Below are 144,179 nucleotides of genomic sequence, written 5' to 3' on the forward strand. Positions count from 1 at the left end.
AGGCTGTGAGGGACAAAAGGTTTGTACATTTGACTGAAAACAATGAAATACTTCAGAAAGATGTTATTTCTGAATGTCTCTCCTGCTCAACAAGGGTGCATTTATTTGATAAAAAAAAAATAATAAATACTGTTAAAAATTGTGAAATAATTTTAGAATGAAAAATAGCTGTTTTCTATGTGAATAATATTTATTTTTCATTTTCTGGGATATAAAACCTAAAGATTATTTCTCACTCTTGATTCAGACTCTGTCAGAGCCACTGCAGAATGAGCTGAAATACAGCGAGGAGTCACCCTGTGTCATCATCGTCATGATTAACCATCATTATATCTGATGGATCTTTAGTCTGGATCGTGCATCTATCAATTATACTCAGAAATTATCATGCTACAGATCCTGGCGCTGCCTGCTGAGGGAATGAGACCGTATTGACATGTTCATAAATCTACATGAATGAGAATGAGGCAGGTGTTCAGCTGCTAGAAAGATTAATACAATCAACTTTGATTAAAAGTGACTAGACCTCCAGAGAGCATGTGCAAAATAAAAGAGCAGACATCAGGGGAACCGCTTTCATCGAGGAGCTAAGTAACAGCTTTTTAAACATCATGCAACATCTGAAATGTCCCCAGAGTTCATAATGAAGAGTGACAGACGTACCTCTCTCATGAGGAGGAGCCACGTTTATGAAGCTTCTGCATTTCTCACCTGCAAGAGGAAAAAGTTTCAACACAGCGCTGTGAGATTCCCTGACTGAGATCTTTACACTGTCACTAAAGCATGGCTTCACTTTCCTTCATGACTATTTATAAACTTTACTGCAAAAGCCTATTGGTTAGATGCAAGATATGGTAAATTACACAAACACACACAAACTGGAAAGTTTTTTTTTTTTTTTTGCAGTTTACGGGAAATGGGCATTCTCAAGATTTTCTGCGTGAACCATCAGATACTTTTGAATGTTTCTTATGTTGTCAGTCATAAGCATTGGAGTGTTTAATATATTTTATATATGATTTAATCTTATACAGTTATGATATACAGTATACAACAAATCATGAAAAGTCATTCCATACGCTTGTAGTTACTGTATTTTATAGTAAACTTCCGACAGCCTCAGATACCAGCTTCTTAGATGTAAAAAAAAAAAGTGCAATTAATAAATAGAATAAATCTGTAAATATAAATAAATCTGCGTCGTTAGTCATTAGTCGTGGCCTAATCGTTAGAGAGTCGAACTGGCAATTGAAAGGTTGTGAGTTCGAGTCTTGGGCCGGCAGGAATTGTGTGTGGGGGGAGTGCATGTACAGTTCTCTCTCCACCTTCAATACCACGACTTAGGTGCCCTTGAGCAAGGCATCGAACCCCCAACTGCTCCCCGGGCGCCGCAGCATAAATGATGAACACTGCTCCGGGTGTGTGTACTTTGGATGGGTTAAATGCAGAGCACGAATTCTCAGTATGGTTCACCATACTTGGCTGAATGTCACTTCACACTCACCGGCTGCTTTATTAGGTACACCTGTTCACTTGCTTGGTAACACAAATTGCTAATCAGCCAATCACATGGCAGTTAGTCATCTAGATGTGGTGAAGACGACTCACTGAAGTTCAGACCGAGCATCAGGATGGGGAAGAAAGAGGATTTAAGTGTCTTTGAACGTGGAATGGTTATTGGTGTCAGATGGGCTGGACACAACCATCTCTAGGGTTTACAGAGAATGGTCCAGAAAAGAGAAAATATTCAGTGAGCGGCAGTTGTGTGGATGAAAATGCCTTGTAGATGTCAGAAGAAAAGGGAGTGGTTAGAGATGATAGAAAGGCAACAGTAACTCAAATAACCACTCGTTATAACCAAGATATGGAGAATACTATCTCTGAACCCTGAAACAGATGATCCACGGCAGCAGAAGACCTCACCAAGTCCTGCTCCTGTAAGCTAAGAACAGGAAACAGAGGCTACAATTCACACAGCCTCACCAAAACTGGACAATAGAAGATTGGAAAAACATTGCCTGATCTGATGAGTCTTGATATCTGCTGGAACATTCAGATGGTAGGGTCAGAATTTGGCGTAAAGAACATGAATTCATGGATCCATCCTGCCTTGTCTCAACGGTTCAGGCTGCTGGTGGTGTAATGGTGTGGGGGATGTTTTCTTAGCAAACTTTGTGCACTTTAGTACCAATTGAGCATTGTTTAAACACCACAGCCTACCTGGGTATTGTGGCTGACCATGTCCATCCCTTTATGACTACAGTGTGCCATCTTCTGATGGCTACTTCCACCAGGATAATGCACCATGTCACAAAGCTCAGATCATCTCAGACTGGATTCTTGAACATGACAATGAGTTCACTTTACTCAAACGCCCTCCACAGTCACCAGACCTCAATCCAGTAGAGCAGTTTGGGATGCTGGAATGGAAGATTTCCATCATGGATGAGCAGCCAACAAATCTGCAGCAACTGTGTGACGCTTTCATGTCAATATGGACCAAAATCTCTGAGGAATGTTTACAGCCCGGTTCTAGCAAGGTGTACCTAATAAAGTGGCCAGTGAATGTATATCTTTTAAATAAATAAAAAGGTAACACTACAAAAATATCTTATTAGGTAATGCATTAACTAACATTAATTAAAAATGATTTTTTTTTTTGTCTTTTTTTTTTTTTTTTGCAGTATTTATTATTGTTAGTGTCAGTTAATGAAAAAATACAGCCATTTATCCTTTGCTCACGAAAGCTCAATAATATAACATTAGGTCCATTATATAACATTAAAAATGATTAGTAAATGTTGAAATTAATATTAACTGAGATTGATAAATGTTTTAGAATTTTTAGATTTAAAATGTTAGCTAATATTAAAAAAAAAAAACCTTATTGTAAAGTGACACCAAACAGCAATAAAAACATTTGCACTAATCAAACAACTGTAAATATGTTCTAGTTCCAGAGGAAAGCAGCTGTATTCCCCTGAATGAGTGTGTGTTTGGATGTAGGTTAGTAGGGTTAGAGGGACAGAACTAGTTAACAGCCTGACAAAACCACCCAAAACCAGATCACCAGTCAAACTGTTTATCACACATGATGAAAACAAGAGGTTTCTGAGCTGTTCTTCAGGCTGCAGCATCCCCTGATATGAATGAATAAGTCAAAAGCAGAGATTGAATAACAGTCTTCATCATTTATCCAGTGATGTTAGCAAGGCAAAAACAATGTTTATGTGCTTCAGAAGCGGTAATAATAATAATAATAATAATAATAATAATGATAATAATAATGATAATAAGGAATATTCACACAGTTAAGGATTTCGAAACACCTAAAAGGAAACTTTTTTTTTTTTTTTTTTTTTTTAAGGTAACGTAAATGCTAGGGCAAAACATTCCTAAAATAATGTTTATGGAATGTTCTCACAACGTCAAGAGGAAATAAAAGTTCTTAGAACATCCTTGTAATGTTATTTTTATACTTGTAGAATTATGTTCACTAACATTCATCATATAACAATGTTACATTCTCATCATGACGTTTTCAAAACGATACAATGCAACATTCCTCTAATGAGAGAACATTCAAATGTAACATGCTCCTAATGTTTTCAAAATAATGTAATGGAATATTAATTTAACCTTCAAAAAAAAAAAAAAAAAAAAAAAAGAAAAAAGAAAAAAGAAAAAGAAAAGAAAAGAAAGAAAGAAACAACAACAACAACAGGAACACAAATTCTTTAAATGTAACAAATGGGTTTTAAATGCTGAGAGAACATTCAAATGTAACATTCTCCTAATGTTTTCAAAATAACTCAAATTATTTAACCTTCAAAAAAAAAAAATATATATCCTAATGTATTGGAATGTTCCTGTAACGCTCAAATAACCACAAATATTCTAAATACATTGAACGAATAAGAAAAACAAAAACATAAACCCTTGACGTTTCGAACGTTTAAAAAAAAACTTTCAGAAATTACGTTTTCATAACTTTACAGTAAAATTTACAGTAGACGGGAAGAAAAGCACGTCCTTACCGACAAGGTCGACGTTCTGCTCGCAGGAGAACCAGATTCCGGTGTGGAACTTCCTCAGGACAAACTTATCCTCGCCGGTCTCCCAGATGTACTGCACCAGCCGGCTGTCGTTCGTGTTCGAGCTGTTGTATCGGATGCAGTGCGTCTGTTTGGCGGTCACCGGTCCGGTGCAGAAGGGCTTGACAACTTTCCGGTGGCCCTCGCACCAGTAGCTGGTGGTCAGCGCGGAGATGGCGAGGATCAGCGCGAGGAGGTTCAGGGTGAGCGCGAGCGAGGCTCTCCGCCGCCGGTCCATCCCCACGGTCAGATCCCGCTGCTGCGCGCTCATGTGTCTCTGACTCCCGCGCGCTTCATCCTCCCGGGTCCGTGATGTCAGAGAAGCCCGAGCACGCCTGGATCTCCTTCCTCTCACTGGAACACGTGTGCGCTGGGATCTCTGTCAGGGATTGGGCTTAGTTTAAGATTTTACAGTTTAGGCGATAAACACGTAGTTTTGAACATTCCTAAAACGTTGAAACGATTCTAACATTAGTTGTAAATGTAACGTTACTTCATACAATATTAACAATTTATATTCATTAATATGAACAATTTATATGAATATTCTAATATGTCCATTATCGTGCAGTAATTAGAATGTTATTTGAAAGTTCAGCCAATTATTATTATTATTATTATTATGAATATTTTAAGAAAGTTTTCTCTCAACATTATGATAATTCAACTACAAATAGCATCATAAAGACATTTCGAGAATGTTGATCTCAATGTTATGAAAACATCAAAATATGAATAAAGTTATCAGAACGTTCCATAAACATTACTTTAAGAGTGTTTTGTCATAACATTTATATAACCTTTCCTGTTAGCTGGGATTGGAAAAGCACTCTATTATTTCCTTATGTGCACAATGTAAGTGATAGAATAACAAACCAGGCCCCCCCACACACACACACACATTTGTGTGTGTATATATATATATATATATATATATATATATATATATATATATATATATATACACAGGTCGACACTGTCAGACACAAAAGCAGTCTGTACGTGATTTCTAATGACTGATAAATCACATCTGTTCACTGATGAATGAATGAGTTGAGATTTCATGGTTGATGGTTTCAAACTGATTTCATCTTCATATATGGAAACATCAGTCTGTCAAAATAAGCAGCTAGTTTTTACACGACACATATTAAATGAGGTATTTTATTTTGCTGGTGTTGCAAGCTGAACTTCTCAAAAGATCGATGTTTCACAAAATCCCAAACAACTCTGCATGACAAAGTTCATATATCATGGTTGTGACAGAAAATACTAACATGGCTACTTTATTACAAAATAAAATAAAAATATACAAACTCAGAAGAGTCTGTGTGATGTTGTTGAATGTTATCCGCGCTGGTTTGCATGTTATGCAAGGCTTTGTGAATAAAAAATGTAATGCAATTTTGATAAAGTGAAGAATGAAATTAAACGATACATTATTCTTAGATACAAAACTAGATTTGTTTTGAATTAAATGTAAAAATATGTTGTAGGAAAACTGATATGTTTTTGTAAAACCAATAATCTTTATTAATTAGTTAAAGTGTAAAGTTATGAACTGTACAATATAAATTCACCAAAAAGCCATTCCATTATGCTTCTACCATTGTCAATGTATATTTACAGTAAACAGCCTCAGCTACCATCCTTTTATTGTAAAATTAACAGAAATTTGAAACTGACTGAAAACAGCCTCTTATTCCCTTCAGAATAGCTCTTTGAATCTGTTGAATGCTTCAGGAGAATGATGATGAATCTGTATGAAGCACTGAAGTACTGAGTAATGCACAGAAGACAGGAGCTTCAAGGGATGTGAATGAAATTCTAATGTCATAGTTTCAGTAAAATCAAGAGGAGATTACAATGAAATGTGTGTTTCGTTCGGAGCATAGTTCCCACTTCTGACTCATTTTAAAGTGGAAATATTGACATTTTTCAATTATTCCTCTCAGAAAGCTCTTTTTTTTTTTTTTTTTTTTTTGACCAAATTATTATTATTTTTAAATATATGGCAAATAAAATAAATTAACTGTATTTAAATATATATATATTAATAATTAAATAAATAGAAACCCTCGTACCAAAATGTATTTCAAAATGCTAAATATACAAAAAAAAATGCTTTATTCACAATATTTCTTTTTTTTTTCTTCTACAAATAGAAAAACAAAATGGCAAAAAATATATTTATTGTTAGAAAATGTATGTACACAAATACATTTTGAAGCATATTTATTTTTTTGCAATTACACTTGTTGGCCATTTGTTGTATATTTTGAAATATATATATATATATATGATCGCAGGTTCTCATGAAGGACACTGTGGAGATCAAACTGCTTCATTTGTCTCCTAATTCATTTCTGTGTGTCGGACATGAGGCCGTCTGATCAATATTAGTGACAGGGCTGTGCAGGGTCTGAGACACCTTCATGTCGAGCGGTCGTCTCTGGAGGATGAAGTCAGCGTCACGTGAGTCTGTGCTGAAACCCAAGGGCAGAAAACTCACGATGGCGCGCAACAGATGTGTCATGCTTTACCCACATGATGAACGTCATTTAGTCTTCCACGCTCTTCCTAAATCCTGTCTGTGTTAAGAAAAGCAAGACTTGTGATTTGTGATTTCAGTGTGCGGTTGCTCACCGTATGAACAGTTGTTGCTGGAAACATAATTGTGTTTTGTTATTGCCATAATCAGGATGATGTATCTGTGGCCTTGAGAGCACTGGGCCAGGAACGAGCCGCAAGAACAGCACAAACTATCAGCGAGAAGAAGCTTCCAGTTACATTACACTTTACCTGACCCTTGGGAAATCAGCACGGACCCATCATATGTGGATATGAGAAGTGCTGGGAAGGTTTACACACACACACACACACACACACACACACACGTGACGTGAGGATCGATATTTTAAAGAGAACAGACAGCGCAAGTGATTGAACAAGACTGAACATTAATGAATCGTAAAGCTCTTCATCACTCATTTAAAATGACTTGAAAATGTCTCAAGGACAGTTATTTGCTTAATTAAGTGCATTTACAGAGGATCGTTCATTAAAATAGTGGGCAGTACATCCTGAATGCTTTTATTTTATTACTGTGTTGACAGCTTTATATTCTGCTCTTTGTGTAGATAGTAATGCAGCAAAGTATAGATATTTATACACTGTAAAAATGATAGGATCTTTATGTTTTTCCATTACTCTAACTTATCAAAATAATTGAACTCAAATAAATGAGGCCTACGATTAGTCCGTTGCAAAAAGAAACACTAAACCTGTGCTGATTCAAAGAAAACAAGTTGATGAAAAGACAATATTTGGTGATGATAGAGCATGATGAGAGATTTACAAGCCATTTTTAAAAGGTGGGATTCTGCAAATTAGTTAACAGATTTTCAGCACAGCAAGGGTTAATATAGACAGAATGATGACAGAATTAGGTGGAAATTGCACTGTGATTGTTTGCTGTTTGTATGTATTCATAGCAAGTAAACATCTCTGAGCACGTTGGATGACAGATTTCTGAGAGATAATAGAATGTTGTTTTTTTCATAAATCTTCAAAAAGAAGCAACACTCGCCTCAAAAAGGCCTGTTTGTGTCTTCTGGAACGCTTGTGGGAATGCAGACAGAGCCGGCTAACATTTGCACACTGAGTTGCAGTAGCTATGTCTTTAATTGTCCTCCAAAGTTTGGTCTGCCGCTCGTTGTTTGCTGACAGCACACACACCTTCTTCTGTCCAGAGAGACGAGGTGGAGGTCAGACAGTCTCGTTGTCCTTCATTCTAGCATCGGCTCTCGTGTCCGGCGCTTTTCTTCACTGCGCTGATGAGCTGCACACCTGCACACAGTGACCTTCAGTTTAACTCAAGGTCAAATAAGACCTGGTATATATCATAACAACACAGATTCTCGGATCACTGCTTGGGGAAAAAAGACCTGCTTCCACAGTCAATTTTCGTCTGTGTTGTGTAATTGCTTCTCTCACAATATCTGAGCTAAAGCTCTGATTAACTGTGTCCCCTAAAGGCAAAAGTGCAAAAGTGCATTATTTACTCGTTAACTTTGACAATAATGGAGACTTTTCGTGCTCCTAGTTGTGTGTCCTTCACAGCAAGCCATGGAGCTCATTATTATGTCCCGCTATCATAGAAGCTCATTACAATAAGCATGTCATTTATCAATCTTCTACGGTGAGTTACAATTAGGAGATGGCCTCGGAGAATACCATGAAACTGAATTTAAGCTGGATGGGACTGCTATTGTATACCGTCACGCAGGTGAAAAGGCTTAAGGTTACTAATCTGAATATGATTTATAAGTCAGAACAGTGAACTATGAGGACGTGTTTGTTTCTAAAGCTAGAGTTTGAATGGATGAAGCTCTGCTCAGAGACATTACAGCGGGCCACAGGTGGCTGAATAGACTTCACAGTCATTTCACAGATATTATCCCAGTGGAAATGAAATGAAAGGACTTTGCTATATCAAGGCACATTGAAGTTCTGATGTAATAATAATCACAGGGAAATGCATGTGTAAAAAGCGGGGTTGGCATCGCGAGAAACGCCAGTGAAGGCTCCCTCCTCAAAGAGAGCCTTCTGAGAATTAAGCAAAACACTCACATCACAGCCGTCAACTCCCTCGAGAGCTGATCCTGCGCGCTTCACTCTCAAGCAGACAACATGAAAACTGCGTGTGTCCCTAACTCTTTTTTTTTTTTGCTGGCAGGGAAAACACACAACCTGAACGCTGCCTGCTCTCGCCTAAGACTTCTCTTGACTGAAGTTTGATATAATGGAGTTTATCAGTGGACAAACGACACTGAAGTGGGGAAGTTGTGTCCTAGTGGTTAGAGAGTTTGACTCTTAACCCTAGGGTTGTGGGGGGTCGAGTCACGGGGCAGCAATACCATGACTTAGGTGCCCTTTAAAAAGGCACTGAACCCCAAACTGCTCCCAGGGCGCTGCAGCATAAATGGCTGCCCATTGCTCCGGGTGTGTGTTCATGGTTTGTTTTTGTTCACTGCTGTGTGTGTGCACTTTGGATGGGATAAATGCAGAGCACGAATTCTGAGTATGGGTCACCATACTTGGCTGAATGTCACTTCACTCAGACTCACTTTAAAGAAGACTCACAAACAGATAGCGACTGACACACACAGAGCACTTGATGAAGACAGAAGGCTAAATGCTGGCTTTACCGCTCATGCTTTTAAGCTTCCTGGTCTCTGACATCACCCACCTATGATGTCTCGTCCATCCATTGGACTGATTACACATGTGATTCGGAGCCGTCACGCTCGAGGCATTCCCCAAAGCGTTCTCCGACGCAGCTCGAGTTCTTGAAGAGGAATCACAGAAACAAACAAGGCAGGAGAAAGGGAATCACAGAAAACTAAACAAGAACAGATCACAACCATAACAGATTTATCTGTACTAAAGTTTGATTTGGTAAATAGCCATCGTTCTCTGACAGCCAGACTCATAATGGTAAGACATAGCCAGTGCTGTGAAGATCACGGAGCAAATGAGTGACTTTCTGTAGACTTCAAGATTGTTCTCCTCACATTTCCTCCAGGGTTTGCAGAGCTGATCCTGTTTAATACCTAATTTCATTAGCAATACAGAAGAAAACAAAGCATGTTTTAGGTGAATTGGAATAGCTCCGGTATCTTCCCCATGAGAACTATCTTTTCAGAAGTGCTCTGAGTCTCTGATTAAAACAAATAAAATCTGTTTATTGCAAACATCATTAAAATGACTTCATTAAACATCAATAAAGTTATTACTGAACATTCAGAGTCCCTCGTCTTGTTTGCAGTGCCTCTTTTTGTTTTGCACTGACCGGATGTTGATATACACAATTAAATGGTTCAGAGCATCAGCGTGAGTCCCAACAGCCGCACTCATGATAAATAAGAGGGTTAAAAATCTTGCTTTCAGCCCTTGGCAAGCGTATACTCCTTGTAAGTCATGTACGGAATAATTAACAATTAGTAGAAAATAATTCAGACCTGAGGTGATGATGTGTTTACGACGTGAAGTGGAGTTACACTTCAGGTGTTCATTATTTTCTAATAATTCAGAGGTGTGGAGTAAATTATTCCTCTTATAATACAGGTACCACACCTCAAGACATCATTCAGGTTTTGGATCATAAAACACTCTTGTGATTTCTCATGCATCTCATCCCACGCTCCGCTGCTTATTCCAAAACATAATTTTAGAGCCAGTGATAAAGGCTCGAGCCATTGATAGCAGACAAATGCAGTTAATAATGAATTTAATAGACTGAGAGACTTTTAAAATTATAATAATAATAATAATAATAATAATAATAATAATAATAATAATAATAATTATTATTATTATTATTATTATTATTATTATTATTTTACTTTTAACCCTTGTGCATTGTTCAAATTTACTACCCTTTCGTTTTGTTTCGGATGAAAACATCCACTCAATTAAACTGCTGTAAAAATGTATCAGATAAGTTTTTTTTTTTTTTCATAAATCTATTAATTAACCTTAGTCCTGATCAAAACTACCAAATGTTTTTTTTTTTTAATCCAAGATTTTAACTCTTTAATTGTCAAGTTCATAAATTATGTAAAAAAAACTAAACAAACAAAATAACATATTTTCAATATAAAAGTAATTGTTGCTGGATTTTTTTACCTTTTATCACAGTCTTGGGCATGTCAAAGATTAGTAAAAACATTGGCTCTGATGCATTGTTAGTTTTTGTGCAGCATTAGATTAAAATTTTTTCTCCCTCACTTCTTGTTGGTGGCTGTTTTTGCCCCTTTGACTTCCATTATAACGCCCATTTCTCATGCCCATTCAAAGTTAGGGGCACGTGCCCTCTCAGATTTTTGAGCCAAGTGGATTTTGAATGCAGCTTCCAAAAGAAAGCCAAAGAGACTCTCCACTGAGCCAGAGACAGACGTGTTTTTTACAGCACTGTGCATTATAACCAATCACACAAGATACTGTTGAACTTATGAATGCATTGGCCAATCAGAGATGTTCAGGTGAGTAATCACTAAAATGCCGTTGCTTCCTTCTCTCACTCGCTGACTGAATACATCTCTCTGATCATAAACAACAAAGTGCAGATGTGTGTACGGATCTGTAAATAATATATTGATTTCACAGTGTTTTTTCACAGTGATTGAACTATAGACTGTCAGTGAAAATGTTAGAAAACGTAATTTTGTGGTAAGTCAAGGAAGCAATACTATATTTATTATATTTATTTGCTTGGTATATTTATGCAGCAGATATACCTGAAGACTGAACACAGAAAAAAACAATCACACTGACAAAACACTGATTAGGCATCTGATTAATAAGCAACTGATTATTGTACATTTGTATTAATAAACAATTAATAAACACATATAATATTACTGTATTTGAAACAAAAGCAGATCATTACAGAGCTATTATAGAGCTTACAAATTTACTTCCTGCATTTCACAAATGAGCAAAGGTTCAGCAAATCAGAGCCAAAGTGATCATTAGTATTTAGTGTAATTTCAGTTACATTTGAAGGTATAAATATGTAAAGTATCTATACAATTTTGAGACAGAAATGCACAATATCAATGTATCGTCACCAGTGGAACTAATTTAGACACACATAACTGTTTAAAAATTGGAGCTGGTGAGATTTTGCACTGACATTTGCATAACAATTGCTTTTTGACCGAAGCACAACTTCCATTCATCACCAAACGGAAACACTTAAAACAAAACCATATCAGAAACTTATAAATCCAAAAAAATTATAATAATAAATAAATAAACTCTCACCCCTTTTTTTAACTTGAGAATTGAATGTCAACATTTACTCCCTCCATTTATTTTGCAAACAATTGTTTTATTTATTTATTTTTATTTGAAAGAAAATCCTACTTCAGAATCCTAACGCATTACATTCCCTTGATTTGTAGGTTTTCTTGCCATTTTTTTTTTATTTTTTTTTATTTATTTATTTATTTTTTTATTTTTTTTTTTTTATTTATTAAACTAGGAAGTAATAAAAATTAGAAAGCAAGTAGTTACTACTGTGCTATTCCCATGTGAATGTAGGTTCAGAGCTGTCCTTGCAGACTCAAGTACACACGTTTATTGCATGCAGACGAGCTGAAGTGGGTTGTGGAGGTTTCTGGTTAAATGGCCTGTCCAGTGGCATGAGAGATGTTGTGAGGTCCATCCGCAGTTTTCTCATCAAGCACTCTCAGACAGACAGGAATCACCATTCATCTCGTTTATCAGTGTGAGAGCCAGGCTGATCTTCTGATTACAGATCCTTCCAGACGCTTGCTGATGGAGCTTAATCTTTCAGTGGGAATAGGAGAAGAGTCAAAGACCAGACACACAGCCTTTTCTCAGAGGACATCATGCTGTTTTTGGAGAATAGATCAATGAATGACTGTTAATTTGCTAATCCACAAAGGGAAAATAAAAATGGCTTTAGGTTTGGAAATGTGTTTGAGACTTACATGGGAATCAAGAAAGTTGATCAAAGGGAATAAAATCTTTGATATCAAATTTAATTATTTAACATATTTAAATGGTAAAGATTAATGCTGAACAATTAAGTATTAAATTAATATCCAGGATATTCTATTGAGGCCCTTGTATGTAAAATAAAGGTAATATATATATATATATATATATATATATATATATATATATATATATATATATATATATATATGTGCGTGCTTGTTTATGTGTGTATATACTAAATCTGTGAAGTAAGTTTTTGTGCCTCTTTTGTAAGTTTCCTTGGATAAAAGCATCTGCTAAATGTAAATAGAATAATAACAGTATAATAAACATTTTGCCATGTCTTATAATAGAAATCTAGAACATCTAAGCTTTGCTTGCTTTTGTCCATGATTTTCTGTCTTCTTGTGGTGTTGTCACTGTAAATATTAAAGTAACAAAACCATGCTGTGTTGCGTTAGTGTTTCCAGTCAGCAAATTCTAGGCAAATATGAAGGATTAACCCTGGGTGGAAAGGGACATGCTCTCAATCTCTCATTGTCTGTGGGTTTATACAGGAATGGAAATCACAGACAATCGTCAAGCCTATACTCTGGAATATTTCCCTGGAATCCGAGCCTCAAACAAACCCATATCATAAGCAGCAAGGCAGGCGACACAGCTTGTGTTTATCCATGCCAAACATCCACACAATCAGCTGTGACAGATCAGCCAGCACATCCCCTTGAAAAATATGAAATGTGTGGCAATGGGGCATTCTGGGAATGTGTGAGATAGGAGTCAGAGCAAACATCCCTCTCCACAAAATGTGAGATTCTGTTTCTGATCTTGAATTCATTTTCAAATGCATGCTCTCTCTCTCTCTCTCTCTCTCTCTCTCTCTCTCTCTCTCTCACACACACACACACACGCACACACACACACACACACACACACACACATTGACAGAACAATGGATATTTTGATAGAGCTGTAAATAGAAGTATAGACAGAGAAAGACAGAATGAAAGATACAATGACATGATAGATAGATCTGCACTTGCGGATTGCTTATTTATCCTCATGCATATTTTCACCATTACATTTCTTTTCTCCATTGTTTTCTATAACCAGTGCTAACCAGTTTAATCTCAGTGCACAGCTGAGCTTTATGTACAGTAATTAAAACCAGACACCTGATCAATGGCTCAAAATGCATCTGGTTTTGTTTCAGTCTAGGGGTGAAACTCATAAAGCACTGCCTATTGTGTGCTTCCACTAAACTGTAATAACAGCTGCAACTTTACAATATATTCTGAAGACAATATAACATATCAGCAGAGGAAGAATGATTAATAAGTATTCATATACATAAATCTCTTTTATTTTACTGTTACGCAATCGACTGCTTATAGAGGAATGCCACTGAGAATATATTGTAGCTATGGGGAGAAATCTATCTCTGAAACAACTTTAGAGGACAGAGAAATGTATTACTGTCAGGTTGTGTCAGGATTCAATGTCTAAGTAATGAAAGTTACTGCCGTGCTTAGCATCCAGATGACACAAATGATCCCAGGATTCAATTAACGTGGAAGTATCAGAACTGTCATATTGGATGGGATTTCCAGGACAGTGTTATCAAAATATGCATGCTATTAAATGTGGAGCTGTGAGCTCTGAATCCAGTTTGCAAGGATTATGTGAGAGAGTTGTGTCCAGTAATGCTGTACATACTGCAGAGGCCTTGTGTAATTCTCTGTTAAGCACAAAATCCCTCAACTGTTGCATGCTTTTGGGATCGATTCCACTTTACTGTTCACAGTAAAGTATTGCACTGTGACACATTGTAGGATGTACATTACACATTCAAGTGTTATATTTATGGTACACCTGGAGATGGATGGGTGAAAGGATGGAGAGATGACAGAATGAAAAAAGAGTCATAAACTGAAAAACAAAACAATAGACAAATAACCAAAACAATCCAAGGTTTTTATTTAGCACAGCTGATTCAAATATTCCACCAACGTTAAATAGTAATGACTTTATGAATTTCTTTACTGATAAAATAGATAACATTAGAAATACAATAGCGAATGTAGATTCTACAGCGTCTAACACTTCAGTTTCATCCATCGCACCCAAAGATAAAATGCAGTGCTTCACAACCATAGGACAGGAAGAACGAAATAAACTTATCGCTGTCTCTAAACCAACAACATGTTTATTAGATCCTGTACCCACTAAATTACTGAAAGAGCTGTTACCTGTAGCCGAAGAACCGCTTCTCAATATCATTAACTCGTCGTTATCTTTAGGTCACGTCTCAAAACCATTCAAGCTGGCGGTTATCAAGCCTCTTATTAAGAAACCAAAACTAGATCCTAGTGTACTGGCAAATTATAAGCCTATTTCAAATCTTCCATTTATGTCAAACATTTTAAAAAAGTTGTGTCTGCTCAACTGAGCTCCTTCCTGCATAAACATGATCTGTATGAAGAATTTCAGTCAGGTTTTAGGCCCCACCATAGCACAGAAACTGCACTTGTTAAAATTACAAATGACCTGCTCCTTGCGTCAGACCAAGGCTGCATCTCATTTCTAGTCTTACTTGATCTTAGTGCTGCGTTCGACACCATAGATCATGACATACTCATAGATAGATTACAAAACTATACAGGTATTCAAGAGCAGGCTCTAAGATGGTTTAGATCCTACCTGTCCGATCGCTACCATTTTGTTTAATTAAATGGAGAGTTGTCTCATTTATCATCAGTAAAATATGGAGTGCCACAAGGATCCGTCCTAGGTCCCCTTCTATTTTCAATATACATGTTGTCCCTAGGTAATATTATTAGAAAATGCGGGATTAGCTTCCACTGTTATGCTGATGATACTCAGCTATATATCTCAACGAGACCAGATGAAACTTCCCAATTATCTAAGCTAACGGAGTGTGTTAAAAATGTAAAAGATTGGATGACCAATAATTTTCTCTTATTAAATTTGGATAAGTCAAGTCAAGTCACCTTTATTTATATAGCACTTTAAACAAAATACATTGCGTCAAAGCAACTGAACAACATTCATTAGGAAAACAGTGTCTCAATAATGCAAAATGATAGTTAAAGGCAGTTCATCATTGAATTCAGTGATGTCATCTCTGTTCAGTTTAAATAGTGTCTGTGCATTTATTTGCAATCAAGTCAATGATATCGCTGTAGATGAAGTGACCCCAACTAAGCAAGCCAGAGGCAACAGCGGCAAGGAACCGAAACTCCATCGGTGACAGAATGGAGAAAAAAACCTTGGGAGAAACCAGGCTCAGTTGGGGGGTCAGTTCTCCTCTGACCAGACGAAACCAGTAGTTCAATTCCAGGCTGCAGCAAAGTCAGATTTTGCAGAAGAATCATCTGTTTCCTGTGGTCTTGTCCTGGTGGATAAGACAGAGATATTAATTATTGGACCAAAACACACTACACAGAATCTTGTAGATTACAATCTGCAACTAGACGGATGTACTGTTACTTCCTCTACAGTCAGAAATCTGGGTGTTATATTAGACAGCAACTTGTCTTTTGAAAATCATATTTCCAATGTTACAAAAACTGTATTCTTCCATCTTAGAAACATTGCCAAGCTACGAAACATGTTATCTGTTTCTGATGCAGAAAAGCTAGTTCATGCATTCATGACCTCTAGACTGGACTATTGTAATGCACTTCTAGGTGGTTGTCCTGCTTCTTCAATAAACAAGCTACAGGTAGTCCAAAATACAGCAGCTAGAGTCCTTACCAGGTCAAGAAAATATGATCATATTACCCCAATTTTACAGTCTCTGCACTGGCTACCTATTAAGTTCCGTATCAGTTACAAATGATCATTACTTACCTATAAGGCCCTAAATGGTTTAGCTAACTAGCCTTCTACCACGCTACAACCCATCACGCTCCCTAAGGTCACAAAACGCTGGACTTTTGGTAGTTCCTAGGATAGCAAAGTCCACTAAAGGAGGTAGAGCTTTCTCACATTTGGCTCCCAAACTCTGGAATAGCCTTCCTGATAATGTTCGGGGTTCAGACACACTCTCTCTGTTTAAATCTAGATTAAAAACACATCTCTTTCGCCAAGCATTCGAATAATGCATCTCTTAATTTGTGACTGCAGTTGCATCTGATCAAATGTGCATTTTTATTCATTAGCTTGGGGTAAACTAATTAATTTTACTTTGTTGGATCAGCAGCTATGCTAATGATGTCTCTATGTGTTTCTCTGTTTCTGCTGGATCTTCATCCCGTGGTAACTAGGATTTACACAAGCTTAGGGCTGGGCGATATGGAGCAAAAAATATATCTCGATATATTTTTCTATATCTTGATATACGATATATATCTCGATATCTTTACAGGAAAAATAACCCCCCTAAAACTACTGCAAAAACAAATATGCCAAATATTACATGTTTAGGGCCCTATGAAACGTTTTATTTTTTTCTTCACCATATGCTTTATTGTTACCTAATTCTGTGTTTTAGCATGTGTAATTATTTAAATGCATAAAAACAACTTAATTAGTTAAAAAAAATCTTAAAATAGCCTTATGTGAAATTTTTTTCCCTTCAGAAATTCTGTGTATTTACATTTTTCTGGTTGTCAAATGAAGGCATAAAACATTTATTTAATTTATCTTTTAATTATTTAAAATTAAGCAAACTTTATTTTTTGGTACACAAAGGGGATTTACTATTACAAATAAAACATGGAAGAAATGTTGTGTGATTATTCCTTAAAAAATATGTTAATTTCATTTTAATAATAGTAGTAGTGGGCTATCTACATTCTGCTGTACAATAGTAATAGATTTCTGTCAAATACTTTTATTTTGACGGGTTTACCTTTACAGTTCTGTGTATGTGATACTACAGTCTATGATGTGATATGAGCTAGTTTTACTCAAATCAAACGGTCAGATGCTCATGAAGTGACTCTCGGTGCAGTTCTGGAGATGTTCCTCATGTGTTCACATCTTTATCAGTGAGAGGAAAGACGCTGAAATCAGCGCGAGCATCACGCGCTTCCGTGTGTTTAATGAATGAAGACGCGCTTCTGCGCCATTCGTTAACACAGACACGCAGAACATGCAGGATTCATATTTAAATAGACTTTTCTGGGTTAATATTTGCAGATATTAGTCTATATCGCGATTTGATTTAAGTGCATGACCTACTTTTGATAATTCATTCAAAATTTAACCAATTCCGTGACATTCCGCGTTAAACTGTAAATACCGTTTTTATGACTGGATTCCGTCCGCGTTTTCTGCATCGCGGAAATCATTGGGCCCTACGTTAGACAGCTGCCTTCTGTTCGTCCTACGCCTTAAAACGAAGTATCTCCATATAATGGAGCCAGTTGTCCTTTTGTTTTTAGACTTTGTTTTTTAGACTCGTTCTATACACGCGAAGGGAGTGGGGACAAAAGCAAGGAGGCGGGGGCGAGCGAGCGGGGGCGAGCACAGCACAGAGAAGGCAAAGAAGCAAAGTGGCGGAATCAGAATTAAATATAAACAACATATCGATATATACGATATGTCAAAATCCATATCGTGTTTAAAAAATATCTCGATATATTTTAAATATCGAGATATCGCCCACCCCTACACAAGCTCCAGTCTGGATCCAGAACACCTGAGAAGAGATGATGCTGACCCTCAGAGGACCTCAGATGATGCTGACCCTGAATCAACAACAGAACTAACAAATATTGCTACATGTGTGACTGCATCATATAATAATTGCTGTTAATAATGTTCATCGTCTGGCTGACTACGTCTTGTAATAATTTTCCTGAAAAATCCTGTAATACATGCACAAACTGACAGTCACCATTTATAAGCTACCACTAAATATTGTATAAACGTAATTTTCTGTAAAGTTGCTTTGTAATGATTTGTATTGTAAAAAAGCGATATACAAATAAACTTGAATTTTTATTGAATTGAAAGACAGAACGATAGAACAGATAGAGCCATAGATAGATCAAGATTACCCAGTGATAAAATGGATAGAGTAATTGTCAAAAGAGTGATAGACAGAGCAAGTCAGAGCAATAGACAGATACAGTGACAGAAAGATAAAGAGATAAAAAAGAGTGATAGACAGACAGGGTAATAAACATAGAACAATAGATAGAGTGACAGAAACATTGCAAATAGAGATAGAAACTTAAAGTGAAAGATAGAACAAAAGACAGCGACAGACATATAGAGTGATGGATATAGAGCGATAGAACAAGAGAGCTATAGACAGAACAAAGGACAGTGATAGACAGATACAGATATAAAGCGTGATAGAGAAACAGCAATGGATAGCAATAGACAGAATAAAAGAGGGAGATAGAGTGACAGACAGAGCAATAGCTAAAGCAATAGATAAATAGAGTTCTAGACAGTAATAGAATGAAAGACAGAATGATAGAGCTATAGACAGATGAAGTGATAGATGTACAGTAACAGATAGAGCCACAGATAGTACTAAATACAGAGCAGTGGAGCTATAGACAGATGAAGTGATGGATTTAGAATAGCAGATGGAGTTATAGAATGTAAGATGGAGTGACAGAACTACATAGAGCAATATATAGAACAAAAGAGAGTTACAAAATGAAAGAAAGCACCAGACAGATGGATCGACAGATAGAACAAAAGAATGACAAAGGCACAGACTGATCGAGCAGTATCAATAGACAAAAAAGAGTGAAAGAACAAAAGATAGAGCAACAGAAAGATAGAGCGATAGACAGAACAAAATATAGTGAGAACAAAACACAAAGCGACAGACAGAGGGATAACTAGAACAAGAGAGAGACATAATGAAAGACAGAGCGACAGACAGGTAGAGTGATAGAAAGAACCAAAGAGAGTGACAGACAGATAGAGGGATATACAGAACAAAAGAGTGACAGAACGACAGACAGACAGAGCTACAGAAAGAGCATTAGATAGAAAGTTAGACAGAGTGAGAGAACTATAGATGGACAGAAGGACAGAGAGTCATCTCAGATTGAGCAAGCGCTCACCTGCTGCCCCTCCCAGATAAGCATGTTCAGATGACCTCTGACCCCAGGCCTGTAGCTCAGCACTCAGATGGAATGGGTGTCAGGGAGAGCGAGGGCCTGGAACAACTGGACAAGACAGCTCATTCATCACCCACAGATATCCGTTCTGATGACTAGCTCACATTCACCTTCCTCTAGTAAGTTTTGCATTGGTAGTTAAAAATGTAAATCAGTAAACAATTTAATTTCAATTTCAAATTAATTTATTGATGTGTGGTGAAACATTTTATTATTATTAGGAAATCTCTTTTGATATATAGCCTATATATTCTCTCTGCTTTCTACAGAACAGTAGTTAAGGTTTCGTTCACACACCCTTTTGAGACAGCAGCACATCCTATATTACAAATCTAAACAAAGCACAACCAAACAGCTAATATCATTTTTCTGATCACATTTGGCAGCTTTGAGTGTCCTTATGCATAAGGCAATATAATTGTAATAAGTCATCTTGGCCACATGGTCTCCTAAAAGAAGCGAGGAACATTTCCTTTTCTAGTCCAGCCTCCATCTGGTCCATAAACCTCATAAACACCGGCACAAATCCAAACTCTATTCCATCACAGTCATTTATACTAGCTCAGCACAACGTCCAACTCTCAAAAGCTTGTGTGACGTGCACAGTTGATCTTACTCTGTTTAGTAATACATATTTCCAGCTAGACTTTGGAAATAAAGCTTTGTTTTTACAAACCACACCTGGATTTGATCCAGCATTCTGGCAGCATAAACTCTGGATCTGTTCGGCTGCCAGTGTCCTCGATTGTAATAAAAACTGAGCATAAAAGCCTCCTTCAAGACAGTGTGTTCTCCTTATATTTGGTTTGTTTCTGACCCACTCACCACTTATCAGATTATTCTGTCATCTCCATCAAAGAGATTCAATAAGTCACAAAAATATATGCTTACATTTGTCATTTTCCCCTTTTACAGTTGTCAGTTCTGAATGGCCTGAATTCCCTTTTCCAGAACATTAGCTAAACATAGAGTAAATACATAATTATGTGAACATTTAGATTGTTGAGGTAAAAATGACAACAAACTTCCAACCGTCTGTTGTAGTGGAGTGGAGAAATTCATATAAACGTAATAATTCATCAAACCACATAATGTCTTATGGAGGCCAGTTTCCAATTCCACCTGAAATGAATACATTTCCTACATTTCCTACATTTCCTAGTGTGAGAAAAAGTCACTGTAAGTCATTGTAAGTTGAAAAGTGACAATTACAAGAAACTGTGAGATCCAAAGTCATACTGTTAGATATACAGTTAGAAATAAGTAGCAAAAAAATATATATTTTTTTTTACCATGTGGCAGATACAAGCTTCCATATATTTTTCATTTGATTCATTCTCCTTCCACCCCATTTACTACGTTTATGTTTGCTGCTGAACCACAGAGTGTCAAAGACCCTGGTCATTATTTCCTCATTACTACATTTACATTTAATCATTTAGCAGACGCTTTTATCCAAAGCGACTAACAAATTAGAACAATAGAAGCAGTCAGGTCAACAAGAGAACAAAAAAAGTATATAAGTGCCATGACAAGTCTCAGTTAGTCTAGTACAGAACATGTAGCCAGTATTTTCTTTTTTCTTTTTTTTTAAGATTATGATATACAAGAAAAGAAAAGGTAAGTTCTAGTATTAGTTGGTTATGTGCTGGTGAAAAAGATGAGCCTTTAGATGTTTTTTTGAAAATGAGTAAAGACTCTGTGAGAGTGATTTTGAACTTCTTTGGGATGGCACCACAATGCGTCGTTCACTTGCAGAGCACAAACTTCTGGAGGACACATAAGATTTAACCAGTGAGTTTAGGTAAGTTGGTGCTGTGCCAGTGGTCGTCTTGTAGGCTAGCATCAGTACCTTGAATTTGAATACTGGTAGCCAGTGTAACCTGATGAGGAGAGGAGTTACATGAGCTTTTTTTGGCTCATTGAAGACAACCCTCGCTGCTGCATTCTGGATCATTTGCAGAGGCTTGACAGTAAATGCAGGAAGAGCCAGGAGAGCATTACAGTAGTCCAGTCTGGAGAGAACAAGAGCTTGGACAAGAAGTTGGGTTGCTTGCTCTGACAGGAAGGGTCTAATCTTCCTAATGTTGTAGAAGGCAAACCTGCAGGACCGGGTCATTGTAGCAATGTGGTCTGTGAAGCTTAACTGATGATCCATCACAACTCCTAGGTTTCTGGCTGTCCTTGAAGGAGTAATGGTTGACAAACCCAGCTGTGTAGAGAAGTTGTGATGAAGCGATGGGTTAGCTGGAATCACCAGGAGTTCTGTCTTTGTAAGGTTAAGCTGAAAGTGATGGTCACTCATCCAGCTAGAAATGTCACTCAGACAGGCTGAAATGCGAGCAGCTACCGTCGGGTCATCTGGCTGGAATGAGAAGTAGAGTTGAGTGTCATCAGCGTAGCAGTGATAAGAAAAGCCATGCTTCTGAATGACCGATCCTAATGACGTCATGTAGATGGAGAAGAGAAGTGGTCCAAGTACTGAGCCTTGAGGAACCCCAGTAGCAAGGTGTTGTGACTTAGAAACATCACCCCTCCAAGACACGCTCAAGGATCTATCGGAGAGGTAGGACTTCAACCACAGGAGTGTGTTCCAGAGATGCCCACCTTTCTGCGGGTGGACAGTCCTTCGACGTACATTGCGTGCTCTCCGAGTGTTAGTTGTGATAGTAGAGATCTGAAAGCACATAGTGACGACAAGGGACCAAAATAAGTATTTGAGAACAAGCTTTACAAAAATTAAAAGGGGAGAAAAGCAATACTCAAGTGCCCTGTCGGTGTCCTTGCTCGGTGGAGTCGTGAAGGTAGAGTCGATGGTCTTTACACTCGTTGGTCTTCGACAAACATGCAGTAGTCTAATGAGTAAATGAGACAAAACACTTACAAACTGTTGTCCTTATCTGTTGCTCGACTGTTTCTTCTAGCATCATTACTATTATCTCAGACAAACCTTGTCATAAGAGAAACCTGGGAAATCTGACAAAGTATGTTACATACAAAACAGTAAGATTTTTTTTTAAGAAATTAATATTTTATTAATTAACCTTGCATTAAAAGTGACACTAAATACATATATAATTACACAAATGAACAAATAAATGCTATTCTAACCCTAATCATCAAAAATTCAGAAAAAAATTCTAAAAATAAAATCCACATTTTCCACAGAAATATTGTGCAGCACAACTGTGTTCAATATTGATAGTAATCAGAAATGTTTCTTGAGCAGTAAATCATCATATTATAATGATTTCTGAAGATCATGTGACACTGAAGACTGGAGGAATGATGCTGAAAATACAACTGCGCATTACAGATATAAATTACAGTTTAACAGATATTCACATTGAAAACAGACTTCTTTCAAAAAAACAGAACGTGATCCTTGAAGATCAATTTCATGCCATGACATTATTCTGTATGATTCACTGATAAATTGATTTGATTCACACAGAGTAAACAGTAAAAAGGTGGATTTTGAGACAGAAATTAGCATGTGATCAGTTCCGAGAGATCTGATTGGCTGCTCTGCTCGTTATTGTGTGTTGTAGTGTAATTCACATAAACATGCCACTTTTATGTGGACTGCATCCTGTTAGAGCTCCAGCACCATTAAAACGAAACCCTCACATTCAGCAATTAGCTGGCATCAGCTCACTGTCCACTCGCTGCACTAAACCACACACAGCCTAGCTCACTCATAGCAAACTATTAGAGCAAATGAGCTAAATGGCACAGAACAAGTATTCAGATACCTGAGGCAGGTTGTTTCTCCCTAATAAATAGGCACAGTTGCTCTGTTACTCAGCAGATGTTTGTCCTCATTAAATATTGCATCATTTCTTTAGTAAATCCAGTACTGAAGCAATGCAGAAAGCACATGCAAATAAACAACGCTGCTATGAGTGTTTGCAGTTCATTCTTAGTGGGTTTTCTCATAGTGCTAATAATCAGAAATGCTTCTTGAGCAGCAAATCAGCATATAAGAATGATTTATGAAGATCATGAGGTTATTTATTTATTTAATTCTGATGGTTACAACTTACAGCTTAGGAAAATAAAAAATCTGTATCTCAAAAAATTTGAATGTTTCATTTTGAGCTTGATTAGTTTGATTAATTTTGAGTATAAATACTGGGTACCTCTTGGGCTAGTTAAGAACATGCAACCACAATTATGAGAAAGACTACTGATAGTTGTCCAGAAGACGATCATCAACTTCCTCCACAAAGAGGGTTAGCCTCAGAAGGTAATTGCTGAAAGGGCTGGCTGTTCACAGAGTGCTGTATCAAGTTATATTCACAGAAAGTTTACTGGAAGGAAAAAGCGTGGTAGGAAAGGTGCACAAACAACAGGGATGACCACAGCCTTGGGAAGATTGTCAGGAAAAGCCGATTCAAGAACTTGGGAGAGCTTCACAAGGAGTGGACTGAAGCTGGAGTCAGTGCATCAACTCTCCACACTCAGACGTCTTCAGGAAAATAGCTACAGCTGTCACATTCCTCGAACCAAGCCACTCCTGAACCAGGAAAAACATCAGAAGTATTTCACCTGGAGTAAGGAGAAAAAGAACTGGACTGTTGCTCAGTGCTCCACAGTCCTCTTTTCAGATGAAAGTAAATGTAGCATTTCATTTGGAAATCAAGGTCCGGAGTCTGGAGGAAGACTGGAGAGGCACAGAGTCCAAAGTCCAGAGTGAGGTTTCTGAAGTCAGAGATGATTTGGGTGCGTGACGTCTGCTGCTGTTGCTCCATTGTGTTTTATCAAGTCCAAAGTCAATGCAGCTATCTACCAGGAGATTTTGGAACACTTCATGCTTCCATCTGCTGACAAGTTTTGTGGAGATGCTGATTTCATTTTGCAGCAGGACTGCCCACAGTGCTAAAACCACTTCCAATTGGTTTGCTGACCATGATATTGCTGTGCCTGATTGGCCAGCCAACTCACCTGACCTGAACCTTATAAAGAATCTATGGGGTATTGTGAAGAGGAAGATAAGTCAGTAACGCCTCATCAGTGCCACAGACTGATCGCCTTCATGACACGCCGCACTGAAGCAGTCATTCATGCAAAAGTATTGAGTGCATAATTAAACCTGCTTTGGAGATCTTGAACATTTCTGCTTTGTAAATCTTTTTTGATTGATCTTTGAGAAAATATTCACATTTTTGAGATGTAAGTCATAACCATCAGAATTAAAACAATAAAACTCTTTAAAAAAAAAAAAAAAAAAAAAAAAAAAAGTCTGTATGACACCAGGAGAATATAACTGTTGAAGGCATAAAGGCCGTGTGGTTAATTATATCATTATATCATTGAAAGATGAAACCACCAGAACACGTATTCATGATTTCATTAGCAACTTCCCAAGCTGTGACCAATTTCTGTTATTTAAAATTAATTATTCAAATGATATAAATATTATATAAAGCTCATACACACTTTTAAAAGCCCTCTAAAACCAGGCACTTGGAAAACATCTACTATATTGAAATATTAGCGATACATGTTGCTTGCAAAATATTTCATCAGAATACACTGTGGAGATCGACATCTGGAGCAGCGTACCTCAGTTTTCCAGCAAAGTGAGCTCTTTCATTAGTGGTCTTGGTTCAGCATTGGTCAGTAACTAAGTGGAGATCCAGTACTAGGTCTCAGAGATAGACAGATCAAGGGTCATTAACAGAGTGTTAATGGGATGATCCAGTCTGCTTAGACCTGACTATGGAAACGAGACTCAGAATTCCCAATGGTTTTCTTTAACAAAGAGGTTGAGTTGTTTTTCTTCCAGCCATTTTTCATTATAGCTTCCAGGTCACCAGAGGACAAGGTACAGGTGTTGTTTGGCCTATAAATGGAGACTGTGTTTTAAACACATGGCCGGTCTGGCTAATGATGAACAACCACATGATAATGGAGGAAACCAGTCTCTGGGCATCAACATTAACCCAGAGTCACAGCTAATGGGCGAATCTGCTGGTTTGATCTCTTACAGAATGGATGTCCGTTAACCAATTCTGGAGCTAATCATCCGTAGAGGCACCAGAGCCCTCTGATGTGTTTTCTGACCTAGCTGAGGATGACATGCCTCCCTGAAAACAGTTTCAAAGGTACAGCACTGGCATCACTTTTCTACAGCTATCCCACATGGATGATGCATTGCACGCCGTGACAATAATAGCTGGGTACCAAGTGCCACAGACATTTCAAAACAGGAAATCAATATTCTGCCATTTCTGAGGGTCTGTATGTCTCTCCGGTGACCTGTGATTGATACTGGCGTTCATCATCATTATGTACAGTCACGGCATTGAATTTATTTCTTCTTTTCTTCCAGCATTTGTCTTGTGTGCAGCAGACCTGAACGAATCATCGATAGGCAAGTGGGAAGTTGCAGCACAAACGTGTTTTGTCTGTCTACCATTAGCCAGACAGAAATGGAGAATCTAAATGTTCTTTATATTTACCAACATGAGAGTTACAATGCACTAAAAACATACTGCTGGCCATAGATCTGCAGAATTTAACATTGGTCCTTACAATGGAAGTCATTTGGGTCAAATGCATTTTATGCACTAAACTCATCATCATATTTATCTGAAATGCAATCATCTAAAACTAGAATTATATTCTATATAATAGTCTTTAAATATGCAAAATAATCAGTCCATCATGAACAACAATCATGTAGCAGAACCACAGTTATAATCAGGTGTATTTTCATAAGTGGTTTGAGGATGAGATCATGTAACAGACAATGTTTACATTTGCATATTTCTAAATTGGCTGCTTCTTTCAAGTACATACTGCATGCTTTAGTGTCAACATACTTCGATGTACGATTGGACGTATTAGACTTTAAAGGACTAGTCTGCTGATTTTCAACTAGCTTTGTATTGCTGGAATGTCAGTAGTATATGTACAGTAAATAAACTTTTGCAGCATCACATTTCCATTTATTTGTCAGCAAAAGTCCACTGGATGATGCAAAACTCTTCATGTTGCATCATCCAGTGGACTTTTGACAGTTCCAATGCTTTTGTGCATCATGGGTGTTGAATTTTCTGGCAAAAGGGGAAGGCCACAGTCCGTTTCTCTATATATATATTATAAAATATATTATATATATATATAAATATATTTTATTTTGTCCTGTCCATAATCTGACTGGAGCAGACTAAGAGAGTCAGTTGAGAAACACTGCCATAGATGCTGTGATGCTCTGTCCAGATCACTGGAAGACACGAGCATTCAAAGATGAAGAAAGGGCAACTGCAAAAATAAATAAATGGATAAAATAAGAAAAAGGAACAAAATGTATAAATAAAATGAGTGTGCATTTGTAATGTAATGTAATAGGAACTGTCATGCAAACTCATTTCAAAAAGCCTCTAAGCTGTCTGACACTCGATTCTCATTAGTTTTTTCATTTCCCATGGTCAATGGCTGCCATAAACAAGAGCGAATCCCACGAGTCTTACATGCTCATACTAATACATTTTTCATGTAGGCAACTGAAAAAACAAATCCACTGGTACACTACCAGTAATGCCTTCGTGTGTCTGTGAAATGCCTCTTATCCTTTACATGTAGAGGCAGCAGGACCCAGACCTCCTTCAATACTCCTCTGCTGCTGGTTTACCAGAACATACTCTCTCCAGAGCATCAATAATTCAGCGCATCACTGCTGTCCACTGCTGAGAGGAACACATGACACCTGCAGACTGGTTTGTCCACCGGCATCAGCCCAGGAAATGCAGAGATGAGAATAGCTTTCTATTTCCTGTGTGCAGGAGAAAATAGCCTCGGTTTTCAGGCATAAAGAGGGCAGCGTTGTTAAGGAGGTTAAAATGAACTCATGAAATATTGATGCACACCTCTCTCAAATATTCCTTATGCGAGACTCGTTAATTTGGATTAGTAATCTAATGTCAATAATGTGTGAGCTGAGTTTTACTTTGATCCAATGAAACATTACAGATGTATAGTTCCATCCTCCATCCATCTAACCATCAATCATTAATCTGTTCATCTGTCCATCCTTCAGCCCTACCATCTATTCGTCAGTCTTCACTTTTTTCAATTTACATATTATTCTCCTCCGGACCCACACAGAACTCGCAGTTCATTGTATTTTTAAGAGAGAATGAAAAATGTGTGTGCATTCATAAAAGATACGTATTTGTTTTTGCGTGTGTGTCTGTGTGAGAGAGAAAGAGCGTGTTCAAGAACAGCTGATTATGCTCAGATTATTATCCCCTAATTATGCAGGGATATAATACAAGAATATGGGGTATGTGATATTCATTCTTCATGCATTTGCACTCTAAATAATTGCAGTTTTTAAATCTTTCATTGTATTAAAATTCAACATATCTGTCTGTTCATGTTCAGTCAATATTACAAAAAAGCTGAATGGGTTAATGACATTAGAATACATTAAAAAGAAAAGGAAACACTTTTAAGAAAAAAGCTAGCGCACATGTCCCAAGTTCTTAGTAACATAATCTGTGAATTCATGTTGGCTTTAAAAATGTTTATACCATATACATCTCCCATACAAATATATATTTTAAATAATCTATATTTAAAACTAATCTATCTCTTTGTCCTTTTTTCCTCACAACTTTGTGACAGATTTAACATAAATATTTCACTTTTGTTTTTGACAATGCTGATAATTAAAAAATGCCATATATCGGGTGATCACTAAATATCATGATCTTGTCACACCAAACGACATTTTACAATGTCTAAAGGGTCAACCACTAAATATCATTAAATATCATATTAATACAAAATGGTCTTGTCACACCACATGACTTTTACAGTGTCAAATAATCTGAAATTTTAAGAGAATGAATGACCTTGCTTTAGACATATAAAGCGGTCCAAAACAGATCCCGACAAAGCTAGTGTACATTATTAAATTAAAAGTGCATCAAAATTAATCAAAGTAGGTTACAATAAAGCAGTGAGTGCTTTTCTCCGGCTTTATTCCAACATGGAGCACCTTTAAGTCTTCCGTTCGTTCTCCTCAGCATTATAATGAATGTGAAAATGTCAGAGACAAAGAGCGTAAGCGTGGTGCAAAATGAGCCTCAGGTAGAGTCTGTTTAGCTATGCAACAGATGGCCTTGTCTGAAGTGACTTCTCTATTAACCAGCAGACTGAGGAGACAAGCGGCTTTAGGGAAATTGTAATTGATTAAAAAAAGAAGGCGAAGGAGCGCAGCAGTCAATATGCACTGACACCTTGTCATTGTGCAGACATTCCCTCAGCACGTCTGTAATCAGGCCATCCGCCTTCACCGTGAGCACGTGCACTGCAGACGTGAGTGGAGTCACATCGCTCTTCTGCTGATCGCTCACACATCTGATAATCGCCTGATGGAACGCATACAGAGGAAGGTATAGGGACACTTCTGCAAAACATCACTCTTGCACGCTCAATTATTCTTTGGGTAAATCATCCCTAATACCTGTCATCTGCTTGAGCTTTGCTGGCAGGAGATGTGCTTCATGACTCGATATCAATGACAGCTGTTGCATGGAAGCCATTCAGAGGCATTGAGATCCAAATGATCATCTACTGAACTAGAGGCAGATGTCAGACCTCAGACGATGCTTTCTTTTATTTCCTATTCTGTGAAAATGACTTCAAAATATATGGTGACAACACTTTAGGCATTATGGGAAGGCATGCTGTTACCTAATTTGATGTTTCCGGTCAACAACTGCTTGTAAATTTCACCTAATGGTATATTACGATCAAATCTTTTCTGTTCTTTCAGTTAGCACAGGTTTTGTATGTCTTTTTGGAACTGATTCATCATAGGCCTCATTGATCCGAGCTGATGCTTCTCTGTTTTTTTGTTTTTTGAGTAAATATAATTTTGATAGTTTTAGCAGTATGCATGCAAAAGATGAGGAGCATAAGCTGAGATCATTGAGACCTACGATCCATCAGTTGCAGAAATAATTAGAAAAACCTGTTTTAACTGAAAGAAAGCAAGTTGTCAAAAAGATTTAATACAGGATTTGCAATAATATAGAACAAAAAAAAAATGCATAAGCTATAAAATGAAAATAATGGGTTGATAAGTGAGTATATGTGTATATGCCACAGGGACTGGGAGCGCTGACCGTCTGTCTGGTTTCTGAATGTTTTGATAAGATTGGTTTGAGCGTTACATCCAAGCCAGCTGACGATAGGAAATCTTTGAAATGATGTCCTTCATGCAAAACAAATCAGTTTGATATATTATTCTTGTTTCACATCATCCCATCAAAATCTTTCAAAAGCTCCAACTGAAGACAAGGCCAACAACAAAGCCACTAGTTAATATGGGATTAAATACATAAAAGATCACTGTGTTTTTAACATATTTAATTACTGTAGGTTTGTGACATATTTTTATTCATTTCGAGGAACTGGTCTTACTTTTTTGAAGAAGTATGATAAAGCATTTTATTGTAAATTAAAAATGAATGCATTACATTATTAGATGCTTGGAATAAAGTGATCTGGTTACGTATGTTGTGTTTTCCCTCAAGCCACGACTGCTGTCTCACGTTGACCTCTAGTCAGTGTTTCATGTGAAATATTGCTCCACTTTTAACTTCCTACTATTTATTTGATTTAGAGCACAAGATTCAGACACATTGATGAGAGTCGAGAATATTCGTCTTCCTTCTTCCTCTGTTTGAAAGCCACTGTAAAACTGAAGCTTTAAAGAGCCTCGTCCCCGGTGTGTGTGTGTGTGTGTGTGTGTGTGTGTCGTGTCTCTGTTGTTAATGAAGCGCTTCTGTTCGTCTCTCTCTGTGCTCAGGGACTGATTCTCGAAGGAGGAGAGTCTCTCTCAACTCAACCTTTGTTTCAGGTTTCTGAGGGTTAATTCCAAACGATGAGGAGCTGGCATACGTTAAAACCCTTCAATCTCATACATAATATTCAAAACAATTGTCTTAGTAATATAACGAAGGAAAAAAGTTTTCTTGAAACTTTCTTGAAAGGAAAACAACTTTCATAGTTTGGAAAATTATTTTAGTGTTACAAGCAAAACTGCTTCGTTGCTTATTAATATTTGAAAAGAAAGCACATGAAAAAACAACTGACTGTGTGTCAAGGTCAAAAAGTCTTCTAAAATATCACAGCATTTTACCTTTTTATGTCAAGATTAGTTGTAAAAGTCTCTTTTGGTGCAACTTCACAACTTAATAATATTTTTGCATTATTATGACATTTGTCAAAAAGTAAAATAAAACATAACACTCAGTCACATTTGAACAGTAAACCGGACCCTAAACCTAACCAATGTTTTTAACAAAATCAAGCGTGAGATAAACCCATCTGCTGCAGCAATCATGTGGTTTTATGTTTCTTCCTCAAGTCTCGGAGCTCTTTTATGGTGACTGGTGTTTGAGGGACTCGTACCCGAGCGCTTCACATCACAAGAGCAATGCTGCACCGGGTGCACTACTGAGCAAGTTTACTACAGCAGAGAACACACACACATGGAGCTGCTTATCAGATGAGAAACTCAAAATCTGTTCGTTTTGGGAAACTGTAATTGATGTACTATGAATTTTTTTTTATTGAACAGGAAACCACCCAAAAATAAGTGTTCATTAATCAATAATTTGCCCTTTAATCATAATCTGTGTGAAAGAGTTAATTTCAGCTGGAAACTGGTATCTATAGGTAGGTTTTTAGAATTTTACATAAATAAGGTGAAGAAAGGCACATTTTTTCCAATGAGCCCAGTGTTAGTAAAATATCTATTTTTTTACTTCATGGTTACATATGAAACAACATTGTTGTTGAGGTCTTCAGAAGATTTTTTCTTTTTATTTATTGTGCATCTATCTCTCATTGATCCACTTTCCATTCTCTCTGAGCCAAAAAGTCTGCGTTTACATGAGCTAATAACACTAATTGTGACCGTGAGATGGGACTGAAATGTCTGCAGAAACTGAGATTTGACTGAACCGTTCAGGAAATGTCATGTTTTTCCTCAAATATTCCTGAATTTATCCGAGGGCTTTAGGGAGGATTAGAGGGATCGATGACCTTACATCTGCTTCTGTGGCTCTGCAGTTTGTGCCTACATCTTGTGTTTACTGTAAATCAATATTTAGCTTTTTCCATCACTAAAAAGTGTCTAAAAAAAGTGTGTTGTCACCAGCTACCCACCGCCATCTCTCTCACAGAAACAATGCAAACATATGCTTTAGCTCGAAGGCATGCAGGATTCACTTTGCAGCAAAATTACCCAGCTCTTTTGCATTTTTACTTCAGGATGAGACAACAATACAAAACTTTCAATGCAATCTGTGCTGACTAATGCCTGCTCCTCCTCTCACCAAACAGCTGATAGAAACATCACAGCTCTGAGCATGAATCTCCTCATGCAAACCCAACAGAATCCCCAGGAGTCTGGTCTCTTTGCCTCTTTGTATTCTGTGTTGTTGGTGTTTCCTCAGCGCTGGTTCATTTGTCCCTGGTCAGTGATTGATGCTAAAGATACAGCCGTATCCCCAGCTGAGACAGACCTTCATCCATCAGAAACACATCAGGCCACACGCAGGGACTGGAGAGAAACTGTGTGTGTGGTCGTTCCACTGAATATTACTGTTCACACATACACAGTGAGGACGAGCGGCGCGGTCAGACATGAGCTGATGTGTGCATCCATCATCCAACACCAGATCAGACTCAGGACCGTGTCTCGCCGTGTTAACCCTTCTGCTGCACTCACAATCTGCACATTACTGGATGTTCAGTCAAAAACCACACACCTTTTAAAAATCGCTCGCAATTTCTGAGACATTTCCTCCAGCTTGTTACACTTGTGCTGTGGTCAAAATGAACAGGACATAGGTAGGTGGGTTTTGATTTTATTTTTATTTTTTTTTTATGTAGAGGATTTTTAGCTAAAATCATGGTCCTTGGTGATTCATAAAAATGTAAGTGAAGAAACTGAAAATTAATTACAACATTATTACCTGTAATCCAGAGCCTCAGACAAACAGAGAAATCTGATTCTTTACTGCAATGTGGTTCGTTTCAGGTTCAGGTTCAGTTCACTTCATGTCTAAAGCATTTAAAGTGAATAAGATCTGTGCTGTTTCAGACGATTCAGTCTGATTCAATGAACTGATTCAACACTTTCAACCAAAGGAACCGATTCAAAAGAACGATTCGCTCATGAACTGAATCATTTGCCAGAGGCTGATGATCGGCTAAAAATTTTCTTTACTGTAATATTGAAGAATATAAAGTCTCCTTCATCTTGGATATCCTGAAAGATGAGCAAATGAACAGCAACTTTATGTCAGGGTGAACCATCCCTTTCAGTTTAAGTCCAATGCCATGACATTAACAAGCAACTTTGGGAAAAAGAAAATCATTTCCAGGTCAAAATTTTAATTCTGTTTAAATTCCTGAAGCATTTCTGGAAACATCTTGTTAAAAGAGCAGTGTGTAATACATCGAGTTTAGATTCGATCTGTGAAGAAGTACATCATTGTGCATTTTCTTCTGTTATGACAAGAATAGAGTCTCTATGGGCTTTGTTTCACAGTCATTTCATTTTAGGGTTTTGTACCCAAACCTGTTTCACACACACACACACACACACACACACATATATATAAACATGCCTAGAATTATGTCTGTCAAACCTAGATCAAATTAGATGAGTATTTTCTTACATCAGTAATCCCTTGACATCCATGTTTTCAGTGGACTCCAGCTGATGAAGCTCGTCCTCCTCACATCCATCTGAAGGAATCAGCAGCTGTCTGAGGGATAAAGAGCAAGGACACCACAGAGAGACAGGGAATGAGTCTATAACAGGATTCCTGCACATCTGGAAGCTGTCCTGGACGGAGCAGAAACCTGCAGGAAACATTCGCTTCTGTTTCATTTGAGATGTTCTCACAAGACCCTTCTTCTTCCATCTCGTTCCTCAGGTTCCTGTCACTGTGTTCTACAACATTCGTTCCTACAGTTTCTGTGTGAGCCACAGCAGCAAAGAACATTTATATTTATTTGTTTGTTTATTACGATTTTAAAATTAAATGAATTCATACAAATATAAATTTTATAGAGAGAGAGAGAGAGAGAGAGATTGTAAAAAATAAATAAAAAAGGATTAATGCAGGAAATTTATTTAAAAAAAATAGGATAACTTTTTTATGAATTTTTATGAATTTTTAATAATATAATTGTGTGTGTGTATGTGCTTTTAGATATATTTTTTTTTTTTTGGATATTTTTTTTCTTCTTCAAATATTATATATATATACCTAAAATGTGTATATGTAGAAAGAGAGCGAGAGAAATTAGACATATTTAAATAATAATTTTTCTGGCTACATGGACTGGTAAAAATGCACATAACATTATATATTATATATATAGCACGATTAACATGATATGTTGTTTTGATTCAAAGAGTGGAGAGAGAGTGGGCGGGGCAAGCTGGCAGCCAATCACAGGTCTCCAGTGAAAGTGTGTGGAAGCAGCAGGGACCCGTCCCGTGTTGTGTTAATGAGAGGAGATGCTCTTAAATCTCTCACCCATGTCCTCTCCTGGCACCAGAAATCATCCGTCAGGGTCATCCAGTTACAACCACAGGTCAGGGTGTTAATTGAAGGCTGTCTGATTGGACTGTGCTGTTATTAATTACACCAGCTCTCTCTCTGATCAAATCTAGGATTCTCGATGAGTTACAACATGCTCTCTGCCTTCGTTTAATGACAGACACAATAACATCTTACATTGTACCTTTATGATAAGCCAAAGTAATCATCATTAGGGATGAATCGATCATGAATTCAATTTCAAACGTGATGCAGAATTGAAGGTTTCAAATTAGTTTGAGTGTTTACACAATTCAAGAAGTAAACAGGATGTGCTGTAGCATTTAAGACATTTATCAAATGTGAGACTTCACACCCTAGCAACCGTGCTGAAAACAGACAGAACACCTTAGAGACCGCACAACATTCCATTAAAAACAGTCAGAATTCCTCAGAAACCGCACAACAACATACAAATGTACATGATCAACCAATCACAGCGTGCAAGAAGACAGAGAACGGTCAGAGAAATGCGAATACTAAGAGGACATATGGTCAACATGTGGGAACATTCTCAGAGAGCAGCCAAACACTGCTTGTTAAAATCTAATGCCAGACTTGATTTGTTTTCGGGATTGTACTGCCCCCTGTTGAACACAACATAGAGACACATCCTTCCTGTAACTCCTGCGTAATGATGATAAAACACCGGCAGTGCATTGAATGATGGAGTTGCCATCAAACATGTCCTTAAAGTTACAAATATAATATTTAACAAATGTGCTCAGGACAGCAGTTCAGCCTGTTTCTCTTTCAAACCAAACTGCTTCTGCATGACTTCAGCCGCTATCCCTGGAGGTGATTATCTGAATATATCTCACATGCAGTTCATAAAGCTTGTCAGAAATCAGATGATTTCAACTTTGCATCAAAAGTTTCAATTCTAAATGTTGACCAATAATCACCAACGCAAGAAATATAAATATGCAAAAGACAGAACGTTTTTGTCATGTAGGTCTTTGCACGTTTGGATGAAAGCATTTCTTCAGTTCATTCTGTGTTGACTCAATGTAATGGTCTTCGGCTGATGGTTTTCTGCTGTTTCCATCCTGCAGAGGTCTTTCATTCCTCACCACATGACGTGTGTCCAAATCTGGTCATGATACAGCAGCAGAAAGTTCACAAAGCCTGTGATTCTCCACACCTGGCCTCAGACCGAGAGAAGACGTGCAGAATTGATGGTGTTTATAACAGAACGTGATGGTGGATGTGTGCGTCTGCTCGTCTGCTCGTCTGGCTCTCGACCGGGCGCTGCATCAGATAAAAACTGATGAACGTGAACTAACATGAATGCACATCTGGGTTCAGTGCAAGTCAAGCTCAATCAACAGCATTTCAGGCAGAATGTTAATTCACATTTGACAATTGACATTTCTGCCTTTAAATTCTTTTTTCTGTTTCCATTGTGACTCATAGTGATCTTAAATGTTAATTACTGTTTTAAAAATCAACATTGTCACAAATTATGTGGTAACACTTTATTTATAACCTTTTTCATTAGCATTAGCTAACAACCAGCAATACATGTGTTACAGTATTTATGAATCTTTGTTAATGATAGTTAAAAGTACATGTGTATGTAAGTTCATGGTAGCTCAGGTTCATTAAATAATACCAAGAGATACAAGTTTTGATTTTAAATATTGTATATGTTGCAATTACCTATGATTAATTAATGCTTTAGGAGAATTGGTAATTGTTAGTTCATGTTAACAATGAAAGTTTATTGTAAAATGTGTCCAGTTATGTCCGCTGAGCTTAACTTGTGTTAAAGGAATAAACAGCGTTTAGATGTCACTTATTAAAGCTCAGATCTAAACATCTTCTCCACTACAAACTGTGATTGCTTTCATAAGTTTCCCTGTGAGATCACATCAGCTGTTCAGTATTTTAAAGACACTTGTGATCATGTTTTCATCTAGAGTATTTGAGCAGGCCGTGTGTGATGGAGGATAGAGTATACGTGTGAGTAAAGCCAGCTGGGACTCTGTTTTATCTCAGTCCATTCCTGGGGTCAAACAGAAGCTTTAGAAATACAGACAGCACGTCATGGCCTTATAAGCAGCTTCACTACAGAAGCAGACGCAGAACACACAGTACATTCATGCAAACGCAGGCTTTGAGTTTGAGCTCACTTTTAGTTGGATTTCATCCCCTGGCTCTGTTTCAATAAAGAAGAAATATCCACTGATGCCAAACAGCATCTTTTCCTCTCTGTGGAACTGCTCCTGTGCCAAAAAATTGCTGTAAAATTATTACTGTTGTCATTAGTTCATGTCATGACTGGCTAGCTAGTGCATATGTTAGCAAATAGATTTTTACAAATGCAAACTCTTGATTAAAAACAAAAAAGAAAGGCATAACTTAATAAGAATCGCATGCAATCGTCATGATTGTTTGAACCTTGCACATCTATCTGAACCTGCTCTCACTCAGGTCCTGACACCCGGCTCGCTCTGGCTTATCTGTGCAGTGTTTAGATGATCTTAGTACGACTGTGAGACAGTCTAAATATTAAATCCATCAGCCAAGAGCTTGCCGTGAACACACCCTCTTCCAAGAATTCATCTTTCCTTAATTCATCATTTGCAAACCAACAACACAACTGCAATATCCACAGGTCGCTCTGCCCTCATCGCCTTGATATAGAGACCAACCAAAGCAAACTCATTTGCCATTGAGGGAATAATAAATTGGCAATATATCCGTGGAGAAATGCATCTCCGTGAGCTAATGGTGAGTCTGGGTATCGCTTGATGTGAAAGCAAATGAAACCCAGAGAGGACGAGCCGTGTTCAAGGGCTTGTGCTTTAACAGGATTATTGAGAGGTGAGTGGCGTGTCACTGCCGGATAATTCCTCCTGAATGCTTCACTCAGTCTTTCTCTGACACAGACGGCCAGGCGTTGCACCTCAGGACTCCCATCACTGCTTTATTTAACATCCATCTTCAGCCTGAGGAGCTGGACTGTCTTCACACTGGGTCTGAATCTGAATCTCCGTCGCTGGCCCTTACTCTTGGGTCATCAGCACTGATATTAGCGGGATGTGTTTACCACTGTATCTAGGTAATGACTCTGGAGAAGACGTCAGTTCCACTGTGTTGTTAAAGTAGACGTCTCTTTAGATTTACTACCTAAACTTCCCATGCACAGAGCAGCACTTGAGTTCCTCTGAAAGCTGCTCTCATAAAGCAGTTTATTAAGCTGATTATACCCCAAAATATCCTCACTTTCAAACATCACAATGATTGTTTAGATCTGTTTTGGCTCATAAATGGTGCTTGACCTTTGCATATATCTCTCCTGATTCAGACAAAATGGCCTTTTCACTAGAAACACCAATATTATGCATTATGGATTCATATTTGAGTTAAAAACATCTTAATGCTCATCTGTGTACATTCTCCGAGCAGCAGAGAGACCACCGTATATGTCCAGTCAAGAGGGAAACACATCCTGTGCGGCCTCAGTCAACAACACACTCCACATCACCAGAGGACACAGGTCCTGTCCATGTCCCCCGTGCCTCGTTCTCCATCACGTTAGGAACATCCGTTTCGGTCTATCTCCTGGTACAGAATGAGATATAGGAGCCTCATGCATTCATTCACTCAATGGACCCTTTCACACTTCTTTTGTTTAAAGCACTATATAAATAAGGGTGACTTGACTCAGTTGATAAAAAAATAAAATAAAATTCACCAGTCATCATGGAGTATTACACCACGTCAGCAGAGCGACTCTATTTCTCAATGATTTAAATGCACACACAAAAAAAAAAATCCACAGAGGAGGCTAGCATTAACCAATCACCATCAAAGCATCGATTGCCTCTTAGCAGGGACTTTGATTGACAGGCGATCTGACCAATCATATCAGAATCTGCCATTTTGATTGACAAATAAACCAGACAGGAGAGTAGTTTAATGTTGGTGGACCTGAACTTGAAAAATGTTCGTGTTGAAACAAGATACCCTCTGATGTTCATTCATGTTTATTTTGTGCTATAACTACTAGTAAAGTGGAAGAGATGATCGCCTGAACTGGCACTACAGTGATCTGTTACCACACATTAAAGAGCCACAAAGGCTCTTTGCAAAGGGTCAGCTACGTTGTAATATGTTTGAACTGCTCTGTCATGCCAATAATGTAGTAAGTATGGAGAGAAGAGATGTTCCCTCTGAGAAGAAACTGAAGAAAAACCCATGCCTAAGCTGGAAATAAAACAGTCTTCATTAGATTAGCTGAACACACTGGTTTAAAACAGAATTATTATTTAGCAGAACGTTAGCCAGTGGCTTACATTAATTGATGATTTATAAGCCTTGAAGACAGGCATATTATAAAACCACTACAATCTGCCTCCTTTATTCCAGTGTTCTTTACAAGGTTTTGCATTAAGAATTTATATATATATATATAAAAGAATAATAATACTGCCTCTTAAATGTCTTTCAAGTATTTTTGGGTAGGTACTTCTAATTTTAATTCAATAACGTGTTTAATATACACATTTATAAACTCCTGTAGTTGTCACATACTGAGGTTTTAAGACACAAAAGGTATATTAAATCCAAGTCTTTACTGACAGAACTGAAGTCTGGAGAGTGAGTGCAGCGTGTAGCCGGAGCTGGTGGAGAATGGACTCTAAAGGTGAGGTTCGGTGGAGAATCGGAGCGGAGGAAAGACGGGAATCTTCTGAGGGTAAGAACACACAGGTTAGTATATGGGAGTCTGGCGTGGTTCAACCAGTGTGAATGGTAGACTGGACACTAGCTGTGTCCAAATTCAGGGTCTACATCCTTCGGAGGACTCATTTGAAGGATGTTACGTCACAGCGCCGTGACGAAGGCTGTCCAAATTCGTAGGATCCTTCAAATGCGGCCCACAAATGCGTCCTCCTTTTCCCCGAATTGGAAGGATGGGTGTGGTGGATCCTTTCGCGTCCTACCTATCCCATAATTCTTTTCGGCAGGACGAAGCGAGCGGTAGCGGAGTGGGGGAGGAGTATTATTTTCGATGTCTTTTAAAAACTGGCTTTTCAAAAATATATATTTTTAGTGGTTTTCTGGTTAGGCATTTTGTTTTAGCGTTAAGCATTTTTTTATTTTTTTTTTACATTTGTACGTGTATATGTAAAAAAAAAAAAAAGTTTACTTTCGTAAACTAGCTTCTTCCTTACTGCCTGTGTGAATATCCCCTTACACACAGCTTATTTGTTAGTGATCGAAGCTGTTTTTAACGCTTCTAAGGACGAAAGAGCAGACAGAAGTGTTTATAAAGCTCCGGGGAGAGAACCATGAGCTCTTCACCCGTGTCTTGCTTAGCGCTGTCACGGTTGCTAGGCGACAGGATATGAGCAACGGGTAAGGGAGGGAACTGAAAGAAGGGTAGGCTGTCCAAATTCACAAACACCGACTTCCGGTTTTTGCGGTCGTCGGAGGACCCATCCTCCTTCAACCGGGTAGGAAGGATCCTAAGGAGGATGCAGACCCTGAATTTGGACACAGCTACTGATTGAGTGAAATGAGAGTGCTTGTGTAGGGGAACTTGATCGGCTACAGCAGGTGTGGTAAATCAGTAGTCAGGTGATTGTGATCTTGTGAATTTCAGTGCTGATGATTGAGTTGATTGTGGTGACTGAGGGTTGATCTGATGCATGTAACCGGGAGAGAGAGTCAGCCTTGGGATTTTGGTTTCTGGGACAAGAAGTGATAACGAAATGGAACCGTGTAAAGAATAAGGCCCAGTGAACTTGACGCTTGGCATCTCTGAGATATTCTCTGAGAAGTTCTTGTGGTCGGTTATGACTGTGAAAGGTGAAGAGGCTCAGAGCCAACTTGATGGCCAGTTGTTCCTGTTTGCTGATGTCATAGTTTTATTCCACAGAGGTCAGTTTCAGGGAATAGTTTGCACAAGGATGAAGGCAGGGAGGTTCACCTTGATTCTGTGATAGCACGGCCCCTACTCCACTACAAAGGGGACTTGAGGATCTGGATGACAATGGATGGGGGCCGTGCTGAATGCTTCCTTGAGACAGTGGAAGGCTTGGTGGGCATCTGGGTTGGAGGACAGATAGATATAGAGGTAAGGAGTACTGTGTGTCGACTGAACCAGTCAATTAATCTTCTATAGATGTTGGCAAATCCTAAGAATCACTGTATTTCCTTTACTGACTGTCGAAGCAGCCACTGTTTGATGGCAGTTACTTTCACCTGGTCCATCTGGATACCTTCCGGGGTGATGTTGTACCTGAGGAACTGGACTGTGGAACCTGCGTGACATGGTGGCGATGTTCGGCCAGGTTCCGCGAGGCTCGATAATTCACCTTTCCACGGCCCAGTGGCTTTCCATGAATCGTCTTGACCCGGGCTGCCGCTTTCTGGGTAGATTGAGTCTGTTTAGGAGGGCTTGAGAGATGAAGTTCCCATAGGAGAGGATGAACGAGAAGGGGATGAACAGAGGATGAAGGTGTGAGGATTTGAACTGGGAGAAGGGACAATGAGGAATTAACTAGTTCAAGTTGAATCGTACACACGACTAGATGTGGGGGTCTAACGGAGCAGTTCCTGATGGCATGATCTGGAGATGTACAGGACAGACATAGTCCATTTGCCATGCGTTAAAAAGTTCTTAATGCTGGATGAGTTTCATCTTTTGTCTTCTCCAGATGTTCACTGATGGACTGGAGTGCTGTGGATTATTGTGATGTTTTTATCAGACTCTCATTCTGACGGCACCCATTCACTGAAGAGCATCCACTGATGAGACACTGATGCAGTGCTACATTTCTACAAACCTGATGAAGACACAAACTCTACATCTGAGATGATCTGTGGGTGAACACATTTCCAGCTAATGCTCAATTTTGGGTGAAAAATCCCTTGAACGATCACATGCATTCACAAACTTTCCAAGAAAAGCTAAATTGAGTTTTCTTTCTAAAATTATGCTGTAAAACGTGTTGCATCATTAGTGTTGTATTATGTAAACACACAGATAATAGTTTGCACACTTGCATACAGTATATAATGCATAATGCTGTCAACACACTTCTTCTCTCGGTTCACCTGGAGCTGAAAATGAAAAATAAAAGTTTAAAATCAAAACATGCACCGCATTTTAATGACTTTGCAGGCCAAACAATTTATGCATCTATCATGCAACCTGTTTACATTTGCCAGATAGCTCCTGTCCAGAGCACCAAACACACTTTAACCCATTACAGCTGGCCATAAACAGTGAGAAATGAGCTGAAAAATCCCCCCACAAAGTCATGTGTTTACCAATCACGCCCAAACATAAGGATGATAAAGCTGAAACCAGAGGACAAATTCAGCCATGAACAGTTCAAGTACACCTCTTAAATATTTTCCTCAAGACACAAAAACTTGCATAACTTGGACACATCAACTAAATCCACTTAAATGAGCAGAGAAAACATGGCACAGAACATTTCTAATATATACAGACTACACATTTACTAGATTTTAGGATTCTGACGGCACCCATTCACTGCAGAGCATCCACTGATGAGACACTGATGCAGTGCTACATTTCTACAAACCTGATGAAGACACAAACTCATCCTGATCTCGGATCTATTCCTGACCTATTCCTTTAAAGTGGATGAAGTAAGAGTCTGGTTTACCATTCCTTGATGTAAGGGTCACCAAACAAAGCTTTCCAAACATGACATTCATTAACAGCAGGAAACCTCTTCTCAGCTCTTCCAAATTCCTGCGGCATGTCTGTCTAGTTTTTCTCACATGGGTTTTTCGGATGCTCTGGACCATTACTGAGTGCTCCTTGAGAGTGTTTTCCATGTTTAATTATTCTTGCACAACATTTGATGAGTCTCAGGTCGTTATCTTGAAAAGTCCTGATAGTTTGGAATGCTATCTGTGCTCGCCGTGAACTTGTGCTGATCAGAAATGATCTGCTGTTGTCCTCCTAACTTGAAATATTTAGCTTGAGGAGGCCAAGTGTACTTTCTAAAAAAATAAAGGTTGCTTCAGTGTTGATGGCTCCATGAAGATCCAGCAGCATTATTATTATTATTACTATTGTTGTTAATGTGACCTGTATCCATAATTTCAGTATCCTGCTCATTATATCAGTAAAATACGAAATGTGACAGAGCTGAGGCTTTGAGCAGAATTTCAAGAGATGTGATTACCACATCTAGTTTTTGTTTATTAACATCCATCAGTAATAAAATGGTTATCAAGAGTCGAACTCCAAAGTGCAGCAATAAAGTGCTTAAATCACTGGATTCAGTCAGATTTAGTGAATAGTTTGTGTGTCTGTCACCGTGTAGAACAGATGGCTTCTTTAAACAATCGGAGAGTAGCTCGCTCCGATATTTTATGTTACTTCATAAAAGTCTATATTGTGAAATATTTTGCTGATAAATAGGTGTATAGTGTATATTTTCAGTGCCAGCACTTTACTTGGATTTACGTTTATTGCATGTAACACGAGTGCTGAAATGAATGTGCATGGTGAAACAAGCATAACTAAGCTTTATCAGTTCTGAAAGAGAAAACTACTGTAGAAAAGCTTTTGTGAACAGAATAGATTATTAAAAAAATCTTAATTATTCAGAGTAATGTGTATCTTTCATCATAAACTGTAGCAGTAGTGATCTGGCTGTTCTTGAATCTCTTGATTTTTTTTTAAGAGTAAGTTTGATGTTCCTGCACGTTTGTTTATCATCTGTTCTGTTCTGTATGTCTGTGGCTCGTCTTGACCCTGCGAGAGAGATCATGAGAACTTCAGTTCGTTGCCCAGTTCGTTTACGCAGGAAAGCTGACCGGACGCATGCACGCAGCACACATGACTGACCTTCATGCAGACAGACGCTTCGTCACAGAAACTCAGAAGCAAGCCATTGATTTGATTGTTTAATAAACTATTAGGTTTCAAAATGCCAAATTCACAGGGATTATAATTTAAATATCTCAACAGAAGAAGCTTAAGATGTTCCTTAAAATCTCAGTAGTCTTCTCTACTCTTTAGATGAGCTCTTACATGTAAGTACTACATCTTTAATTCATTGTGCGTTGGTTTGAATTGCATTAGTAACACCTTTGCAAAGTGATCCTGAAGTACTAAAGGCTTTACTAAAGAGATTTAGATAATAAACTTAAAAGTGCTGGAAGATGTTCATATTTTAATATATGCATAATATGCATGGTATTAAAGTAGAAGGCATGTGCAAATGTGTCTGACGCATTAATGACAATCAATTCACTTCCATTTTGTTAATGCATCGTAACTGACTTCCTGAATAAAGAACATTAAATCCCTATCCTTATTAGCAGACTGTTAAAAGCAGATCATTGTAGATTATGGCAGGTAATTATGCTAACGGGTGAGGTACTTACATGCTGCAGAAGGTCTAGTGAAGTTAATTTCTATTAGCTAGGCGTCTGCATGGTGTTATTTATTTGATAAATGGCTGAGTTCAGGTTAAAGAAGAACCCACAGGCTTTTAGATGATGATGACTGGCTCATAAGAGGGATTTACTTTGATATAAGCAGGATTGACCAGCTGTGCTATAAAGCATTGCACTAAACTACACTACAACTTCTGCTAGACTTTCTATTTTATTCATATTTAGACAAGTTTAGTGTTGACCTCAGTCCAAAACCTCAACAATTCAACCCTGTTGCTCAAGTTATTGTAAGAAAAATGGATCAAGCTAATATTTTTCTTCAGTTTATAAGACATTTATTAGAAGCTTCAAACCAATATTTGGTCCCAAACATGCCCTTGATATGTTAGTTTTATTTAGACTGAATTTGCATCATTGTTACTGTTTCTGGTGCAGTTATTGTGGCTGTGGTTTTAATGAGTTTCTGTTTGATTTTATATTATTTAACCACACAAATCAGAGTTTAAAACTCCTTCATTTTGGCAACAGGGCTAAAGTTCAAACATCATTTCAAGAAATAGGAAACAAAGCAGCTCATATAATATCGAATTATATAGCTTGAACATTTTCTGATGTATAAACGCCTCTTTTTACCGGTCAATTTTAGTAGTTGAATAAAAAACGTTTTGGGTAAATTATTATTATTATTATTATTATTATTATTATTATTATTATCATTATTATTATTATTATTATTATTATTATATCTGCTTAATATATAAATGTTGAAAATCAAAAGGTGACTTCATTTTCAGGCCCTGTTTTGTGGATGTTGTTACTTTTTAATCTTTTTTTTTAATATTATTTTTTTAATTATAGATTTAATTTAAAATATACAAAAATGTAATGCATTTAAACAAAGCTGACTCTGTGACCTGTGTTTGTCTCTAGTTTTGATGATCTGATAATAGATATGAAAGAGTTGATGAGTTGGGTTGTTCTCTTTGAAGCCTGTGTTTCATTGGCTGTAACAGTGAGCTGGCGTCTCTTGCCTGATCCTGATTGGCTGGGAAGGTCCAGGAGTGAAGCAGACGCTCTCAGACGGACATCAGACAACAGAAGCATGAGTCTCTCGCTCTCATCTGTGTGAGATGATCATCAGGAGATCCAGAGGAGGACAGGACAGCTGTGAGTGAGAGGAGCTGATGGACAGGTGAATACTGAGCTGGAGTCTGACTGTGCTTCTGTACAGCTGCCAGGTGACACACACACACACACACTCACACACACAGACACACACACACACACACACACACCTCTACACACACACACACACACACACACACACACACAGACACACACACACACACAAACACACACACACACCTCTACACACACACACACAGACACACACGCACACACACACACGCACGCACACACACGCACACACACACACACACACACAGACACACACACACACGCACGCACACACACACACACACACACACGCAAAAGCACACACACACTCACACACACACGCAAACGCACACACACACACACGCACGCACGCGCACATACACACACACGCACGCACGCGCACACACGCGCACACACACACACACACCTCTACACATCTCTGTCACATCTCTAAAGAAGTGACTAGAAAAAAGAACTGAATCATGGTTGGATGTTTATTGGAGTATGTTTTACAAGAAAATACTATTTCAGACTTTCTGCTTCAATTCAGTAAAAAATAGTTCAAAGTAAATCCTTCACAATTTTTTTACAGTACATTTGGTTAAAAAAGTAACTTGGAGTAGAACAAATAATAATTCAAATAAACCAAATAATAAAATAAGAGTTTCCTTAAGTTTTTTTTTTTTTTTTTTTTTTTTTTTTACAAGAAAATACCATTTCAGTTTTTCTGCTTCAAAATTGCATGTTTATTTCCACGTTGTTACGTGCCGTTTCTTTGTAATTGTTTAAAATTTACTAGCAATTTTAATGTAAAAGAAATTGTACTCATGTATCAAATGAATAAATAGCTGGGCATATCTCTGCCCACGTGTCATAGTTTAGCTCTCATATAAATCCACATTCCTGAAAGTTTAGCAGACAGGCATGAATCTCTGGAGAATATACTCAGACATGATAATCTGAATGTGACTCTCAAACATTTATGATGTGATTCAACATTTACGATGCCCCTCAACTTCTAGAAGAGCCTGATCAAAGGTGGACGGATTTGCAAGTTGCTATTATAACCCATAGTGCTTCTGTTGTGCGGTAATCTTGATATCATTTTCTCACGTTTATTCGCTACATATTAAAGTAGTTTTGAAATGTTTAACTTTATGCCTAAGCAACTGATATTCAGGAGTTGGCATTGTAAATTAAGAAAGAATGTAAATACCGCTCCTTGGGATTATTAATTGAGTCCTGATTAAACAAAACAGAAACTCCTAAAAACGTAATGTTTGTGGCTAAAATCTTGGTAAATGTATTGCTAAAAGGAGAGAAAGATACTGTATGTTTTAGAGACCCTTCCTCTGAGAATTATTATAAATACTGCCACCTGGTGTTTGAAATGTGCTCTGCATCAGCTCTTATTGTGACTCAATGTGCAATAATCACACTAAATCCACACATTAACAGCGAATAAATGTCATGTTTTATGATTTTGTAAAGGCCATGGGCTCCATTCTAGATGATCTGATCTATAAGCGTGGTGAATATCAAGAGAACTGCACACGGTTCCTGAAAGACACTTTCCCTACTGGAACTGGTGAGTGTAGCCGGTGGAAATACATGTTGTAATATCTATACATAAACAGATTGTTCTTATTCCTTGTACTAATCACGCTGTAGGAATTTTCTGCAATGGAACGTTTGATGTTTTTGCCTGCTGGCCACATTCATCTCCCGGGATCGTATCTGTACCCTGCCCTCCGTACTTACCATGGATCGAGGAAGGTCACGGTTTACAAGATTACAGTCTTAGTACAGTTCAAATCTTATGAGATGTTCCATTATAAGACACTTCCTTCAAAAATATTAACATATCCTAATTGTTCCAAACTTCTGACTGATATTGTACAATTTACTCATGAGTAACACTTTAATTTTAGAAATGTGTGCTGGTCCTTTTCAGGTGCTACTGGACATGTGTACAGGGAATGCACGGTCGGTGGGACCTGGAGAACTGAGGAGAATACCAGCACTGTGTGGAGGAATCAGTCCGAGTGTGAAAACCATCATTTCTTCAAGTCCGAGGTGAATATTGCTACCATACGTTAAAGTCTGGTGTCCACCAAGGTATTATTTTTATAACAATATCCTGCATACACAGGAAGAAGAAGTGTTTCGGCAGTCTGTGCTGAGAGTCTTGTCCATTGTAGGATACTCGCTGTCTTTTTCTTCACTTTGCTTGGCTGTTCTGATCATGAGTCTTCTGAGGTGAGTGGTGTTCTGCAGGGCTCGATGTCCTGTCCTCTTATGTTTCGTAATGTAACTTTAAGATAGCTTGCAAAAATATTTTCCTCAAATATTTATTGTAACCATAATCTCACTGGTAAAACATGGTTTAGTGCCATTGGTCATGGAGATGATGACAAACCATTGACTAATTTGGATCATAGGCGTTCTCTGATTAATCACTCCGGATTACTGCGTTTACATTTAACCAGTGTTCTTTGTCACTGTACTTATACAATTTGATTTTTTTTTTTTTTTTTTTTGTACATACATTTCCAAGCTTTGTTTTCATTGATCAAATAGATTCATTTCTGTCCTGTACGGTCTTTTTTCCATCCCAGCCCAGGGCTGGCTCCAGATATCTGATACCTTAACGTTATTTATCCCTGACCAAGCAATAAATGATTTTTACCTGTTGTTTTCAGGAAGCTTCACTGTACGAGGAACTACATCCACATGAATCTCTTTGTATCATTCATATTTAGAGCAACAGCAGTCATTGTAAAAGAGGTTATATTACAAGTTGCGTATACCAACCTGCCCAGGGATGAGATCGGATGGAACAGCTACACCAAATCTACGGTACCGAAACATTCCTTTATGTGTCTGGTTTTCATTTGGTTTTGTGGAATTATTTCAAGTGTACATATCTTACTGTTTGTTATTTCAAAACAAATGCATTAATATAAATGTCAACCTTTCAGATTTCATTCGCCTGCAAGGCCTCAAAGGTGTCGCTGGAGTATTTTGTGGGCTGTAACTACTTCTGGCTGTTAGTGGAGGCCATATTCCTGCACACGCTGCTGTTCACCGCAGTTCTGACCCGGAGAAGACTTCTCAAGAAATACATGATTATAGGATGGGGTGCAGCCTTTTACTACATAAAAATACTCTTTCCTTTCCATTTCTTTGAAAATATGTCCTATATTGAAATATGATATAATATAATTCTCCACTTTTATTCAATAACTTCGTTCAGGAACTCCATTACTGTTTGTGATTCCTTGGACGGTTGCCAAAGCTTTGTATGAAAATAAAAGGTATGTGTTTGTTTAACTACTGATTGACACTTCAAAAATACGTTTTGCATGTGATACAAAAAAAAAAAAAAAAAAACTTTTGTGTGAGGAGGTATTTTTTTTTTACAATGTTCTTGTGTATATAAAACCAAATACAAGGGTTTATATTATATAATGGCATTATATTTTTTAATAAATAATTGTAACCACAGCTAAAATAAATTTGGTAACACTTAAAGCTTTTATGTATAATGCATTATGAATAAAATCATAAAGTACATTATAATGCACTATAATGTTTCATAAATTATTGGAACCAAAATTAAAATGCATTAAAATATTTACATATGAAATTAGTGGTTTGCAGTGTGTTTTTATGAAATATACTTTGTAAAGATGCAACAATGGATGGATAAGTATCATAATGTACTGTAAATGTGTTTACAAATACAAGGCATTAAAACTACTTTTATAATGCATTAAATATAAAGACTTGAAGTAATGTGTAAGCAAAAATGCATATACTCATCTGTTCATGGTTAATCATATATAATAAAATGTATGTTTCCTGTTTCTAAAGCTGTTGGTTAAATAACATCAGCTGGATCTGGTGGATAATCAGAGGCCCAATAACATTATCAGTGATTGTGAGTATGATGTATGATGAATCTCTCTCTCTTGCAGTTGTTTTCTTTTGTTTGCAGATATCCAGTTTGAAGCCTGTGGAAGAGCAGGGTTCGCTGGTTTACATCTGTTCTGCTGATTTATTTCACTGTAGTTTCTGGCACATTGAGGTGAATCTTCTTGTGTTGTTCACAAGCGCACGGGAACGAGCGGATCGAATCAGTCGTGCTGCATCACTGCTGATCCACAAGCAATGCTCAAAATGAGCTTGAACTCTTTATTCTTTAGAGGCAGATCAGTGGTTAATACATGTACATGTAAAATAAAAGAAATCCATTTGTAATACATTTCAATGTATATAAATCAATTTTGCTGCAATACAGAGTATTAAATAAAAATAATAAAATCAAAACTTCATTAACACACAATCCAGCTCAAAACAAAAAATATACAAGGGAATTTAAATTATACAAAATTAAAATTGTGGATATGTTCATGCACTCACATGTCGATCTGTCTTTTAGGTCATTTTCTGCATTTTTCTCAGAATCATCAGACTCTTGCTGTCTAAGCTGAAGGCAGACCAGGTGAAGTTCACTGACTACAGATACAGGTCAGTCCCAGCTCATCACACATGAAGTCTTGAGGTGCTGGTGATGACACGGTCTGTATGTGTCTCAGTTTAGCCAGAGCCACGCTTGTGTTGATTCCTCTGCTCGGGGTCCACGAGATCGTCTTCACTCTGATTATAGATGAATCAGTCCAGGGAATCAACCGCTACGCCCGAAACTTCATCCATCTGACCCTGAGCTCTTTCCAGGTGACAAAATATGCTGCTTTTTCCCTTGCAGACTGGTACACTGATAAAAAAGAAAAAAATATAAAAAAAGAAGATGTAGAAACATTGTTCAGGAACACATTGAGTTATGTGTGAAATAAAAACAAACAAACACTGAAATAGTTATTTCTCGTAAAATGTACTCCAATGATCTTTACTTAATGTACAACCTTCAAACATTTTTTTTTTTTTTTGCATCACCAGATCCTCTAACTGTGAGCTTTATTGTTCAACAGGGTCTTTTAGTTGCAGTGCTGTACTGTTTTGCAAATGAAGAGGTACGTTTGGTGATGACATTAAGATTTAAACTTTAACCTTTATAATGCGTTTCAAATCTCTTTTTTTCATTCTTGGTCCATTTGGAACCAAATAATTGTTCTTATATAAAACAGTCATAACTTTTTAAATAAAACCTTCATGCATCTGATCAGCAGCTTCTCATTAATGAGTGAATGTGGAAAAAAATATTGAATGTTACCATGTTATTACCTTGTTATTACTGCATTTTAAGTTTTTTTTTTATTATTACAATTGTGATACATTTCAAATTCCACATGAACAGCCCCACAAAAAAATAAATAAATAAATATTGAAATCTGATTTAAATTGATCATTATATTAAAATTATAAGATCATATAATATGCAAATTACCAGTATTAACCCCATTGGAACAAATATAAATTAAGGTCTGTTTAATTTAATTTAAGTTTAATAACTCATGATTGCTCAAACATGGTCAAAATGTATGATTTATTTATAATAAAACAACATAAATATCAATCTAAAAATTAACAAAATAAATTCATTTTACCTACTTAAACATTAATATAAAACAATAATGATGTAGTGGTTTGTCAACAGACTTGTCAGCAGTTTTTTGACACTAATAAAACTTGATATGAAATTTTATATAACATATTTTTGATACTAATGGTGCTCCATACAAACCTGGGTCAAATATGACCCGAACAAGAAACGTAACACTTTTGTTTCATAAAGGGTTATATGTCTTTTGAAAACTAATTGTAAATGATCTGAAAAACAGCTGTGTATTTTAAGGCTCTTAAAACATTTCCAAATCTAATTCTGTTAAAAAATGATTTTTTTTTTTAAATCAATTCTTTTATGCATCTATTTTGGGTCAAAACAGACCCGAATGTTTTACGAGGGTTATCTGTGAGAATATCTTTCCACGTAGACCTAACTTTGGAAACGTGTCCTCTAGGTCCAGGCCGAGCTGAAGAAGAGGTGGCAGCTGTTTGTTTCCTCCAACCACTTTGAGGTGCACAACTGTTTCGCCGACATTCACCCCAAACACCTGTGGAAGAGCTCTCAGAAGAGACCTGGACAAACCACAGAGCAGAGCGGATCCAATGAGGAGGGAAGCCACGCCCCCACACAAGCACATCAGCTGCAGGTGACCGTCCAATCAGCAGAGGATGTGGTGTGTGGGCGGAGCTCCGGCCTGGAGTCCTGTATGAGGAAGAGCCTCTCCAGCAGCGACGGGGAGATGACTTCAGGAGAGACCATGGAGGAGATCATAGAGGAGAGCAAGTTTTAACATCTTCTCCCTCCTCATTCTGTCAGAAGCCCCTGCATCTGATTGATTTCTCTATAAATATGTAATTAAGGATGTATACAGACACTTTAACCACTGTAAATGGCTTCCACAATGTTTTTAATACCTGATTTTTGTATGTGTATATGATGCAAGGTGTTTGAAATGAGCTGCACAATCTGCGCTCTGAAATGCTCAACATATTTCTTTTGTTTTTTATTTGAAATCGCTGTTTAAACATCAGTTCATCGAAGACTTGATTCAGTTGAAGTGACACTGAACTGAAGAAGAGTGGTGAAGACAGGGATGGACTGTGACTGAAAACAGCCCAGGGATTATGATGCTCAAATGCAATATATATTGACCAGCTTTATCAATGGTTTTGCTTCATAACCAAGATTTTACATCAGACAACAGGTGGAAAATATGAAATATGATGCCATAGATCCAACAGCATGATAAATTGGTATCATTTCCTAACTATGCTGCTAGATGCATTTCGTTTTGTATTTTTTTCCTGCACTTTTATGTCAAAATATAGCAGTTGAGAGCCATTGTTTTAACTTATACATTGATTTGCATCTTGATTATTTGTTGATATTGATCATTTTGATGTTTGAAATCATATTTTTTACATTGCAAAAGCAGTGCAATTAAATCAAACAAACAATTAGCAACATTGCATGTTTGCTTAGCATCTACGTCAAGCAGCTCACTGTAAAGTTTGGTGTCTTGATTTTTATGGATGCATGCTAGTAATAACAACGCTAAACACAAGTATACGTGTCGAAGACTGAAATGAAACTGTTGGCTCGACTAGTGCTTTATTCGTGAGCCAATGAGTGTGAAGTAAAGTTGTGTATTATTGGCATCTTTAGCGTGTGGTCTCAGAGCATGATTGTGAATGTGACCGTGTGTTTCTGCCAGTGGACTGAGTTTATACAGCAGAAGACCTCCTGATCTTATCTGATGCGTTTGGATTAAACACTGCATGTGTGTTACCTGAGGGCCTTGTTGTGCAGTGAGTGCATGCAAATGTACTGTCAGATTAAAATCAGAGATTAAGAACTGATATTATTACTATTTTTGGTTTGTGAGATTGTTCAGAAACATTAGCCAACAATCATTTATGCTTTTTTGCACAGTGGTAACTGATTTATATGTTAATAAATGTGTTTATATGTTCCTGGGACCCAGGAATAGACTTTTATCCTCTGTAGAGGTCGTTATATTCTAGTGATTTCTCTGAGATGTTTTAATCTGGACGTCCTGTTCAGAGCACATTCAGTGCTTTCTTCAGAGAGAGTTACATCATCATTCCTCTCCTCGGCCCTGAAACATGACTGACATTCATTTAGTGATCAGACTTAACACTCCTATGGAAATATGATCATATTTTGTAGTTATCAATTAAATGTGACTAATTTTCCAATTACTTTACAGAAAATCTTGCCAGTTATTGCTCCCATTGTTACACTTCTTTTTTCATTACATGTTGCCCCAAGAACACATTAATATGGGAATTAGACATAGATATAATGGGGAAAACTATTTATGGCCATTTTACACACACACTGCATCAAATCATTCTGTAATATATTGAGAATCATCTAAATATAAATCATTTATTTTTTCCTATTCATGATCATTCATTTATTTTCTTTTTAGCCCAGTTTCAGCATCAATGGTACAATCGGTGGAAATGGTCATGAGAACTGGACTTTGTTACGACTAATTCCATTGATGATTGGGGAACTTATCCCAGAAAATGATGCGACATGGGGTGTTATTCTTAAATTAAAAGACATAGTAGAACTTTTGGCAACACCCTCTTTTACTGACCAGACTCTATGCTATTTGGAAGAAAACATCTCGGTACATAGGCAATTGCTCCAGGATGCATTTCCTGACTGTAAACTCAAGCCAAAACATCATTTCGTAGAACATTATCCCTACTTGATCCGTTGTTTTGGACCTTTGCTGGACTGTTGGACAATTCGCTTTGAAGCAAAACACAGCTTTTTTAAAAAAGTTGTGCGTGACGTGAACAATTTGAAAAACATTTTGCTAACATTAGCTACAAGACACCAGCATATGTTAGCTTACTTCCTTGACATGCCCTGCCTTTTTAAGCCACCACTGGAGGTTGACCGAGTGTCTCTGGTTTCTTTGGACATTTTGGATAACTCCGTCAAAAAGGCTATCAGGCTTAAATACAAGGATGTGAAGACTGTGTCCCTTGCAACTAGTGTGATTCTACATGGAACTAAGTACTCTGAGGGCATGTTTGTTTCTGTTGGGAGCACAAGTGGACTGCCTGATTTTGGCAAAATTGTCAAAGTACTTATTGTGGACAACAAGGCATTGTTCGTCATTGAATGCTTTTCATCGTGGTACTTGGAGCACTTTGGATGCTATGAATTGACAAGGAATCTTTCTACAGACCTTCAAGTTGCAGACCCAGAAGATTTGAATTCCTTCCACCCACTGGCTTCTTACATAGTGCAAGGAAAACTGATGGTGTCACCCAGAGTGTTTTTACTTCACTGAGGTAAGTCTTTTTATAGTAAACGTCTTGCATGATTCGGTTTAAATGCATTTCAGGCTCTCTTTGTATTTGTTTTGCTAATTTCTTCATTCAAATTTGAGCTGTTAAAATGATACTTGCATTTTAAAAATAAGCTAAACGCTAACATAGTGGCACTGCATGCTACAGTGAGACGGGAGAGGTATGTATCAACTCTTCTAAGTTGAGGGAAGAACATAGTGGAATGTGGAAAAACAGTGGCATTTTCCTTTAAAACACAATTTAACCCATTTGTACTTCTTTTCTGTTAAGCTTCCAGCATGCTGTTTCATGTCATTCTTGCGGATGATGACATCCGGAGAGTCCAGATTGAAAGAATTCCTGATACAGTGGATGAACTGAAGACTATACTACAGAACAGGCTTGATCTGGAGGGTGATATTGTTGTCCAATTTCAAGATCCAGAGTTCAGCAATGAACTCTGCAACTTGACTGAAATGTCTGACCTACCAACAGAGAGACCAAGGCTGAAGGTAATAGTAAAGGAACCACCCAGTATGCCAACTTCTGAAGCCTTGTTGGATGGTAGTTGCTCTGAAACAGCTGCTGAGACCTCAGCATCCGCTGCATGTCATCCGTCAACCTCTCGCTACAAACACTGGCCTGACCCATTTATCATACCTACTTTCTCTTACGATGTAGAACTAAAGCTCAAAAAAGGCAATGAGATGTATCAAAGAGATGGTTCTCTACTGACTGTTAATTCTGCTATGAAGAGGGACATACTCGACAAGGTCGCAAGTGCTATGTATGAGTACAATGCATATCCAAAAACCAAGCAAATTGAGGATGTTGCTCAAGTCCTCATCAAAAAGCATCCCTGTTTGAGAGAGCCAGGATCAACCCATGGGTGGTACTGCTGGAAGTTCAGCCTTGCTTTTAAAATGGGCAACCTCCGTCAGAAGTATCGTATTGCAGGATGCCCAGAGCTTGCAATCAATCATAAGAGATCTACAGGCACATCATTGGGGAATAAGATGAAGAAAGCAAAACGATCAGAGCTGAACTTTTTGCCAGATTTTCCGGATGGGAAGTCTTCTGACTGCCTTGAACTCGAGAGATTAACTTTGATGGAAGAAATGAAGAAAAAGAAGAGAGACAGGAAAATGATAGATTCTCTGATGGAGAGCACCTTTGCTTTGCGAAGGAAGGAGATTGTTCATGGTGAACCTCTTGTGTCTGAAATCAAAGACAGATGGCCTGCACTGTTTTTAAAAAAACAGGTAATTTTTATTTGTCAAATAATACATCCAAAATAGGGTTGTGAAAAGTACTGACTTCAATATGTGACGATACCAGCATTTCCCATGAGCATTCTGAGCGCTGTTGAGGGGATTCTTAAACTGCTGATTGGCCGTTGTGTTCACATGCACAACAGATATGTCTGTGATTGGTTAATTTTATCATAACTTCACACTGTTCATTGAGGGCTTTCACACAGCAGCGCTTCCACCTCCATCGGCGGCTCTGTCTAAAATTAAGGATCCGCTGATAGAGGAGGCTTTTAAACGCGTCTGTGTGTATCTGTATTAGTGCTCTGTGAAGAGTGTGAAGTGATAATCATTGTAGTCTATCACAGACATATCTGTTGTGCATATTCTTTTTATTTTTAATTTTTTCTTTAGTTTAGCCCAGGTGAAAAAATTGACATTTTAATTGTCTATAGCCAAAGCCATATGTATACTGGTACATTTATGGACCTTTTTTTTTTTTTTTTTTTTTCTCCTTTTGTCTTCTTACAGATTGGTGCTGAGTTTATGCGCCTGGTTTCTACTGATCTTCAGCAGTCTTTCTTTGATGGACTTGACAAATATGTCCCAAGACTTTTACAGATGTACAGAGTGCGAACTAGTAGCAGTTCTGACCTGCGCAGTCTCCTTGAACCCCTTGATGCACAAGTAAGGATGATTTGATTTTATGTTTGATCACAGGACCTTAACCAAAATTAAAAAAACACTCTCTGTCTTTTGTAGAAATGGGTAATCATTGTTAGAGGTTGACTGAGTGCTTTTCCCTGGTTGACGCCGATATTTAGAAACCAGGGCGGCTGATATACCCCCCCCCCCCACAATCTAATATGTTTTGAAAATAAACAAGTGATTGAGTTTTTTATAAATTTGAATAAATGTAAATTGCAGGGTACAAGATAGTAGTAGTATTAGCAGCAGCCTAAAGCCCTATTCGGACGGCATTTGTTTTACATGGAGAGGTGGGTAAAGTAATTTTTACCAGAGCTTCTCTGTGATTTTAGTCCCATCTGAATGTGCCATCTAAGTATTAATTACGGATGATGTCATTAAAGATTACAGCGACTTTTACCTTCTGTAAAAACGTCTGGAAGAATTACCTCCGGTAATACTAATCCCGTTAATAGACCAGCTGTAAATATGTATGTAAATATTCTGTAATTACCTATTTAAAAGTAGTTTTCTGCATTTTGTCACATTCTTGAAGCATTTAGTTGCGTTCTAAGTGGTGGGATCAATAGCTGTTATAAGGAGTCCAAACTCGTCAGCTTTGTGAAATTTGCTGTTTTGGATCCAAAATAAGTTGTTGTTGTCAGGTATTGGTAAGGGAGGAACTCAGGTGCAGACAGGATTTACAACACAAACAGGTTTATTTACAAAAAGGGGAAAACAAAACCCACGAGGGGGAAAACACTGACTAGGGCAGATACAGCAATACTAAATAGGACTGACTCGACAAGATAAACAAAGACTCAAAACAGGAGAACACTGACTACAAATAACACTCACAGTTATACAGGGACTTCAGAGGTACAATCACAAGTGTGGAACACATCTGAGAATCACACAATCACACAATGAACCGACGCAAGACAGAGCACACTAGGAGATCTAAATAGGGGAACTAATCAAGACACGACAGGTGTTACAGATAGGACAATCACGACACGACTAGGATAACAAGGGGGGCGGGGCAAGGGAACGAGACAACACAAGCACATGGCCCAAAGACAAGGCCATGCGCTTGTACACAAAACACGGGTCTGCCATGATCCTGCCTCAAGACTAGGAAAAATCAAGGACACGAGGGCAGGATCATGACAGAACCCCTCCCTTAAGGAGCGGCTTCCAGACGCTCCTCAAGGGAACATCAAACATGGGACATGACTGACATGACGGACTGGGACACCGACACAAACCAACAAGACATGACAAATAATAACAACGGTAAACAAGAATACACAACGGCAGGGTTGGGGTGACAAATCAAAAAAAACAAACAGGGAAGGGGAGGAGGCGGGACCACAAAGTTCATGGGGGACGGACCAGGGTGGGAGGGTGGGGCAGGAGTCTTTGGAGGACGGGACGAAGACTGACAACGAGAGGTCCGGGCAGGTCTGGGTGAAGAGGGGTGGGGAGGGGTCTCGGGCCAACTGGCAGAGGACTTGGCAGGAGGGGTCACAGGACACGGGGCAACATCTACAGGGCGAGGGGCTACATCGACTGGACGAGGGGCGACAACAGCTGGACGAGGGGCGACTATATCAACAGGACACGGGGAGACAGCTGGACACGGGGAGACAACATCTACAGGGCACGGGGGAACACCTACTGGACACGGGGGAACATCAACAGGACCCATGACAACATCTACTGGACACAGGGGAACATCAACAGGACCCACGACATCTACTGGGCACGGGGAGACAACATCGACTGGGCACGGGGAGACAACATCGACTGGGCACGGGGCGACAACATCGACGGGACACGGGGAGACAACATCTACTGGGTTCGGGGAGACAACATCTACTGGGTTCGGGGAGACAACATCTACTGGGTTCGGGGAGACAACATCTACTGGACACGGGGAGACAACAGGACACGGGGAGACGACAACAGCTGGACACTCAGGTTTTCTGGGGACAGGGTCTGGGGACAAGACCGGACTGGTGGGGATTTCCAGGATCTGGACAAGACGAGACAAATAATCTGAGAAGGCTTTAGCAGCTAGAATAACTGGCATCTCCTTACGAGATGAGACAGACTGTACAAGAGTTCTTGCTGCAGAGTCGGCCGCGGCTCTCTCCTCCGCTCTCACGACCGCAGACCTCTTCTTTGCCGGCTCGGGCACGCTCACCGCTGCTGGCTCGGGCACGCCCACCGCTGCTGGCTCGGGCACGCCAGCTCTCTCCGCTGCTGGCACGGGCACGCCAGCGCTCACCGCTGCTGGCACGGGCACGCCAGCTCTCTCCGCTGCTGGCACGGGCACGCCAGCGCTCACCGCTGCTGGCTCGGGCACGCTCACCGCTGCTGGCTCGGGCACGCCAGCTCTCTCCGCTGCTGGTACGGGCACGCCAGCTCTCACCGCTGCTGGCACGGGCACGCCAGCTCTCACCGCTGCTGGCACGGGCACGCCAGCTCTCACCGCTGCTGGCACGGGCACGCCAGCTCTCACCGCTGCTGGCACGGGCACGCCAGCTCTCACCGCTGCTGGCACGGGCACGCCAGCTCTCACCGCTGCTGGCACGGGCACGCCAGCTCTCACCGCTGCTGGCACGGGCACGCCAGCTCTCACCGCTGCTGGCACGGGCACGCCAGCTCTCACCGCTGCTGGCACGGGCACGCTCACCGCTGCTGGCTCGAGAGGAGACAGGGTCACAGGACCGGCTGGCCCCTTCTTCTTCCTCTTCCTCCTCGGGCGCAGTGCAGAGGCTACAGCAGGGTCAGAGGCGGGTTGGGGGAGTTTGGTCTCGGGTAGGGCAGCCTCGGACGCCGAAGACTCTGAAGCTGACTCCCACGACAATCGTCTCCCTCGCTTCATGGGGAGACTGCTGGCTGTGGAAGGCGCCTCAGGACTCTGGGGGGGATCTGACTGTTCCCCCAGGGTTGCCACGGCCAGGACACGACCCTCTGGGATCGTTGGCAGCTGGGTAGGTGGGGACCTCTGGGGCTCCTCCTCTCGCCCGCTCGCTCCGGAACGACCTCCCCTGGTCCCCCGGAACACCACAAGGCGAGAGCCCTCAAAACAATCTCGCTGGCCGGCTGATGCCATCCAGCATAGCCTCCTGTCTGCTGAGTTCCTTGGTGGTCGGTTCATTCTGTCAGGTATTGGTAAGGGAGGAACTCAGGTGCAGACAGGATTTACAACACAAACAGGCTTATTTACAAAAAGGGGAAAACAAAACCCACGAGGGGGAAAACACTGACTAGGGCAGATACAGCAATACTAAATAGGACTGACTCGACAAGATAAACAAAGACTCAAAACAGGAGAACACTGACTACAAATAACACTCACAGTTATACAGGGACTTCAGAGGTACAATCACAAGTGTGGAACACATCTGAGAATCACACAATGAACCGACGCAAGACAGAGCACACTAGGAGATCTAAATAGGGGAACTAATCAAGACACGACAGGTGTTACAGATAGGACAATCACGACACGACTAGGATAACAAGGGGGGCGGGGCAAGGGAACGAGACAACACAAGCACATGGCCCAAAGACAAGGCCATGCGCTTGTACACAAAACACGGGTCTGCCATGATCCTGCCTCAAGACTAGGAAAAATCAAGGACACGAGGGCAGGATCATGACAGTTGTGATTAGTCCAGATCTGATGAGTTTTTGAAAAATGGTAGCAGAAGTTGTATGCGATCAGTAAATTTACCACAGTAGCACACGTGCTATACCTTTTTGCATATGTGCGTGAGACCGAACCATTCAATTGTTAAAGGTTAATCAATAGCGCACTTACACTCTGCTCAATATTCTTCAAAAGCAGTGTTATAATAATTATGAGCATGCTTGATTCTGCAGTCATTACAGTTTGTCTAATTTTTTTGTGTGTGTGTGTCTTGAGACTTCAAACCAGAAGAGACGAGCAGCTGCTTTGCTTGGACTGCCATTTTACTTAAAGGAGGATCCCAGCAGTTTCATCCGTGTCTGTGAGGTATGAGTGCTGATTTCATTATGACATCGGGAACTTTTGCCAGTTAAAGAGAGAGCTCACACAATTTAATTTTATTCACTCTTTAAGTTGTTCTAAACCTGCATAAAGTACTTTCTTTTGAAGAACATGGACGATATTTTGAAAAGTGTTCGTAATGAAACAGTTGGTGGTCACTGTTGAATTCCAAATATTATAGGGAACAGAAACTGTCTGGTTGCCAACATTCTTTAAAATCAGGAGGTAATGAATACAGCTGTAAAACAACTTGAGGGTAATTAAATTACATTTTCATGTTTGGGTGAACGTTTCCTTTAACTCAGTGTTTTCCAATTGCTGTCCTCGCACCCCCAATGTTCTGCATATTTAGCATTTTTCTCTTTAACACACCTGATTCAGATAACTAGCTCATTAGAAGTGAATGTGCATGAACTGTGTTCCAATTGACTTAAGTAGAACAGGAAATATTTTAGCAGAGACTGTGGTCGACAAATGAAAGTCAACATATACAGGTTAATATTAACCAACTACAGAAAAATGCCTGACAACAGTAGTGACAGAACAATACCCTTACAGTGGTTTCACACTACAGTGGCAAAGCTCCTCCCAGTGCTGTCCACTGTCATTGAGAGTAGGGTTGGGTGTCAAAAATCGGTTCCATTTTAGAACTGGTTACAAATTTCCAAGAACCGGGTATTCAATAATTAGTCTTCATAATGTTATTGTAATATAAATTACTAAAATCTTGCTGACAAATGATCTGATGAATTATTTAAGAATGTAAATTAATTAGTATTTTGTGCAAAAGTAATTAGTCTTTTAATGTCATAAACTGATTCTTCTAGTAAATAGTTTAATATATATTTAATACGCTATTGCATATATTATTCTGGTTTTGAGAAAAGTGATAGTCTAGTACTACTCAAATTATATTGTGTCAAGTGAGAAATTTTTCTTCAGGTAATCAATGTTGCATTTGTCATTTTCACACAGGGTAGCACATTGAATTTGGTAATGTAACTACATGCTTAATTACTAATATCTTTGTTCATTATGTTCTTAGGCTGACAGTTCAGAAGAAGATGCTACAAAAGAAGTTGATGTTGGCATTCTCATCATCACTGAAGAAGGCGGGAGCAGCAGAGCATTGCTAGAAAGGGAGATGGTGGATGTTGCGGTGGTTCTGGAGGAGAAGATCGTCAAATGTGACCTTGGAGATGTTGCTAATGCCTTTGCTACACTTATGGGTCTTCTTTACTGTCTTGACATAGACTATCCCAAGACACTGAAGTACACATTCGAGTTCATACAAAAAGTGTTCATGGGCATTGGCAGTGGCAACTGTTCTGCGAAAGTCAATGGACTCCGCAACCGTTTGCTTCAAGACAACGTGTAGTGGCAAGTTGGCCTAGTTATTGTGAGCAATACAGTTTCAGTTGGTATCAGTGATTTTGTTAGTTATACCAATGTTTACTGTTTGCACGACAAGTTGCATCACACCACCATTTTGCATGGTTAAAGTTTAACATGTGTTCTAAAATGCTGTTAAGTTAAGCCTCCAAAACTTGTTGAATGTACAAGGTTTTATACATTTTTCTTTTTTTCCTAGAAAACTGTCAGACATAAGCATGAAATAAAACTTGTTATTTTTTTTTATTTTTTTTTTTGTTTAGATAATTGTTTGACAGACATGTTATGATATGGAAACTAATTTTTCATACTTTTTTTAGATAATTGTTTGGCACTTTACATAAAAGAAATTATTACATATGTAGCTACAGTAAATATGAAATGTCGATGTTTGTTTTTAAAGGCGTTTTTATACCAAACAAACTACTACTAAATAGCATGCTGTCAACTTTGAAATAAAATACAATACATTGCATTTTCTTAAATGTCCATTCTGTTTTTATGTGGTACAGTATAAAATAGAAACTTGAGTTGTGTGGGCAAATTTCATAGTTCAGCCAGTTGAATGAACTTAACATTACTAGTGAGATGAACTACACTGTAAACCCAAATTAGTAAGCAGAACTCAAAAAATTTGATGTAACTCGTTGCCTCAAATTTTTTAAGTTAATGAACTTAAAAATTAAATTTTAAAAAAATTAAATATCTATATTGCATACTACATAAACCTTTTAATTTCAGTTAAATTAAAACATGTTATGAAATCAACTGAAATAGTTTTAGTTACAGTGACTTAAAATTTAGCTTTCCCATACTCAAGACATTTAGTTAAAAATACTTAAAAAAACAAAATTCACAAAGAGCCACCTTTAAGTTGAATGAACTCAATATTTATTAGTATCTTTGTCTTTGTGTTTAAGTACAAGTTACTCAAACCTTTTAAAGCACAAGACTCAAAATCATATGAATCAAAACTAAATTTTTTGATGTAACTCGTTGCCTCAAATATTTTAAGTTCAACAAACTTAAACAGTTTAAAATTACAGTGTGCTGAGTTCTTGCCCTTTCCTATTTAACACTTCATTTAAAAGACAGAAAAAAAGGTGCACTATGATAAAACCTGAAAAACAGATTAAGACCACATCTCTGACATTACAAATTCACAAACCTGCATGAACTTTTACAAAAACATGAACCATTTAAAACTAAATTACATGCATTGTTACCAAGTACTACCCAGCTGTACTTAACAACTGTAAAGAACAAGAGCTGTATTAAATCACAAATAACATTTATAAATGAAAACTGTGCACATTAATAAATATACACTGTGCACATTGTGGGGAAAAAAAAGTGCAGAAACCTTTCAACCTTTTTTTTTTAATTTACATTGAACTACTGAGGAACTGCCAGGCCTTAGTAATTTTTCCAACACATTTCTACATACACATCAAGTCATTTTTAAGACTCTGTAACTTGGGTGACAGTTTACCCTCATCAAGACCAAGCAAAATCTTTTGAATGAATTCAAAAGTGTTGGTCAGTCTGCTGGGATAGTTGAAGTGTAGTGCATAGTAGGGCTGGGCGATATGGCTTAAAAAAAAAAAAAATCTCCGATTTTTTCACACCAAACCCGATTTTCGATTTTAATCGATTTTTTTTTTCTATTTAAAAACAAACTACAACCGACAAAGAAATTGCTCAAAACAAATGTACTCTTTATTTTGTTCTTATGCAGTTTAATCTAAATTACCCCATTGTGCATAAGTGTAACAGGAAACAAGCCTCAAAACATGCTTGTAAACGAGATGGCAGGCACTGCCATTGTAAACAGTGAAAATGTATACAGTTTTCTAATAACTTACAGTGACACAATGCACCTTCAAAATAAATAAATAAAATTGTGTTTCCCTCTTTGAAGTAAAACCACACTTTGGAATGTTTTGCTCTCTCCACTCGCGCTCGTTCTTGTTGTGTGTGTGTGTGAGACTGACAGACAGCCTCCGCAGCGCGCATGACAGATTTTGCAGATCTCACAGACAAACGACTTAATATGATCGCACATTAGAAATGTTTGGTGAGATAAAATGTGCACGGTAACATTATTAAGGAAAAATACATAGTACATAATTTTTTTTCCCTCCAGTACCGAAAGCAGAACCGATAGCGTCAGATCTTACGGTCTTTCATAATTTAGCCGCGGGCCATTTTAATACTGGGTTTCGGTACCCATCCCTACTGTTTAAGATGCTGGAATAAATTTGTTGTGCTGCTACCTTTTGTAGCAACGGCTTTTAAACACACTTTGCAATGTGGCATTATTTGTTCTGTGTCTGACACTAAAAAAGCAAACCAATTCCAAACAACGGATGAAACGGTGCCTTTCTTTGGAACGAGCTCTGCGCTGTTAACTGTCATGTTGTCTGTGTGCGGCTGTAAGGAAAGCGGGGGGGAGGGCGAGCCCACTCTGAACTACGGAAGCCTAAGGGGAGAGCCGGTGGTGGAAGTTAAAGAGAAAAACGATTTTCATTAAAAACAAATCGCCCTTAACGTCAAATTCGAGTTAATCGATAAAATCAATTTATCGCCCAGCCCTAGTGCATAGATTAGTCCAAACATTACCAGGAAGGCATCAGCAAATCTGGAGAGGCTGCCCACAATCTCACTTTCGATGACAACAGAGATTTTCACAGGCTGGAAGTGAACTGGACTTGTGTCATTATCTTTGATGACTGTGAGGAGGGCCACTGCAACATCTAAAAGCTCTGGCTCATCAGATGTGTCCTGTAAAATAAAATGGATATTAAAGCAAAAACTGAATATCTGTCAAGCCAGCCAAGCTAACAGTAAACAAAAGTTGTAAGAGATTGATACTATGCTAAAAAAAAGCGTAAAAAATAATTTAGTACTAAAACTATTTTACAGTGGGGTCAAAGAAAACAAATTGCACAAACTATTTGGTTGGAAAGACTGAACAAGAGTTAGCATGTATGTATTTATATGAACTGTTTAGTGTGATATTTCTTTTTTTAAATACTCACCATGCAGGTCCTTAAAAACCCAGAGATGTCCTCACGTAGATACACAGGAAGGGCATGAAGAACAGTGACACGTTTGGTGTGTATGTCATGAAACTCCTATAATGATAAAAACAGTACTGTACATAACTAAACTGTAAATTTTAAACAATACAATCAGATATGCAAATACAAAAAAAAAAACAGGGTCATCAGTCTAGGAAGATGTCGGTCAAGCTCAGAGTAGAATGTGTTGGGCAGGTTCTCATTTGTAATCCGTTGGAACTCTGCATACATCTACATTTTAAAACAATGAAAGACAGAGAACACAGCCATGTTCATTATGTGAACCTGGTTAATCTACTACCCCCTCACAGAAAACAGCCCCTGAATGTGGTACATGTTATCAAGAAAGCAATAACAGGACAAACAGTGTTACCCCACATTACCTCAGATTCCATTTTGAGTGCAGGCCAGACTTCCATGAGCTTTTTACTGGTGGGCATGTCTTCACTATGGTCTGTCGCCGCAGAGCAAAGGTGGTTTGCATCATCTTTTTTAAAAGTGGTAAGTTCTTCTCAGCTTTCTTCATTTCATCAACAATTTTCTGTCTCAACTGTTCAAGAGTTGAGGGATTTTCTCCTTGGGGGAAGTAGGGCAAAAAGTTTACTTCTGCTCGTTTGGGTCTTTTAATATTTGAATGTGAAGATTCATTGTCAGGATTCAATGCACTCCTTTTTCATGGAGACATGGAGGATTGCCTGCATCTTTAGAAATAAGGAAGATAAATTCATTCTGAGATCTTGTTTTAGTTTGTCAGTGTCACACACACCATCATCCCCCATTGGATCCTCATCTATGCCTGAAGGTTCTTTATTAAAATCACCATCAACCGCAGGAATACTGGGTTGAACAACTTCACTGACAATGTCATTTTGAAAGTCTGACGAAACACTTGCTTGGTGTGATCTACTTTTATGAGAATTGAATGTAGAGTACACATTAGTGGTAAAGCTGCAATCCTTATATGGGCAAGCCACTGTTTCATGATTTCTTAAATGCCTTCTAAGATGGCAGAAGACAACAGATTCAGAAAAATGCTGCTGAAATGGGCATAAAGGGCATTTAAACAACAGAGACTGCTGACATTGTTCTGCACTACTGCCAAATTGGTGAGTGTGACATCTTGCCAAATGAGTTCTAAGACTATTAAAAGTCTTAAATGTACACATGCAATAATTGTAGATGCATGGAAGGGGGCATACACTGGAAAAGTGGCTATGCTGCAGTCTGTAGTGCTTAAATATTTGCAGTCTGTCAGTAAAAGAAGCTGAACACAACTTACACTGCCAAATCATATTGAAGCCAACAACCTGAAAGAAAAACAAAATTAATGTTAGAAAGTGTATAGCTCCAAAAAAAAAAAAAAAAAAAAAAACAGTTTAATTATCCGAGTACAATTCAACAAACAGGTTACATGATCATGACCAGAGAATACAGCTACCACTTGAGCTGCACGATTAATTGTTAAAAGATCTCGATTGAAACTGCAATCTATATTCTGAAAGATCATAATTTGCATGGAACAATTACGTTGTTACGCCAATAGGTGCCGACAAGTAACCATTAAATATGAATTTTCACTGAATAATTTGTGAGAAATTGGAATTATTTATCCAGTAATGAAACATGTAAACTGATAAAAAAAAAAAAAAGTTATGTTGATGTAACACCAAACATAAAGGGGACTACAATATAATAGACAGTTGCAGCTGTTAAATATTTAGCCGGAATGTGATAGTTGTGGACCAGTGTTTTATATGTCAAAACAGATGTCATCAGTCAAAACTTGAACGCGTAACAGGTCTGTATCATTTTGCCATATTAGACTTAAAATATATGAAAGTGTTCAGAGGGTTTCCAGGCACATTTCTGCAATGGCACGTGCTCTCCAACTCCCCAAGTTGCGTATCAGTGGCACATCACCTCATTGGGAAAAGTATTTTTTCCAAGTTATATAACGTTAGTGTTTTTGCACACCAGACAAAATTAGCAACGGATGTTTATTTTTAAATCGCGTGTCTAATGTCTTTAAATAAAACAAATGGAACGTTAGGCAAAGCTACATCGTCTCGTACGTTGTGCAAGCGGAAATATAGACTATAATCCGTTCGAAAATGATATATAAGTTAACTAATGTGTAACATATGCTTCGCCCGTTCGCCGTTCATTGTTTTTTTTCAGGCCTAACGTTATTTCATCAGTTATTCCTTGCAAGACCTCCATTACTTTTGAATGTAAATATAACGTTACGTAACTGGTGAACGCTATTTAAAGTTTTTTCTAGACTAAACTGTTGCAACTGTTCACTAGATAAGCCCCTGTTTAAAATGCATTTAACACTTACCGTGATAACTGCCGACAGCTTGAAGCTGAGATCCTCCTCACTCACTGCAGTATTTTGTGGCGCCAAAGCAAACGTTATCCAAGCGTTGCGCGTTCCCACAACGTCGCAAAAGTCTCACACTGACCTTGGAGCACGTTAGCCTCGTAAGCCAATAAAATAACGACCCTTACGTCAACGGAAAAGTTTTTTTAAACAAACATTTTTTTTTTTACTGCCTGTGATAAAGGCCCATTCTATATATAATACTGTATATATAATAGATATATAATATATAATAGAATATTCTATTTTGTGCATACATTAAAACAGCTGCCCTGGTAAGTGTTAACCTTTGTGTATGTAAAATTTGAATTGAATATTTTCTTGCAAAATAATTTTAAAGCTGAATTCATGAAGACACAAGCTTCATTAGTCAAATGAAGTTTTTTTTTTAAAACGTATTTATATGTATATAATTTAATTAAAGGTAACAAATTGCTTCACCACACACACACACACACACACACACACATTTTACTAATGTCATATGCAGACATCATGTTGAAACAACTAAAAAAATAAAAAAAAAAAATAAGTAAAGTTAAATTATACTCCTAAGTGGCACTTACTTAATGAGCAAGTTGTTTCAGTTAATCAAAAATAATAATTTTAAATCACTCAAAAACTATAAAAAAGTCACACAAACCCAAACTACTTGAGTTAGTAGAACTTTTTTGGAAAATTAAGTTTATGCTACTCAATCAATTTAATTATTTTGAGCATTTGGGTTTACAGTGTATTCTTGAAAAAGTAACCTGGCTGCCTTAAAAATGTAAGTTAATTCAACAAGACGCTAAGTTTGGCCAATTTGTATTTAGTTTGCACAACTTATACTTACAAGTTTATTCAACAAAATGCTTAGTTCAAACAACTTAACGTTTGTTGGTATTACTAATTTTATGTTGTTTCAACTTGAATTTAAGTTGCCAAAACTTTCTCGTCTAGTTGGACTTACTAAAAACTTGTTGGTTATACAAAATATACAGTTGATTAAGCTTCACCTTTGTTACCCCAACTATTAATTCTAGGTTTGGCCAATTTGTATTTAGTTTGCACAACTTATACTTACAAGTTTATTCAATAAAATGCTTAGTTCAAACAACTTAACGTTTGTTGGTCTTACTAATTTTATGTTGTTTCAACTTGAATTTAAGTTGCCACAACTTTCTCGTCTAGTTGGGCTTACTAAAAACTTGTTGGTTATACAAAATATACAGTTGATTCAGCTTCACCTATTTTACCCCAACTATTAATTCTAGGTTTAAGGAACTCAAATATATGTGTAAACAACAAATGTTTTTTAGCTTATTGAACTTAACATTTTAAGGCAGCCAGGTTACAAATTATTTTAAGTTGAATCAACTTATTTTTTTTTTACAGTGCAGAGGGCATATAACATATGAATATCTTTATTATTATTATTACTTTTTATGCAATCTCAATTTTTATGCTTTTTTTTCTGGGTCTCAGGAGGATACTAGATTTATAACTGAAATGTTACATTATTTAATTATATTTTATAATGCTATAAAATCAACGCATACACAAAACGTGAATAATACTCAGATTAAATCACAATATGGCAGTATGCTGTTACGAAGCCAATTTACTGTGTCGATTTATCAAGATCCATATTTTGCAGTGAATGTAGAATTAGAATCAGAGATTGAGAACTGACACCAATTAGTTTTGCTTTAAGTATTCAAGAATCAAATTAATACATATTTGTGTGTATGCATTTATATGTGAATATTATAAATGTTATAATTAATATGTGTGTGTGTGTATGTATACATACATATATATACATTTTAATTAAATTAAATGTAAAAATGTAAAATGTATGCATTTAGCAGACGCTTTTATCCAAATCACAGTATGGTTTCATGTTGTTACAAAACTAATTTACTTTGATTATGTTTGCTACATGTAGGGTATATTTATCAAGATTCATATTTTGCAGTGAGTACATGTGTTTATTATTTGTTTTATTATTTATTTTTATAATTATTATAGATAGATAGATAGATAGATAGATAGATAGATAGATAGCTATTATTGAATATATTTTATTTATAAATTTATAAAAAGTACAGGTTATATTTAATTTGAATTATATATTATTTTCTATTATAAAAGGCACAAAACGTGAAGAATAGTGCATTTGTCACAGAACTGTAAAACACATGAGGCTCACGCGCGCGGTGAGTGCCGATGTGCTGCTGTAATCGATTAGCAGATGTCAATCACGCGGAAGGGGGCGGGTCGATGAAGCCACGCCTCCCGTAGTAAAGCGAAAATCATATGAGATGTGAGTTCCAGTGTGAAGCAGTGCAGTTGTGATTATAAAGCATCATCTTCATCATGATGTCTGAGCGCATCGGCTTCATCACACGCGTGCAGAGCTTCAGCGCCTGTCATCGCTTACACAGGTAACTTTACTAAACCACTGGGTTTACCTTCTGACCTCACTGACGATAGTGTGTCTGGTTTTACTTCTGTTGAACGCTGTTTATGCTTTTCAAACTCTCTACTTTTCCCTTTTAACAAGCAAAATGTCAAATCACTCTAAACAGGTTAAAAAAACAGAATGCACGCGCATTCTTCCAGCAGGAAGCCAGAACGTGCTGCGTCAACCCCACGGAATTATGGGAAATGTAGTTTCATACAGCCTGTCGAAACTCTGATTTTAACAATAAATGATATCTTTAACAAAGGCTTATTTCATAAAGTTATTGTCTAAAGTATTTGTTTAAATACAAAATATAATAATAATAATAAGTTGTTAATAATGTTTCTTAATATTTTACTTTCTATTTATTTTAGCAAATCATTGAGTGATGAGGAGAACAAAAGTATATTTGGGAAATGCAACAATCCTAATGGTCATGGTCATAACTACACAGGTCAGTTCATTTAATTCAGTTCCAATACACTGTGATTCACACACACATGCTTATATCTAACATATTTTATTCTTGAATCATTTTTTGTCTAATGTTTTTCCAGTTGAAGTGACCGTTCGTGGAAAGGTACGGCAGAACCATGTTAGGGCACAGAATGCATATTTTAATACTGCAGAATCTGGTGTGTTGTGAAGCTGTAATATATTTGTGTTGACAGATTGATAAGAAGACAGGAATGGTCATGAACCTCACGGATCTGAAGGAGTTTATCGAGGTACGGCTGTCTCTACACTGTCTGATGGAATGCCTAACACATTAATTCACTTACATATATATTCAACTTAATATAACATGAATAATAATTTCATCTATGGAAGCATGCACACATGTACAAGGACTGAATGAGCAAACAAGTGTTGTGTTGTGTTCTAGGTGGCCATCATGAAACCTCTTGACCATAAAAATCTGGATCTGGATGTGCCGTATTTTGCTGATGTCGTCAGGTGTGACTCTGTTTTTCTGTCGCATTTCTGTCACAAAACAATCATTTAAAGTTTATTTGTTTCATGCAGCACCACGGAAAACCTGTCAGTGTTTATTTGGGACAGTTTGGAGAAGCTTCTGCCCCCCGACAGCCTGCATGAGATCAAAATATATGAAACGGATAAAAACATAGTGGTGTACAGAGGAGACTAGAGTGTGTTCAGCATCAGCTCTCCGCTCCGTTACAGCGCTGGACTATAAAGTGTGTTAGAAGAGAGAATATCCTGCTGTGTTTGACTACAGCACGGGGTTAATGTCTGTGAGATCGATCCTGTTACACACACACACACACACACACACACACACGCTCACACACACAAACTCAGATCATTTGTACGTCCAGTCGATGATTGCATTCCAATAAAGTTTGTCACCAAAACCTGTAGATCAAGATCTCAATCTGTGTAATCGTGGAAAAGATGCTACAGGTTTAAATATTTAGTTGTTTTAGAGATGTGTGACTGTGCTTCTGTGTTGCCGGACTGATTTATTTCTGTCTGAGGTTTATATTTGGTGTGAAATGCATCAAAATGACTACAAACAGTAAATGCTGCATGATGGCAGTAAAGAAAATTGATTGAGCTTTTATAGTGAAGTGTACTGTCAGTTCAGCATTATATCAGTGAAGACCCTGGCACACATGCATGTGTTTACCGTGCTACAGAATCACCAATCATGTGGAGGAACGCGTGAGAAAGAAATGATTTAAAGCAGCAGTTCAACCATCGTGAACATGAGCTGGAAATATCCTCACCCTCAGATCGTCCCAGATACAGATGAGTGTGTTTCCTCATCATGTAATGAACCCTGTTTACTTAAACATTCAATTTAATGTCATTTATATTACAGAAAACATTCAATTAAAATCAGCATTTAATCTTCATTTACATCTTTGTATAATCGAAAAAGACTGACCTTCAGAAAATAAAACACTGAAATCCAGTTTATACATATTGACAATCATTTAGAAAAGCTGTTAACTGATTTGGTATAAAAATAAGCATTGTGCAGAATCATTTCAGTATATTATCTGTAGCTCTCTCTGTATGAACTCAGTTCAATCAGTGCTGAATGCTCTGGGCAGGAGTCTGACACACACATCTGTTCTCAGGAGTCACTTGTGTTGTTCTTCTAGTGAAGGGTGTAGTATATGAGCTGGGCTGTTCCTCAAGTCCTGCTGGTTCTCCGCTGGATTAGTCTCCAGAGGGTCGTGGAGAGGTCAGTCCCTCAGTAGGACGACAGAGAGCGCTTCAGGAGAGCGAGGCGAGTCTGATGGAGTCAGATGTTGATGTCCACAGGTCTCCGCTCGCCCGTCTTGTGTTCTCTGACCCACAGCTCTCTGTCTCTGGCCGGGTCCACGCTCCGCAGCAGTCTGTCCAGCGGCTCGATGGTCTGCAGATCAGACGGCAGGCTGGGGTCACTCATCTGCTGTTAGTGGTGTGAACGAGTGTGAACGAGTGTGAACTCACGCTCTGGCTGAACATGTCTGTCTCGTGTCGAAGGGTGGTGTACTGACACAAGTGCTGTCTGATCATCTCCACACGCTCCACCTCCAGACGCTCCAGCTCCTGTCAGAAACACACACACACACACACACACACACACACACACACAGGGAGTCTTTAATGCGGTTTCATCTGTTAATCACAGTCTCATGGCATTCTTTTTTCTTTTTTACATATCTTTACTTTTTAAACGTTAAAAAATCCAGAGTGTGTCTATTTTGTGCTTTTCTCTTACATCACACAACTTTTTATTACACAAATGCTAACATTTTACAAGGTTCCATTAGTTAATATTAGCTGATGTGCTAACAATGAGCAAATGCATGTGTTACAGTATTTATTCAGATTTTCACCAAAATTGTCTCGGATCATCTTCAGACAATGCTGCCAAAAAGATATTTCCGATAGATAAAACCGTTCTCGTAAAGCGTGCTAACGAATTAGACAAAATTCTCACAAAAATGGACATGAAGCTATATCTTCACATCGCTTTCAGATTCTGACCGAACTTGGTACCCCTGTTATCCCAAACGTGACCTGAGGGCACAGAAGTAGTTGTAGCACAGCACCATCTACTGGTCAAAATCAATACTTTTTTGTTTAGAATTTCTAAACATTTGAAGCAAAAAATTCATACGATTGACTTCGTTAGATTAGGAGCGACATGCAGACTCAGACGATACCCAGTTTTCCCATGTCAGTCATCCTGAATGTTGACCATTAATATTTTGTAGTAAAACGCTGTATTTTACGAACGCTTTAGCGTATTGTTATGAATCTTTTAGAACCGCTTGTGGAAAAGTGATGAAGTTTGGTACACAGACAGAGGACAGTCTCATCATTAGCCACAGCACATTTGGAGTCTCTAACACAAACTCTCTAGTGCCACCAACAGGCCAAATTTGTACTAATGTTTCTGCTAATAGCTCTGAATGGTAAGTTCTAAAAGCAAGATTTATTGATTCCTTTGAATATATTGAGTGGATTGCATACCATCATTTACATTTCTATGAGTCAAGATTTTTTCGCAATTTCAAATTTTCCAAAAAACCTACTTTTTCTAACTCGTTTTCACCAAAATTGGCTCACATCATCATCATAGAATCCTGGTAAAAAAAAATTATAAAAAGCTTTTTGTTATACCAAACAATTATCATAAAAGCATGGTAATGAATTTGATGAAGTTCTTGCAAAAATGGACATTAGGTTATATCTGCACAACGTTTTAGCAGATTCCAACCAAACTTGGTCTGTGCTATAACAAGCATGACCTGAGGCCACAGTAGTTTTAGCACAGCGCCACCTACTGGCCAAAACATATATCAACATTTACATTTCTGCTTATTACACAAACTCTGATCTTCACCGAGTAATTAAAGACAGATCATTAGCTCTTATATATATCTTATATTATATTATATTTATTATTATTATTGTGTGTGTGTGTGTGTGTGTGTTGCTTCAGAGGTTCAGAGTGGAAAATGTAGCGAGTAGCTTTTTTTACCAATCTTGTATTTGAAGCATCTATTCAAATTGAATCAAATTGTTTGTCTGACACTCATTGGAGCTGTTGTTGGTGAAAGTGCGTTCAGTCGGAGGATCTCTCACCAGACTGCTGGTCACCATCTCCTCAAACCACTTGAACTGGCACTGATTGTAGAGGTCAACACATCGCATCAGCTCATCTCCTGAGGACACAGAGCGTGAGAGACACATGCTGGACTCATGGAAGGTGCAGAATGAAGGGAAATAGTTTAGTGGCATGTGTTTCTGATTTTATTTTATTTAGGTTTCATTTTTGTCACATGAATGTTAGCCAGTGATTTTGTCAGTACTCCATATTACTAAATGCATATAATCAGCATTTGTGCCAGTGTTTTCATACCACCGATGAAAGTGCTTCAATATCATATGATTTTCACAATCACTGTAAAACTTTAACTTTATTAGTTTAGGGATGATATTGCTAAACAAAAAGAATCAATATCTGCGCACTTTACTCTGTTCATCTGTTCCTCGTTAATAATCATTTATATAATATATAATATTTTATTGATCCATCCAGCTCTAATGAATGCAGGTATGATTCATGGATGTGATGTTCGGTGTGTAACAGAACGGATGTCACATCATGCACACACTGATTATTATTTTCATCAAAAATGCATGTCTGTGTTCACAACAGAACACTTTCTGAACATTGTCATGTTTTTAGAGAGTATTGGATTCCTCTCAGGATTGCTCTCGGAGGACGTCCCAGTAAGAAGCTGCTCTCACCGGCCTGTGTGGACTTCCTGCGAGCCTTCTTCATGTCCTCCTCCATCTTACTGCTCAGTTTGATCTCCAGCTGCTGGCTTTTTAACTCCAGATCCTTCTGCCGATCGGCGAGGGCTTTCCGTGCCTGATGAAGAACGTGAGAGTATGAGAGCTGAAGTGTTCAGAGACATCTGCGGCTGCATGTTGAGATCCAGATGCTCCTGAATAAGCTGTTCAAAGATTAACTGTATATATATATATATATACATATGTAGATTTACTTATTCATTACTGATGAACCATGATAAAATTGTGTTCTGGTCATTTTGACCTGGAGAGGATTCTCTTTTCCCTGAAAATGCTATTTAAAGTTATCACAGTATCACAGCATCTTATAATGTGGTGTTCAAAAAAACATAAAATTGCTCAATATTTTTAGCAACTTTTTTTCTTTCATTTAGCACAGGTTTAGTATTTTATTTTGGAGCTGGTTGATAGCAACAGTTTTTGAATGAATATTGCTGAAATGATATTCCCAAAACCATGGAACATTAAATCCTTTGTTCTTTACATTATACTCTATCTTAAAGGGCCAGTGCAACCAAAACTGAAAATGCTGTTATTATTCACACACTTCTTTCCAAATTTGCATGTGCGCTTATTCAAGCTTTGCAAGACGTGACTGATCGTGAAACAAGAACTAATGGTATTTGCTGTGACATGAATGCTGACTGTTTGTTTTGAGTGCGCTGTCCCTTTAAAAGAGGGAAAACTGTTTGGTTCTTGTTGCTCTATGAGAAGGTCACTGGATTGAAGGGCGTGAGATTATATATATATTATACCACGTGAATCATGTTTGCAGTCAGTACCTTCTCTACGGCGGCGGATCGGATCGCCAGCTGCTTCCTGAGATCCACCATGTGATGGTCCAACTTCTTCATGTCCTTCTTGACGTTTTCCCGAAATATCAGCAGAGGCTTTTCCACCTCACTCTGAAGCTGAACCATGTCAGAGACGGACCGGAAACACAGACAGTCTTTCAGATCGGAGCTCCAGTGTGTGTGTGTGTGTGTGTGTGTGTACTGACAGTGTGTGTGTAACATCTGCTCTCGTGTTCTTCAGCGAGCGAGACATCAGTGCATCATCATCTCACCTTGGAGGAGAACTTGAGATGAACTTCTGCTTCATCTGCCAGACTCTTCTTCAGCTGAGCCCAAGCTGAGCCGAGCGTGCTGAAACAAGATGTTTTATGTATATATACACACATTATATAAAACATATTATATCAGTTCAATTATGTACATATTTAAATCAAACGTAATATATTCAAAATTCTTCAAATAAATTTAATAAATACATATTAAATATTTAATACAATATATCATAAAAATATATTTAATATTGAATAAAATAGATATTAAATGTAATAATAAATATATATATATAAATTAACTTTAATAAATGAAATAATTATATATTTAATAAATTATATAATAAAATATATTTAGTCAAATGTAATAAATAGATATTAAATGACGAATAGGGTGAGTGCATGAGGTTTCTGAGAGTTTTGTGAGTTTGTGAGGAGATGAGAGTGTACTGTTTTCGGGGTGATGTACCCTTCCTCCTGCGCCGCCAGCGGGATCTGAGACAGCTTGGACAGGTTCTTGGCGTATTCCTCCTCGATCCTGATCCTGTGCACATAAACACATGAATACGACAGAGCTCACGTCTGTCCTGACTCTCACACACTCTCCTCAGGGACACACACACTTCCTGTGAACCGTAGCTCATTCAGTCCAGAGCTCTGCGCAAACGTGATCCAAGAGGAATTACGAGCTGTAACATGAAGAGTGAACATGTCTGAGAGCAGATCTAATGTTGATGGAAAGAGTCGAACAGCCACTGAATCAGTCGTTTTTCTCCTTTCTTGTTTTGTAGACATGCATATGTTTCCATAAACCACTACTGCCATACTTGTTAAAAAAATGTATTAATATATATATACACACACACTCTATACAATCAGTGGCATGCGAAAGTTTGGGAACCCCTTGCAGAATCAGTGAAAATGTGAATAATTTGTGACTGTGATGTCTTGTAGTTTCTGTCCAGCAGCTTGTGTTCTGCTGATGTCCAGATGTTTACCTCTCCCGCACAAACTCAGCCATCTCTTTCTGCATCTGTCTTCCCTTCAGCTGTTTCTGCAGCAGAACCTCGAATCCTGATATGCTGGTGTTCCCCTGCGGGTCCTTTCTGTCCTCCTGCATCCTCAGACACAACACGAGAGAGATTCATGTCAGATTATGACAGATGCTTCAGTATTAAGGATGTTCAGAGCACGTCACTCGCTGGCATTTCTACACTTCCTAAAGTTCTTGCTCACCCAGAAATAATCGCAGTAGCTCCACTCGTCTGGTTTGAGCAGCTGCTGTTCAGATATGTGCAGTGGAAGAGGAAACGTCACACTGTTGATCTACAGACGGAAAGAAATCATCCCGAGACACACAACACACAGCAGAACACGCTCTAAACCAGCGTATTACAATCACTAATGCATCAGTTAGATGAGGAGCAAGTCCAGCTCAATAAATGATTAGACAAATAAAGGAGCACTCATTAATTCTAACCCACAGACATGAATAAACACAATCATCCGTGCTCAAACATACACTGTACAACAGTTAAAGTTCATTCAGTATAACTGTGTTCTGTTTGTAATGAATCACTGCACTTGTTTGTGTTTCAGACAGATTGTTAGTTGCATCGAGACACCAGTAGGTGGCGATATACAAGTCACTGAATCATTAATTCAACGACTCTGATTCATTCAGACTTTACAAGTGAGTCACTGAATCATTCATTTGAATTGATTCATTCAAAACAATGATTCATTCAGGAATTAAAGTCACTGGTTTTATGAGTGAGTTATTGAATTGTTAATTTGAACTGATTCGTTAAGAATTATTTACATTTAGTCATTTAGCAGACACTTTTATCCAAAGTGACTTAAACGTGATGCATTCACTTAGTGTTTTTACAGCTTATATAGAGACCAGAAATACATTATTAAAGGTTTCACAGGCTGAAAGTGAAGCTGTGTGTGTTGTGTCTGTCTCGTCTTCAGGGTTTTCAGGAGCTCCTCAAGCATCAGTGTTATCTTTGTCAGTCACAGATATTCTCCAGACTGTAGAGATGCAGGATGACTTCGGTCTGAATGAGCTCATAACACTAATGTTGTCTAATGTCTGAATCTGAATCACGGCAAATGAGGAAATGAAACAGAACTGTCCTGATTCAGCTGTTGAGAAAACTTTATAATAATTCCTCTTTCATGATTGACTGTGACAGAAAGAGATCTGCTCGTACCATGCTCCTCTTCTAGCTCTTACACTGAACGACTGATTTGTGTTGCTTCTTCTGTTTATTCATTATACCAAGCGATCACAACACACTTCTGGAAGATTTCTATCTTCAGTTCAATGCATCTATAATCATGAGTCAAAGATCGGAAAGCATCAGCTGATGACAAATTAAAAGACTTTCATTTCTAAATCTTTATAGTTTGCTAACCACTAGGTTTTACCCATGTGTCAGCAACAAGTGTTAGTCAGGAAGTGAAAGTCATGAAACATATAACATGGAGTATAATCACATATTCTTTTATGTGTTTTAAAGTACAAGTCAGAATAAGTGTATCATTTCATTTTTACATAACTATATCTGTACACTGATGATAAAATAATATCGTCATTGTTCCATAAGTGCAATGTTTCAGTATTAGACTGTATCTTTAAACTCATTTTAATAAGATTCCTGAGTAAATGATGGGAGACGCAGATGTGTGAATATAATCAGTAAGTTCACACGATTAGTTATAACTCGACTCCTGCGAATCCAGATCTTTAGTTTATGCTACACTAATATTTTAACTGAAATCTTTAGTCATCCATGATAGCTTTGATTACTTGGTGTTGTATTAAAATGTCTTGGCACCACACACACACACAGAAGTATTTGTGTAATAATACTTCACTTCTAGAGTATTATTTTGGGGAATCTGTACTTTACTTGAGTTTTGTTACTAACTAAATAAAAGGTAAAAGAACCAAGTACTATTCTTTTTTACAATTCTGCAAATGTGAGTTTACTAAAAATGACTATTTCTTTACATACCAAATTAATTTTTAAAGTTTCTCAGCATTTAGAAAATATTAATGAAATAGATCATAATATGATATCATAATATTATATTATTTCATATTATTTCAACAGTTTGCTTTAGGACAATGATAAAAGCCAATTGTTTAATTGAATAATTTTGAGAATAATTATTTAATTTAGTTGTTTTTAACATTATAAAGAGATGGATGCAGAACCACTCATTAGGAAAGTGAGCGATGTCGGTGTGTTTGCTGAGCGTCTGAGATGAGTTTGTTTCTCTGAGGTACTCACAGTCACTGTGGATTCACACTCCTGCGTCCGGCTGGGTGACGTCGAGACAGCGCTCTGACAGAAGACACAAAACTGAGCGTCACACATCGTGTCCTCTGCACCCTGAGCTCATCAGGAGAAACGTGATGACATCTGCTGCACCTTTAGTAAACACCCCTGTCTTCTATTGGCTGGGTGGACAGATAGTCCCGCCCCCAAACCCATGTCATTGGTGGAGCTGATGTTGCTGTGTCGACGGGATGCAATGTTTTTAGAGCAGCACACAGGTTTCTTTAGTTTTTTTCAGGACCGTGAGTTCGTCTACTAAAGCCAGACCTTTGACTAACAGCATATGTGCATTACAGCTGATCCTGGCCAAAAACACTCACTTAAACAAGAAGAAAACACCTGACCAACCTCTCGACTGACGTGAGAAAAACTATGTAATACGTGCTGATTATTTCACTGACAAACATTCAAACATGAACGAGACGTCCAAGTTCTTCCTGAAATCCTTCCTCGTTTTATCATTCTAGTACGTTTCCTGATCGACTGATTAAAAGCACCTGAGCAGCAGATCAGATCAGAGTTTGGTAGATTGAGAAAATGCTTTACACTAAAATCTTATCAATCATATGTTGAATCATCACTGAATCAATATTGAGTCTCCAGTGGATTTTGATACGGATGGAGAGGTGTGTTAAAATGACTTGTGGCTACTGAAGTTATGGGATTAAATCAGATTTTTGAGAGAGATCAGCTGTACCTGTGAATCTGTGCTGGTCTTCCGCAGAACCACATGTGACGGCTCAGTCTGATGCAACAGACCGCCATTATCATGAAATCCATTCACTGGAGAGAAGAAAACACTGCCATGAGATTTAGAGCCAGGACAGATCAGCACAAGGTCATGTGACAAAGCAAAGACGCAGAGCAGTGTGTAATGAACTTACACTTCTACTGTGGCCTGAATCAGTGCAAGACTCCTCTGAATTGAATTCATATGGTGTTTGCGACAAAACATACTAAACTCATATGGGATTGAACAACATAAAAGAGAGCAAATGATGACAGAATGATCATTTTTGGGTGAACTATCCCTTTAATAGCTCCAGTAAGAGAGCCGGCAGCTGAAGAACAACACGGTGGATGTATTTATTTATTATAGTTGTGCACCGATGTCAGTTTTATCATGACACATCTCTACGAGCTGATGTTCATACAGCAGTACCTGTCAGGACCGAGCTCTTGTGTTTCACCGGTGTTTGTGAGCAGTCAGGCCAGATGGACGGACGCTCCCATGTTGTCTCTGAAAAACAAGAGAAATCAAGCCATTTCTTATTAATTACATCATCTGTTTTCTTCTGAAGGGAGGAAACAATTCTGCTGAATAAACGTCACATCAGTAATAATGTAATGCACGATGCTCTCACAGCGGCCGGATCAGATGTTCACAGACAAACACCAATCAATCCTTCCAAAAAACAGTTTCAGGAACGATCGACAGAGATTTACTAAATACCTGTTTTGAGCAAGTCTCCCTCGGGCCATTTTTGGTCATTTTATTAGCAGTGAATCAAATCATCCTCTGATTTAACACTAAGGATTTCAGTTCAACTCAAATGACAGAAATGAGAACCGATCAAATGCAGAGGCTTTTAATGTGAAGGTGAAAATACTCTACATCAGACCTGCATATAAAGCTTCATGAACGAAGCATTGCTTAGAATGTTTTCTTAATAAAGTGCAATGCATGCACCTGATTAGATTTATTGTCTTCATTACAGAACTATATTTTGAGTAATCGTAACATGCGTCCTCTGTGCATATGCAATCATGAAGAAAGTTTAGAAATTTACTGAGCTACGGCTATGAAACAGAGAAGCTGGTTACTAAGCAACAAGCATCTGAGAAGCTGATTAGTCTAATGATTTACTTCAGACGAGCGCTGGGCTCCACATCTACTGTATTGTTGTAGTTTGTGCTGAGCAGAACGCTGTGTCACGCTCCTCCAATCTGTGACGCATGTCGTGTTTCAGATCTGTGAGAGATGAATAATGGCCTAGTTCTGAGTTCTGTATCATCTCTGCTGTTCCTCCAGCTACTGCTGCGTGTTGAAACAAACAAATAGGAAACTGATTTCATCTTCATACACGTAACAAGCAGCACATATAAACTACTGGCATCGAATTCAGTCTGAGTAATCAAAACGATCTGACCCTGAGGTTTAACTTCAATTTAATTGATATGATTTAGGAAAATGGACACAACTGATGCCTGATATATGACGTGTAAACACTGTGTTCTGTAGTTTGAGCATGAGAGTATCTCTACACTGGTTCAACCAATGGCGTGAGACTGGGGCGGGGCTAATGGTTGTCTTGACCAATGAAAGTGCTCAGGAAACCTGTTTGATAATGAATATTACTTTTTGCTAATTTTGTTGTTGCTAATGTATTGAAGCCCACCACAAAATAAAATAAAAATAATAAAATAAAATAGTAATTGCAACTTTTTAAACTAATTTTGACTTCAATTACTTAAAGTTCTGCATTTATATCTCAAAATTATATTTTTATATCTCATAATTATGCATTATCATAATTCTGTTGATATCTCATAATTCTGCATTAATATTTTGCAATTCCAAATTTATATTTCACAATTCTGTATTATCTCATAATTCTTCATCTCTATTTCCTAATTCTGTGTTTATATCTCATAATTTTGCATTATCTCATAATTATTTCTATGCATTTACATCATAATTCTGCATGAATATCTTGCAATTCTCAGTTTATATCTCACAATTCTATAATAATTATGTTTCTATTTTGTAATTCTGCATTAATATATCATAATTCTGCATCATCTCATAATTATGTGTATATCTCAAAATTCTGCATTATCTCATAATTCTGCGTCTATTTTGTAATTCTCAGTTTATATCTAATACTTCTGGCTTTTTTTTCTCAAAACTGTGAGAAAAAGTCAAAATTCTAACATAAAACAAGAAACACACTATTATCTTTGTGTTTTTATCTTATGGCAGAAACAAGCTTCCATATATATGCTACAGAAATGTATGCATGTATGCAAGATTAGCTTCCTCTTCTTTGTCCCTCTCATGTAGTCCAGCTGTCTCTGTTAGATCTCAGTGGGCTTCCTGATCTCCCCACTGCAGGTTAGTGAGGTTGATCTGAAACGAGCGGTTTAATTATTCATTTATTTATTCATATTCATGCGTGTTCCCCAGCAGAAAACACATTCACTAAACCACAGCCGAGAAGAGGCCACACACACACACACACACTCTCTCTCTGTGTTTGTGTTTGTGTGAGACAGAGTGTGTGTGAATGAGTAACGCACACACACAGAAGTTCATAACATGCTAATAATCATTAATCACGCTGCACTGGATCTGGAGGCTGTGACCAAATGCTGGCTGATTTCAGTTTCTCTTAATCACAGAGTTTGTAGGATTATTATAATTGGTTGGTTAGAAGACTGATTTGTTATCTTTCTTTCACACCTTGTGTGCTCTCTCTGTTTCACAGTTTAGCTTGAGTAATAATAAGGAGCGAATGTCACCTAACCTGCCCAGTTCACAGGTGGAGTTCTGTTTTAGGTGCTAATGGCAAGCTTTGAAATGCAAGAGATATAATGGAAACCATAAGTCAGATAATTCATTATGAGAAGATGAATGTGTTCATTATTAAATGTCAAGTACCTAAATGTGTATCTCCAGGGCCCGGTTCCCCAAAAACGTTCTTATCGCTAAGTAGTTCTTAACCTATTCCTTAACCTCTCTCTTAACCTTATGTCACGATTCCCGACACGTTCGTACGCTAAGTATATCTTCTGTAAGCCACACTTTCGTAAGGTTGGTCTGGAGCATTCGTAATCTCTCTCTTAGTGTTGTTTGAGCTCAAGACGCCACTGTACAGCAGTCTTTAGAAACCAGCGCAGCGCAGTACAAGTCAAACTATGGTATGTTGACAATGTTGTGGCTCAACAATGATTTTATGTTATGGACATTTTAAGACTCATAATAAAATATGTTCGCAAAGGATACAGGCCTATTTATGAAGTTGACTTTATGTGGGATCAGAACTAATATGGTGGTAATTAGCCTAGGCTTTTTTGTAATGTAAAGCATTTAAATTGGCAATCACTTTTGATAATTAAAATCTGGCAAGGCTAAGATCTATAAATTTGTAATCATGGTGGTGTCCAGTAAGCGACCAACTATGTTTTTTTTTTTTTGCTACAGAGAGCTTCATCGAGGTCGTGGGAGAGGGCTACGTCCTAATCAAGACCTCTGTGTGGAGGTGCGTCCACACTGTCACCAACGCCCTTCTGCGCCATGCCGGGGATTACATCCCTATAGCCAATCCATCAGTGATTGATCAGCCGTACATATCGTGAAAGGGAGACGCGGCCATAAACGTGCAGGTTATAGTGGACCCAGAGCCATATAGAGTGAGAGTTGCGACAACTCCATTGACTCCAATGGAACGCTTTTCTTACAGCAATGGCGGCTCGTGGAGCCTCTAAATAGTTCCCGGAAGTAGCAGCAAACCGATGCCGCGCCGTAGAGATGCAGCAGAACAAACCGTTCGCGACGCACTTTTAAAAGGTAAGACGTCAAAATAATACGATTGTATATTACCAGTACATCTAAATAACAATAAATTGTAAGTTAAAACCTTCTGGTAGATTATTACTCATTAAATGAGTAGATTTAAGGGATGTTATCAGATAACTAACAGATTAGGATTGGAGCTGAATAAAGTTAGTAACGAACACCCTATAAATTGTAAAATCTGTTCTCTTAATTCAGTTTCATCCATCGTGTTTTCATCCAACGTTAGTTAGCTAACGTTACATAGCCTATTACGTTAGTTCAATATAACGTGTGACAGCGGTGAGTGGAAGTGGTAAAAATGAGGCTATAACGTTTGTTCCTTATTACACGTATTAAATTCCTTAATGATAAAATACACCCTATTGATATACATTTAGAGTGAATTGAGTTTGCAAAAACATGGGTGGAGTGTTTTTTAGTCATTGTGATTCATTGACTATTACCTGTCTATATTATATAATAATACTGTATTATATACTTAAACTTGTTAGTGTATAAAAGTAACATACTGTGGGTGCTGGTGGGGTGGATTAGTGGTGCCACTGGACTGTTCTGGGATGGAGCGTCAGTGATGATCTTTATTTTTCTTAGTGCTGCCTTTGCATTGTTTGATATTTTTTTTCTTGTTTCTTTAATTTTTTTTAATAGACCCAGGTATCTGGCTGATGGTTGACTGGGCAGTGTCACCTGTCCCTGTCTCTCCTCTCTAGCCATGTCCTTTTTCTTCACTGTCACTTTCCCTTCTCTGAGTGTCCTCGTTCTTTTTTCCTTCTTCTTTTCCTTTGAAACTGATAGAGGCAGAATACATGGTATTGCTAATTTTAAAGGTGCCATCTGTAATGTTTGGCAAAAAAAATCAAGTCATACTCCACATTTCATAACAGATGGGGGCAGTATGCCTCAATAAAGTGAATTGGTCTACTCTAGAGTAACAAACGAGAAACGGCATAGTCTCTATGCTCCGCCCCTACTTTCACAACAACACTACAGCCATAGCCGAAGCCTAACTGTGCGTTCACACCGCCGGCGTCGAGAGCGTCAAAAATCGCTCTTGCCGCTCTGCTCACGACGCTGAAGAAAGATTTGTGAGCGCTCAGATGCTCTGACGTAGATCGAATGATTATTTTGTATTTAAAGCGGCCGCAAAGCAAACAAGCTTGTTGATCTCATGCAGACTAACCACAAGGAGTTATAACCTCATTAAATATTGTTGTGGACGAAATATTAGGATCCTTTACTTAAAATGAACAATCTCAGACACCTTGGTCCACGTATCACTTTTAATTTATTTTTTATGTCCCTGTACGCAAACAGGGACACATCATAGATTAATACAAACGCTAAAAAGCAATAATCAACCTGTCCTTTATTCTGCTTGAGAACTAATGTGTCAACTCTCAAGCATTCACCGTGAGACACACGCAATTGACTCTTTTCACACGCTTTCACGCCACACATCAATTTTTTCACGCACAGAAAAACCACGAAGCAAAGAGGACACGGAGACCAACAGACTAGACAGAGCAGGTTAGTTATGATATAATAAAATGGGTAACGTTAAGTTATAGCTAATTATCAAATGCAGCTAGGGTTAGCCATCGATAACATTAGCACGTTTATCGAACAGCCTTCGATACATTTCTATGTTATAACTTCCCGAAAACAAATACACAAACATATAAAACAAACTTCTAGTGAAATACTAACAGCATCTAACTTACTGTTAGAAATGTTGCAAGTTCTGAGTCGAACCTCATTTCTTTGAAAGCAGCAGAGGTGTCAAGTAACGAAGTACAAATACTTCGTTACTGTACTTAAGTAGAAATTTGGGGTATCTATACTTTACTCGAGTAATTATTTTTCAGACGACTTTTTACTTCTACTCCTTACATTTTCACGCTAGTATCTGTACTTTCTACTCCTTACAATTTAAAAAATAGCTTCGTTACTGCTATTTCATTCCGGCTTGTTATCATTCAGAGAAAAAAAAAAACCTATCCAGATAAAGCGCGCCATCCTGATGGAGTGAATTTGATTGTGGTTGGATGAGAAGTAAGTACAAACATATACAATTCCGACACCCTATTGGTCCATACGCGATCCATCACACCTGCACATGACACAACACATCACAGTCCAGCAAGGACATAGCCAGTTTTGGGTTCGTTTATCAAAAAATATATTTCTTAAAGGGTTGGCTATGGAACCGGTATCCGATCGCCTCAGAGTCAGTCCGCTTAAATTTCAAATGAAACCGGCGTCAGACTCAGACCAGTCTCCTCCCCCTTCTTTCGGTGCTCTTCAAACCGCAGACCGCGGAGGAGCAGCGCGAGCTCAAACAGAGACAGAGGACACAAGGTGTGTGTTTATCGATAGATTGTTAGAATATCTGTTTCTGTGAAGTTCTTTGTCATAAATACAGTTTACAAAAGGTCACGAAGAAGCAGTCGGTTTCTCATCTACTGTAAAGTTTTCGCTTGTCACCGCTCATCACGAAACAGCTGTTTCCTCCAGCGAAAATCTAGCCCTTAACACATATGAACGAACACATACTTTAATTAAACTTATTTAAATATACTTCATTTAATCGTACGTACTTTATACATACACTACTGTGCAAAAGTCTTAGGCAGTATTTTCACTTAAAAGAATGGCGTTCAGTTATTTATATATTTTGCTGTAGTGTGTCAGTATAAAATATCAGTTTACATTTCCAAACATTCATTTTGCCATTGTCAAACTGCTTGTGCATTCATAATCGCACTAGATTATTATTAAAATTAATGGCAAACTGATATTTCCTACTGACACACTACAGCAAAAGATACAAATAACTGGCTTGAAACCCATTTTTTTGGGGTGAAAATACTATTCTTTCTTTTCCATAAGACTTTTGACACAGCAGAAACATTATGTGTGCTTTTGTATTAAATAATGACCCAGATTGTGAAATACATTTATTAGCCTTAGATTAAGGGAAGCACAACTTGGGAAATGAGAGCATCCAAGGTGAAAGCTATGGATTTATTTTAAATATTTGTAATGTTCTTTAATGTTATCCATAGTTTTTTTTTTTGTTGTATCGGTTCAGGCACCGTTTAGGCGCCGGTACCGTTTTAAAAGTATCGAAAAGGCACTGGACCCTACTTAAAAGTTATTATTTCTCACTACTGGCTCATTTACCAAATGGGTGCTTTCTCTTCGTCCTCCACAAATTAAGCTACTGTAGGTAGTTGGGTAGCGATTGATGACGCAAATGACAATGTTGTGATATCTAGGCTATAGAGCATCACAGTCCCACCCACAGCTGGTGCCGGAACTAAAAATTCAATGCAATTTCTGTGTTGACTTTTTGCACGGTAGACTTATCAGTGCAGTCATGATCTCCTTGGCTGCCATTGTGAGTTTTGCAGGGAGGTTGGTAACTTTAGTTAGCATTATCGTCCACTTCAGCTAGGCTACTATAGCTTTCATATGAAATGAGTCATATCAAGCATTTTATAATGCCACTGTCAAAACAATATTTAGCCTAGGCATACCTTTTTGTGCATTTACTGAACATTTGTGTAATGGCAACGACATATGTTGACGACTGAGCGGTGATTTCAGTCAGGTACAAAGCACTGCACCATGTTGCTGACGTTATTGTTAACCACTTTCACACACGCACACAATATAAAATACACGATGATAAATGTAAAAATCAATACACAGTACATATATAAAACACTATTAATTTACACGATTAATACTGAAAGAACTGCTATTACTGCACATTCACTATATAAAATAAAATTCACTGGAGGAAAAAGTTCGCGCGGGCGGCCGTCATCAGATTTGGATGTCGCTCAAAAGGCTCGTTGCCTCGTTCGCAGTTGTGGCTTCAGTCAAATTCAATGAGGTGCGGTGGTTTATGGGATGAGTAGTTCCTGCGCTCGAAATGAAAATATGTACACAGTCTTGTACCTTTGACTTTTTTGGATTTTGTCTTAATTTTTTTACTCAAAATGATATGTTATATGCTTATGAGTTCAGCCGTAGCTGGTTATCCTCACACATGCTCTAAAACTCTTTAGATACGGATTTTTCCGAAAGTGAATGGGAGAAATGAATGGGAAATTTACTTCCGGCACCAAAGCTCTCTAGGGCTGTGGGTGGGACTGTGAAGCTCTATATCAACTTTGTAACTCGTTCCCCCCCAAACACTGGACATAGCAGACGTATGTACCGAATACAAGAAGCTATCAATCAAGAAGGTATCAGGATTATGAGTTATTTTTCATTTTTAGTTTTTGATTAATCACTTGTATTAATCATTCATTTTGACAGCACTTTAATGTTTATTATAAATAGTCAACCACACAAGAGTAATTGTTTTTTAGCCTGCACCTATGTTCTTGTCCATTGCCCTCACAGATTCCTGCAGCTAAGCTTGGATGTACATTTACATTACATTTAAAGGTTATTGATGACATGGCTCTGAAGTTTGACTTTTTGCACCATAACAATACTTATTGGCAACTAGTCATCATATCTCTAGTCCTTTAATGTATTTGCATTGTACTAAAATGAGTTCATTTTCAATGGGCATATATGTGGCTGAAAAAGGTAGCCTAGTGCATCCCAAATTTTTCAACATTAACATTTTAATATAACATTATAGTAATTACGGCCTTTAGAAAAATGTTTTTTTGAGGAGGTGGGGTAGTGCACAATAGGCCCCTGTGGCACGGCCCAAGCTTTTGTTCTTAATGGCATTTTTTTTCCTTACATTACTTTTACTTTTATACTTTAAGTAGTTTTTTAAACCAGTACTTTTACACTTTTACTTGAGTAAAAAGCTTGAGTTGATACTTCAACTTCTACAAAAGTCTTTTTAAACCCTAGTATCTATACTTCTACTTGAGTAATGAAAGCCAATACTTTTGACACCACTGGAAAGCAGTGCCGATGTTTACTCTGGGCGGCTCCTTTTCTTATCGGATTTGATTTGTGATTCCGAGCGCGGTTGTTTCCCTGTAGCGGGTGGTGGTGGTAGAGGTCTCTTGCCAAGGGCTTGAGACATCCTTTCTCTCTCTTCCCTGAACTGAAATGAAATACTGTGCTGTACTTTCCACACGATTGACATCAGGTTCAAGTACACGCTCACAAGCCGTGCGAGTTATTCGTGTATTGCAGGTTGGTTGGTGGTTATGTTGCCCGCATACCGCCTCCCATGGCTGAAACTGGTATTACGACACCTGTCAGGCCGGGGCTAGTAATGCTAATGCTAATTAAGGTTGATATCTCTGCAGCACTATAACTTGACATTTTTTTAATGACATCATCGCCCTTATTTCTTCTCATTCTTTTGATACGTGTAGGTCATGTTATGGATATTTTTACCTCAATTTTTGCATATGGCACCTTTAAATATTGAAAATATCAATTTGCCTGCAGAGTGACTTCAGTTTAGTTTCCACAGACAACTTTTTTTTACTTCATACAGTACATATCACATGGTGGTTAAATGCACAGTTATAGGTAACACTGATGACTCCCTGCAATGTCTCACCATGAGTCTCAGCTCCCTGGGTTTTGCAAGGCTTTGCTTGTTCCTTATTTCTAGTAAATCATTTTCAATGTAAAAAAGTGCAAATAAATTTAAGTATAATTACCTAACAATTTTTTGTTGTTGTAATTTTTATTTATATTTAGATTGCTCCTGCTGACTTGAGCCAACCATTATTTTCTCCTCTCTATGTCAGTGGGGAAGCCATACATTCGCACACCTTCCTCTGACCGAGTGGAGCATCCCCATGCAGCACAGTAAACCACGGTGGAGACTATGCAAGGACAACATGAAAGAAAGGACACATACAAAATGCTTGTCATGCTATTAAATTTATTAGAAATGTATTCATGAATTGCTGTAAATAGTTAATTGTATTTATTTGAATAAAAATACAAAGTAATCTCGTAATATATAATTACAATTTAAAATAACTGTTTTCTATTTTAAAATGTAATATACTCCTGTGATGCCAACCTGAATTTTCAGCATCATTACTTTTGAATGGCAGTGTACATGTTTATATACGAGTATGCTTAAGTTGTTTTAAACCTGAATATATTGTGTACATGAATAAGTATTGTAAGAATTATACTACATATAATATATATATTATTTATAATACATAATTATATTACTATATGTAATTGTAAGAATTATAAACAGTAAGCTTCATTTTACATTTATTTAACATGCTAATTACTGCTGCTAACAGTTAATTGACCCATAGTGCGGTGCGAGCTGAAAATCACCTGTCACCAGCCTGTCTCTGTACTACCTGAAAGTCATCAATATGACATTAGTTAACATGAGATCAGTGAAAAAAAAGGACAATATGTAACGTAAAAAGGCAACAGCAACCCGTGTTTATACAACTTAACGTTAGCATGAAATACGTTTTTAAAATAACGGTACTTGAACACATCCTCAAATATTACCCGATTTGATATTTTATAAACAACATTGCTGTAACTACATACTCATGCTACATACATATGTCAGTGTGTTGTATAAATATATAAAATAAATGCATTTATTGACTCCTTATTACCAGAAATCGCAGTTCTGTCACTCTACTCTATCAGTTTGAATGGCCGCCAACGCACTTCCTGGAACTATTTGAAGTCTACACGAATCACGTGACAACCAAACATTTCGAACTTCCGTTGTCGCAACTCTCTCTCTACATGGCTCTGAGTGGACCATATGGGTGTGATCTCCGACCTGGTGGTGAGGCCCATTCAAGTTCCCCTGACGAGAGGCTTGGTGCCCTTTTTTACGTTGCTTCCGCATCATATTCTGTATCTAACTCTCTCTCTCTCTGTTCATTGTAGATAGGTTGCTTTTTATTGAAAACATTAACCAATGGCAATCAATACTGCATTAAATGGAGGTAACTGCAGCTGCTTGCCAATCAATTCTGATTGTAAAGTACCTTACCATTAATATAAAAGTGTATTACATAATTTTTAGAAGTTGAAGAAGTGACACAAGTGGCACAACGGAATAAGGAGGGTGGATTATTAGCAAGGGATACCCGGTAACATATCGTGTGAACATATTACTGACCATTTGATCATTTAATTTATAGTCTATATTTTACTGATAACTTAAACTATGTTAAAATAAACGTTACTGTAATAATTTGAGGAATGTTTCATTTGCATAGAGCGTGTTGTCTTTCTTAATGCTGTATTGCACCTTCGCGTGAAGTGGAAAATCGATTCCTGAGCAATCGATGCCAACTAATTCAGCACCCTCGCTTTGGACAGCGCTCTTGTGACGTCAGACGTTAAGAAGCTTCCTGAGGGACACTTCGGGAACACACTTAGGAACATAAACAACTGTGGTAAGATATATCTTTCAAGGCTTCTTAGCGCGCTAAGAGTGAGCGTTATCAGGGAACCGGGCCCAGATCTTTAAATCAGTATTCCAGAGTCTTCAGAGTCTTCCACTCAGTTTGGTAACAATACAATAATACAAAATAAATAAAAAAATAATAATAATAATAACTTTTTTTGTTTGTGTAATTGTTAGTAAATTTGACAAATAATTACAGAAACAATGCAAGTAACACAGATAATTAAACATTATATTTTGAAGCAAGAAAGACAAAGTATTTTCTTAAAAAAAAACTTTTTGTTTTTAAATCTCTCTCTCTCTCTCTCTCTCTCTCTCTCTCTCTCTCTCTCTATATATATATATATATATATATATTATACTGTTAACATAATTAAATCTTTTTTTTTACGTCCTCTTTTAATGTCCTCATTATTTATTATTTAAAAATACATTCAATTCATACATATTGTACACTGATTTCTATGATGAGCATTTTTTTTTTTTTTTTTTTTTGGGCATAAAGTCATGATAAAATTCTCTATTAAAAAAACATTACAATACTTTTTCAGGAATAATTAAGACATGCTCACTTGCTTATTTTTGAATTAAAATATATATGTATATATATATATATATATATGTGGCCCTATTAATGGTGCTGTGGTCGGAGTCTCTTACCGTTGCTGACGGTGTTGACGTAGTATCTGCGTCCCTGCGGTGACATGTAGCACTTCCAGTCTCTGGGCAGCGGCTCGTCCAGAGGAGACATCGAGGACAGCTTCTACAGCACAAGGGGAATACATGATATCAAAACTTCAGAAGAAGCTTCATGTTCAGAGCTTAAATACACAGTCCATCTGTTATAACTGACAGGTTCACAAGCACAGATACAGTGACCCGGAAAAGACAGCTTCAGAATCAAGCTCCTTTATTGGCATTGATGATTACATGAAGAATCTATAACTTCCATAAAGCCACTAAGGGTTCTTCATAGTGGAAAAAGCTTCTTTAGATTATCAAAATGTTCCACAGAAATGGTTCTTTATGTCACTGATAGAAATGACTAACATTTCTAAAAAATAAAAAAATAAAAACTTTATTTTTAGTCAGGAAACTTTGCAAATCACGACTCATAGAATCAGAGATACAGACTCAACCTGGTTTCCGTCTGGTTTTTCCTGATGATAAACAGATCTTGTGGAACACAAACGATCGTCTCTCATCACGTTCACATATAGCTTGATGAACTTCTGTTATAAATGACTATTGTTGCTCATGGGATGCGGCCGTGTTAAATTAAATAAAGTGTTTTCTCCCTGTAAGCAAAGGAGTAAGTGATTACATTAATTTCCCAAGGCTTTGTTGAGTTATGTCTGTCAGACTGTATGTCATAGACGACGAATATAACTGCAATAAAGTGCCCTTCAGAATATATATGTGTGTGTGTGAGCAGCGTGTTGTTTTTGTGTCTAAATGAGGAGACACATTGGTTCCCACAGCCACTTCTTCACGGCTCATTCAGACTCTGATGTCCTGCTCTGAAAATCAGGAATTATTTGTCAAACACTCCAGGAGAGAATGCTTTGAATACTGAACTCTTGTAGATAAAGTCTTCAGGAGCTTCAGTATTTACAGCTTTGAACTCTCATTACCTTCACAGGTCTGTTATCGGACAATTCTCCCTTTTCTGTCCAAGATACTAGAAAAGGGGGTATCCTCACAATTATATTCCTTCTTAGAGAAATATCTGTGAGGATTTCCAGTCAGGATTTAGACCGTATCATAGTACTGAAACTGCTCTCCTTAGAGTTACAAATGATCTGCTCTTATCATCTGATCGTGGGTGTATCTCTCTATTAGTTTTATTGGATCTTAGTGCTGCGTTTGACACAATTGACCACAACATTCTTTTGCATAGACTTGAACACTTTGTTGGCATCAGTGGAAGTGCATTAGCATGGTTTAAATCGTACTTATATGATAAAAAGCTCAATGAGTAGTAATTTCCTACTGGTAGATTATATAAAAAAAAAAAAACAGAAGTGTTAATTATTGGACAAAATACCTCTGCATGTAATAAACTAAAGCACAGTGGAAATGATGGCAGTGCTGTCAATTCTTTATCATCAGGCGTGCAATTTGATAACAATCTTTCTTTTGAAAACCACATTTGTAGCACTTGTAAAATGCTCTCTAAACTCTGTAAATTTTATACTATCTAGAATATCAAAATCAACTGCGGGTAGCAGATCCTTTTCCTTTTAACCACCCAAACTCTGTAACAATCGACCTGCCGTTGTTTGGGAGGGGATACATGTCAGTTTAAATCTAGATTAAAGACCCATCTCTTTAACCTGGCTTACACATAACATACTAACACATTTTTACAAAACTGATTCCAAAAAAGTTGGGACACTGTACAAATATTTAATAAAAAAATGAATTGAATAATTTACAAATCTCATGAACTTATATTTTATTCACAATAGAATATAGATAGATATCAGATGTTGAAAGTGAGACATTTTGAAATGTCATGCCAAATATTGGCTCATTTTGGATTTCATGAGTGCTACACATTCCAAAAAAGTTGGGACAGGTAGCAATAAGAGGCTGGAAAAGTTAAATGTACATATAAGGAACAGCTGGAGGACCAATCTGCAACTTATTAGGTCAATTGGGAACATGATTGTGTATAAAAAGAGCCTTTCAGTGTCTCTCAGAAGTCAAGATGGGCAGAGGATCACCAATTCCCCCAATGCTGTGGCGAAAAACAGTGGAGCAATATCAGAAAGGAGTTTCTCAGAGAAAAGTAGCAAAGAGTTTGAAGTTATCATCATCTACAGTGCATAATATCATCCAAAGATTCAGAGAATCTGGAACAATCTCTGTGCGTAAGGGTCAAGGGTCAAAACCATACTGGATGCAGTGACCTTCAGCTCTTAGACAGCACTGCATCACATCCAGGAATGATACTGTAATGGAAATCACAACATGGGCTCAGGAATACTTCCAGAAAACACTGTCAGTGAACACAATCCACCGTGCCATTCACCGTTACCAGCTAAAGCTCTATAGGTCAAGAAAGAATCCATATCTGAACATGATCCAGGAGCGCAGGTGTTTTCTCTGGGACAAGGCTCATTTAAAATGGACTGTGGCAAAGTGGAAAACTGTTCTGTGGTCAGACGAATCAAAATTTGAAGTGCTTTTTGGAAAACTGGGACGCCATGTCATCCGGACTAAAGAGGACAAGGACAACCCAAGTTGTTATCATCGCTCAGTTCAGAAGCTGCATCTCTGATGGTATGGGGTTGCATGAGTGTGTGTGGCATGAGCAGCTTACACATCTGGAAAGATGAGCATCATCAATGCTGAAAGCTATATCCAAGTTCTAGAACAACATATGCTCCCATCCAGACCTCGTCTCTTTCAGGGAAGACCTTGCATTTTCCAAAATGACAATGCCAGACCACATACTGCATCAGTTACAACATCATGGCTGTGTAGAAGAAGGATCCAGGTCTGAAATGGCCAGCCTGCAGTCCAGATCTTTCACCCATAGAAAACATTTGGCTCTTAATAAAGAGGAAGATGTGACAAACAAGACCTAAGACAGTTGAGCAACTAGAAGCCTGTATTAGACAAGAATGGGACAACATTCCTATTCCTAAACTTGAGCAACTTGTCTCCTCAGTCCCCAGACGTTTGCAGACTGTTATAAAAAGAAGAGGGGATGCCACACAGTGGGAAACATGGCCTTGTCCCAACTTTTTTGAGATGTGTTGATGCCATGAAATTTAAAATCAACTTATTTTCCCTTAAAATTAGACATTTTCTCAGATTAAATGGTAAATGGACTGCATTTATATAGCGCTTTCAACAGACCACATGGCCATCCAAAGCGCTTAATTTTGCTTCTCATTCACCCATTCACACACCAACTGCGGTGTCTTCCATGCAAGGCACATCCAGCTCGTCAGGAGCAGCTGGGGTTAGGTGTCTTGCTCAGGGACACCTCTACACTTGGTCAGGTGGAGCCAGGGATTGAACCAGCCGGTTTGTAGACAACCTACATGAACCACTGAGCCACTACTGCCCCAATATCATTAAACATTTGATAAGTCATCTATGTTGTATTCTGAATAAAATATTGAAATGTATAACTTCCACATTATTGAATTCTGTTTTTATTCACAATTTGTATAGTGTCCCAACTTTTTTGGAATCGAGTTTGTAATATTCAACTCCATTAAAGGATTTTTTGGCTGCATTAATAGGTCAACCGGAACCGGGAACACTTCATTGTTATTCCAAGGTCACTGCAGTCACCCGGATCCAGTACGTATCCAGACCAGATGGTGGATCAGCACCTAGAAAGGACCTCTACTGCCCTGAAAGACAGCGGAGACCAGGACAACTAGAGCCCCAGATACAGATCCCCTGTGAAGTCCTCGTCACCTCGATGACCATCGGCTCCAGACCACAGGAAACAGACAAGACTTCTGCACCTGTGTTGCAGTCAGGAATTAAACCACGCCATGCTGGTTTCGACTGGCTCCCAAATTGACCCTGGTTTCTCCCAAGATTTTTTTTCTACATTTCTGTCACCGATGGAGGTTTCACGAGTTCACCCTTACATCTAATCTGAAGGCAAATAGTAGGCATATTTTGGCGTGCTGTCCTGGGGGAGGGGTCCGGGCCCGGAGCATAGCCCGAACCCAAATAACTCCCCATCCCAATTTGGGATAAATAGATTAGAAGTGAGGAGTTGGGGTGGAGGAGGGTCGCCGAAAAACTGTCGTGGGACAGGGAGGTAGGAAGACTGGATATATATACGCTTGCGAGCTATAAGATGATTAGCTAAACGAGATGCACCTGTGCCAAATTGGATGATTATCTGATCGTGCTTCTCCCGAACTTTGTTAATAAAACCACATTTTTCTGTTGTTTTACTCTTGCATTATCGATACACTAATTTCCCGTTTAATACTGTAAAGTTGCTTTGACACAATCTGTATTGTAAAAAGCAGCATATAAAAGAAATAAAGAGCGTGAGTCAGTGTGACTCCAGGAGTCCAGATCCTAAACTTTGACTTCATGTTCAGAGAATCTCAAGACATCATGAACGAGCTCTGTGTGAGTCAGGCTCTCCTGAGCTGTGCATGAGGAGCCCAGCGGATCCACCCAACATGTGTGTGTGTGTGTCTGTGTGTGTGTGAAAGAGAGTGTGTGTGTGTGTGTGTGTGTGAGTGTAAGTGTGCTCTTGTTTTTGTGACATATCAGGACACAACTCTGTATAATGACATGGGTATGACACAGGTATTACAAGGAGAGGGTGACTTATGAGGACATAACCCATGTCCCCATTTTTCAAAACACTTATAAATCATACAGAATGAGTTTTTTTGAGAAAGTAAAAATGCACAAAGTTTCCTGTGAGGGTTAGGGTTAGGTGTAGGGTTGGTGAAGGGAGATAGAATATACAGTTTCTACAGTATAAAAACCATTACACCTATGGGATGAACACACTTTACACAAAAACAAACATGTGTGTGTGTGTGTGTGTGTGTGTGTCTCTGTGTGTGTGTGTGTGTGTGAGTGAGTGTGTGTGAGTGAGTGTGTGTGTGTGTGTGAGTGAGTGTGTGTGTGTGTGTGTGTGTGTGTGTGTGTGAGAGAGAGAGAGAGAGAGAGAGAGAGAAAGAGAGAGAGAGAGTGTGTGTGTGTGTGTGTGTGTGTGTGAGTGAATGAGTGAGTGTGTGTGTGTGTGTGCATGTTATTTATTTATTTATATATACTACAAATACTATTATTATTATTTTTATTATTAATAAAAGGCAGTTTATTTAATGAAAATATATATAATTATAATAATATTAATAATAGTAGTTATTATTATTAACCAACATAATAATATAAGTACTAAATATTACTAATAATGCTATTTATTGAAAATAAAATAATTAGTAATAGCAATAGCAATACAATTATTTATTCATAATAATGATAATAATAATAATAATACAATTCTAGACTGCTAATTTAACTAATAGGCAGAATCTTTGTTTTTTAATTAATTTTATTCTTAACTACTCTTCTTTTTAATATAATCATTTTATTATACTTATTGTGATTAATTATATTACTGTAATAACATAATAACACAATAATAACACTAATATTTTTTATTAAAAAAAAATAATAATAATTATAATTAAATCTTTCTTGTTTTCTTATTAATCTTTCTCAATAATAATAAAAGAAAGATTGTTATCCTTATAGTAATAACAATATGATTAATAATCATAAAAATGACAAATTAATACTCATTAATTGAAAGAAATAAAATAATGAAGTAATAAAAATACAACAATTTTTGCATAAAGATTAATAATCTGTACTGATTTCATTAAAAGCCAAGCTATTGTTCCTTATGACTGTAACATTTCTCCAAAATTGTGCAGGAGTTGTTTCTTTGGAAAGCAAACTCAGAGTGGGTTTAAGCCAGGGGTTTTTTCTCAGTCAGCAGTTTCAGCACATCAGGGGAAAATAAGGGAAGTGTCTGTTTCCTATTATTCACTCATCCATTATTTCACTTCCACACTTATTAACAGCTTTCAGTGCCAGAGCTCTGGACTCATATTCACACTACAACGCCTGAAGATTCTGTGGCTTGACCAACCTTTCTCATGAGAAAATATGCTTGTTTCATCAGATCTCCAGTATATATGGTCAAAGAGGATCTTGATCAACCGCTCAGAGAACTGTGAGAGAAACAACACTTTAGGTGGAATGTAATTTCTCACACAAGCTTGCAAACGAAACAGTGTCACCTGTCAAGAGAGATACTTTGTCAAAATCATGGCTGGACTGAGTGATCACTGGACCGGTCAGGATGAGGTTGAGGTTTGGGTTAGGTTGTGACTGAACTGACCAGTGAAATCCTCTGATGGGTTTGTGCTGAATTAAGTGGGAAAAAAATCATGTGACTCTAACTGGGTCATTGATTCCAACAGTTCCAACAACTTTTAAATTTACATGACATTACATTTACATTTATTCATTCAGCGACACTTTTATCCGAAGCGACTTACAGATGAGGACAGTGGAAGCAATCAAAAACAACAAAAGAGCAATGATAAATAAGTGCTATAACAAGTCTCAGTTAGGTTAACACCCCAGACAGCAACATAGTGTTGGCCCAGATCCGGCCAGATGTGGGCCAGACCTGGGCCGAAACTGCTTGCTGACTGGGACAGTACACCTAGCATGGGCTTTTAAATAATATAATAAATAAAAAGAAAACAGAACAGAAAAAAGAATAGAGCAAGCTAGTGTTAGAGGTCTTTACACACACACACACACTAAAAAACATTAAAAAACACTCAAATAAAGATGGAAGAGATGTGTTTTAAGCCGATTCTTGAAGATAAGGACTCTGGGATTGAGTTGGGGAGGTCATTCCACCAGGAGGAACCTTTTTATAACCTTTAAATAACACTAATTACAAAAAAAAAAAAAAAGAAAAGAAAGAAAACGGGACGTTTAAACAGAATAAACCTTCAAATCACGTTATATTTTTGGTGAAATAAAGTTAGTAGGCTATAACGTTTTTGTAACCTTTCCAATGCTATTTCAAAGCAACGTTCCCACGTCTTTTTAATAACCTAAATGTGTCACCTGTACGTGTTCAGACCCGACGGTGAACACACACCTGAGATGATGATGATGATGATGATGATGAAGGTCTCACCTCCAGCTGCACGTAATTTGAAGGGAACCATCCCTTGACCCCGTCCTTCTCTCCCTCCCACCAGCCTCCGTCCAGAGCTTGCGTGATTCGGATCAGCTCTCCAGCCTCGAACCTCAGTCCCTGCTGGTGCTGATCCCCGGGGAAAGAGTACAAACTTCGACAAAACAAGCCCGACATCGTACTCCACTCCTCGGGTGGCGGATCAGATCTCCAAACTGTGTCCGGATGGGTCATCCGAATGATTCCGAGCTTGGTGTTCGTCTCTCTCCGGAACGGCGAAGACTGTGATGTGTGCAGCCTCTCCCTCTCCCTCTCTCCCTCTCTCTCTCTTTCACACACACACACACACACACACACACAGAGAGAACTATTTTCACACACACACACACACACACACACAGAGAGAACTATTTTCACACACACACACACACACACATAACTAATGTTCTGCAGAAGTGAAAGCGAGTGGAAGGAATGAATCATTTGTCAGCTGCTGGTGTCCCTCTCGTGGAGAGATACCTGTGGTGTTGGTGAATCCAGCACGAGCTCTGAAGCTCCTGAAGCGCGCTCTTGTGTCACAGACTGTTACTCACACGCACGGTGTATAAACTAACTGTACTCTACCGAAGCCCGTTTCCGCCTCGCAGACGATGAACACTATTAACAGCGATTATTATAGGATTACATAGTAGCAATATTTGGATGAAGTACACGTCAAGTACTTGAGTAAAAGTACAGATATGTATAATAAAATATTACTCCAGTGAAAGTAAAAGTACTCTTTTTTTTTTTCATTTTTACTCAAGTGAAAGTACAAAAGTACTCAATTTTTTATGTACTCTTCTTTTACTAAAAAAGTACCAAAAGATATATATAGCAATTTTATATATGCTACTTAATTTATTATATATATATATATATATATTTTTTATAATCCTACTGCTCAGAATACCTGGGATTTTCCCAAAATATCCACTATATGGAGTCAAGGTATATTTGTGTTGTTGATATGGACTCCGTTGACGAGAGTGATGTTCACTGTGAAGCTTACACTGTGATGTACCTGAGACAAAACAGAGATGACCATCTGATCTTCACCAGCAAGAAGAAAAGTCTTTTACACTACACTACAGTTATATATGACATGAGAATGAGACCTGAACTGAGGAAGAACATTTTAAGGATAGACGATTAAATAAATATATTTAGACTTTATTTTTAAAAGTTACCTCCACTTAGCACCAGCAAGCATGCTAGCTAAATAGTTAGCATCAGCTAACAATATTTACTTATTTCCTGTTTGGTTACAAATAAACATTCATATCTGTCTACTCGGTTAGTTAATCCAAACAATATAAAAATGTATACTTTTGATAAACAATAACAGATGTCACATAGGGCTAAATGCGTAGCATTTTAATTAAACTGTTAACATTAGGCAGTGGGGAATTTGAACATGCATGAGTTATTTTATTTAATCTGTGTTATTTTAAAGTGTTTATTATTATTATTTATTACATAGAGACACTGAGTGATGTGAATGCATTCAAGTATTTCAGAGTGCTCTTTACAGCAGATTTAGTTCACAAACAACTCACAGTTTTTACCTACATATGATTTTCAGTTACAATAATTCATCCTAATTTTCGACATTAATTAAGTACTTTTAACAGCATCAGTCGTGCGCGCACTCACAAGATCTCCCAGTTCTTGTGAACTCACTAAAATAAATAAAAAATGCATTTAAATGAATAACATTTAATTTATTAATTTAAATTTAAACTTCAAAATAAAAGCTTCATTTGAATCGGTGAGTTGTCGACTCTAGAACAGCTGCAATCGGATCATTCTGATTCATGAATCAATCGTTTGGTGAGATTTGGCTCCGATTTAAAAGGTTCATTGAAAAGAAGTTTGTTTATTAATCAGAAACAGCTTCTGCATGTCAGAGCATGTGATATAGCCTATTATAAGGAGTAACGATATGTTTTATCAAATGTAGTGACGTAAAAAGTATGATCTTATGCTTTTGGAATGTACTGAAGTAAAAGTAAAAGTTACTCAAAATAAAACTACTCCAGTAAAGTACAGATACTTGAAAAATGTACTTAAGTACAGTAACGAAGTAAAGCTACTCTGTTACTGACCAACACGGATTATAGGTTGGTTGTTTTCACACACTGTGTTCAAACACCTTATAAAAGTGATTGTTGCATTCTGTGGCTCCTTTAATGAGTCTGTATGCAAAGGAGTCGTTCTGCAGCGATGACTTGTGTTCAAGTAGCTTTACTCGCTCAATATGTGTTACGAGTATCAAATTGAGCAACTGTAGTAACAAAAAGATTTTGACTGGGGTTCACCCCTCTCGACTCTCGATGTCAGCCTGGAAGACAAAATCATACTCAGTCAGAGAAAGAACGAACCGCCATCTTCATTTCCAAATCTCAATATCTTTATTACAAATTTATCAAATTATAGTATAAAACAATAACATTCCCTTTGTGTAAATATGTTTCAGTTTCAGTGCAATTTCAATTTAAGCACCTCAATAAAGGTTTTCTCTTTACTCTTCACATATCAACGAGCGACATTTCACACTCATATTCACAAAATAATTATGTCTCTGGAAAAATAAACATCACTCCTTTTTTTCCTTTAAAGTGCAACAATATCCCAAGGATAGATCATATTTTAAACTATACAGTTATTTATATATGTTTATATAACTAGTTTTTATCTTTAATCTTACTAATGAAATAATATGAATCACAAACCCTCTCTTTGCTGTATACAAACATACAAATGACTTTAAAGTCACAGCATAAATATTACACATTGGGAAAACTGTTCAAATTATAATACACTGTCAGACACAGAAAGCCAACTGCTTCTGTAACTTTAGTAATAACTCTTTTTTTTCTTAACATTTATAATATTGTATAACCTGTCAGAATACCTTAAAACACGAAATCAAAACATTTCTAGGGAGTGAGGACCTCAATGCACTGATTCACACATTCAGTTACAATACCCACGTGATATACAGCTGCTAGCGCCATTGTTTACACATGCTTTCTCCCGCGATTATAAACGCGGCTCTCTAAATCGGTTTCACACATCAAACAGTCCATCACAGTTTCAATACACTTCAGGAGGAAACAGTTCATATGATTGTTTTCTTTTTTTTTTTTCACAGGGTACGAACCTGGAAGACAAAATCATACTCAGTCAGAGAAAGAACGAACCGCCATCTTCATTTCCAAATCTCAATATGAGAGAAAAGGAAGACGTCCGTCACTTAGGCGGCGCGGTGCAACAACACCCGCCGCACTTTGGTTCCGCTTTCTTTGGTTCCCCCCTAATTTATATTGTACAACACAATAACAATCGCAATTCTAGTGAACGCTACATGTTATTAGATAAACTCATATCCTTTAAACATTAAATTGTACTGTCACTTAAAGGTGTATCACACACTCCCCAACAAATAAAAGTGGCTCCTGACACAAGATATTCTGACCAATTTCACTCTGAACACATTTCAACTCTTAATTAGTGTATCCTATATGTATGTAATTAGTGTATCCTATCAGGTGTGTGTGCCAGATCTCATCTGAGTATGTAATGTATGTAATTGTGAATGTATGTATATGATTGTCTTTCATGGCTTCTCATCCACAGTGAGCTGGGAACACTACAGGTAAGTAAGGGTAAGGGGGAATGGACGGGGGTTGGAAGTGGTGGAGGTATGGTGCACTGAGACGCTGGTAAGTACACTGAACTGGCTGGATTTCAACTGCACTCACAGTGGGCCGCGGGTGATAAGCGGGTTGACCCAGGGATGGGCAAGTAAACACATATTTTGGCCGTCTCTCTCTCGTTGACTGTCTCAGTGGGACCTGATGTTCAGGTTGTGGCATGGGGACATTGTTCTCTTGACGGACAGTATACAGTTCCTCTTGAACAGTCGCAGGCTGAAGCTGCTCCATGCCATGTTCATCGTCACTGGATATCCCCTGTCCCTCGTCTCTAACACTCTCCCTGTCCTGTTCAGGTTCTGCGTGAATCATTTCTCCCAGATGGGTCTCATTCTGTTCAGATCTGTCTTGGCAGCCAGGAGTAACATGCGGCACAGGTACGTAACTTCCAGCTCTTGGCTTCTCCATCGGTATTCGCAACCAGTATCGAGGCACACCTTCCTCTTCCTCAGAGTCACTTATATCTGGGTCCTGTGTCTCATGCGTAGGTTTCAGCCTGTCTGAAACTCTTTTCTTTCTCTTTTGTGACTCAGCTACGTTTGTCGTCGGGTTCTGAGGTGGCTCTACAGGTAGGTCGTTCACTTGCAACAGGAGGTTCCTGTGTAGAGTGCGAACTGGTCGGCCTCCCGCCTCTGGGCTTACTTTGTAGACAGGATTATCTCCAACCTGTTCTCTCACAATGTAAATAAGCTGCTCCCAGTACGGTCTAAGCTTTCCAGGGCCTCCTCGTTCACTGAGATTGCGTACAAGGACTCTGTCCCCAGGCTGAAGAACCACACCCCTGCTCCGTTTATCATAGTAGGTCTTCCCTTTGGAGCTGGACTGTTGGCTGTTTGCATTTGCTATTCGGTATGCCTCCACCATTTTTCCTGCCCATTTTTCAGCATATCCTTTTGGTCCATTAGTTTCAGCTCCCTCGTCTGCCATGAGGCCGAAGAGGATGTCCACTGGTAGACGAGGATGCCGGCCATACAACAAATAGAACGGGGAGAAACCTGTGGCCTCGTGCCTTGTACAATTATATGCCTGGAGTACATGGGGCAGGTGGTCCTTCCAATTTTCCTTCTCTTTCTCTCCCAAGGTGCGGAGCATCTGTAATAGCGTGCGATTGAGCCTTTCCGCAGGATTGCCCTGGGGATGATACGGAGAGGTTCTCGAGTGGGCGACACCAGCGAACTGCCTGAGAGTTCTGAAGAGTTCATTCTCAAACTCTCGACCCTGGTCGTGGTGTAGTTTGGCCGGGTATCCAAATCTGGGAATGAAGTCATTGAAAAGCCTGTCAGCGGCCGTCTTACCAGCATTGTTCCTCGTGGGGTAGGCTTGTGCGAATCTGGTGAAATGATCCACCACTACCAGGATATACTCGTACCCACCTCTGCTGGGTTCCAGGTGAAGGAAATCGATGCACACCAACTCAAGGGGCGAATTTGATGTTATACTTCCCATTGGTGCTCTTTCATGTGTGGCTGGCTTCTTCTGTTTAATGCAAGAGCACTTCCTGGTCACATACTCCTCTATCTCTCTTTTCATGAAAGGCCAGTAAAATCGCTCCCTCGCTAGGCTCAAAACTTTTTCAACGCCAACATGGCACATGTTGTTATGCAGCTGGGTGAGTACTGTCTGTTTGTAGGTGGCGGGCAGGACCAGTTGTTGTCGACCTGCACTCTTCCTGTAGAGAAGGTCATTCTCTATGTATAATCTGTTCCACTCTCTTAATAGTCTCCTTGCATGTGTGTACATCCTCTCTTTGTCATCCTCTGTTAGTGGTGTGCCCTTTTCCTTCAACGCCATCACTTTCCCAATAGCGGGGTCTTTTCTTTGTTCCCTCACAAGCTCATCATGACTGACTTCCGGCAGAGGCTCAACTTGAGGTTGGCTGTGGGATGTTAAGTTGAGGGCTGCCACCCAGGCCACATCTCCTTGTTGTGCTCGCCGGCTTCCTTCCCATACAGCGCATACTGCCTCCTCCGATATCTCTTCCGAACACCTAGCTATGATGGTGCCAATGTCCATGGGGCAGCGTGATAGGGTGTCAGCATCGATGTTGGTTTTGCCTGGCCGGTATTTGATATCAAAGTTGAAATCGGCCAGTTGCCCCACCCACCGGTGACCCACTGCGTTGAGTTTGGCAGAACTCAGAATGTATGTGAGGGGATTATTATCCGTGAAGACTGTGAAATGAGGGGCATAGAATAAGTAATCACGGAACTTCTCACATATCGCCCACTTCAATGCGAGAAATTCAAGCTTCCCGCTATGTAGGTGATAATTTTGTTCCGCTGATGTTAGTGTGCGTGACCCGTACCCAATCACTCTCATTTTCCCATCCAGGTTCTGATAAAGAACTGCACCGAGACCCTTTTGGGAGGCATCTGTGTGGAGTGTGAAGGGGCGGTTGAAATCGGGATATGCCAGCACTGGGGGTTTGGTCAGCCGGTCCACGAGCTGTTCAAGGATCTGTTGGTGTTGCATATTCCACTCTACCGGAGTACGGGAGGACTGCTGACTGCCTTTCGTTTTTCCTCGTGGCGGTTTGACTGGAGAGGTGCTGGGCTTTGACTGGAGCAGGTCGTATAGGGGCTTGGCTATGCGTGAGAAGTCCTGCACGTATGTTCGATAATAGCTCAGGAACCCAAGCAACTGTCTGACGTCCCCAACTGTCTGTGGCGTCTTATCTTTCAGTGCCCGCACTGCTTCAAGGTCTTTGGGGTCTATTTTTACTCCCTCTGCTGACACCAGACGACCGACATATCGGACCTCCTTGCGGAAGAGCTCGCATTTCTCCGGCTTCAGCTTTACCCCGTGGTGTTGCAAGGCTTGAAGAACTCTGCGTAGCACCTGAACATGCTCATCAAAAGACCTGGAGAAGCACAACACGTCATCGAGGTAAGGGATGCAGCATTCATCTCTCAGCGTGTCAAGCATACTTTCCATGCTCCTTTGAAAAGCAGCTGGGGCGTTTGATAGCCCAAAGGGTATTCGGACCCACTCGTAGAGCCCCCAAGGGGTAACGAATGCAGTCAGGTACCTTGATCCTTCAGCAATAAAGCCTTGATGGTAGGCTTTCCCCTGATCGAGGATCGAAAACCAGGTATATCCTCCCAGGGAGTCAGTGAGGTCCTGAATTCTTGGAAGAGGGTGACGGTCTGGCACAGTTTTGTTGTTGAGGAGCCGGTAGTCAACACACAGGCGTAAGGACCCATCCTTCTTTCTTACACAGATGACAGGAGCTGAATAGGGCGACTGGGACTTCACGATCCATCCTTTTACCAACAGCTCCTGGATGTACTCCTTAACTTCCCTGTAGAGTGGCTTTGGGATGGATGCGTAGGCCCTCTGAACTGGGATGTCATCCTTAGTCCTGATCTCCATCTGTAGGGAGGGGATGCACCCTATGTCGTCATTGTCACGGCCGAATGCTCCACATTCCTCATAGAGCACTTCCTTTACCGCCTTTTGTTGTTCAGGGCTGAGGTGACTGATATCAACAGGAGGAAGCCAGGACTCTGGTCGAGAGGTGCTGGGAGAAGCAACGGACTTAACCTCAACTGATGTCATCTTTCTGAGTGTAGGATCAGCCTGATGTGACTCTGATGTATTGGTCTCAATTACCTTGATAACATGTTGAATGGTTCCCAGAGAGGTTCTCCTCGGCAGGGTGACCTCATGCTTTGAGTGGTTGGAGATGGGCACCTTAACATAAGGCCGTCGGGTGTTATTGATTTCCAAGAGGCCTTCTCCTACACTCAACTGCCCTAAGACAACGTTTTCCTCCGCCGGTTCGTATAGAACAGTGGGGTTAGAGACATCAAAGTTTGGGGGTACCTTACACCATACATAAGCTGTCCTGCCAGGGGGAATGATGGTATGGTCTTTGCCCACTCTTATAGTGACTGGATCACAGTATGTCCTTGGAGGCACCTGGATGAAATTCACAATGGCTTCCACCTGTTCCTCCTCTATTCCAAAGGCACTGCGGAGAAGGCTGACAACCGTTGCAACTGCATCGCCTGAGGACTCTTTCCTTCTGATGATCTCCTGGAGTACATTGGCACCTAGAAGGGGCTGGGGCAGTGGCAGCGGGCTGACTAGGAAAGGGGCCTGTATGGTGAGATTCGGGTCTTCATTCCCGGCAAGATTGACAGTGAGCTCAACCCATCCAATGTAGGGGACAGCATGACCAGTGACTGCATAGACGCCAAGTTCTTCCTCCAATAGCTCAGAAAGAGGTCTCAGGATATGAGTGGGAATGTGAGTGTCAGTCCATTGTTGGTCAATTATGCTCACCTGCGAGCCTGAATCAAACAAGACTGTAGCTGGGTACCCGCCAATCAAACATTTCAGCAGACTTTTCTTTCCAATTAGGGGTGCTTTGCAGGCGATGTCATTCTGGCTGGTCAGTACATGTGAATCTTGCTGTTTGTTCTGCTTGCAGTGTCTTGTTATTTGTTTGTTATTTGTTACTGTTTGGGACTGAAGCTGCTCACCGGTCTCTGGGCGTCCCTCCACAAAGACCGAGCTCCGTTTCCCTGTACCCTGACTCGTTGCAGACACCCCACTGCTCTGTGTCCTGCCTCACCACACACGAAGCAATGGTTACACTCCTGTGCATTCTGTTCAGTACATTTCGGACAACGAGCTGTCCTACCTCTCACCTGGACTGCAGGTTGTCCCAATGGTGCTTGGACAGGTCTGCTAGAGGTTGGCTGAGAAGGAGGGTAAGACACCCGAGGATTTTCTGTCCGCTGCTCAATCAAAGAAGCCACCATGTGTGTCAGGGTCTCTACCTGAGAAGTGAGTTGTTGTATTGTCTGGAGATTTTCATTGTTTGATGGTGTATCCCGTGACTTGTTATTGTTGTCATGGTCTCTCGTCTCAACCTTGGCGCTGTGTGCTTGTGTTACCTTTTGTCGGGGGGGTTGGCCCAGTCTGCGCTGGTGCTCATTCTCATCACTAATTATTTTCATGACCTGGCACAAAATTTCCTCATCTGTGACTTGACTGTTTGAGATTAGAGGTCTCAGCCTCTGTCGGAGGTCAGCATGTTTTGTCCCCAAACCCTGATAGATAGTATGGAGGAACACCTCCTGGATGGTCTTAGGATCATATGAAATGTCTGGACTGGCCTGCCGGGACTGGAAAAGGATTTTCTGCTTAAGCCCAATCATGCGGTAGAGAAACTGCTGTGGTGATTCTTGGTCTGATTGCCTGGCGCACATCAATTCCTGGAACATCTCAGTCGTTGCTTTTTAGATTTTGACTGGGGTTCACCCCTCTCGACTCTCGATGTCAGCCTGGAAGACAAAATCATACTCAGTCAGAGAAAGAACGAACCGCCATCTTCATTTCCAAATCTCAATATCTTTATTACAAATTTATCAAATTATAGAATAAAACAATAACATTCCCTTTGTGTAAATATGTTTCAGTTTCAGTGCAATTTCAATTTAAGCACCTCAATAAAGGTTTTCTCTTTACTCTTCACATATCAACGAGCGACATTTCACACTCATATTCACAAAATAATTATGTCTCTGGAAAAATAAACATCACTCCTTTTTTTCCTTTAAAGTGCAACAATATCCCAAGGATAGATCATATTTTAAACTATACAGTTATTTATATATGTTTATATAACTAGTTTTTATCTTTAATCTTACTAATGAAATAATATGAATCACAAACCCTCTCTTTGCTGTATACAAACATACAAATGACTTTAAAGTCACAGCATAAATATTACACATTGGGAAAACTGTTCAAATTATAATACACTGTCAGACACAGAAAGCCAACTGCTTCTGTAACTTTAGTAATAACTCTTTTTTTTTCTTAACATTTATAATATTGTATAACCTGTCAGAATACCTTAAAACACGAAATCAAAACATTTCTAGGGAGTGAGGACCTCAATGCACTGATTCACACATTCAGTTACAATACCCACGTGATATACAGCTGCTAGCGCCATTGTTTACACATGCTTTCTCCCGCGATTATAAACGCGGCTCTCTAAATCGGTTTCACACATCAAACAGTCCATCACAGTTTCAATACACTTCAGGAGGAAACAGTTCATATGATTGTTTTCTTTTTTTTTTTCACAGGGTACGAACCTGGAAGACAAAATCATACTCAGTCAGAGAAAGAACGAACCGCCATCTTCATTTCCAAATCTCAATATGAGAGAAAAGGAAGACGTCCGTCACTTAGGCGGCGCGGTGCAACAACACCCGCCGCACTTTGGTTCCGCTTTCTTTGGTTCCCCCCTAATTTATATTGTACAACACAATAACAATCGCAATTCTAGTGAACGCTACATGTTATTAGATAAACTCATATCCTTTAAACATTAAATTGTACTGTCACTTAAAGGTGTATCACATATGCAATATACTGTCATGATGATCCACATGGTTTCCACTTCCTCAGAGAGAATCCAGTCTGGTGTCTGAATCCAGCTGCTGGAAATGATGTTTCAGAAGATTGCTCACAAGATCACTTTCAGCATGTCTTCAGAGGATCTGGCATGAGTTTCATTCTCAGCTTAAGAAATAATAGTGTTTTAGTTTTTTATGTGTATTATTATTATATTGTATCAAGACTGGAAACTATGTACGGAAAAAATGACTGTGAGAATATTTTACACGTACAGTGAGAAGAGTAATCTGTAAAAATATAAAGGGATAAAGCGTCAGAAGTCACACAGTCTGATCGGGTGGTTTTACGCTGGTTTATTGAGCTCTGCTACAGTCATACAGCGCTGGAGACAGATACTGGCTCCGTTTATATGCTAATGTTGTTCAGTGGCCTAGCAATACAGAAGCTTTCTGTCATACAAATATATTTTCCCCAGATGAACAAGAAATAAGGCCATTTAGGAGGTGAAGAGTAATGGTGAACATACAGAGGAACATCTTACTCTCCAGAAGACAGCAAAGTCACTTCAAACATAGAAAAATAACATCAAACTTTACACACAATTCATCTGGATTACAGACCTAATATCTGAGCTGGTTGTATTAAGAGTGTCTAATCGAAACAGTACTGTGTTTAATACTGAGTCTCGAATAGAAAACAGCTTGTTCTTGGTCTAAAATGCCCTCAAAGCTTATTCATGGACTTCAGATCCCAGGGTTTATTTCTTATTTCTCTATCTGATTCATTTGTATTGTAAGGTCTCGCGGCACGGTAAAGCATTCATAAAGGTCTGTACATTAGCATTCAGTGGCGCAAACTATGATTAGAAACCAGAAAATAACATAAACAATCATATTTAAATTCATGAAAAAAAAAAAAAAATATATATATATATATATATTTATATATTCACAGTTTGAGCTTTTGGTGAGCTGATATCATTTATTTAAAAAAACTCCACTCTTTAGTGATCAGTATTAAAAGCTAAAACAAAAGATCTTAAAAAGTCAGGTCCCAAATTTGCCCCAGTAAAATGTCACAGTTGAACTTATATAATCTATATATTAGATTTAATTATTCACAAGTAAAGATGTGCCTCACTGTTAATGAAGGATGCTTCTGATTGTCTGTTCAGATTGATTCAGTGACACTGGGTGAGAAACAGGGACGAGAAGTCGTCAAATAAATCAGCCGGGATTAAAAACCTTCTGTTTGTGTGTCAGAACATGAGCTCGTCCTTAAAAATATCAATAAAGGAGGAAGATTTCACAATGAAATTATGGAGTTGAATATTATCACAAACGTGATTTGTTTTCCCTCTGGTGTCCTCATTTTAATCATTTTTAACCATGAGAATCTTTTGTTTTTAATGAAAAGGAATGTCTCATAAATATGTATAAATATGCCAATGAAAATAAAAGGTAGAAATAAATACATCAGAAGAGTAAGATCCAAAAATAATAAAAACAACTAATAAAAAAAAAAAAAGAGCTTATGAATGTAAAAAACAACAGAAGTGGCAGTAATATAATAATCTAGAATGCAAAACACACTTTGGGGGAAAGAAATTATTAGCAAAATATGATTTATTTACTTTTTAATACTTCATCTGCTTTGATCTTTTGAGCAGAGATTAAAAGGCTTGATCGTGCTAAAATACAGTTCAGTTCTCCAGTGATTGTGAAGAGCTGAGATTTGGTGATATTATTTTTCACATGAAGTGTAGAGCAAAAAATATATACAAAATAATTGCAAACTTATTTCTCACAGTTTGGACTTTGCCCCCACAAATTTGAGAAAATAATTAAGATAGAAAGTCAGAATTGCAGGATATAAATTCATAATTATGAGATCGAAAATCAGAGTTGCAAGATATAAACTCGGAATTGAAAGATAAAATCCCAGAATTATAAGATGGAAAATCTTGTGAGATAAAAATTCAAAATTATGAGATAGAATCAGAATATTATGGAATGAAATTATGAGGAAAAAAGTGATAACTGTGAGATAAAAAGATAATTAGCTGTTTTCACTAGTGGGAAAAAACTTATAAACTGTTAAATGTAAACTCGATTCAGAAAAAAAGGTCAAAATTCAGAGTTTATATCTTGTCATTCTGAAGATTCAGTCTGAGCTGTAAAGACACAAATACTGTTAATTTATATCCCATGATGGAAACATGCTTCCATATCACACGTAAAACCAAAAGGTTTGCACTTGCTGAATAAATTAAAGTCACGATGGTGACAGGAAGGAAGGAAAAGCTCATATAAAGCGTGACATCCTGCTGTAAGCTCATATTTACAAGAGAGTGCAGGTGATATACCTGTGTGACGCATTAATACCTGCTCTCCCACGCCACAAGTGTGCAGACAACTAAACATGTTCATGTGTCTGAACCCAGTTCATTTCTGTTTCCAGGAATCAGAACCTTGTTTCCCAGAATCTCCAGTGGTTTCGATGGAAGCTGTGGGTGTGGACGTGATGTTCCTCTTCACCAGTGCTCCAGGTTCAGGCTGATGTCGGTCACGTCCAGCAGCTCGGTGTTGAAGATGCTCGGTCCAGATGGAGGCGGGCCGCTGTGGAAGGTGTGGGAGGAGCTGGGCGGAGTTAGATCCAGCCACTCCATCGTCTCCCACGGCGACTCCCCAAAGGTCATTCCCAGGCCGCGACCCTCAGCGGTGACCTCCAGAGGAGCGTCTCCGTGATCGTAGCACAGCGTGGAGGGAGTCACGTGACTGTAGTGTCGGGGGAACTTGGGAGAAACTGTAAGGTGAGGCACAACTTTGGTTACAGGAGAGTGCTCTTCTTTGGCGTTAGCTGGCATTTCTTTAAAACGAGACAATGACAGCACAGACAGCGACTTTAATGATCACTAACAGCCGTGTTACTGGGTGAGATGCGATGATTGAGACTCACCTCCGCTCTCGATGAGGACGTCTAGAATCTCATCCATCTGCTGGCTGCGTGACATCTGCTGCAGGAACATCACAGGAGCATTACTGCTGGTCTTCATTATAAGACCCTCAAAATACACATCATTTATTTGTTTCAGATGTATTATTCAGTATATATATATAATTTTATAACATTTTATATTATTATTGTGATTATTATTATTATTTAATTTGACTGTGTGAATGTAATGTGAAACTAAAAAGAGGGTTAGCTACAGAGTCAAAAGAAACCATTTAATAATTATATATTTGTATAATGTGTAATAATATTTGATAATAATACTTTGGCTGACAGGAGTGTTCAGTAAAGCTGCAGAGACGCAGACAGAAGCTCTGAGATCCTGAGCTGTGTTACCTGTTTCACAGCATCCTCGTAACGCGGCGGACCTCTGCTGCCGGAGACTGGAGGAGCTGAGCTACAGAAGATAGAGCTGGATGTGGGAGAGTTAGGATCACCGTCCCGCAGAGAGAGACACAGAGACTCCTACAGGAGACAGAGCCACACATCACACCTGTGAGAGAGAGAGTGTGTGTGTGTGTGTGTGTGTGTGTGTGTGTGTGTGCGTGTGTGCGTGTGTGTGTGTGTGTGTGTGTGTGTGTGAAAGAGAGAGAGTGTGTGTGTGTGTGTGTGTGTGTGCTGACGTCACATGATTATTGAGCAGCACATGATTAAAGGGCTCACATGATGACAACAGCTGTTTCCCATGTGAATCTTTGTTAAAGTGTAATCATGAATCATGAAGATCATGTGACACTGAAGACTGGAGGAATGATGCTGAAAATACAGCGGAGCATCACAGAAATAAATTACACTTTAATAGAGATTCACACAGAAAACAGCTTTAACGTATAATAATATTACACTGGTTTTACTATATTTCTGATCAAATAAATGCAGCCTTGATGAGTGGAAGAGACGTAATTCAGAAATATGAAAAGTCCTAATTATTCCAAACACGTGACCATGAGTGTTCACTGACTGATGGAATCACTCTTTTAACAGAAGCCCAGTGTAACTCAGACTGATGTGAGTTTGTGTGATGAATGAGTCTGGTTTCTTGACGTACTTTCTGCTGTATGCCGGCGCTCTTGGCTTTGGTGGATCCTCTGACACTGACGTTGTTCTCTGAAGGACTCTGACAGTAAAGTGTCTGCAGGTTTCTCTGTTCGGGAGCATACGAGCAGCTCTTCTGCTGCAACGGAGACAGATTTCAGCTGTTAGTCACTGAAACAGGCACAAACATCAGCGTCCATCATGAATCTTTCACCAATACCATCGTCCAGGTACTCTTTGTATTCATGTTGGTTTCTGGGCCTGATTGATCTTATCCTTGCAAAATATAAACTATATTATCGACCAGCTCGAATCTGATAAATGTGAATGTAAGGCATAAATACATAAACAGCAGGATTTTATAAAGAAAAGTGCTAAAATATATAGATAGACTTATTACATTTTCAACCAAAAGTTACATTTAATGACTCTATAAATGTCATGTTGCGCAACTATCAAGCAAAAACTAATATTTTACTTAAATCATAAATACATGTGAAAGTACATCTATGTATTTAAACAAATTGTTTTTAATAATTTTTCAAGAATAAGTTTTTTTTTTTTTTTTTACAAATATCATAAAATATATTTTAATAAAATACATGAATAAATAAATAAAAAATATTAAATAATAAACAAACCTTGAATACTTTTGAAAGTACACATCTTCAAAATTATTTTACGTAAGTATAAGTGTAATAAAATATACTTAAATTAGACATTGTAATTTAAATAATAATACTACAATAATACACATTTATCACCAGCAATAATAATAATAATAATAATAATAATAATAATAATAATAATAATAATAATAATAATAATAATAATAATAATAATAATAATAATATAGATGTCTCAGAGAGACATTTTACAACCTGCACTGACCTTGCCTTAAAATAAATAATATAGGTATAAAGTATAAGCTTTTCCACACATTTTTCAGCTATTCTTTAAAGAAATGATTTTTCAGAGCTGTTTGTCCTGGGAGAGGTGTGTTGGAGTGGCTGTGTTTGTGTGTAAATGAACAGGTGTGTGTGTGTGCATCACCTGTGTGCTGCGCGGGGCTCTGCTTGTGTTCTGCAGCGGTGTGTGTGAGTCTCTCAGCAGGTGCGACGAGGGGCTGCTCGAGGGATTGGTGACGGGGGAGTCTTCAGGAGAACTCTGAGGGCTCAGGAACACAGACAGGCTTCCAGACGTGCAGCCGCCTTTCATCTGCTTGACAGCCAGAGGACAGCTGGACGCCTCCTGCTCCTGTTTTATGGACACGCTGTAGAACTGCTGCGTCTGCATCATATACTGTGGCGCAGCGGGACAGTCCTGCGTGTGCTTCCTCTTGTGCAGCTGCATGCGCAGCTCCTCCACCTGCATCTGCTCCTGATGCAGCTTCCACATCAGCTCCTCGATCACCTTCTGCTTCTCCACCAGCATCTTGTCCTTCTCTTTGTTCTGGCCCTCGTCTGCGCTCAGCCGGGCTGGAGGAGAGGACATGGTGACGTCGCTGAAGCTGCTGACGGAGAGCTCGGAGGAGACCGGAGAGATGGGTGGTGTGGAGCCGCTGCTGCAGTAGAAGCCAGCGCCGGGCGAGTGGAAGGATGAGAGCGATGCGGCAGGCGTCACGGGGAACACGTCTGCAGAAGATGCTGGAGAAGAGCAGCTGGAGTCTCTGAAGGGCCGCAGTCGCTCGATGAGTGCCGTCTTTGTGCCGGACACCGGCTGACCACGCATCCGCAGCTGCATCCTGAGCTCAGACACCTGCAACACACCAATCAGCTTCAGGCTTCACATATTACGTCACATGATTAACCCTGGATGTTTTCATGTCATGGATGTTTTCATGCTGCAGTGGTTCATCAACAGACAATAAAACAAAACAATTCAGCCCAAATGAGATGTGGAGAACATGCATAGAAATATATTTAACAAAAGTTAGTCGACATTAATATTAACTACAGTAACTTACTAAATAAATAATTCTACAGAAATAATTTTTGACAGGTAATGATGGTCCACACATACCTGGCTCCAAATTTAGTTTCTCTGTTTATTTTTTGTTTATATACGTGTTTCTATACGTGCACCAGAGTGAACCGCACCACCAGTAATCAGGCCGGCGGCTCCCACCGTGCAGGATAACCCTGTGCCAACGAAAGTCACCTCAAATCCCACCCGGACCTGACTGGCGGGATACATCAGGATCTGGCGGTGGGAGCCCCGGAAGTCAGCCTGAAGGGCAACGGCTGGCCATTTCGGGACTTGGTGACTTGATTTGACTTGACTTAGTTAGACCTGTAGTGTTCTGCTTCTTCTGATTTAAATCTGCACGTTTGAGATCTTTAACCCCTTCATCATCACATCATGACGGAGTCAAAGCACAGCACTGACCTTCAGGTCGTCCAGGTCTGTGGGCAGCGGTCCGGGTCTGACGGGACTCATGGACGGGTTACTGCTCTTCACTGGAGACGAGGAGCTGCTGCTGCTCTGAACACTGGACACACACACACACACACACACACACATGCTATCAGTGGACACACTTCACTGCGTTTATTTTTCCTCATGATCAGAAATCAGCTTAAATAATGAAAAGCATTAAATGCATTAAAAATTATATATATATATATATATATATCAAAGCACAGCACCGGCCTTTTGATTAATTTAATGAAGCATTGATTAATAAAGATTAATAAAAAACTGATTTTTTTTTTTTTTTTTTTTTACTGACCCCAAACTTTTGTAGTACTTTTGTAAACAGTAGTGTGTGTGTGTGTGTGTGTGTCTCTGTGTGTGCGTGTGTCTGTGTGTGTGTGTGTGTCTCTGTGTGTGTGTGTGTGTGGGTGTGTGTGTCTGTGTGTGTGTGTGTGTTGAAGGAGACACTGTGATGATGTTCTCCAGTGCTGGACTCACGTGTGTGTGGTGTTGTGTCTGAAGCTCTGCTGCAGTGGAGGTGGATGTGGATGTGGAGGTGGAGGTGGAGGTGGATGCAGGTTGTGCTGGTGTTTCTGCTGGCTGAGGATCTGTAGCTGCAGGAAGAGCTGCTGCTGCTGCAGAAGACGTGCATATGTCGAGTCCATCTGCGGCGCAGCACATCTCTCTGTCTTCTGGTCCGGTGGGATGTATTGGTGGTACTTCAGCTTCTTCACTTTAGGCTTGATGTCTTTGGGTTTCTTGTGGCGGTTCTTCTCAGACATTTTGGACGGCTTTGCACAGTAAAAGTGGAGAGAAATCAGACGAGTTCATAAAATAAGATTTATGCGAACGCCTAGATGTTAGCATTACAGTAACATATCATCATTGCTTTGTGTATGTTGATTTGAAATACACAAGAAGTTCAGTCCTACCTTGACTATTGCAGGAACAGGAATAGGTGTTTCCTGGCTGTTTGTCACATTCTCCTCCTGATTCTGAGTGCTCTGAGACCCCTGAATAACAGACAAATTAATATATTGTTATTAAATCACTAGTAATAACTGATTATTATTGCCTGTATTATCTAACATATGAAATAAAATAAAAATCGTCTCTAGGTTACGAATGTAACCCTAGTTCCTCGAGGGAACGAGACGCTGCGTCGAACACTTTGGGGAAACGCCTTTGGCAAGATCAACTCTGAATATTGTGTGCAATCTGTTCAATGGAAGAGCGTGACGTCACAGGTGAGGTGACGTAGCGACCAGGAAGCTATAAAGGCACCTGCCACGCAGCTGACTTCAGCCTCGAGTAGGGAAGCAAGCACCGGCAGGGGTGCCGGGAGTATGGCTCTGCAACGCAGTGTCTCGTTCCTTCGAGGAACTAGGGTTACATTCGTAACCTAGAGACGTTCCTCTTCAGGAACTCGAGCTGCGTCGAGCGCTTTGGGGAACGATGTGCCAACACTGCCAGACTTCCAATCCCCTGCCCAGTGTGTATCCGAAGAGCACAGCTAAGGCAAGAGGACAGAAGAGCCAGGAGCGGCTCGCATGTCAAGATTGTAGAATCTGCCAAATGTAGAGGGTGTGGACCACCCCGCAGCGTTGCAGATGTCCAAGAGGGACACACCTGCTAGAAAGGCCTTAGAGGCAGCCATACTCCGGGGAAGACCAGAGGACTCATAGGAGACGTTGATAGCCTCGACTGTCCAATGACTAAGGGTCTGCTTACAGACAGGGAAACCCTTTTTAAGAGGACTGTAGGCAAACAAGCAATTGGTCAATTTTTCTCCACAGGGCAGCTCTGTGGAAGTATGTGTCCAGCATTCGAACTGGACACATACAGTTTAGCTTCTCCTGGTCTGGCTCCCGAAAGGGAGGAGGGCAGAAGGCCTACAGTACTATGGGTTGCGGCGTAACAGAGGGAACTTTAGGAACGTAACCACCTCGAGGGTAAAAAAATGCTTTGGCCATACCAGGGGCAAAGTCTAAGTAGTTAGGGACCACCGAGAGTGCCTGAAGATCTCCAACTCTCTTTAGAGACGTAATCGCCAGTAACAGGGCAGTCTTAAGGGTCAGCTGTCTATCTGAGATATCTTGTATTGGCTCGAATGGAGCTTTACAAAGAACACCACAACCAAGTCCCAGGGGGGGAAACGGGACCGTACTGGAGGTCTCAGCCTCAGCGCACCGCGGAGGAAACGTGTAACTAGGGGGTGTCTACCCACTGACTGACCGTTGAAATGGACATGGTAAACAGCTATGGCCGCCACGTACACCTTTAAGGTGGAGTGAGTTAACCCCACAGAGAGCCTAGCTTGGAGAAACTCAAGAACTGTACCAACTGGGCAGTTAACAGGGTCAAGCTGGCGGTCTCTGCACCAAGGGGTGAAGAGCTTTCACCTCAGGGCGTACAGTTTCCTCGTAGAAGGAGCTGTGGATTGGAGGAGGGTCTCAACAACCTCAGTTGAGAGAACGGAAGCTATGAACTGTGCCCCCTATGGGGCCACACCCATAGCTTCCACAGCTCCGGGCGAGGGTGAATTATTTTGCCCTGCACCTGACAGAGTAGATCTGTCCTGATCAGAATCTCCCATGGAGAGCCGTCGAGGAGAGAGATCAGATCTGCGAACCATACTCGGCCCGGCCAGAACGGGGCTACTAGCAACAGACGGACCCCGTCCTGGCGTACTCTCGCCAGAACTCCCGGGAGCAGAGCGATGGAGGGAAAGGCGTACAGACGAAGCCTCGCCAGGTCTGTGTCATGGCATCTAGTCCCAGTGGAGCTGGGTAAACTAGAGAGAACCAGAGGGGACATTGTGATATCTCTTGAGTCGCGGGCCCGGCCCCTGTCTTGACAGCATGTCTGCTCCCACATTCAATCTCCCAGCAATATATACTGCTCTTAACGAGAGGACAGCCTCCTGACAGCTTCAGCCGATGGTTTATTACTCCTGCTGCTTGGTGCTGAAGGGCGGGGCTGCGGTGGGGGTTATATGGGAACAGATATATTTGTGCTTTTGTGATTTTAGCTCAATAATATTATTTTTAACATTATATATAATATTTATTTATTTTAATTTTAAGGGGAGTTTACTAAATGTTAATTAATAGGGCTGTGAATCTTTGGCAAGGAAGCAATTCGATTCGATTACGATTCATAGGTTTTCGATTCGATACAAGAACGATTTTTGCAAATTTAGAACAATTCAATTTGATTCGAAACACAATTCAATTCGATTCGATTCTGCATTCTTTAAGTGCATTCAGATGTCTGTTTGCTAATGAAACAAACGCTACTTTCATGCATCTGATTATCAGATAAATCTCGCGCTCTTATTTCAAGGTCGTTGTTAATGCTGTGGTTAATTTTAAAAGTTTCCTTCGTATATTTGGTTCATCTGCATTGTTTAAAAACATTTATCATTCAGTGGATCTGTGCGTATGATTTAGACACTTACATTTCTGCTCCGTCCATGCAATAAATACAGCTGTCGACGGCTCCGGTAACTCAGTCGGTAAGATGCAGAGAGCCATTGACAAACTACAGAAAAGTACAACTACTTCACGTTAGCATTACTGGCCACGAGTCCTATAGATCACACGTCAGCTGCGTCAGAGACGAACGGAGCGCGAGCGCAATCCTGAGACAGTCTCATCAGGCAGTAAACAGTGGAGCGGGTGAAGGACAGATAAGAGACACGATTCACGAACACTCTTCAAGGTCTCCGTTAATTCGTGCGTGTAGTAATTTAATGTGTATACATTTTGAAAGCATTGAATCGCTATAGAAATCGCGATTCATTCGATTCTTAGCATTTTGAATAGGTTACTGTCCAAGATCGGCGATTCACAATTCAAATATCATGTTTCAAGATCGATACATATGAATCGACAGGGTTTGTAATCGATGCATCGAGAAAACGAGTGAATCAATACACCCCTAATATAAACTGTTTGCTGCAGAGTGAGAACTTATGACAATTGATATATTTTCAGAAATTATTAAAGACTACATTTAGTAAAAGTTCAAATTTAATTGATTTGATTAAGTTGATTTGAAGTGTCAGTCATTATTATTGTAGTCAAATCTGGACACAAAGAAAGCATTTTGTTACTCATGCTAGCTGCAGCGTGATCAGTCACACTAAAGTCATCAGAATAAATATTGGCTCAGTGTGACCAGGACAATATTTTGGAACATAGAACTGAGTGTTACATACCATGAACAGAGATGTTCTGTGGTCGAGAGGTGCTTCCTATTTGAAAAAATCTGCATTGCAATCAACCACCGGTAAATTTATATTCGAGTAGGTTTACTGGCATGATAAAAAGACTTGCTGTTCTTTTGAACTTTCTATTAAACTGTGAATCCTGAAAATTGATAATAATCAGAAATGTTTCTTGAGCAGTAAATCATCATATTATTCTGATTTCTGAAGATCATGTGACACTGAAGACTGGAGGAATGATGCTGAAAATACAGCGGAGCATCACAGAAATACATTACACTTTAACACAGATTCACACAGAAAAAAAAAAATCTTTCACAATATTATTTTATTTAAATTGTTTTCTGACATGTTGGTGTTTGATCTTTGACATATTAATGTCAGATAAGTTGCACTGAGTAAATACATTTGGATAAAACAAAAACTTTGCCCGTCTTTATTTCAGACTGTAAAGCAACAAAATGTGATTATTTTAAAGGCTGTGGTTCTTTTCTCTACCCACTGTACCTACATATATATATATATATATATATATATATATATATATATATATATATATATATATATATATATATAAACATTGAGTCATTAATTGAATCTGTTTGCAATGTCCTGAACATCTCTTTGCTGTCTTGTGTGGGTGACTCACGTGATCAGTGTTGGTGAGTGTGGGTGAGCTGGAGCTGCTCTTGTTCTCTGTAAGTGCTTCAGCTGAACACTGTGACTCTTCACTGTGCGGCTGATCTGGAGACAGACTCTCACTGCTGCTGTCCTCATCAAACACGTACGAGTCCTCCTGCTGCGACAGCTTCCCATGGTTCACTGCGGAGATATGAGAGGAGAGATGCAGACTCAGTCAGATAAACTCACATAGAAGATCAGTCCAACAGCCAAACAAAGAAAGACGAGAAAAACAAATGTTCAGAGAGCAGCAAACGTGAAGGAGACTGATTACCAGTGTTTGACAGAATTACAGCCTCTGCACAGCTTGAGTAAATATCTGACTGAGAGTCCGTTTGCGTCTTTGTGCATGTGTGTGTATGTGAGTGAACGCGTGCAAGAAAACCGAAGCATGTGCCGGTCCTGAACACTTGTCAACACTTGGGATGCAGTGACAGGAACACAGCTCACACGAGGGGTCAGTGTGAGTCTATGTATGTCTCTCAGTTAGGCACATGGGCACATACAAACTCTCTCTAATGTGTTAGGGTTAGGGGTCAAACTCTCTAACTACTAGGCCACGACTTGCCCTACTTCCTCTTACTCTATCTTAGATCATCTGAGACAGTGTTTTTAAAGAAAATGCCTTCTCTTTATTCTTATACAGTGGGGAAAATAAGTATTTAGTCAGCCACCAATTGTGCAAGTTCTCCCATTTAAAAAGATGTGAGAGGCCTGTAATATTCATCATAGGTACACTTCAACTATGAGAGACAAAATGTAAAAAGAAAATTCAGAAAATCACATTGTAGGATATTTAATGAATTTATTTGCAAATTATGGTGAAAAATAAATATTTGGTCACCTACAAACAATCAAGATTTCCGGCTCTCACAGACCTGTAACAAGTTCTTTAAGAGGCTCCTCTGTCCTCCACTTGTTATCAGTTTAAAAGACACCTGTCCACAACCTCAAACAGTCACACTCCAAACTCCACTATGTCCGAGACCAAAGAGCTGTCAATGGACACCAGAACCAAAATTGTAGACCTGCACCAGGCTGGGAAGACTGAATCTGCAATAGGCAAGCAGCTTGGTGTGAAGAAATCAACTGTGGGAGCAATTAATAGGAAATGGAAGACAAACAAGACCAAAGACCAATGATAATCTCCCTCGATCTGGGGCTCCACACAGGATCTCACCCCGTGGGGTCAAAATGACCACAAGAACGTTGAGCAAAAATCTCAGAACCACACAGGGGGACCTAGTGATTGACCCACAGAGAGCTGGGACCAAAGTACGCCGCCAGGGACTCAAATCCTGCAGTGCCAGACATGTGCCCCTGCTTAAGCCAGTACATGTCTGAAGTTTGCTAGAGAGCATTTGGATGATCCAGAAGAAGATTGGGACAATGTCATATGGTCAGATGAAACTCAACTTGTTGTGTTTGGAGGAGAAAGAATGCTGAGTTGTATCCAAAGAACACCATACCTACTGTGAAGCATGAAGGTGGATACATCATGCTTTGGGGCTGTTTTCTGCAAAGGGACCTGGACGACTGATCCGGGTAAAGGAAAGAATTAATGGGGCCATGTATCATGAGATTTTGAGTGGAAACCTCCTTCCATCAGCAAGGGCCATGAAGATTAAACATGGCTAAGTCTTTCAGCATGACAATGATCCAAAACACACCGCCTTGGATAACGGAGAAGTGGCTTCGTAAGAAGCGTTTGAAGGTCCTGGAGTGGGCACACACACACGGAGTGGACGGAGAAGAGGAAGAGCTGTATTTGTGTTCGACATGTCGTTTAAAACGCTGTTATTTTCATCTCGGAGTCCAATCATCTTTGTTTGGCCTTCCCAGGGACGCTGTACTTGGAGATTAATGGTTACAATTTATGTTTAACTCTGTTCCCGAAAATTATAATCCACATGTAAAACTATGTGCAGCACATTTTGCTGAGGACAGCTTCCTCAATCTCAATCAGTTTAATGCTGGATTCACACAAAGATTATTCTTGAAAGATGGAGCAGTTCCCTCTTTGTCTGGAGAAGGTGTTGTTTATGGACCAAAACCGGTAAGTGTATTTTATTATTTAAGTTAGTAAAACTTGCGTTTAACAGTTTCTGTAACTTACTACACAAAGGGCAACACTGTTTAGCTTTGTTAACTAGATGTTAGGGCTGTGCAAAAATAACGAATGTGAATTCCATGCGCATCTCATTAGTAAAAACGCTCCTGTGATTATAAGTGCATCTCCAGCACATGCTCCTGCACACTTGCTTCTCAAAACTAGTCCAATCACGTTTCCAGGAGGGCAGCGCGCGCTCAGCTGCTGTCGAATCACAACACAGGAACCGCTGGCCCAATCAGAACTCGCTACATATTTCTGAAGGAGGGGCTTTATAGAACAAGGAAGTCACCAGCTTGTTTTTATGACAGTGAAAACAGCGGTATACAGATAGGCGAATTGTTTGAAAAATACTGTGTTTTTACACGCGAAACATGAACACGTTATATTGCACACTGTAAACACAATCAAAGCTTCAAAAAAGCATGAAAAACGGGGCCTTTAAATGGGAGAACTTGCACAATTGGTGGCGGACTAAATACTTATTTTCCCCACTGTTTATACGCACACACATATGCAGGGGGTATGGCTTATCTAAATGAGATGTAAATGAGCCCCATTGTCACTCGCAGCAGTGAGGACTGCAAATCTTCAGAGGCTATTTCTGCTTTTTCAGCTTTTTTGAGTGCCTACCTTCAAATGGCCACAACTTCTCCAAATATTATCAGATTTCTATGTGTTACACATCGTTGGAAAGCTTGGAGACTACACTTTCAGAATCTGTGAATAACTCAAAATGCCCCAGAACCGACTTGTGTCCCTACTTTCCGTGATTGGTCACAATTATTATTATTTCTAAGTGAACAAATGATGTCCCAGTGTTTTCACTCATGATCACTGGCAGTATGTAATCAGTAAATAAGAGTGGCACTGCTCCCCAAATGAAACACAAGAGCTAATCATTCTCAGTGACGTGCAAAGCATTCTGGGAAGGGACGTGGCAGCTTTGTCTGCTTTTTTTTTTTTTTGGTTGAACGGAGCCGCATAAATCATGCAGAGTCAAAACACAGAATGATAGGGACATTCGTTTGATCTCCAGTGAAAAGGGTGGCTCTAAATACAGCTGCTGTTTGTCTCAATAAAACCAGCAGAGGTCATATAAGCCATCGCCCCCAGCCTCACATCCAGCCGTCGCCTCGGGGAGCACAGACATGTTTACTTTCAGCAGGATCTGAGCGCACAGCATGCTAGTAAACACAGCGCAGGCCGACGGCCTCCTAAATCAAGCTGTGTTTGATGAGCCAAGGGCCGGGAGGAATCTTACTCAGCATCACTAGTGAGGAATTCACTCGTGCAAAGAAGAAGAGGCAACAGGAAGTCTAACTCAGGAGTTAGTGAAGCAACTACACTGCACAAAAATAATAATAATAATAATTTTGTCTTGCTTTCCCATACAAATATGTAAACATTCGTACGTCAATATACATTTAATGTCCTAAAAAATTAGGTCTTGTTTTATGAAAAAATGTAACAAAATTAAAAAAATATAATCTTGTTTTTTTCTTTGAACTAAATTTATCCATTCCTCCTAAATTTTTTGGCAAAAACCCAATCAATTGTGACTTAATTAAGACTTCATATTTTAAGTAAACGTTAAATGTTGATTTAAAGGGACAGTTCACCCAAAAATATAAATTCTGTCATCATGTCATTCCAAACTGCACAAGAAAATACTTTGAAGAATGTCGGGAACCAAATAATTGCCAATATTATGGGAAAGAATGGAAACTAGCAGTTGACGGTAGCCATTGACTTCTGTAGAATGGAGAAAAATATATATATAAGTCAATGGCTACTGTCAACCGTTAGGTTCCTTTTGTTTTTTTGCACTATGGAAGTTATTTACCATTTGGATCCATGTCAATGTTTGATTACCCACATTCTTTAATATATTTTATTTTGTGTTCAACAGAAAAAAAAAAAAAAAAAAATTCCTAGAAGGAATATACACACAAAATTCAGTCATGAGTAAATAATGACAGAATTTTCATTTTTAGGTGAACTATGCCTTTAAGACTGTAAGATGTTTGTATGGAAATCAAGACACAGATGCTGAGGAAGAACATCATTTTACAGCGTTGAAGCTGTCAGTGAAAACCATGAAAGATATGAGTTGTGCTCCAATATCTTTAATAGCCGCTTCTTTAGAGTGTTTTACAGGAAAATACTATTCAATCCACTGTGTCACTTGTGATTTCTTTGGTATTATTTGTGAAATTTACCAGCTGAGTGAAAGTGAGTGAAAATATTTTCTACATCATTATTACTTCTTCTTTTTTTTTTTTTTTTTTTTTTTTTTTGTCCGTGTACTGATATTTGTTGTTGTTGTTATTTTCAAAGCTCTTACCTTGTAGAATATGCATGTTGACAAGCTCAGATTTCTCTGGTCGACTTCTGATTTTGTGTTTTAAATCATCTCCAGTCTGCAACATCAAATATTATAAAACATTTAATAAAATGATCTGAGTTTCACAGTACTTCTCTAGAGCTGCTTTTATAGCTCAACTGAAGTTCAGAATGATCATCTAACCTTTGCTACTCGCATAAAGTAAATAAATAAATAATCAAAATTGATAATTTAATAACAGTCTTCAGCAATCCTCTGCAGTTTTTTGAACTATACATTGTTATGTTGCATTTAAAATTATTTTAGGTTTCTGATTTAATTAAATGAATTTAAACAGCAAAAGAAATACACTTATTGAACTGAATAGAGCCAGCACTGAATTGTCTGGAGCTGAATAACGACTGTGGTCTTCTACAGAGTTGCTTTACAGATGAAGCTGAACTGCTCTCATGTTTGAAGTTTGCATCTGATTCTGTTATAATCGCTGGGAAGCTGCTTTCAAACAATCTCTATTTTATAAAGTGCTGTAGAAATAAATGTGAACTGGTTTGATCTAGATAAATAGTAACTAGAAAATGAACTAGTACTGATGATTGTCGTGAGGCAGTCGTGCCGCGTGACTTTGTTTGTGAAGGACTCTTTGCGATATGGTTGTTTGTTCTTCTAACCTTGGATCGCTCCAGACTTTTCCTCTGTTCATGGAGCGCAGCCGGACTCTTCAAGGCTGGGAAAACAAACGAGAAACAGAGCAAAAGTGATTGTTTATCAATGAGTTGTCCATAAATCATCTCTGCCAGCGTCTGCTCCGGCCTGTGTTTCTCTAGTCCTGAATCTTCTGACTGATCCAGACAAACGCTTTCGTTTTAGATCTGCTTTTATGGTTGCTCTGCTTTTTAAACCATAAACATTAAACTAAAAAACTGCATAATTCCAGCCTTTGTAATGTAAGGTGCATTATGATTGGTGAGAGATATCGTGTGTGAGAGCTGGAGGGGCTCGTCAGGAGATACCACTATACATTAATAAAACAAACACTAGTCGAGTCGAGGAGAAAACGTGACATGCGTTTCTAAACCACATGCATTTACACCAGTATCTATTTAAATGCTTAAAAAAACTGTTTATCTGAGTTTGCCGACCTGTTGTCTGCCATAGAAAGATAAAGAGCCAATGAAAGTCTTTTTTAGGAGCTCGGTCACAGATCTGTGTGCTTTATCTCCAGCAGACCTGCTGAAATCCCCAGACTCCAGCGGCTGATTCAACACCTAATCACTGATCTGACTCTATCTGATCACACATGTTGGCATATTCATGACACCGAAGCGGTAAGGTGTGTTTCAGCAGCTGTTTCTCTCTGTGTTAAAGAATTAAGCATGATCTTGCTCTGCTTTGACTCAGTGGTCCTTTATTCAAAAATACATTTAAAAATGCAATTCACACATGCAATGTCTTGAAAGCTGCTCTTCTGTGATCTCGTCTGTGTGTGTGTGTATAAACTAGACTCTTTATCTTCTATGTGAATGTTAACAGGTGTTGAGTGGTTGACTGTAGTGCTGATCCTCCGCTCACAAGCGCTTCAGTCATGTGTCAGATACCCACAATGCTGTGTGATGTAGTGTTACTCACGAGGCGTGATGCCCTGCTCTCGCGTCCTCCTCTGATGGAGTCTCAGCTGCAGGACTGTGGGTGAGGAGCACAAATCACATTAACATCAGACATCAGGAGGACCACACACTGAAGGAACACTTGTTTAAGAGCTGTGTTTATCATAGACCTGCATCCTGTTTTAACGAATATTTGTGGGTCTTTTGCTTCATGTTGTCTTTGTTTTGGGTGGTGTGTCTCTCATCACAGCAATCTACGCCATCACTGCACGAGTGTGTGAGTATGAACGTCTGTGCGTGATCTACTGTAAGTAAAACTAGGCTTCGCTTCTTTATAAACAATCATTTAAATCAGTAAGTTCTGATCCACATTTAGTTTGCCTGTGTCAAACAGATGTTGTTAGAAGCAGTAGTGCTGAGGATGTTTCAGTCTCTTTCTGTTAAAACATTGATTCTTTTATAAATGAAACCAGTAGTGAGTCATTGAATCAGTTCCTCAAGCCATTTGTTCAACACATTGATTATTGATAATTCAGGAATGAATCAGGAAAGTGTCTTTATAAAATCTCTCACTGAAGTTGTTTGAACAAAGCACTGATTCATTCATGTCTTTAAGAGTGAGTCACTGAATCGTTCACTCGAGCGATTCATTTAACGATGGCGTGTGTTGTTAGGAAATGTGTTGTTTGTGTTTTCAGGCTCACGTAGAACTATTTTCATTGGAGGAGGAAAAATAAACAAAGTAAATGGCATTGTGTCTAAAAAATGTAAATTACTCTATGTTTATTGAACTGTATATCAGCAATTTCACACTCACAGTCAGAGAAAAATAGCATTCATGCTCATGAGTTATTGTTTAGATACACACCCGAAACACCAGCATTGGTTAATGTGTGCAACAGCTCTTGTACTTGTCAGTGTTCATCTGATCATCCATTCGTTCTTCCATTTATCATTGCAATCAGTCAACCAGCTGCATAACTGTGGGTCAACACAAAAGCAGGCAGACTGACTGATGGCCGTGTGCTCGTAGCACTGAGATCTGCATACATCTGCTTTTGTTTAGGTCACTCAACCTGTGCTACTGTGTCCAGTGCCAGCAACTTTCATGCAGTGCAAGACAGAGAAACCGGATGATGTCGGGATCTGTCATACCGACACGAGCTCGCACGCAGGAACAACACTGGCGGCTCTCGCACGATTGCTGATATCGGCCCATGATTGCCCTCAATAAGAATTTTCACAGCTCTCCAGACACACTGGATCACATAACCCCCAACAATCAAGACCAGATGAATGGACTCAACAGCACAAAATAGCTCCAGCTGATGTCTTCAAGGCACATACCTACAAAAAACTACTTGTTCCCTGTATAATTTGTCCTAATGAGGGCAATTATGCATTAATTATGCAAATGCACTCTGCACATGCTACGTTAGAATATCCCCATTTAAACTGGAGTATAAATAAGCATGCACACTTTGTCTTGTTAGTGTTGCTTAAGTCTATTACACTAGAATGTCGTGAGCACTATCAGAGGCGCTGCATGACAAACGCCCAGAGCTCTGTAAAAAGCGAGGCTGTAATCTTGACATGACACAGACAGCTGTGACACACCAGCATTCAGACACACTCTCAAGCAGAACTTCGTTCACACATGAAGAACTTTATATACACTTAATATATACAACCAAAAATATCATCACTGCAATAGACCCCCGTCGTGGGAGCTGTATTTTTACGAGAATCAACACTGAATAGTTGTGTGTTCATCAGGAAAACCAGTTTGATTGGTTCTTTAATTTCAGCTCTACTGAAGTAAACTGAAGCACTCAGAGACAGTCTAAAGAACAGTCTTCAGGATAGTGAAGCAAATAATACAGAAAATACATTTACTTAAATTTTATTTAGGACTATACAGCTTGAAATGGCAGCATCAGTCACATTCATTGTTCAGACCCTTTCTAACACGAGTCGAGTAACCAATTAATGCTCAGATTTACTAATTGTTTGCAATTTCAAATATTCTAGTTCTAGCATTTTTCTCAATGTATATCTTTATAGAAGCACTCATAGTAAACTATGGAAAGACAACAGAGAGCTTTACTTATCATTTACAATAAATTGCCAGGTTCATGCACACTTTGTATCTTGGTCATATTAAGCATCTATTGTCACCCAAAAACACTGTCTCGTGAGCTTCAACAGGTTAAACATGTCTGTAACCCTTTTTAAGAGCCGGATGTCAACATTTCAGACCGTGACCTCGGATGCATGAGTGTAGAAAGATTTTAAATGGGTTCTGTAATCTCATGCCACCCATGTCCTGTTAAAGAACCTCAATGAGCCAAACACGTCCAGAGGGAGTGCACTGTATGATCCCTATCAGAACACACACACACACACACTCACACACACGCACACACACGCACACACACACACACACACACACTCTCTCACACACACACACACACACACCGCATCAGAACGCTAATGTGTGCTGCTCAAAACATCATGCCACTGTGTGGAGCAGCTTAATGTCTCCACTTCCCTTGAGCACAGGGTCATTTCTCTTTGCTGAAGGAAGAGCTCAATTTTGTCTGTAAGTTTGAGCGGTAAACCATTACTGTGCCAAACCAGAACACTGCTGTGAAATCAAATTCAGAGTCTGAGCGGAAAGTTTGTCTGCCTAGCCATGAATCCCTCCAGATGCAAAGAAGATCTTCAGAGACTCTGACATTTATTCAATATAATTGTGTTTATTCAGTAACGCTTTCATCAGAAAGGTGGCAGCATTGTTCACAGTGCACTGAATGACTCCACGAGATAAACACAGATGAACAGAGACGGAGAGAAAGAGTTTGAAAGAAACAGAAAGAGTGGAAAACAGAACAACTGTGAATTTATTAAAATCCAGATGCAGGAGTTTATGCTTTTACTGAATGATTTTATTTATTGTTTTCCAGTACAAACATCTAAACATGATTTAAACAGCATACATTTACTCAAGAAGCAAAAATGACCGAAAAACATATAAAAATTAGATGAGTTTATACCAAAAACAAGAAAGAAATATCTGCAAATTGGGCCAAAAAATACACCTAAATCAAACTAAAACATTTTTCTGAACCAGTTGAGATATTTATTTTTTCTTATTTTAAGCATAAACTCACTTTATTCTTATACATTTGTTAATATCTTAACATCATCAAGTAAATGTATGTAAGAACGTTTAAACAATCGTACTGGAAAACAAGATTAAATACTAAATACATTATTTCTTGCACAGGTTAAGTGACACCTGATGACCTTTGACCCCTGTATAAAAGCACTCGAGGCTTTTGAAGGCAGTGCAGCTACAAGCGTATGCAGCGACCAACAGGTACAAAACCAAAAATAGCTTCCAAATTAATTTCAGAGTAAAGTGTTTGTGAAACACATGCACAAATTGTGTGACATTCGTTGTGATTGTTAGAACTCATCATGCATCTGTAAATAATCAGCGCTTCGGAATGAGTTTCTGTTGGAGGCGAAGCCAAAATCTCACCTGATTTAAACTTGCTGCGAATCAGAACAGAACGCTCAGATCCCAGTAGAGTCATTGTGTTCCAGTGTCAAACACTTCAGCCTCTCGTAGCACACACTATCCACACGCTCAAGCACTTGGGTCCCATGCAGAATGATCCTCTGCTCCATGAGAGAGAAACTGATACACACCGCTGCTGGGAGGGTCTTAAAGCAGAGGAGGCTCCACTGAGTCCCACCTCCTTCAGCTCACACACACACACACACACACACACACTCACACACACACTCACACAGACACACACTCACACACACACTCACACAGACACACTTTGAAAAATGGGGACATGGGTTATGTCCTCATAAGTCACCCTCTCCTTGTAATACCTGTGTCATACCCATGTCATTATACACACACACACACACACACAAACACTCTCAACACATGCAAACACACACAAACACACACACACACACACACACACACTCAACACACACACACGCACGCACACTCACGCACACACATGCACACACACACACACACACACAGACACACTCAACACATACACACACACAGACACACACACAGACACACACACACACACACACACGCACACACACACTCAACACATACACACACACAGACACACACACACACACGCACACACACACACACACACACACACACACACACACACACACACTCAGATAAACATGTAGTTGTATGATCTTCATTTGAAGAGTGGGAGAATTTAAAACTTATACATATGATCTGTTGAGTGTGGTAATGTGTTGCCAGTCACTCATCATCTCGTCTGCTGTGTTGGATTCTCCAGGCCTTCCTCCGGCTCACACAAGCTGTCAAAACACCAGACAAGCCTTCGCTGCGTCTCCAGCCGCATTAAACTAGTGCTGGCACTGAAGCGCTGCTCTTGGACAGGCTTTTTGTGCAATTAGCTGTACAACATCCAGGTGCATTGTGTGGTTTGAGTAGGGCTTAAAAATCTATTAAATCTATTTAATCAAAAGTGTACAAATATGGAATTAAAAATAGAAGCTGAGCCCCAGGTCTTTCGTGGTAGTGCCCGTTCGTTCTCCTTATTTACTGAGTAAAGCCTTCATCTGCTGCTAATCTGACAGAGGACTACATCACGCACTGAATGAGGCTCTCACTTTCACAAATGACAACTAATGGAGACTTTGCTTGCTCTTTTATGTGTCTGCTCTGAAAAAAAAAAAAAAAAAAACATTCATCACAATGTAAAGTATAAATTTCAATTTCAATTCCAATTTCAATTACAAGAGAAAAATCACTGTGATATTTAAAGGCACATTGTGAAGTTTAAAGTCATAATATTACTATACTATGGTAAGAAATATTCACCTCGAAAAATAAAGCCAAATGTGGAGTTGGAACTGTGAGAAATAGAGTTAAAATATAGAGTTACAGGAAGATATTATGTCACAATTACAAGAAACAAAGTTGTAACTACAAGAGATAAAGTAAAATTCTTAGATATAAATATACAATGACAAAAGAAAAGTCACTTTGTGAGGTTTAAAGACAATTGTACGGTATAAAATCATTATTACAAGAATTCTTGACAACTGCAAAAATGAAGTTGCAATTGTGTGGTCATATGTGATTTATTTTTTTCCCTTTCTCTTAGGAGTGTTACAAGCTCTTGGTGCATAAAGAAGATCTGTAAAGTTGCAAAGACTAAAGTCTCAAATCCAAAGAGATATTCTTTATCAAATTTAAGAGTCAAACTCATTCTCCTAAAATGGCTCATTCTAACATTTCCCCACATCTTAACATCACAATGTGGGAAGATTTCCATAACGCAAACCAAATATTAATATAAAGAAAGAAGACGAGAACTTTTATTCTCACTGTTGAGTCGGCACCATGTTGTGAAGAAGCTGTGTGTTTCATTGTGAAAGCGAAACTTCTTTTTTTGGTCTTCCAAAAGAGGACACAACTAGAAATCAGTGGTTAAGTTAAGTGGAATTTCAACACTGTTCCAGAACAGTCCAACACAAATATTCTGATGTGTGTTGAACATTTTATGGAGGAACTGTGAGAATAGCCTGCAATGCTGGGCTGTTCCAACTTTGTAAATGCAGTCTGGTGCTTCTGACTCACAGCCTGTAAGTACGTTTACATATTAAAATAATTTGCCACTGATGATTCAAACATTAGTTTTGAGCAGTGTAGAGTAGGCTTGTTATTTGTAGTTTTTTCAGATCACAAATGCAGACATGGTTTTATGTTTACCCTGCAATGCACCGTGTAAAAATACAGTCATCAGTACTGATACAGTACAATCAGTAACTGTGTCCTCACTGGTTTCAACAAGTGCCTCGTTTGTAATGGGTTTTATTGGTTTTGTCTGGTTGTGCTGGGAGACCACATCACACTAGGTTAAGGGGTGTAAAATTCTGTCACATGCTTGAGGTATTCAGCCAATCACAATGCACTGGACAGCTGGCCAATCAGAGCACACCTCGCTTTCCAGAACGATGAGCTTTGTAAAAATTTAGAGTGTTTCAGAAGGCGGGTCATAGAGGAGAAATAATGATGTACAGTATGTGGAAAATTATGTTTTTTGAACCTTGAACCACACAAACATATTGCATTGCACCAAAAACACAAAATAATGTTCTTTTAAGCAAGATCTTATGAACACTTTGAAAGAAAGTTGATTTGCAAGTTATAAGGTTGCTTCATGTGAATATAAAGTGAAAACTCTTTTACTCACTCTGTGAGAATAGACTTAAAGAACTGAGAAATATAAATAGAGTTGATAATATAATATATGATAAATATATGACATGATAAATAAATATACAACAACACTATTGGGAGAATTTTTGACAATTACAAAAATAACGTTATAACTATGCGACATAAGATTAAACTATAAGGTATACAATTGTTAATATCTTAAAATCATCAAGTAAATGTATGTAAGAACGTTTAAACAAACATACTGGAAAACAAGATGGAAATACTAAATAAAAATATTTTTTGCACAGGTTAAGTGACACCTGATGACCTTTGACCCCTGTATCAAAGCACTTGAGGCTTTTGAAGGCAGTGTAGCTACAAGCGTATGCAGCGACTACAGGTACAAAACCAAAAATAGCTTCCAAATTAATTTCAGAGTAAAGTGTTTGTGAAACACATGCACAAATTGTGTGACATTCGTTGTGATTGTTAGAACTCATCATGAATCGGTAAATAATCAGCGCTTATAAAATAGAATTTTTCATGATTGTGAAAATATAAAAGATACTGTATACAATTACAGTGAAATATAAAGTCACAATTACAAGAAACAAAGTCGTTATGAATTTTGATAATTCAAGTTTGTCACGGTTGGTAAAACCGTCGTCTCTGTTTATATGTGGGTGGAGTTTTGTGTGTCTCTCGTCTTATCAGCCACAGCTGCCACTCATTACCTGCTCCCTATTTATTGCCCTGTCTTTCGTTTTGTGTTTGTCAGATCATTGTTTGAAGCTCTGTTTCTGCCTGTTATTCACTACGCAGGATCATTGCACTTCTGGAAATATAGAATTGGGTTTGTAAGACATATAAAGAGATATAGAGAACTATAAAGCCACAGAAACACTTAAAATATGTCATAATTGCAAGGTATAGTCACGTTTATATAAAAATAACATTACAAATGGATTTTGGGAGAACCATCTAAGATGAAACTGAAACACAACTGAGATCTCTGTAAGAAACTAACATCATTTCCAGATCTGGACCTCCTCCTGTCCAGAGACCCTTGTCTTCAAGCACTTTAGCTGGATATTAAGCAAAGCAAAGGGATTAAACTTGCTAATGGCACCAGAATTGGTCCAGTTCCTCTGCCACGCGTAGTGAAGCGTGCTGCATTATACAAGCCAGCTCAAATATTTACATTAGTACATCTTGAGTTGTTAACCGGCAATTTTTCTTTGGAAGAGCATCTGGCTGCACAGGTTTCCCCATGACTGAGGTTTGGACGTCTTAATTAGCAGGTGAAAGTACTTAAAGCCAGGGTGCGACCCAGAGATTGACAGTGAACACAGAGCATCCCTGCGAATTCCAGCGAGGGTCACTGAGCCCCGTCCTAATCCTCCCTGTAATTGGGCTCTGAGTCTGCAGCGTGACATCTTACATCTGACACTTCCGGCTCATGAATGTGACTGTATGCAGCAACACACACACACACACACGTGCCGTAACAGGACGTCCGTCTGAACATGAGCTTTTCTTCACTGGATCCTGCATTACAAACCATATTGGATTCATCAGAATCATTATCTTTCAGCATGTTTATTGGCATCCTGAACAGAGGTTTCTTGTGAGAAGAAAATCACAAAACATTCTACACAGGACCTAATATAAATGATCTCCTAGTCTTTGTATAATTTAATGTGTTTAGAAGTCAAAAACATCATTCATCAGTTTCCAGTGAAAACATTTCTACACTTTGAATGAATGCATATCTCTTTTGGGTCTTTTTGGAGAACATTTAAAGTGCAATAAAAAAAAAAAACTGAAATCAAATTCAAATTACAGTGAAGGTTTTTGTCAGCAGTTAGTCTGTGCTTTGAGTAATACACACGTCTAGGGACCTATTTGTGTCATTTATTATTCATGTCTTTTAACTGCTGCTGTCTTTCCCTATCCAAGGAACTGTCAGATTTTGAGAATTATGAAATACTTTCTTAAACAACATTTTACAATAATATAATAATATATAATTTGCTCCTTCTAAAGTCTATCTGTGAGGGAACGTCTGGCTCTCGGCTGTGTCTCAGACGAGGGTCTCACACGCAGACAGACAGGGTCCCAGCTGGAGCCAGCGAGCCCAGAGCAGGGGGAGAACGAACAGAGGACAGGACACAGACAGGCTCATGGGCTCAGAAAAAACATGATAGAAAATGGACATACAGTGGGGTTCAAAAGCCTGGGATGACACTGAAAAATTCTAAATGTCCTTTCATCTGTTCGGGTGATTTCTGATGACAGCTGCTCACTGCATTTGTTAATGGTGTCTTACAAGCTCTTGCTGAAAATAAAAATAACTTCTTGATTACATCCCTGTTTCAGTCTCTTTCAATATAAAAGTCTTACGGACTCACAGACTCACTCTGAAAAAACAGTCACATCTAATGATGGAATATTGTCACTAAAATTACCATCAAAAACACACACACTGTTTCTCAAAATACTATTAATAAATATTATTATTATTTTCATATAAAATATTATTTAAATATAAAATATTGTTTTTTTATCTAAAATATAGTTTATTGAAGAATGAATAAACAACAACAGCCGTTATATAAGATATAACGTGAAGAGATTTTGCTCTCAGACAAATCTGTAATAGATTAATGAGACCAAAGATTGCCAGTTAGAACCCAGGTGTGTAGAGTAGTTGTGATGAAGCAATGGGTTAGCTGGAACCACCAGCAGTTCTGTCTTAGGTAGTAAGGTTGAGCTGAAGGTGATGGTCATTCATCCAGCTAGAGATGTCCCTCAGACAGGCTGAAATGCGAGCAGCTACCGTCGGGTCATCTGGCTGGAATGAGAAGTAGAGTTGGGTGTCATCAGCGTAGCAGTGATAAGAAAAGCCATGCTTCTGAATGACAGATGCTAATGATGTCATGTAGATGGAGAAGAGAAGTGGTCCAAGTACTGAGCCTTGAGGAACCCCAGTAGCAAGTTGTTGTGACTTAGAAACTTCACCCCTCCAAGACACACTGACGGATCTGTCAGAGAGGTAGGACTTAACCCACAGGAGAGCAGTTCCAGAGATGCCCATCTTTCTGAGGGTGGACAGGAGAATCTGGTGATTAACAGTGTCAAAAACAGCAGACAGGTCCAGTAAGATGAGTACTGAGGATTTTGAAGCTGCTCTTGCTAGTCGCAGGGCTTCAGTAACCGAGAGCAGTGCAGTCTCAGTTGAGTGGCCACTTTTGAAGCCAGATTGGTTGCTGTCCAGGAGGTTGTTCTGTACAAGGAACATAGAGAGCTGGTTGAACACAGCTCGCTCAAGTGTCTTTGCAATGAATGGAAGAAGGGATACCGGTCTGTAGTTTTCTAGAAGCGCTGGATTTAGAGATGGTTTCTTGAGCAGTGGGCTTACCCGAGCCTGCTTGAATGCTGAGGGAAATGTTCCAGAGTGAAGAGAGGTGATGATCATGTGAGTAAGTGAAGGTATGACTGAAGAAGAGATCGCTTGAAGGAGGTGAGTGGGGATCGGATCAAGTGTACAAGTAGTAGGATGATCGGACAGGAGAAGTTTGGAAACGTCTGTCTCTGAGAGTGGGGAGAAGGAGGAGAGATAGTGTGCATTAGTCGTTGTGAAGTTATCCTCAGTCTGTGGTGTGGAGAATTGGTCACTGATGGTTCTTGTCTTATTTGTGAAGAAAACTGCTAAGTCGTCAGCTGTAAGAGTCGATGGAGGAGGAGGTGGTATGAAGGTATTTTTGATTCAAATTAACTGAGCACCTGTGGCAGTGCGATTTGTAGTTGTAGAGAAAAGCCACACATGTGTATCAGTAAATTTGAAGTCACAGAGTGAAATGTTTTAAGAGTTGCAAACCTGTAGCCTTTTTTTCTCTCCCACAAACACAACACAACAGTTACACCTTCTCAAATTCTTCATTGCAGGTGCACAAATCCTATTCTACAAATCACACATTTAGAAACTCGTACGCTCACATTTTTGAAACAATTGCTGCAGTGAATGTGGTGCAAAACGCATTTACACACCCGCATCAAGAAATGTGCAGTCGTGGAGGAATGTTGAACATCCGCAAATCAGTACGTGAATTCATCCAATGAGAGTTGCACACTTGTAGAATATTTTCTCAGAAATGTCTTGTATATTTTTCTAACACAAACACAAAGTACATAACTACAGCTGCTTGAATCTGCTGCGATGAATCTCAAACACTGTTTTTTCGCTTTCAAGCGACAAGTTTCGCGCTCTCGCTTTTGCACCGAGATATTTGGTTCAAAAGTGATTTGTGCATCTGTAGAGGTAGTGGGCGGGACTGTTTAGAGATTACAGAATTTCAGCCAATCAGAAGAGCTACTGAGCCAGTAGATACACGCCCCAAGCAGTTTTACGCCCCTGTTGTCCCTCATGCGTCCAGTAGGGGGAGGCTGCAGACCTATGACCTACTGTAAACTGTATTATTTATATATATTTATAAACTGTTTTTATATACAGAGACTGACTGATATATGATGTTGTGAATTTATATTAAGTTATATTTAGATATTAACCATATTCAGGCCATTAGACATACAGTACTGTGTAACCATATGGATCCTAAATGAAATATTTGCTTTATAATTCACAATTGCTCGTTATACAGCAACAGAACATGTTCTACATAGCATTTTATGAAGACCAACAAAATTTAACCATTTTCTAAAGTTCCAAGGGTCATTTAAAAGAAAGACAATATTGTTGTTCACAAAAAAAATTATTTAACACCATGACTTGGTTATTTCTTAACAGCATGACTCCTGTAGATGACTCTCCAATGGCTTGCCACTCTTCTTTAATTGTTTCTTTATCCTGCGGTCAAAGTGATCCCATTCACTGATAAAAATAAATAAAAAAGCAAAAGTTGCATAGTGGTAGAAACAATGGTTATTTATAAATAATGGCAGGATGTCATGTTTCAATTTTTTTTGTCCTTTATAGGATCCTTACAGTACCTTGCGTCAATGACAGGTCCTCGAAGGAATTTCTCCTCAGCCTCCAAGATAGACACGTTTCAAAACAGCAAGAGCACAGATGATGGACTAGAGAAAGATTTATCACAGCCCAAATAAGCCAAGCATCATTTTGCATTTTTTTTTTTTTTTTACAACAAAATCAAAAGTTCCTTTTCTATATTAAGCACAAAACTATTATTTTATAGAAATGATCTAACATTATGGATAAACTATTTGACATTAAAAACAATGTGAATATGACACCATGCAGAGCACAACTAACACACAAGACCTACCTCTGGAAAAGGGACATCCATAATGAATCGGATCTGGTCACTGTGGGTGTGTGTAGGTGCGCCATCCAAAATTGAAGTCATCTGAGTGTAGATAACATCAATTCTCTCCTGATCTTCAATGAACAATATTGATGGAACACTTGGAAAAAGTGTCAAGTCACTTTGATTGTTTTTTTTTGTTTTTGTTTTTTTTTTGTCCATTGATGATAGACTGTGGTTAGTTAAGTTTGAGTCAGACAGAACATCTGACTCAATCAAGTACTTTTGCCTCTCGAAATAAACTGATCCATCTTTTGAATTGATATCGCTATTCTTTCTTATTTAATTGATCAATCTTTTATAAATAATAAATGTTGCATCATTACACAATACAATCAACAACAATTACTTTAGCAGATTATTTAACATACCTCATCCGTATCGCTTCAAGAAGGTCTGCTGCTATCATACATATAGATATGGTCTGCTGTTCTTATAAATGACTGGGCTCATATACTAATATACTGCCTCCCCCTACTGGACGCATGAGGAACAACAGGGGCGTAAAACTGCTTGGGGCATATATCTACTGGCTCAGTAGCTCTTCTGATTGGCTGAAATTCTGTAATCTCTAAACAGTCCCGCCCACTACCTCTACAGATGCACAAATCACTTTTGAACCAAATATCTCGGTGCAAAAGCGAGAGGCGAAACTTGTCGCTTGAAAGCGAAAAAACAGTGTTTGAGATTCATCGCAGCAGATTCAAGCAGCTGTAGTTATGTACTTTGTGTTTGTGTTAGAAAAATATACAAGACATTTCTGAGAAAATATTCTACAAGTGTGCAACTCTCATTGGATAAATTCACGTACTGATTTGCGGATTTTCAACATTTCTCCACGACTTCACATTTCTTGATGCGGGTGTGTAAATGCGTTTTGCACCACATTCACTGCAGCAATTGTTTCAAAAATGTGAGCGTACGAGTTTCTAAATGTGTGATTTGTAGAATAGGATTTGTGCACCTGCAATGAAGAATCTGAGAAGGTGTAACTGTTGTGTTGTGTTTGTGGGAGAGAAAAAAAGGCTACAGGTTTGCAACTCTTAAAACATTTCACTCTGTGACTTCAAATTTACTGATACACATGTGTGGCTTTTCTCTACAACTACAAATCGCACTGCCACAGGTGCTCAGTTAATTTGAATCAAAAATACCTTCATAAGGTGGAGGCGAATTAAGAAGAGAAAGTCTTGAAGAGTGTGCGAGTCATAACAGTTGTTCATTTTGTTGTGGTAGTAGGATGTTTTCTCAGTGAAGACATTTGCAGAGAAGGAAGAGAGAAGAGAAGAAACTGAACAGTATTTATATAGTTTTATTTACATCTGATTCACGCAATGTCCGAACTGTTAAAACTCTTGTGAACACACTTCACAGCAGCAAGCTGTGAGGCATTCTTCTTCTTCTTCTTCTTGTATTATGGTGGATCACAGACTTATAAGTGCATTACCGCCACCTATCTCTCAAGTGGACCATTGACACTTCTAATTGAGACTATATAAATGCTGTTCAGTTTCTTGCACTAAACAAATGTTTTGTGTCTTTACATATCAATATATCCTCACGAGCTACAGGGTTTAATATGGATTTGTCTGTGAATGTTTTTTTTTTTTTTTTTTACTCTTATAGATTCTGTTACCATTTTCCATACATTTTATGGATGAGAGACTACAAGGACTGAAGCTAAAAATCACAATTTGTGTTCTACTGAAGAAACAAAATCACCTAAATCTTGGATGGCCGGGGAGTAAGCAGATTAACATCTTATTTTCATTTTTTGGGTGAAATATCCCTTTAATCTCAAAACACACAAAACCTTGTTTGGGTCTTTCAACATTCATAGAGGTCACAACTTATTTAACTAAGAGCTTTGCTGAGAACCTAATCAGGAATTCACATATTAATATAATCAGACTCACTTCACATGATTAATTGGTTTTATCAGCCCTAATCAAATGTTTTCAGAGATGCTGGAGCTTTCTCACGCACTGGTTTCTCTTGAATATAGTAGAAGTTGATAAAGGCCGCACTTGAGCGTCAGCTAATACACATCTCAGCCTGAACTCATATATCATCAGACGCTGGTCAAGAAAACTCAAATCGAACTCAGAAATGACATGAGAAGTTCTCGGGCCAAAGCTCACAAGAAACTAAAGATGTGATTTATAGTGTTGTGAGGGTCTGAGCTTCAGAAGATCCACCTGGAATATAAAACACAACAAGAAGAACATCGCAGAGACAGGGATTTCAACAAATCTAGATTATTGTTATTATTTTGTCTCTTTGAGGCTGTTTAAGTTTCAGGAATTAATATTAATTTAGTCTTCGTGGCTGGGTGCAGGACGATGGCAGAGATAGAAATACACATCTATTTATCTATCTACACTGAGCAAAATTATAAACACAACACTTTTGTTTTTGCCCCAGTTTTTCGTGAGCTGACCTCAAAGATCTAAGACTTTTTCTTTGTACACAAAAGGCCTATTTCTCTCAAATATTGTTCAAAAATCTGTCTAAATCTGTGTTAGTGAGCACTTCTCCTTTGCCTCACAGGTGTGGCATAACCAGATGCACATACCACTATAAAATTAGCAGTTTCACTGTATTGGGGTCCGAAAACCAGTCAGTATCTGGTGTGACCACCATTTGCTTCACGCAGTGCAACACATCTCCTTCACATAGAGTTGATCAGTTTGTTGATTGTGGCCTGTGGGATGTTTCTCCACTCCTCTTCAATGGCTGTGTGAAGTTGCTGGATATTGGCAGGAACTGGAACACGCTGTCGTATATACCGAACCAGAGCATCCTTAACTTGCTCAATGGGTGACATGTCCAGTGGATATGCTGGCCATGCAAGAACTGGGATGAGCTTCACTGAGACGGTAGACATGAGCAGTGTAGTCTAACTCATGAACAAATGACTCTTATGAGCTGCTTCTTTTTAGTTCATCAAAACTAGGGAGTGAGACTAATGAAGATTGATTCCCTAAATGATTGAAATGACTCTTTTAAAGATGAGTTACTAATCTGAATCAGTTTAAATCATTGATGTTTACTGGTTATTGAACAGCATTAGCAGAATGCTTTTAATGAAAATAGAAACATGTATGAAATGAAATGCTTGATTCTTGCTGAACAGGACGGTTGGTCTCTGTAAGGCAAACTGAGATATACAGTACATTCATAATCTGATTTATGATTGTAAAGAAAGAGTTGTATGTGTTTAGATCAGATGAACTACACATAACGTGTGTTTAGTCTGAAGACTACTGTATATTCTGAGGAATGTGTTTGGCGTGTGTCTCACGAGTGTGGAGTTATTATGTATAAAACCTCTTGTTGATGTCGTGTTACATGTGTGAGATCCTCTGATCACATGTTTGAACAAGCAAACCACCCCATTATTCCAGTGTGGCACAAGCTCGACAGAAAAACCATCATCTGTATTTACTATTTGTGTTCTTTAAAAACCCCAGTGATGCCAGAATGACTCATTCCTGCAGCTCTTCAGTCTCACTTAACTCTGTTCTTGTAGTTTACACTTCAGCTGGTCTCACTTTCTCTCGAAGCTCTGAAAACACTGAGGAAAGCAGATGAATCACAGTCAGTGAGATCATCAAGTCCTCAGATGATTAATAACCTCATCACAGACAGCAACTGCACAGAATTTGACATTAAACTCACAACAAATATAGGCCTTCATTTATTTGAACATTTATTTGCATTTAACATTTACTTGAGTTTATTTTAAGGCAAGTCATCCCATATAAATAGGGTAAATTTAATGAACAGATCACTATATTTCCCCACTATGTTTATATGCAAATACTTTATTAAATATGCACTCATTTGCATACATTTCCAGATAATCAATCTAAACACTGGATAAAGTCAGGCTCAATAATCTTGTTTGGTTCTGTTGACATATTAAATGTTTTTTACAAAGGATTTATCTTTTTATCGCTCCATAAATCAGAAAATTCTGCCAACAGACTGAAATGTGTGTGTGTGTGTGTGTGTGTGTGTGTGTGCGCGTGTGTGTGTGTGTGTGTGAGTGTGAGTGTGAGTGTGTGTGTGTGTGTGTGTGTGTGTGTGTGTGTGTGCGCGTGTGTGTGTGTGTGTGTGAGTGTGAGTGTGAGTGTGTGTGTGTGTGTGTGTGTGTGTGTGTCTGAAGGCCCCCGTCCTGTCAGATGACTGCAAGAACACTTCTAGTGTGGAGGCTGCTTGCTGTATTTATGAATATTTCAGGTCACTATTTGTCAATTGAAAGTTTAAATAGTTGTATAGAATGTGAACATCTCGGCACATTTATGAATATTCATATGAAAGGTGTCTTTATAACAGATTGATTTTTGAGTTTCAATGAGAAACACTACACACAAATCACACGTATGTACAGATGAAGCCACACTGAACTGTAGTTGGGTTTGTTCGTGGTTTTTGAGTTTAAGATGACGTGTGGCTGAGATCACAGTCATGTGCTGAGAGTTTAGCATGTATTTTGAGAATACAACGTAAGCTCAACTTATTTTATTCATGCATTCACGTCATTTCCAACATTTTCGTGGACTGAAGTTTACAGAGTTTCACCGTTTAAAGTGTTAAAAGCTCGAGGGCTTGAAAGTTTGAAGAGCTCACACCATTGGATGAGCCAGTGCTGTCACTCAAACACAGGCTGAAGAGCCATTCCATCATCTTCAGAAACCAGAATCCGTCGTTCTCAGACGAAGGTTGTGTTTAATTAGTCAGAATAATGGTGTCTGTTTCTCTGGTTCTGAACGTCTGATAGATGCTGGCTCCTGCAGATGTTTCAATATGAACGTGGTATTTTGTTGTTTGTGTTCTCGCTGATTCCCAGAGCTGCTGGTATGTCAGTGGAAACCTTTAAAAATATGACCCCATCGGCCGTGTTTGCTTTGGCTTTGGGATAGGCAGCTTTCAAAAGAAATGTAAGGCAGTGTTTGATTGATTCAGCGCATTACGCTTTAATGAATCCCACATCCAGCTCTAGACCTGCAGTCTAATGAGAGACATTCACTTCACAACACATATCTGAAGAGATATTCACTCAGCTAATAATACACCAAAACGTATTGAAAGAAAACAAGAGGAAAGCCAACACAAATATTCACATACATTATTCATCTCATTACGGCTGCAGAAAACCAGAGGAAGAGAAAAAGAAAAGAAAATGTTATTTCAGTATCATAGAGTTCCTGTTATAGTTTTCATTAATCTTTTATAGATAACTAATCCTCAAAAAAAAAAAAAAAAAAAAACTTCTATGTATCAGGGTTATTATACTTAACTAAAAATAAAACTAAAGACTAAAATAGATAGTACCCCCCAAAAAAAAGTATTATAGCTAGTTTCCAAGAGAAAAAATTCTCATTTTCATTTAGTTTAACTTGATGTACTAAAATAATTAAAACTGAAATAGAAATGAAACAAAGAAAAAAAATAACTACTAAAATTGACAAACACACATTTCAGAAATATGTCCTTCATTAATAAGCAGGTCAGATGCATTGCATTTTTATCTGCTGACATCAGTTTTATCAGGCTTCATCTGGATGTTGTGAAGCTCGTCATGGCCTTTGTGAGAGAGGGCTTCAAATGAAGCATTAGCAGTTATTCCTCCGTTAATTCAGCTCTGGCTCCTATTGAAACCAACACTTCCCGCTGGCTTTATTAAAGCAGGACCACCACTGACACAATCACACCAGTTCTGCATGTTCTCGTGTTGGGAAGGAAATAGTAAACAGGGTTATATTGACACTTTATTGAATAATAAAATCTCGTATTGTGTTGGGATCCTGTGAGCTGGCAGCGAGATGAATTAAAACACTGGCTCATAAAGTCCTGAAGTGTTGCGCTGTTGTTCTGTTGATGCAAAGCTGCAATGCATTAGTGAAGTTTTGTTTGCGTTAAACGAGTGTGTTTGCTGTCTTCACCCACACTTCCACGTTCTTCTTCCTCATCATCTCCAGATGCTTTCTTCAAATTATCTTATGCTTCTAACTCACCTTCTCTAGTACTCCCAAATCATATTTCATATGATAATCCATTATCAAAATAATCGTAAATTGCTGCCCGATATTTAACAGGTTCCTGATTTTGATCTCATAAAACAATCAAGTTTGCACCACTTTAATTTTATCCGATTAATCAAGGAAAGTCAACAGATGAATTGATTATCAAAATAACTGTTAGTCACAGCACTAACTTTGATTTCTATTTTTTATCTTGGAAAAAAAAACTTTTCACTTTTAAATTACAATGATTTCATTTTAATAATTAATAATAATTAGAATTTTACTAATGGACTAATTGAAGTCGTAGTCATCAGAGTAATTGGTTATAAAGTGATGGTTAGTTGTGCGTGTGAGGAATGAAGCTTCATCTCTCCGCTGAGCTGGAGAAAGCCTCGATACTGTGTTACTGTTTTCATTTCCAAGCAAATGATTCCTCCCTTGGTCAAATTCAAACCCAAAGTCCTTGTATCCACAATACAACACCTGGAAAAAGAAAGTGTCCATTAATCTCTGCGTGCTGTGCCGTGCAGTGTTTCTGAAGCAGCTCGCGGGTTGTTTTCGGGTCAGAGCGACCCAGCGCTCTCTTAATTGTATTTCTTGAGTGCTTTGTTTAATATGCAGTCGTTAAATGGCTATAAATAGAGTTGTGGATGCGATGACCTCATGTTTTCTGGTGTTACTGCACAGGATTGAGGATATTATATAGCTGAAAAGCTCTTATCAGCTGCTGTAAACACCCAAAGAATTAGGCTATTTGATAGTGCTGTGGATTTGTCAGGATCTGCTCAGTCTAAATGTTAGCTTTAAAACAGTTGCATTAGATCACAGAGCAGGTTAAAGTAACTAAACTAACCAGCGGACC

At 38.7% G+C, this 144,179-nt stretch overlaps 6 protein-coding genes across 10 annotated transcripts in view; 3 read left to right on the forward strand and 3 right to left on the reverse strand.

Moving 5' to 3' along the window:
- Window positions 1–4,446, reverse strand: part of LOC113068186 (germ cell-specific gene 1-like protein) — a 12,458-nt gene extending 8,012 nt beyond the window's left edge. The window contains exons 1-2 of one of the 2 annotated variants that reach the window (XM_026240842.1): window positions 4,038–4,445; window positions 664–711 (exon numbers count right to left, since the gene is read on the reverse strand). In XM_026240842.1, the coding sequence (XP_026096627.1) occupies window positions 664–711; window positions 4,038–4,365 (376 nt within the window). In that variant the 5' untranslated portion in view covers window positions 4,366–4,445. Of the gene's footprint in view, window positions 1–663; window positions 712–4,037 lie in introns of both variants that reach the window. The other variant, XM_026240843.1, reaches the window with a different exon arrangement.
- A 38,850-nt stretch (window positions 4,447–43,296) lies between these two features.
- On the forward strand, window positions 43,297–51,485 carry LOC113068187 (glucagon-like peptide 2 receptor). 3 transcript variants are annotated; one of them, XM_026240845.1, is made up of 14 exons: window positions 43,297–43,425; window positions 44,781–44,983; window positions 46,459–46,555; window positions 46,639–46,743; window positions 46,922–47,043; window positions 47,120–47,226; window positions 47,670–47,826; window positions 47,949–48,108; window positions 48,224–48,284; window positions 48,844–48,910; window positions 49,412–49,500; window positions 49,569–49,707; window positions 49,962–50,003; window positions 50,952–51,485. In XM_026240845.1, exons 3-14 carry the CDS (start codon window positions 46,462–46,464, stop codon window positions 51,285–51,287), a joined length of 1,479 nt encoding a protein of 492 aa, XP_026096630.1. In that variant the 5' UTR covers window positions 43,297–43,425; window positions 44,781–44,983; window positions 46,459–46,461; the 3' UTR covers window positions 51,288–51,485. The 3 variants fall into 3 exon arrangements, with proteins under 3 accessions (XP_026096630.1, XP_026096631.1, XP_026096629.1); XM_026240846.1 differs by having other exon boundaries at window positions 44,805–45,029; XM_026240844.1 differs by having other exon boundaries at window positions 44,805–44,983.
- Window positions 51,486–54,411: 2,926 nt separating this feature from the next.
- LOC113068188 (sterile alpha motif domain-containing protein 3-like) lies at window positions 54,412–61,394 on the forward strand. Its single transcript, XM_026240848.1, has 4 exons — window positions 54,412–55,094; window positions 55,614–55,769; window positions 59,710–59,799; window positions 60,860–61,394. The coding sequence occupies exons 1-4, from the start codon at window positions 54,540–54,542 to the stop codon at window positions 61,190–61,192; spliced, it is 1,134 nt and encodes a 377-aa protein (XP_026096633.1). The 5' UTR covers window positions 54,412–54,539; the 3' UTR covers window positions 61,193–61,394.
- Window positions 61,395–68,937: 7,543 nt separating this feature from the next.
- Window positions 68,938–70,503, forward strand: LOC113068189 (6-pyruvoyl tetrahydrobiopterin synthase-like). Its single transcript, XM_026240849.1, has 6 exons — window positions 68,938–69,101; window positions 69,496–69,575; window positions 69,679–69,701; window positions 69,793–69,849; window positions 70,008–70,078; window positions 70,148–70,503. Exons 1-6 carry the CDS (start codon window positions 69,034–69,036, stop codon window positions 70,269–70,271), a joined length of 423 nt encoding a protein of 140 aa, XP_026096634.1. The 5' UTR covers window positions 68,938–69,033; the 3' UTR covers window positions 70,272–70,503.
- Window positions 70,504–70,928: 425 nt separating this feature from the next.
- LOC113068190 (growth arrest-specific protein 7-like) lies at window positions 70,929–98,326 on the reverse strand. Of its 2 annotated transcripts, none has more exons than XM_026240851.1 (14): window positions 98,108–98,326; window positions 91,033–91,135; window positions 79,545–79,622; window positions 79,080–79,165; window positions 78,335–78,388; window positions 76,266–76,355; window positions 76,028–76,143; window positions 75,499–75,573; window positions 75,033–75,111; window positions 74,749–74,877; window positions 73,901–74,024; window positions 73,232–73,311; window positions 71,588–71,686; window positions 70,929–71,510 (listed from the first exon to the last, which is right to left on the reverse strand). In XM_026240851.1, the coding sequence occupies exons 1-14, from the start codon at window positions 98,282–98,284 to the stop codon at window positions 71,397–71,399; spliced, it is 1,404 nt and encodes a 467-aa protein (XP_026096636.1). In that variant the 5' UTR covers window positions 98,285–98,326; the 3' UTR covers window positions 70,929–71,396. The 2 variants fall into 2 exon arrangements, with proteins under 2 accessions (XP_026096636.1, XP_026096635.1); XM_026240850.1 differs by having other exon boundaries at window positions 98,069–98,326.
- Window positions 98,327–110,513: 12,187 nt separating this feature from the next.
- On the reverse strand, window positions 110,514–129,312 carry LOC113068194 (myocardin). Its single transcript, XM_026240859.1, has 13 exons — window positions 129,232–129,312; window positions 125,703–125,760; window positions 124,749–124,944; window positions 124,081–124,156; window positions 119,592–119,764; window positions 115,644–115,724; window positions 115,210–115,502; window positions 114,685–114,820; window positions 113,350–114,054; window positions 112,310–112,435; window positions 111,598–111,726; window positions 111,205–111,262; window positions 110,514–111,114 (listed from the first exon to the last, which is right to left on the reverse strand). Exons 1-13 carry the CDS (start codon window positions 129,284–129,286, stop codon window positions 110,780–110,782), a joined length of 2,421 nt encoding a protein of 806 aa, XP_026096644.1. The 5' UTR covers window positions 129,287–129,312; the 3' UTR covers window positions 110,514–110,779.
- Between the last annotated feature and the right edge of the window lie 14,867 nt (window positions 129,313–144,179).

Source organism: Carassius auratus, linkage group LG37M (assembly GCF_003368295.1).
Source record: "Carassius auratus strain Wakin linkage group LG37M, ASM336829v1, whole genome shotgun sequence".
Taxonomy (NCBI): domain Eukaryota; kingdom Metazoa; phylum Chordata; class Actinopteri; order Cypriniformes; family Cyprinidae; genus Carassius; species Carassius auratus.

Coding starts and splice junctions, on each gene's coding strand:
- LOC113068187 (XM_026240845.1), top strand. CDS start 46,462: ATGGGCTCCATTCTAGATGATCTGATCTATAAGCGTGGTGAATATCAA. Junction 48,285..48,843: donor GCTTTGTATGAAAATAAAAG/GTATGTGTTTGT, acceptor CTGTTTCTAAAG/CTGTTGGTTAAATAACATCA. Junction 49,708..49,961: donor TGACCCTGAGCTCTTTCCAG/GTGACAAAATAT, acceptor ATTGTTCAACAG/GGTCTTTTAGTTGCAGTGCT.
- LOC113068188 (XM_026240848.1), top strand. CDS start 54,540: ATGTATCAAAGAGATGGTTCTCTACTGACTGTTAATTCTGCTATGAAG. Junction 55,095..55,613: donor CACTGTTTTTAAAAAAACAG/GTAATTTTTATT, acceptor GTCTTCTTACAG/ATTGGTGCTGAGTTTATGCG. Junction 59,800..60,859: donor GTTTCATCCGTGTCTGTGAG/GTATGAGTGCTG, acceptor TTATGTTCTTAG/GCTGACAGTTCAGAAGAAGA.
- LOC113068189 (XM_026240849.1), top strand. CDS start 69,034: ATGATGTCTGAGCGCATCGGCTTCATCACACGCGTGCAGAGCTTCAGC. Junction 69,576..69,678: donor TCATGGTCATAACTACACAG/GTCAGTTCATTT, acceptor ATGTTTTTCCAG/TTGAAGTGACCGTTCGTGGA. Junction 69,850..70,007: donor ATCTGAAGGAGTTTATCGAG/GTACGGCTGTCT, acceptor GTTGTGTTCTAG/GTGGCCATCATGAAACCTCT.
- LOC113068190 (XM_026240850.1), bottom strand. CDS start 98,284: ATGTCGGGCTTGTTTTGTCGAAGTTTGTACTCTTTCCCCGGGGATCAG. Junction 79,166..79,544: donor CAAGAGCTCGGTCCTGACAG/GTACTGCTGTAT, acceptor TCTTCTCTCCAG/TGAATGGATTTCATGATAAT. Junction 78,389..79,079: donor AGACCAGCACAGATTCACAG/GTACAGCTGATC, acceptor GTCTTCTGTCAG/AGCGCTGTCTCGACGTCACC.
- LOC113068194 (XM_026240859.1), bottom strand. CDS start 129,286: ATGACTCTACTGGGATCTGAGCGTTCTGTTCTGATTCGCAGCAAGTTT. Junction 115,503..115,643: donor CTGTTCCTGCAATAGTCAAG/GTAGGACTGAAC, acceptor TACTGTGCAAAG/CCGTCCAAAATGTCTGAGAA. Junction 114,055..114,684: donor CAGACCTGGACGACCTGAAG/GTCAGTGCTGTG, acceptor GGTGTGTTGCAG/GTGTCTGAGCTCAGGATGCA.